This window comes from Ipomoea nil, unplaced genomic scaffold (assembly GCF_001879475.1).
Source record: "Ipomoea nil cultivar Tokyo-kokei standard unplaced genomic scaffold, Asagao_1.1 scaffold2868, whole genome shotgun sequence".
Taxonomy (NCBI): Eukaryota; Viridiplantae; Streptophyta; class Magnoliopsida; order Solanales; family Convolvulaceae; genus Ipomoea; species Ipomoea nil.
In genome coordinates, this window is record NW_017619296.1 from 145,074 (window position 1) to 289,252 (window position 144,179).

The 144,179-nt window shown below is 37.9% G+C and overlaps 8 protein-coding genes across 8 annotated transcripts; 6 read left to right on the forward strand and 2 right to left on the reverse strand.

The window, feature by feature from the left end:
• The first annotated feature begins 10,163 nt into the window (after nucleotides 1-10,163).
• LOC109160632 (putative late blight resistance protein homolog R1A-10) lies at nucleotides 10,164-19,619 on the forward strand. Its single transcript, XM_019308915.1, has 4 exons — nucleotides 10,164-10,239; nucleotides 16,484-19,160; nucleotides 19,432-19,491; nucleotides 19,523-19,619. Exons 2-3 carry the CDS (start codon nucleotides 16,494-16,496, stop codon nucleotides 19,456-19,458), a joined length of 2,694 nt encoding a protein of 897 aa, XP_019164460.1. The 5' UTR covers nucleotides 10,164-10,239; nucleotides 16,484-16,493; the 3' UTR covers nucleotides 19,459-19,491; nucleotides 19,523-19,619.
• On the forward strand, nucleotides 10,173-110,582 carry LOC109160638 (putative disease resistance RPP13-like protein 3). Its single transcript, XM_019308920.1, has 5 exons — nucleotides 10,173-10,233; nucleotides 16,453-16,475; nucleotides 33,181-33,184; nucleotides 106,471-108,159; nucleotides 109,970-110,582. The coding sequence occupies exons 4-5, from the start codon at nucleotides 106,477-106,479 to the stop codon at nucleotides 110,513-110,515; spliced, it is 2,229 nt and encodes a 742-aa protein (XP_019164465.1). The 5' UTR covers nucleotides 10,173-10,233; nucleotides 16,453-16,475; nucleotides 33,181-33,184; nucleotides 106,471-106,476; the 3' UTR covers nucleotides 110,516-110,582.
• Nucleotides 41,477-54,217, forward strand: LOC109160633 (protein FAR1-RELATED SEQUENCE 5-like). The gene is made up of 7 exons (XM_019308916.1): nucleotides 41,477-41,486; nucleotides 43,138-43,741; nucleotides 50,963-51,033; nucleotides 51,613-52,474; nucleotides 52,789-52,798; nucleotides 52,916-53,780; nucleotides 53,874-54,217. The coding sequence occupies exons 1-7, from the start codon at nucleotides 41,477-41,479 to the stop codon at nucleotides 54,215-54,217; spliced, it is 2,766 nt and encodes a 921-aa protein (XP_019164461.1).
• LOC109160634 lies at nucleotides 84,183-84,686 on the reverse strand. The gene has a single exon (XM_019308917.1). It carries the CDS (start codon nucleotides 84,684-84,686, stop codon nucleotides 84,183-84,185), a length of 504 nt encoding a protein of 167 aa, XP_019164462.1.
• LOC109160635 lies at nucleotides 92,928-94,482 on the forward strand. The gene is made up of 2 exons (XM_019308918.1): nucleotides 92,928-93,322; nucleotides 93,474-94,482. Exons 1-2 carry the CDS (start codon nucleotides 92,928-92,930, stop codon nucleotides 94,480-94,482), a joined length of 1,404 nt encoding a protein of 467 aa, XP_019164463.1.
• Nucleotides 104,501-105,397, reverse strand: LOC109160636. Its single transcript, XM_019308919.1, has one exon. The coding sequence runs from the start codon at nucleotides 105,395-105,397 to the stop codon at nucleotides 104,501-104,503; it is 897 nt and encodes a 298-aa protein (XP_019164464.1).
• A 22,628-nt stretch (nucleotides 110,583-133,210) lies between the features above and the next one.
• On the forward strand, nucleotides 133,211-134,236 carry LOC109160639. The gene has a single exon (XM_019308921.1). The coding sequence runs from the start codon at nucleotides 133,211-133,213 to the stop codon at nucleotides 134,234-134,236; it is 1,026 nt and encodes a 341-aa protein (XP_019164466.1).
• Nucleotides 134,237-140,316: 6,080 nt separating this feature from the next.
• Nucleotides 140,317-143,508, forward strand: LOC109160640. The gene is made up of 2 exons (XM_019308922.1): nucleotides 140,317-140,616; nucleotides 142,920-143,508. The coding sequence occupies exons 1-2, from the start codon at nucleotides 140,387-140,389 to the stop codon at nucleotides 143,506-143,508; spliced, it is 819 nt and encodes a 272-aa protein (XP_019164467.1). The 5' UTR covers nucleotides 140,317-140,386.
• Nucleotides 143,509-144,179: the final 671 nt, after the last annotated feature.

Below are 144,179 nucleotides of genomic sequence, written 5' to 3' on the forward strand. Positions count from 1 at the left end.
TTGAAACACCCAAATATTAGCTATTTAGTTCGCCCAAATACTCCTTGTCAACATTCCTAATATTTTCAAACATCGATCTTAGGGCTCAAATGATAAAGCGAACTCAAAAAGAGTGAAATATGAAGGTCAAACTTACCTAGAATACTCCAATAACTTGAGACCTAAGCTTGAAGAAGAGGGAGATCAAAGCTTCAAGGTTTTTTTTCCCCTATCTCTCTAGCCAGTGTTGTCTTTTTCTTCTTCCAAGTGATATGTTCCTCCAAGATAAAAGGGATTCCTTAAGCTTTAAGGATAAAGAGGGGCAATTTGGTAAAATTATCCAATATCAATTTTGATAAGCTTTGACTTGTTGACCCAATTTAATAAACATAAATATATCTTTATTTTTAAGGTAGTGGGTGTTATAGTAATATTGAATATTTTTAATATTTTGAATATCTGATATTCTACTTGTTATTAAGTCTTTTAATTTTTGATTCATAGGAAAATCCAAAACAAACAAGAATGATGAATTTTGAAAGTGTTGATCAATCTGCTGTAGAATTACGACCACTTCTTGTTGATGATGATACACTGCAACAATTGGATCAATGCAAAAAATTGGTCAGACATCTTAGAAACTTGCCATCCGATTTAGATTACATTGACGTGGACCTATAGGAGGCAATCTTCCATCATTTAGATGTGAATTTCATTCACGTCTTGTTTGAAGATGTTAAAGAAATGTTGACGATGAAATGGCTTGATGTGACCATATTACAAATATTTATAATGTAAGTATTTTTTATAATGTTTTTATATTTAAAAACTTTTCTTTAGTCTTTCATTTTTATTAATTATCTACATATGTTGTAGATGTCTTCATCGGATGTGGGACAAAATTGGAGTTACTACAATTGGATTTCTCTGTCCAAGGACTTTCTAGGGACCGTGTAATTGAGGATACTAATAAGGTCACAAGATATTTTGTTCGTGCCCAGGGTCAACAGAGTGATCAAAACTTCATCTTAACTCCATACCATTAAGAGTAAGAAAACTAAATTTATATTTTTAATTATTTATATAACTTAATTGAATTATTTGTGAATAACGTTTAACATATTTATTTAAATGCCGTAGAAATCATTGGATGCTTCTAGTTATTTGTGTTCAATCAAGAAAAGTCTATGTATTAGACTCCCGGGCATGTAAGCGCGAGTTGGAGATTAAGGCCACATTGAATGTGTAAGTATATATATGTATATTGAGAATTATTAACCATTATTGTTTATAAATTATTAATGAGTGTATATTATAGGGCATTTCGATTAATTGCAACTTTAGGAGGGAGAAAACCTAAAAACAACGTTGATTGGGATACAATTGAGGTATATATCAAAATTAGAGTATTAATATTTTTTACAATTTTATTAGTAATGTTTTTATTGTTTAACTTAATAATATATATACATAAAAAATCATATTTTGTAGTGTCCTCAACAACCGGGTAGTGTGGAGTGCGGGTATTATTTGATGAGATACATGTATGAAATATGCACTCTATATTCTGATTTTGAACATTTAGACACGGTATGTAAAATTTATTAAAAATAAATAGTTTTAAATTACACTTTATTAATGTTAAAATTAATTATTTGAATATTTTAGATTTTTGTAGGCATTTGATGGAAAGCCTTACTCACAAGAGCAAATTGATGAGATTCGTGAGGTTTGGTCTAAATATTTTATTGAAGAATGTATATAAAGTTTTGAACTCTTATTTAGTTAATTTTAATGATGTATTATTGGTACTTAGCTAGCTTATTACATGTATGTGTTGCAAACTTTAATTTGAAGTGTTGAGAACTTTGAAGTGCAGGTTGATATTGTTGTGAATGTATGGATTAAAGTGCTAAAGTGTTGAAGTTTAGTACACATGTGTTGAAAACTTTGAAGTGTTGATGTATGTTGTGAATTGAGTGTATTGAAGTATAATTTAGTGCTAAAGTGTTGGTAATGATGTATTGATGTATGTATTGAAGTTTAGTTGAAAGCTTTGAAGTGGTAGTGGCTGTGACTGCATGTACAGGATGTGAATAATATTTTTTGTACAGGAAAAAAACTGGAATTTTTATCAAATTAAATAAATATAAAAAAAATTAATTCGCGTCCAAAGTTGAAGAACTTTGGACGCGAATTATCATTTTTCGCATCCAAAGTTCTTCAACTTTGAACGCGAATTATCATTTTTTGCGTCCAAAGTTAGATTGGACGCTGATTGTATATACAATCAGCATCTCCTACATACGCGTCCAAGCAACTGTGGACGCGTATTAGCCTTAACTTTGGACACGAATGACTTTTTTGTACTAGTGCAATGCTCTTAGCACCCTCGGAAGTTAGCGGATCGATTTTAAGGAAAGTGTGTGTTTCAAACGACTTTGATCTTTCTTTGTTTTTGTTGGGTTATAACCTTAGGTTAGAAACCATTTCTTAGTATTTATTTATTTAATCTTTATCTTCTTTATATATAATAAAGCAGAATCTGGCCACAAAATTTTTCCTCCAAAGTGTGAATGCATTTTGATAGAAACAAGATTAGCAAGTATGAATGCATTAATTGTGTGGTAGATGTATTTATACATATATTTTTTAAGTTATTATGTGTATTTATATTTTATAAATTATATTTTATTATTCTAGCTCTCTCTCTCTCTCTCTCTCTCTCTCTCTCTCTCTATATATATATATATATATATATATATATATATATATATATATATATATATATATATATATATATATATATATATATATATATATATATTAAAGCATAATGAAGTATGAAAAAAAGTTTATTGTGTTCAAATTTATTGATAAAGTTTTATATTTAATATAATTTGCGTATATTCATTTAAACCTCAATTATAATTAATTTGACTCCACACATATAAAGAGGAGAAATTAGATATAAAATAAATATAGTTCTTACATAAATAATTTTTTCCAAATGAATAAATTTTTTGTGGATATTTTCGACAAATATCGCATGTTATTTTATTTAAATACGTTAGTTATATTTTTTTTTGAATGCTACTAGCTCTATTACAATGTAGTATCTGTTCATATACTTTCTCAACCTACTGAAACACAAAGAGCCAATAACGCCTCCACTGAGGCTCGAAATCACAATCTTCCAAATGGAAGTCCAACCCGGATACCATTAGACCACATAGTCCTGGTAAATACGTTAGTTATATAATTAAAGTAGTTATTTCAAATTCAAATAATAATACAAGTAACAATAAATTTAAAATCAACATAATAATAGCATAATTAAACTTTCAAAAATTTTAAATATTACATTGTAAAGTTATACTTACATTTTTAATCAAACTAATTCTGAGTTCAAGAGCTCAAGTACGTTTTTCTGTTTCCACAACCATTACTTTCTTTGCTAATTCAGAGGATGCCAACAATTTAATTGGTAAATTTGTTAAATTAATAATAGTTCGTGCATCGCACGGGACAATTACTAGTATAAATAAATTTCTTGGTTATGTTTCATACCAAGTTTGGTGGGATTCAAATTAAATTCCTTATTATTTTGGTTTCGTACCAAAACTGTGGTTGAAATTAATTTTATAAATTAAATTCTATTTTGTGTATCGACTTATTCACCATCACCAATGTGGTAATAAAGTTGTTCTAATCAAAGCACACCACTACAAATTGTAGCTTCTTCTGGACTGGTTGATACTTGTAATATTTTGAGTGAGTTATTTTTTTATTTTTTATTTCACTCTCTGGATGCTTGTATGTGATCTGTTGGGAAAACTAATAGACAGGATGTAGTTAGATTTTGCCATTATTTGTATTCTTCTCTTGTTTTAGTTTAACTGAAAAGTAAACTCAACCTTGCATGTGGCTAGAAAAAAACACTTGGCTTGGTTTTATATATTGGCAGATAATTAAGAAACTAAGAAGGTAAGACACAATCGCATAGCACTGTGCACTCCGCGCCTCCCAAAACGACGTCGTTTTGTTAAGTTAAAAAAAATCCTCTGTTTCGAATGCACATAAATTCATAACAGAATACACATAATCTACATAATACATAATACACATAAACTTTTAACTGAATACACATAATGGGGTTTGGTTAACGTAATACATATAAACTCTTACTGAATACACATAAACTCATTACACAATACACATAACATTTTGACTGAATACACATAATGGGGTTTGGTTAACATAATACATATAAACTCTTAACTGAATACACATAAATTCATAACACAATACACATAAACTTTTAACTGAATACAGATAATGGAGTTTGGTCTATTCGGATGGATGGGGTGACGTCAGTATGACATCAGCATGAAACGCACGCATTTTGTGCCTGGGCGCACATTGCTATGTGCGTCGTGGTGCACGATATAAATTGCCATGTCATCTCTTCAAAAAAAAAAAAAGATGGTAAGACATAGATTTGAGCTGTAAGATTCCCACTTAACATTAAATAATTTCGTCTCATGTGTAAAATAGAGATTTGACAACTTTGTTGCCTAATATTTTCCTTTTCAATTGTGTCACATTGTCCCTATTTCTCTACGCGATCCTGTTAAAATCAAATTTTTTAACAGGTAACTCATGTCTTACAAAACTTATTTCCCTTGTTATTGTTTATTGATTAGCTCCGTTGAACGATTGAATGCGTGATTTTGTATTTGTGCCTTGTTAGAGCTTGTCTTTAGGATTTGTAATACGGATTCTTGTATTCTTGATGGCCCTGTGTGGTTATTGGCATGTTCTTGTATTTAATTGTGTTTAGAGCCTGTCTCTAGGATTTGTACGAAAAATCTTGTAATTATTATTGTTCTTGGTGTTCTTGTGTAAGTTTATGCATGATCGGGTGTTATTCTAGGTTCAGGGTTTGTTATTGAAGCTTGGTATGATCGAGTTTTTGATGATCTTGAATTATTGTGCTTTATTCTTGACTCTTGGCATGATTAGTGCTTGTATTTGGAATTTAACTGTGTTGGTTTCTTGGCTTAATTCTTGTGGTTCAAGTCCATATTGTTGTTGTTGGGTATTGGGTTGTATTTGGACTTGGTTTTGGGTTCAACGGATGAATTCACGAAATGGGAAAAGACCGGATTACCATCGTACCAGCGGGGGGTCGGTGGGGGGACGAACCCCCACCTGACCACCCGCCGGTACAGACTCGCCGTACCCGCGGGCGGCCGACCGCCTACCGTGTACCCGCTGGTACACAGCCTCCCACCGGCGGGTCGTGCTACCGCTGGAACAGGGCGGCGTGTCGTGACGTTTTACCTCGTTTGTGGTTTCCCCGTGTCTGGTTGTGCCCCGTTTGATGTTTATGAGTCTCGTTTGATATTTTGGGTACCGTTTTAGGGGTTACGAGTCGTGATTATTGCATGTGGGTTAAGTTAGTATCCTGTTGACCTAGGATGAGATTTGTATGATCCCGTGGGTGCCTTGTGGTTGTCTTGTTATCTTGGGAAGTAGAGTTTAGGCTGTATCTTGTGGACTGCGTGTTTATGTTGATGTCACTTGTTGATGTGATTGTTGTGCCTTCCCTTTGACTCTCCATTACTATGTGTTGATGTGTATTGATTGTTGTTGATATTGAGCGGTGGCCACTGTGTTGTTGTGCGTGTTGACTAATTGATTGTACTTGACGAGAAAGGGATGAGATTGGTGGAAAAGAATTGTTGGAGTTTGGCACAACGAGTGCCCGGTTATTGTGCTAAAGACATAGACCATTCGATTATCGTGCTGAAGGCACAGACCACCTTGACTTGCTTGCTAAAGGCATGGGTCAAGTTATAAGTGCTGCGGTGCCATGTCATAGCTATATACGCTAACCCTTGGTAGTGGTGCTAGAGGCACGGATCATGTGAATGGCACTGCGGTGCTATCAGATCGGTGGCATGTTGGAGATATGTTGGATGGGAGCCATGAAGTGCTCCAGAGGGATAGGGGGGGGGGGGGTTGCGTTATAAAGGTGGCCTAGAGGTACAAGTTGGAACTAATATAAGGATGGAGAGGAGTAAAGGTTGAAACTTGGTATAAGGTTGGATTGTGTTACTATTGTTTGTTGTTGCCTTTGCTTGTCATTGTGCCTTATTGTTGTTATTGTTTGCTATTGCTGAGCTTTGTGGTTATCTTATCTTGCGATTTAGAACGCATGTTAGTACCTTTATGATGAGTCTTGATGCTGAACCTGTTGTTATGCCTTGAGTGTTGATCTTGGTTTTCAAGCTAGTGTTTGTTTAGGATTATATACGTATTCCAGTTTCAAAATGGTTTCTTATATCTACCTATATTGTACTTAACGTGTGGGAATGGATTACCAGCATTATTCGCTGACGGTTGTTACACCGTATGTTTTTCAGGTGCAGATCAATAGCTCCAGAGTGTGCTAGATGGATACGAGAACCTAGCTTAGATAGTTTAGTATTAGTTAGATGGTCTATGAGCCTTGGTTTGTATTATGAATACTAATTACAGTTTATGCTTGTTCAGTTAGTTTAACCTGTGCGTCTAGGTTCTCAAACCTAGACATGGCATAGCACCCCGATACTCATGTTGGTAGTTCCGCTTTGTTTGGATGGATAATGATAGATTTGCTTTTATTTTATAGGATTTAAATGTTTTTAAAATTAGGGGTGTTACAAGCTCACCCAACAATCAGCAAAGCAGCTACAAGTTGTATCAATTGTAGGCATGGGTGGAATAGGCAAGACCACATTAGTTCGCAAAGTTTATAAAGATCCATCAATTTCTTCTCACTTTTATATGCGAGCATGGGTTACAGTATCTCAAGAACATAAACTGTGACAAATGCTCCAATGCCTTCTTGGTTGTGTTAGTGCATCAAGTGATGAACAAAGCAATGATGAAGGCCAATTAGCAGACCACCTTCATAAACACTACTGTTTGGGATAGTGTGCAAAGATGCTTTCCAAATGATAATAATGGAAGTCGTATACTATTGACTTCTCGGCTCAGGGAGGTGGCTGAATATGCAGGTAACTCTACCATTAACATGCCTTTCTTAGATGCTAGTGAAAGTTGGAATCTCTACTGCAATGTGTTTGGGCAAACGAAATTTCCTTTTAGGGTACGTTTGGAAACCAGGAAAATGACTTCTGGAAAATGTTTTCAGGAAAATGAGTCATTTTCCAGAAAACATTTTCCTTTCCAGTGTTTGGTTGCATTTTGGAAAACTTGGTGTGTTTAGTTTATTTTCTGGAAAAATTAGTAGAACTGTATGCTTAAACATTTTGGCGAAAAATGACTTCCCCAAATTTTGGCGGAAGTCATTTTCCGCCAAAATGGATTCATTTTCCCCAGTCCAACGGAAAATGTTTTCCGTTGACTGGATTTTCCTATTGCATCCAAACACTGAAAACTCAAAAAACACTTTCTAGAAGTCATTTTCCGGGTTTCCAAACGGACTCTTAGTGTTTGAGCAAATTGGTAGGGACATAGTGAAGAAATGTAATGGATTACCTCAAGCTATTATTGTAGTAGCTAGTCTTCTCTCCAAGACAGAGGCGGCAGTGGAGAAGTGGGATAATGTTGCAGAAAATGTGAGTAGATATGTAATTGGTGATTCTAATTATGCATGTTCTAGAATACTATATCTGAGTTATAATCAATTACCATACCACTTAAAAGCTTGTTTTCTATATTTTGGAGTTTTTCCGGAAGACTACGAGATCCGTGTGAAGAAGTTGGTTAGGTTGTCGGTAGCAGAGGGATTTTTGAGGGCAGTGGACGAAATATGGAGGAAGTGGCCATGGAATGCTTGCAAGATCTTGGTGATAGAAGTCTTCTTCTAGTTGGTAAACCGGGCTATAATGGCAAAATCAAGACAATTATGATGCACGATCTCTTGCGAGACTTGTGCTTGAGAGAAGCTCGGCGTGAAAATCTCTTGAAATGTCATTGAAAATGATTATGATGGTGTTGTTGAGAGGATATTACAGCACTTGTTTCCAGAAGCTTGTCCTTGGATAAGTAGTAGACCAGGATGTTTCAATATTCAATTCAGATCTATGTGGTATGACAAATTCCATTCCTTACACTCTTTTGATCAATTTATTCGTTTCAACATTAAGGTGCTTTGTCACTTCAAACTGTTAAGAGTAGTAGATATGAAACTTGGATTGCGGCATTTTGGAGATAAGGTACTATATATGGAAAATTTTGTTCATTTGAGATACTTAGCTTTGTTCATATGCACAGAAGTAGGCCCTCTTAAAGTAAAGTTCTTTGAGCATTTGGAATATTCAAAGTTTTATTGTCCATGGATGTTGTGTTATATTATTGGATTCCTTTGAGGCATCTAGAATTTGGAAAATGGCACTGTTAAGGAATTTTTATGTCAAAAAATATCCTTTTACATTAGAGGCTTTGGAGGTTGTTCATAGAAACATAGAGACTCTCTCCACCAAAAAAAAAAAAAAGAAACATAGAGACTCTATTTTGGTTGCGTCCCGATTGTTGTAAAGATGATCTTTTTACAAGGATTCCAAATTTAAAAAAATTGGGGATTTAAGGTGGAATGGATTTTGAAAATGAAAATTCAGATGATATTTATAATTTTGTGCACTTGGGACAGCTTGAGAAACTAAGCATTCAGAGGGTGGCATCTCCAACTTCAGGATAGGCACACTCAATGGGCAACTAGTTTTCTACCAAATCTTAAGAAGCTAAAATTGTTCGAGACTAGATTGCCATGGAGTAATATGAGGCTTATTCGTATGTTGCCAAATCTAGAAGTTCTAAAACTGGAAAATGCTTGCCTACGCAAAAAGTGGAAGCCATCTGAGGGAGGGTTTCGTTAATTAAAAAGGTTGGTAATTGAAAGCACGTATGTCGAATATTGGAATGCTGTGGGTGACCATTTCCCTGTGCTCAAGCATTTAGAGATTAAGTGGTTGCGATTTGTTGCGAAAGATCCCTATTGAGTTTGCTGATATCACCACACTTGCATTGATTCAGTTAAAGAAGTGTCGTTATTCCGTTTTGGTTTCCACATTGTGTATTCAAGATGAGCAGCGAAGATATGGAAATGATGGCCTTTGTGTTCGTTCCAAACATACTCAGGTCTCTCCCATCCCAAACGGCCTGTGACTGTTTCACATCTCTTCACCAAAATGTAGTTAGGTGGTGTACGTGTCCCAAGGGTCTTTTATCACGGCTGTGAGTATACCTTAGATAGGAGTCTACTCTTCCAAAGTGGCCATTAGGGAGGTGCTCAGCTGAGTGGTTCGAGGCCTATCAAATGACAATGACTAGTCCTTATTTTATCTTGTCTTAGCTGACATAAAATCACTGTTAAATTGTTTTCCACACACTTTTGTATCTTTTGTTATGCGATCAGCGAATCGTACTGTCCATGTGTTGGCTCGGAGTCAATTTTTCAGTCTAATCGTAGAGAATGGTTGTCATTCCCTCAGTATATATCGCATAAAACCACTATCGCATAGCATAGCAGGAGGATCTGTTATATATGAATCAGCTGCCAATGGTTTTTGTGCGTGTTGTGGATTTGTTGTTGTAATGAATTTGGCTAAATACGTACGGTGTTGTATCATAAAGTATTATGGTTTGTGCTTCAATTGTGGTATAAAGTTAGTGTTATTTCTTTATCTGAACTGAACTGATTTTGGACGTCCATCTAAAAGCAGAGAGTGCAGGGCGTGGATTAATTAGTAGATAGGAGTTTTGTATGTTGAAGTATAATACTGTCATTTTGCAATTAAAATATAATGCTTCGGTGTTGCGCTGCCTTAATCACATGATGAGCTGAGAGATGGAAATTTAATTGCCAGAAGGAAATTCCCCCAACCAATGTTATTGAATTATGTATTAAGTTAATGAATGTCAACTATGCACATGATGAGCATAATATAATAAATTGCACTGTACTTCTTCCAAATCATACATAGAATATTTGATCCCTACCTCTTCTTATATTATTAAATTGCACCTACCTACCTGAATTCTCAACATACATGGGCATTTAATACCAACTCGATCATATCAAATGAGCTCCATGTTCCAACAGATCATACAAAATCCTTAGCAGCAACAAGCAAGGACGAAGAAGAAGAAGAAGAAGTAGTGCCGCCACCATCATCCTTAGCTATCTGCTTGTGGTGATAGGGTGAAGAGAGACTACTGGGATTTCTTAATGCTGCTTTAATTTAGGTAATCTTCTTCTTCCTCTTCTTATTTATATCAACAGCTACAAACTTCAATTACCAAACAATCATACTTTTATGGCGAATCAATTCTAATTGGAACAATTTATCAAACACATAACCCACAAAGTCGATCTTCTTCCAATCCCCTTTTTTCAAAGCGAGATTGAAATTGTGAGTATGTAGTATGTCTAATTGCGTGTCCTATTCTTATAGCTATACACAATTCCAAAGATTCTCAAGCATAATTGAACCCGATACAAGAGATCAAATTATAGCATGCTCACAACAACCTTAGCTAATTCAATACATACCCTTTTTATGCAGTTGAAATCATAGAAGCATCTATAATAAGATCAAGCTACTTTTAATTCAAGTTATTATATTTATTTTTGTTATAATAAATTATAAGTTAAAATTATTTATTTACATTTTTATTACAATTATTATTAATCTTTATGACTATTATAATGTTTTCTTTATAATTATATTTTAATATAAATAATAATTATTATCATCATTAAAATAATTTATATTTTATAAGAAATAGCTTTGTAATAGAGTTATGCTCATGTTTTTAAAAAATTAATCAAATAGAAACAATATTTATTTTTACTTTTAACTAAAAAAAATTATTTGCCAACTATCATGTAGTGTGATGACATCCTAGTTACCATTCCAAATGGATGGTCATAGGTTCGAAGTACTTCAAACTCTATTACTCTGGTGGTGGAGGCTTAGACTCTTTGGACTAAAAACGTTTGAAAAAGTATAGAACAGATACTACCTTGTAAAACAAATAATAAGTATTTTTAAAAAATGAGTATTTCAGCCAAATACTAACAAATGAAAATATTTTTCAAAGAATTAATTACTTTCTAAAAATTATTTTTCATATTTCCAAGCTCAGCCTAATTCACTTCTATTCATGAACCTGATCTACAATCCCTACTTATTTTTTTTTTAAAGTGAATTTTTGAAACATTAACCTGATTAGATGTTCCTATTTTGGATGAAGCTGGAGTTGGCTTTGATATGTAAATACTAAAGTCAAATGTAGAAATGGGCATAACCTTTTTTCTGATGAGGTTAGGAGCAGGAGCAAATACTTGGTCTAAGAGCAAGGTGCTCATCTCTGAGAAAGAGTAATGCGCTCATCTCTAAGAAAGAGCAAGGTGCTCATTCCTGAGAAAGAGCAAGAGGAATTTGCAGGAGTGAGTTTGCTATAAATAGGCAACTCCTCTTCATCCAATCTCATCCCATTCCATCAGGGATCATCCCATTACCATAGCAAAAATATAGAGAGTAGAATAGAGAGTTATATTTGTAATTCCTATTGTAATATCCTTTTGCCAATACAGAAAATCCTTCTTCAAATTGGCTTTATTTTGTGTATGATTTATTTTAAATCTTACACTAGAAATATTCTCATCATTTCCGGTCCGAATTGCTGTTGTATTTTGGTGTTGTGAACCGTATCGATCCTAACAAGTTGTATCAGAGCCCCAGGAAGGTTCAAAGATATATCTGTACTGTATCGTTTATGTTAGAACTCATTCTGGTAGAGTGATTGTACATGTCTAGGAAAAGCTCTGGTTAAGACTTGGTATTTAAGCAGTCCATTTGTGACTCAACTCTCTTCTCTAGAAATATTTTCCTGGTGTACTGTTCACAGGACCGGTAGTTTTCTATTATACGATACTATTTAGATATATTGTTCAGGATCAAGAACACCATTTACAATGACGACAAAGTACGAGATTGAAAAGTTCAATGGGAACAGTTTCCCGTTGTGGAAAATGAGAATGAAAGCAGTTCTCAAGAAAGATAACTGCGTTGCAGCAATTGAAGAAAGACCAGTCGACTTCACAGACGATGCAAAGTGGACAGAAATGGATAGCAACGCTATTGCCAATCTGCACTTAGCACTTGCTGATGAAGTTCTGTCAAGTGTGCCAGAAAAAGGTACTGCAAAAGAGATATGGGATACTCTCATAAATTTGTATGAGGCCAAATCACTGCACAACAAGATCTTCTTGAAGAGGAAGCTATACACTCTCAGGATGATGGAGACATCCTCAGTAACTGAGCACATCAACACTCTCAACACTCTATTTTCACAACTCTTGGCATTGAGTTATAAAATAGAAGTGAATGAACGTGCTGAAATCTTACTCCAAAGTCTACCGGATTCATATGATCAACTCATTATCAATATAGTCAACAACAAGGAGGTACTTGTCTTCGACGATATTGCAGCTGCGGTTCTTGAAGAAGAAAGTTGGTGCAAAAAACAAAGAAGACAAAGTTGGAATCTCACAATCTCAGGCGTTGACAGTGATAAGAGGAAGATCAACGGAGCCTGGCTCCAGTGGGAGTCAGAACCGAGGTAGATCAAAGTCAAGGGGTAAGAAGAATGTCAAGTGTTTTCACTGTGGCAAAATGGGGCACTTCAAGAGTGAGTGTTGGCAGCTCAAGAAGGATGAGACCAAAGGCAAAAATCCCGAGACATCAAATGCTCAGGGATGTGTTGTGTGTACAACGGATGTAGGCGAAGTTTTAATTGGTGTAGCAGCAACAATTGTTGAAGGCAAGAAAAGTTTAGCTGATGTTTGGCTAATGGACTTAGGAGCAACATGGCATATGAACTCACGGAAAGAATGGTTTCATGAATATGAACCTATCTCTGGAGGATCAGTGTTCATGGGAGAAGACCATGCCTTAGAGATTGCTGGCTTTGGTACTATTAAACTAAAAATGTTTGATGGTACGGTTCACACTATCCAAGAGGTACGACATGTGAAAGGCCTGAAGAAAAATCTATTTTCTTTAGGACAATTAGATAGCCGTGAATGTAAAATTCACATTCAGGATGGGATCATAAAAATAATCAAGGGCACGCTTGTTGTGATGAAAACTGAAAAGATAGCGGCCAATCTATACATGCTTAAAGGAGAAACGCAACTACAAGGAGAAGCAGCTGTTGCATCAGACAATCTTATAGAGGAATCAACGATGATGTGGCATCAAAAAACTTGGCCACATGTCGGAACGAGGTCTAAAGATTCTTGCTGATCAACATCTTCTTCCGGGGTTAAAAAAGGTTTCATTACCTTTTTGTGAGCATTGTGTTACAAGTAAGCAGCATAGATTGATGTTCGAGAGCTCTAAAGCAAGGAGTAAGGCTATCTTGGAGCTAATCCACTCTGATGTTTGGCAAGCACCGGTTATATCCCTGGGAGGTGCAAAGTATTTTGTATCCTTCATAGACGATTACTCGAGGAGATGTTGGGTGTATCCAATCAAGCGGAAGGCGGATGTATTTGAAGTTTTCAAATTCTTCAAAGCGCGTGTGGAACTTGAATTTGAGAAATGGATCAAGTTTTTGAGGTCGGATAATGGAGGAGAATATTTTAGTGATGAGTTTGATAAATTCTGTCTACAAGAAGGTATCAAACGGCAGTTCACGGTGGCGTATACTCCAAAACAAAATGGGGTGGCAGAGCGGATGAACAGAACCTTGTTGGAAAGAACAAGAGCAATGTTGAGGACTGCAAATTTGGCAAATTCATTTTGGGCTGAAGTAGTCAAAACCGCCTGTTATGTAATCAATCGGTCACCATCAACCGCAATTGATCTGAAAACGCCAATGGAAATGTGGACTGGTAAGACATCTAGTTATTCTCACTTACATACATTTGGGAGTCCGACATATGTGATATACAACGCTCAAGAAACATCTAAACTTGATCCAAAATCAAGAAAATGTGTTTTCTTGGGGTATGCTGATGGTGTGAAGGGGTATCGCCTGTGGGATCCCACTGGCCACAAGGTTATCATCAGCATGGATGTTCTATTTGTAGAAGACAAGGTACAAGAAAGGGAAATCACTGGAAAGGAGAAACCAGTGACAATTACAGTACAAGTTGAGGGAAGGAAGGAAGAAGAAATTCTAGTTTACCCTAAGTGTGCTGTGTATGACTTGTATCTTGAGCAGTTGGATGTGAAAACTGCATCTCTACATGGAGAACTTGAAGAAGAGATTTACATGCTCCAAACAGGAGGTTTTGAAGAAAAAGGAAAAGGGAACTTGGTTTGCAGGTTGACCAAATCTCTATACGGTCTCAAACATGCGCCGAGATGTTGGTATAAGAGATTTGATTCATTCATTCTGAGCCTTGGATACAACAGATTTAGTTCAGATCCTTGTGCATATTGCAAGAGATTTGATGATAATCAGTTTATCATCTTGCTGTTGTATGTTGACGACATGTTGGTAGTAGGCCTCAACAATGATCGTATCACAGAGATGAAGGCTCAACTGGCTAGGGAATTTGAAATGAAGGACTTGGGACCAGCAAACAAGATTCTAGGGATGCAAATCCACCGAGATAGAAATAATAGGAAGATTTGGCTCTCTCAGTAGAATTATCTGAAGAAACTCTTGCGCCGCTTCAACATGCAAGATTGTAAGCCAATTTCTACCCCTCTTTCTATTAATTTCAAGTTATCCTCAAGTATGAGTCCTAGCAACGAAGCAGAGAGGATGGAGATGTCTCGAGTAACGTATGCATCAGCAGTGGGCAGTTTAATGTTTGCTATGATCTGCACTAGACCAGACATTGCACAAGCAGTGAGAGCGGTCAGTCGATACATGGCAAATCCTGGTAGAGAGCATTAGAGTGCTGTGAAGAGGGTCCTTAGATATATCAGGGGTACCTAAGATATTGCATTGTGTTATGGAGGATCAGACTTCATCATTAGAGGCTATGTTGGTTCAGATTATGCAGGTAATCTTGATTGTAGCAAATCCACCACGGGTTATGTGTTTACTCTTGCTGGCGGAGCAGTAAGCTAGGTCTCGAAGTTGCAGTCTGTTGTGGCAACGTCGACGACGAAAGCATAATATATAGCTGCTACTCAAGCTAGTAAAGAGGCTATATGGTTGCAAATGATATTGGAGGAGCTCGGGCACAAAGTAGAGAAAATGACTATTTTGTGACAGTCAGAGCGCTTTGTACTTGACAAAGAATCCAGCATTTCATTCCAAGACGAAACACATACGGGTCCAATTTCACTTTGTTCGTGAAAATGTGGAAGAAGGGAGTGTGGATATACAGAAAATCCATACTAAAGATAACCTGGCAGATATGTTAACAAAGCCGATTACCAATGATAAATTCGTATGGTGTAGATCCTCAATTGGCTTAACAAGTATGCAAGCAGCACGGAATTGGCGAAAAGGATGAAGGTCCACAATGTGACTTTAAGTGGGAGATTTGTAAATACTAAAGTCAAATGTGGAAATGGGCAGATCCTTTTTTTCTGATGAGGTTAGGAGCAGGAGCAAATACTTTGGTCTAAGAGCAAGGTGCTCATCTCTGAGAAAGAGCAATGTGCTCATCTCTGAGAAAGAGCAAGGTACTCATTCCTGAGAAAGAGCAAGGTGCTCATCTCTGAGAAAGAGCAAGGTGCTCATCTCTGAGAAAGAGCAATGTACTCATCTCTGAGAAAGAGCAAGGTGCTCATTCCTGAGAAAGAGCAAGGTGCTCATCTCTGAGAAAGAGAAAGGTGCTCATTCCAGAGAAAGGTGCTCATTCCTGAGAAAGAGCAAGAGGAATTTGCAGGAGTGAGTTTGCTATAAATAGGCAACTCCTCTTCATCCAATCTCATCCCATTCCATCAGGGATCATCCCATTACCATAGCAAAAATGTAGAGGGTAGAATAGAGAGTTATATTTGTAATTCCTATTGTAATATCCTTTTGCCAATACATAAAATCCTTCTTCAAATTGCCTTTATTTTGTGTATGATTTATTTTAAATTTTACACTAGAAATATTCTCATTATTTCCGGTCTGTATTGCCATTGTATTTTGGTGTTGTGAACCGCATCGATCCTAACACGTTAGACACAAAACAGACAGATTAAAAAAAGAAGAAGACATATTTGAGTTGTGAGCTAGATTCCACTTAACATTAAACAATTTCTTCTCATGTTATCATTATCTTCCTCTAATATTTTTTTTTGAAAACATCTTCCTCTAATATTTAATTCCATATCACTCGCAATTAGTGTTACAAGTTGCTGAAAGCCACACAAATTTTAATATGAAGTACTAAAAGTCAATATAATGCTGCCATTTTGCAATTAAAAATATAATTTTAAAATCATGGTTGTTAGAATTCCTGTCTAAATTGCATCACAACTTTCATTTCTTCTTTGTTCTGCTCTGATCAGCTAGTACATAGACAGACACAAATGGCTTATGCTGCTGTAACTTCGCTTAAAGGAACACTCCATCTACATTTCTTGCAATCACAACTACGCTTGCCTCTTCAAGACAATCAAGAAATAGTTAATTCTCTCCATGAAAATCTTGGTTTCTTCCAAGAAATTCTTGAGAAATCTGAGACCGCCTATAATAATTTGGCGATGAAAGATTTAGAGGCAGAGATGAGAGATGTAGCTTTCAAAGCTGAAGAAAGAATTGAGATGGAATTGAGTAGCATATATCTTCAATCAAGCAGTATAGATGCTTGCCTCCTCAGGCTTCATGGAATCTTCAAGCAAGCAGTAAAACAGACTGATTACCTGAAGAAGAAGTTGATTAAGATTACAAGTAAACACCAGTTTGCAAAGGGTCCATCAATCACGGGTATTTCACTTTTTGGTCGGATGCGACGACAAAGAGCACTACTCCTTGGTTCAACATCATCCCAGCCTGCTGATCCAGAACGAGAGAATATTACAGTGAGTAAATTTTCCAAAAGCGTTTCAAAGTTTGAGAGTAAAATGGTTGGATGCGACAAGGAATTCAAGATAATATTGGACAAGCTCGCGCAACAAACAGCTGAGCAGCTCCAAGTTGTATCAATCGTTGGCATGGGAGGAATAGGCAAGACCACTTTAGCTGAGAAAGTCTACAAGGATCCATCAATTACTTCTCATTTTTACAAGCAAGCATGGGTTACTATATCCCAAGAGTATACCGTTGGGCAGATGCTCAAATGCCTTATTGGTTGTGTTAGTGCATCAAGTGATGAAGAAAGCAGCAATGACCCAGGCCAATTAGCAGAAATGCTACGTAAACTCTTGAAGGATCAGAGATACTTGATAGTGATAGATGATATATGGAGCAAAAAAGCTTGGGAAAGTGTGCAAAGATGCTTTCCAAATGATAATAATGGAAGCCGTATACTACTGACTTCTCGTCTCAGAGAGGTGGCTGAATATGCTGCTAGTTCAGGTAACTCTATCATTAACATGCCTTTCTTAGATGCCAATGAAAGTTGGAATCTCTACTGCAGTGTGTTCGGTAAAACGGAATTTCTTTTGGTGTTTGAGCAAATTGGTAGAGACATAGTGAAGAAATGTAAAGGATTACCTCTAGCTATTACTTTAGTGGCTAGTCTTCTCTCCAAGACAGAGGAGAAGGTGGAAAAGTGGAAGAATGTTGCAGACAGTGTAATTGGTGATTCTAATGAAGCATGTTCAAGTGTACTATCTTTGAGTTACAACCAATTACCACACCCCTCTAAAGCTTGCTTTCTATATTTTGGAGTTTTTCCAGAAGATTATGAAATCCCGGTAAAGAAGTTAGTTAAGTTGTGGGTAGCCGAGGGATTTTTCGAGGCAGTGAACAATAAGAATCTGGAGGAAGTGGCCATGAAATGCTTGCAAGATCTTGTTGATAGAAGTCTTGTTCTAATTGGTAAATTGAGCTACAATGGCAAATTCAAGACAATTAGGATGCATGATCTCTTGCGAGACCTGTGCTTGAGAGAAGCTCGACGTGAAAACCTCTTGAATGTCATAGGACTCGTAAAACTCCCATTTTTCAAGAGGAAATTACATCACTTGTTTTCAAAAGCTTGTCCTTGGATAAGTATTAGACCAGGATGTTTCAATATTCAAATTAGATCTATGGGCTTTGACAAATTCCATTCCTTACACTCTGTTGATCATGTTGATTTCAGCATTAAGGTGCTTTGTCACTTTAAACTATTAAGAGTAGTAGACATGAAACTTGGATTTTGGAACTTTGAAGATAAGATGCTATATATGGCAAATCTTGTTCACTTGAGATACTTAGCTTTGTCCATAAATGAAAAAGCTGGCCCTCTTAAAGTAAAGCTCTTTGAGCATTTGAATATGCAAAGTTTTATTGTTCGTGGATGTAGTGTTATATTGGATTCCTCCGAGCGAATTTGGAAAATGCCACTGTTAAGGAATTTTTATGCGGACATAATTCCTTTTACATTAGAGGCTTCGGAAGTTGTTCATAGAAACATCGAGACTATATCTTGGTTGCGTCCGAATTGCTGTACAGATGATCTCTTTACAAGGATTCCAAATTTAAAAAAGTTGGGAGTTCAAGGTGAAAGGCGTTTTGACAATGAAACATCAATTGATTTCTATAATTTTGTGCACTTGGGGAAGCTTGAGAAACTAAGCATCAAAGACTGGCATCTCAAACTTCCATATAGGGGCATCCAATGGGCAACTAGTTTTCTACCAAATCTTAAGAAGCTCGAATTCTTCTGGACCTATTTGGCATGGAGTGATATGGAGCTTATTGGTATGTTGTCAAATCTAGAAGTTCTAAAATTGATAGATGCTTGTGAAGGAAAAAAGTGGGAGACATCGGAGGGAGGGTTCCGGCAATTGAAAAGGTTGGTAATTAAAAGCAGGAATTTGGAAGATTGGAATGCTGTGGGTGATCATTTTCCTGTGCTTCAACATTTAGAGTTAAGTTTGTGCAGAATTTTGCAAGAGATCCCTATTGCGTTTGCCGATATTACCACACTTGAATTGATTCAATTAAATGACTGCTTGGATTCCGTTTTGACTTCTGCAAAGCTTCTTCAAGATGAGCAGCGAAGCTATGGAAATGAAGCCCTCCTTGTTCGTTCTAAATATATTCGGGTCTCTTTCTATCCCTGCTTCCATTATATCTCAGACCGCTTCACATTTCATGCTATTTAAATTCTTTGCAATTCCTCTGCAATCAATAATTATGTGCATGCTTTCTCTCATTTTTCTCTTTCTCATATTTCCTTACCAATATAAATGTGTCCACTTACATATTGTTTCCCGTAGGAGTAATGAATGAATAAGGGTATGTAGATACGTACTTAAATAAGTCGATCTGTTTTATTTCGTTTCTCCTTAACATCTAATTATTAAACACATACAGACAACTATAAAGATTGAGAGGCGATGAAAAGTTAAGAGGCACAAAGCTAAGCAGAGATGATGATGATGGATGGATCTTGTTTGTTCTTGGGTGATGATGGATGTTGGCATAGCATAGCATAGCAGGAGCTGTACAATATGAATCTGCCTGCCACTGGTTTTTGTACTGCATATACTGGTTGTAGGTTTGTTGCTTATCAGTACCTGCACATCAGTGAGTAAAATTTAGGGAGTAAGATTTGATAGTCCATGTAGTAAAACTATATATGAATCTGCCTGCCAGGCTGCCAGTGGTTTCTGTACTGTACTTGTTGTGGGTTTATTGTTGTGGTTATTTTGTTGCTTGAAGGAATGTAATGCTGTGATTATTTTTTGGATAAGGTGTTGCACTATATTATGGCTAACCGCCCGTGTATAGATGTAATATACTGATCGAGAGTGCATCAAATATTTTTCCTTGTCGGATTATTCCTGAACTCCTTTATACAATGTCTAGTTTTACACGTGGATTGCGCGAATGTGCTAATAATGTTTATATTTAAATAAGTATTTTAAAGTATATCAATGCAATATTATATAGGAAAAGGTCATACATAGGTAATTGAATGTCAAATTTGTTTATTCAAATAGGTAATTCAAAGCATATGAATGCAAGATAATATGGAAGATTCATTATAATTGTCATTAAAATAAATATTTGCATCTTTGTAAAATCCAGGGGCGGAGTTACCTGGCCTGCATGGTGCAGGGGGCCCTGGCCCCCACCCCCTCTAAATTTTTTTTAATAGTATAATACTTATTTTGGTGTCCTCTCTCCTCAAAATATTTGGTCCCTCCCAATCAATCTTGCAGACTAAATTTACAAAGAATAGTTGCGGAAAGTTGATTTAAAAAAAAAAAAAAAAAAAAAAAAACGCGACCGTTTCCTAGCGTAGAACGGTAGCGTATTACTAACATTCCGCGACTGTTACACAACGGTCGCGTAAAGTCCAAAGCTTTACGCGGCCATGACATGCGCGACTGTTGTACAACAGTTGTGTATCTGCAGTTATGCTGAAATTCAAAAAACACATTGTTATCGGCATTGAAACGATTGACAGATAATAACGGGAGTGAAAGATCAGGGACATGCAAAATATTAGATAAACGAAGAGGTCTAGACTCGGAATACAACGACGCATGACCAATACCAGAAATCCCCAAACACATCGCCTCCAACATAGGACTCAGAGTGTGCCATCATCGTCGGGTCCGGCGTGGCATGAGACGACGCCCCGGTGTCCGGGAACCACGCATCAGCCGTGACCGCTGCCTCTTCGCCGAAAACAGCCGAATGCGCCTGCGGCGGTGGGTGGCCGGAATAGCGAGTACATTGTCGTGTGCCCGTGCGTCCTGCATATATGACCACGAGGACCGCCGACACCACGTCCTCTGCCTTGGCCGCTGCATCCACGACCACCGCCGCGACCTCGACCCTATGGGAAGCCAGACTGCCGATTGCCACCACCGCCCTCATGGCTCTGTCTGTAGCCTCTGCCAGCCACCATCGCCATATGAGCGCCGCCGGAGGGAATGAACTCATCCGCCCATATGAACTCCTGCGATTGAAGGAAGTCGACGAGTTGCGGAATGGACACCGGTGCTCCGGTCGCCGATAGGGAGGACGCCATTGCACGAAATTCCAGGTGAAGGCCGCGGAATATGTACAGGTTTTGCTCGTCCAATGAGACCGGACGGCCGGCTAGCGCCTAGATCTTCTACCAGAAGCTGTGCTCGACCAAGATACTCACCGGCGGTGCTGTCACCTTGCCGGAGGGACTGGAATTGAGCCAGGAGATTCAGACATCGCGCCCTTGTCGACGAGCCCAGAGCCGAGGTGATGGAAGTCCATACGTCACGGGAAGTGCCTCGGCCAACGACAAGGTACATAACCTCGTCGGACAGAGATGAAACGAGCAATGACAGGATCGATTGATCCTGTTGAATCCATTGGGCATGCTCCGGATTAGCCATGGTGGTGGAGGTTGTGCCACTGAAGTTTGCCTCGCTGGTGGCCGGAGCAGGGATGACAGCTGGAGGGAAAGGCGTATCGTCATTTACGAATCCCAACAAACCTTGCCCGCGGAGGAACGGGACTAGCTGTGTGCACCAAAACATGAAATTTTTGGTAGTTAGTTTCATTGAACGAAGTGGTTTGGCGTGGATAGGTTGTTTGGGGTGGCCGGCGGTGGTACAGTGGCGGCGGTGACCGTCCGCTCGCTAGAATTGGTGGACATGGTTGGGGAGAGAGAGAAACCTGGGCTAACTGATACCAGATTAGATAATAGTTTGCGTTGATTACCAAAACTCAGCGATTACACAGAGATACAATAGACTCATATGACTAGCCTAACTATCCCTATACATTAGCTAGTAGTTATTGACTAAATCAAAGTATAACTATACTAATATAATGTTACATTTAAGAGTACAAAATATATCATGTCTAACACTAGTGTAGGCTTTCCACAATATCAATTCTTATATTCTTCAAGAAGTGACTTGGTCATTTTTTCATATATTTTTGAAGCTTTGAATCTTTTGATGAATTACTGATTGTATATTTCCATTTCTCTTCAACCAGCATTCTCTGAATAACTGCATTAATGGTGGCTTTGGTCTTCTAAGTCAAAGAAGATGGTGATTACATAAACAAAGAATTAGATATATAAGATAGATATTAATTTGAAACAAAGAATTAATTAAGATTAGCTAAAGCATAAGGTGATTATGTATATATATCATGAGCAGGCACATTATTAAAAAGAAATTATTAGTCTGCTACTTAGTTTTATTAGATTTGTAATGTAATAATGTATGTTGAAATATATTAAATGAATATTAATATATTTAATTATTCACTCTTAAATTGTAATTGCCCCCCGCATCATGTAATCTTGGCTCCGCCCCTGGTAAAATCGATAGTCTAAAAACGATAGTCTAAATAAATACTACTTTTGGTTTGAATTTCTCAAAGTCTTCTTAATTCTCTTTTGAGTAGCATTGTGTAAGATATATTAAATATAATATATTTAATATAATATATATTAAATATAATATAATATAATATATCTATAATATATTTTAAATATAATATATCTATATATTATATTTATATATATTGAGAAGAGAGAGAGAGAGGAAATGAATTTGATTGATGAATAATGAATGAAGAATACAATCTATTTATACTAAATGATAAAGCTAAATTTTAGGAAATGCATGTAAGCACTAACTGCCATTATGCCATTATCCCATGAAATGTTGCTGCACACTCCATGTACTGCTCCACGTACCAATTATTATAATACTTGGTTTAATTAATATAATAATAATATTATTATAACATTGCCTCCTTTAAACCAAGTTGGATATATTGGTCATCCCAATTTCTTTCTTCAATTTGAGAAATGTCTCCGTCTTCAACGGCTTCGTAAAGATATCTGCAACTTGACATTCACTTGAACAATACTCAATGTTGATTTGTTTTTCAACAACCAACTCTCTGATTTTGTGATACTTGATATCAATGTGTTTGCTGCGACCATGAAAGACTGGATTTTTGGACAACGAAATTGCTGATTTGTTGTCACAAAAAATAGTTGTAGGTGCTTCTTGGTTGTGTTGTAGAAATTCTAAAATTCTCCTCAGCCAAACTGCTTGAGTAGCACAGTTTGTTGCTGCAATATATTCTGCTTCTGCGGTTGAAAGTGCTACAATCTGCTGCTTCTTTGAAGACCAAGAAAATATAGCTGAACCAAGATAGAAGGCATATGCTGATGTGCTTTTTCTGGTCTCAATATCTCCAGCCCAATCACTGTCTGTGTACCCAACAAGTCTCACATCTTCATTAGTGGAGTAAAAGATTCCATCATTACTCGTACCTTTCACATATCTCAGAATTCGCTTTGCTGCAGCCCAATGTGATTCTTTTGGTTCCTCCATGAATCTGCTAAGTATCCCAACTCCAAAAGAAATATCTGGCCTTGTTGCCACCAGATACCTCAAACTCCCAATTAAGCTTTTATAAGATGTAACATTCACGTTCTTACCACACTCATCTTTGGACACCTTTAACTTTTCAGCTAACGGCGTTGAAACTGGTTTGGAGTTTTCCATTTTGAACTTTTTCAAAATATCAGCAGCATACTTCTTTTGTGAAATAAAGATTCCACCATCCATCTGAACAACCTCAAGGCCAAGAAAGTAAGACATAAGGCCCATATCGGTCATTTCAAACCTCTTAATGAGTGCCTCCCTGAATTCTGAGATTAGTTTCAAGTTATTTCCAGTAAAAACCAAATCATCAACATACAGACAGATTAGAACAATATCACCAGAATCTGTGCATTTGACATACAAAGTGTGTTCATGAGGACATCTCATAAAAACACTTTCAACAAAATATGAGTCAATGCAACCATACCACGCCCTAGGCGCTTGCTTTAAGCCATACAAGGCTTTTCTCAACCTGTACACTTTATTTTCCTCCCCTTTCTTCAGAAATCCCGCAGGTTGCTCAACATATATTTCTTCTTCAAGAAAACCATTCAAAAAAGCAGACTTGACATCCATTTGATGCAATTTCCCATCATTTTGAGCAGCAAGAGAAATAACCATTTGAACTGTATCAAGTCTACTTACAGGAGCAAAAACCTCAAAATAATCAATACCTGGTTTTTGCTTGTAACCCTTTGCTACTAACCGTGCCTTAAAACGGTCAATTTCTCCATTTGACTTGTACTTCGTTCTGTAAACCCACTTCACTCCAATTGGCTTCTTTCCAGGAGGTAAATCTGTTAACTCCCAGGTACCATTCTTTTCAATGGCACGGATCTCCTCATCCATCGCCTTAAGCCAATGAGTTTCTGTAGCAGCCTCCTCAAAAGTTAAAGGATCACAATCTGCAAAGAGAGCAAATTGAACAATCTCTTCATCAGACAGGTCATTATCATGACCCAAAACATAATCTTGCAAGCGAGCTGGTAAGTGGCGCTCGCGCTGAGATCGTCGAACTGACGACTCTGGCTGTGAAGGAGACTGGAAATTATCTGGAATTGGTTGCTCATCAACAATATTTTCAACAACAGGAATAACAACTGAACTTTCATCTTTAGCTAACCAATCCCAGGCACCATATTCATCAAAAGTGACATCACGACTTATAACAACCTTCTTAGTTTCAGGATTGTATAGTTTATAAGCCTTTGAAGCGTCACTATAACCAATGAATATGCACTTCTCACCTTTATCATCCAACTTCTTTCTCAATGGATCCGGCACGTGGGCATATGCCAAACATCCAAAAACCTTGAGATATTTGATAGAGGGTTTTCTCCCACTCCAAGCTTCTTCGGGCGTCTTATCACAGACACTCTTAGTTGGACACCTATTCAACACATAGACAGCACAAGCAACAGCTTCTGCCCAAAAAGGTTTAGGCAGATCCTTGGATTTCAACATGCACCTCACCATATCCATGATTGACCTATTCTTCCTCTCAGCCACTCCGTTTTGTTGTGGAGTGTATCTAGCTGTCATTGGTGCTGAATACCCTTTTCTTTCAGAAAATTATCACAAGCAATATATTCTGTACCTCTATCAGTTCTCAAGATTTTAATCTCATAACCACTTTGCTTTTCAACAAAAGTCTTAAATTGTTTGAAAACATCACATGCTTCAGACTTTTGCTTCAGAAAGTAAACCCATGTTTTCCTACTGAAATCATCAATGAAAGTAATAAAGTACTTACAACCTCCATGTGAGGGAACATCCAACGAACATAGGTCTGAGTGAATAATCTCCAACTATTTTGTAGCTCTCCTTGACTTGCCCACGGGAAAGGGATCTCTATGCTTCTTCCCAATCACACAAATCTCACAGATACGACCAGGGACATTCACAACAGGTAAATCAGAAACAAGTTCCTTTCTCGCAAGATAGTTTAATCCAGAGAAATGGAAATGCCCAAATCGCATATGCCATAACCAATTATCATCACAAACTTCAGAATTAAAGCAAGCAAGGAGAGTATGTTTAATTTTCAAAGGAAATAGTCGATTTTGGGACATATTTACCATTGCAATCAAAACTCTTTTAGCATCTTCAATGGTACAACACCCTTGAGCAATATGTATCTTATATCCTTTTTCTGACAACTGACCCAAACTCAACAAATTTTGGTGTAGTTCAGGAACATAGAACACATCAGATATAAAATTGTGAGTACCATCCTTCAACTGAATAGAGATTTTACCTTTTCCCAAAATTGGCACCTTTGACTTATTGCCAAATGTCACTTCAGACCGAACTGATTCATCCAATTCAGAAAACAATTCTTTCTTCCCACACATATGGTTACTACACCCAGTATCCAAGAACCATATGTTCTTATCTGCAGAAAAACTATCGCTGGCTAAAAGTAAAGTTTCAGAACTCTCACCAGACTTTTCAGCAGTATTTTCAGTAATGTTTGCTTGATTTCCACGATTGTTGCCCTCATTATACCAACAATCTGCAATCTTGTGCCCATACTTGCCACAATTGTAGCAATGAAATGAAAATTTACCTTGTTTGGTATTACCTCCACCTCTTCCTTGGTTGGAGTTACCACGACCTCTTCCACTAGAACCTCCTCTTCCTCTTCCACGACCTCTACCAGATCCTCCACCTCTTTGATTAGTGCCAGTCACATTAAGGGTGACTTGACTCTTCAAAGCTTCTTCTGCTAGTGGTTCCGATTTTGACGCAATCCTGCCAATATGACTTTCTACCATACCTTTCAGCTCTGCAATTGATAAGAGCTCAGTTTTGTGTGACTCTGTGATCAAAGCCACCACATGGTCATACTTCATCGGCATAGTTCGAAGAACTTTTTCAACCACTGCACCATCTTCAATCGTATCTCCATATAGCCTCATCTTATTCACCATATCAATAAGACGAGTGAAATACGCATCTACTGTTTCTGTAGAGGTCATCTCACAATTATCGTACAACCTTCTCAACGACTGCAACTTAGACTTCTGTGCCCGATCGACTCCTTTGTGTGACACCTTTAAGATGTCCCAAGCTTGTTTTGCTGTTTGAGCACGAGCTAATTGCCCAAAAATGGAATAATGAACACCTTGGTGAATCTGACCCAAGGCCAATTTATCTCGCCGTATAGCGGCTGCATCAGCTCCTTCAGTTAGACCGGGATCAACAAAGCTCCAAAGATTTTGAGCTTGCAAATGTGTGGACATCATAATTTGCCAATAATTGTAATCGAGTTTTCCGTCCAATTTGGGACCCGTCCATACAATATTGAAATTTGCAGCCATATTTCACTACGGGAAATATCTCGGGGTTGAAAGGTTGACTGGCTCTGATACCAAATGTAAGATATATTAAATATAATATATTTAATATAATATATATTAAATATAATATAATATAATATAATATATCTATAATATATTTTAAATATAATATATCTATATATTATATTTATATATATTGAGAAGAGAGAGAGAGAGGAAATGAATTTGATTGATGAATAATGAATGAAGAATACAATCCATTTATACTAAATGATAAAGCTAAATTTTAGGAAATGCATGTAAGCACTAACTGCCATTATGCCATTATCCCATGAAATGTTGCTGCACACTCCATGTACTGCTCCACGTACTAATTATTATAATACTTGATTTAATTAATATAATAATAATATTATTATAACATTGCCTCCTTTAAACCAAGTTGGATATATTGGTTCATTGTCTTCATCTTCACTATTTGTCTTCTTCTTTGTTGGATTACTCAGGAATTTACGCAGTGTGTCGCAGGATGTACCATTATGGTGAGTTGAAATGGTTTTTGCTTCTCAGAACTGATTTTTTTTTTAACAATAAATCAAATGAAGTTGTATTGTTTGGTCATGAACCATATGATGCACATGCTATATTACAAGGCACATTATGTTGTGCATCCGTATGCACCCTGCATGGTGCATACGGATGCAAAAACGACGTCGTTTTGCACAAAACACGCGTTCTACTTAAAAAAAAAAAAATCAGTTTCGATTCCCAGCAACAAAATTATGTTATTCATTTTTAGTTCATTCATTTTGGATTTTTTAGTTATGAAATTCTGGAAGTGTAGTTATGCAATTCTGGAAGTGTAGTTATGCAATTATGGATGTGTAGTTATGCAATTCTGGAATTATGGTTATGCAATTCTGGAAGTACGTGTAGTTATGCAATTCTGGATGTATAGTTATGAAATTATGGAAGTGTAGTGAAATTATGGATGTGTAGTTATGCAATTCTGTTTTTTTTTTTTTTTTTTTTTTTTTTTTTTTTTTTTTTTTTTTTTTTTAAGTTAGACGTCAAAACGGCATCGTTTTTGCATCCGTATGCACCATGCATGGTGCATACGGATGCACAGCATAAAGCTCCATATTACAACATAGGAATGGCCTAGTTTATCTTTTGTTAAGGCTTTTATTTATTACCAGAAATGAATGAGCTAGCTATTTGAAAATATACATTTATGAAGTAATTAGTTTTCTACTAAATCTTAAGAAGCTCAACTTCATTAAGACCTGTCTCCCATGGTGAACCTAGCTTATTGTTATGTTGCAAGCTTGGCAATATGGCACTTGATGAAAATGTTCAAACTTTGGACTTGCAATGCCCACCATGAACTAACGATTCAAACCCCTTGCAAATATCAAATAACTTACACTAAGAAAAATAATACCACTAATAATTAAACTATTAAAAATATTTTAAAATATTTTGGGATTATAGTAAAGACCATATAATTATCACTCCTTATTAGTTATTTCTTGACTTGTTAATTTTTTATTAGATACCAAGATTCCTTAACTCAAAGTTGGGTAAGTCAATTTACCAGTAATCTATAAAAATAAATAATATTTATTTTTTAATCTAAGGGTGACCAACCAGTCAATTGTTATGCTATGGAACCGTGTTCACCATCCATGGTGAACATGGTCCCAACGGTGTTAGTTCCCCGTTATCTTTTTTTTTTTTTCCTTAATTAATCGTGTGATCGACTTTTCTTCTTCATTTTCACATTTCGCGGTTTCACTTTAATTTGAGGTGAACAATGATTTCTGACATTCATAAATTATGAATCCATGCTTGCACATTCACTTTGGAACCATGCCTACACATTCCCGTCCGAAACCATGGCTACTCCTCTGTAGCGCAAGCTTCTTCAACATTCATAAATTATGAATTTTCTGTTATGAAATTATGAACTTTTTGTTATGAGATTATGAATTTACAGTAAATTCATAATCTCATAATAGAAAATTCGTAATTTAATAAATGTTTTTCTTTTATGCGATTATGAATTTTCTGTTATGAGATTATGAATTTACAGTACATTCATAATCTCATAACAGAAAATTCATAATCTGACCAAATGCGCACCGTTAACACCACATTAGGGATTTTTATTTTTTTATTTACGTAAAAACAGCGTCGTTTGGAGCCATGTTCACCATGAATGGTGAACACGTTTCCAGGGCATAATTTACCCCAACCAGTGAACAAGGAGAGATAATTATATGGACGAGAAGCATATACCAATATTTTTTTAAATAAAAAAGTGCAATTAAAAAAAATGTTCCAAATCAACTATAAAGGTCGTGTGGATCAGCCCAAAAACCATCATAATATGATATCCTCCAATCATTATTGCGTGCACCGTGGTCCACACAGTTATGCGGACTGCAGTCCCAAAACACATAAAATACATTAGGGTGTTATTGAATGAGGAGTGATATCGCTTAGTTTAACAAATTGGTTGTGTTATTGAAACATCAATGATGAACTCCCTAAACAGAGCAATGTACTCCATGAAAAAGAAATGACAACTTAACAGAAAGTCTGTGTAAACACTTGAAGGATCAGAGATATTTGATAGTGATGGATGATATATGGAGCTCTACTGGTTGGGAAAGTGTGCAAAGATGTTTCCCAAATGATAATAATGGAAGTCGTATACTATTGCATATATGGAAAATCTTGTTCACTTGAGATACTTAGCTTTGTCTCTATGTGAAATGGTACGCCCTCTTAAATTAAAGCTCTTTGAGCATTGGAATATGCAAAGTTTTATTGTCCGTGGATTTAGTGTTATATTGGATTCCTCTGAGGTATTTAGAATTTGGAAAATGTCACTGTTAAGGGATTTTTATGCGGGCATAATTCCTTTTACATTAAAGGCTTCGGAGATTGTTCATAGAAATATACAGACTATATCTTGGTTGAATCCGGAGTGTTGTATGGAGGTTCTTTTTACAAGGATTCCAAATTTAAAAAAATTGGGGATTCAAGCTAAAATGAGGTTTGAAAATGAAAATTCAGATTATTTTTGTAATCTTGTGCACTTGGGACAGCTTGAGAAACTAAAGCATCAAATGGTGTACTCTTAAACTTCCATATAGCGGCATTCCATGCACAACTAGTTTTCTACCAAATCTTAAGAAGCTCAAATTCATCTTTACTAAGATTCCATGGTGTGACATGAGGCTTTTTGGTATGTTGTTGAATCTAGAAGTTCTAAAATTGATTGATCCTTGTGAAGGCAAAGAGTGGGAGCCATGTGAGGGAGGGTTCCGTCAATTGAAAAGGTTGGTAATTGGAAGCCGAATTTTGGAAGATTGGAATGCCGTGAATGATCATTTCCTGTGCTTCAAAATTTAGAGTTAACTGGTTGCAGTTTGTTGCGAGAGATCCCTATTGCGTTTGCCGATATTACCACACTTGAATTGATTCAATTAGAATACTGCTTGGATTCCGTTTTGACTTCTGCGAAGCTTATTCAAGATGTGCAGCGAAGCTTTGGAAATGAAGCCCTCCTTGTTCATTCTAGAAATATATTAAGGTCTCTTTCTATCAATTTTCTGCAATCAATAATTATGTGCATGCTTTCTCTCAATTTTCTGTATCTCATATTTCCTTACCTATATAAATGTGTCCACCTGTTTTTTTTTTTAATAACCCTTAATTTGTTGTTTCCTGCGTCCAGAAGGTTAATAGATAACTCCTAATGTAACATCTTAAGGGAAGGATGTGATGATTGGGAAGGTAGAGAGTGAGGAATGAATAAGGCAGTGTAACTCATAGCATAATTCAATCACATAGAAGATAAATCCAATATCTGATCTCTTTCTAAAAATATTCAGGTCTCTTTCTATTACTCCATTATATCTCTGATTGTTTCACATTTCATGCTTTTTAAATTCTTCACCCAGGGGAAGGTAAAGAATGAGTTGTCAGGATCAAGCGCTTACCTATCATCAATTGATGAACTTAATTCTTTATCGGTGTCCGCCCAACATGACCAATGAATAAGGGTAAGTAGTTAAATAAGTCTGTTATATTTGCATAAACCTGTTTATTTTGTTTTGTTTCTTCTCAAAAAATAAAAGTAAAAAAATCACGCTTAGCGATTTCAGGTACAGAATTGCATAACATGAGACACAGAAACGCATAACACAATACACATACACATGCTTTACAGAAAAAAAAATCTTGAAACAGTGAATTGAACAATAAACCGTTACGGTCAAAATTATAATTCAAAACTAAATCATTTAGGACCAGGGTCCACAGTGCACTGCGGACCCTGGTCCACGATATAACGATTGCCCCCCTCCTGCCCACCAACCCCAATTATCTAATTATTATTGAAACTAGTAATTTCGCCCGTGCGGTGCACGGAATGGATTTGTTGTAATATATTAAGAATATTTGGATCGATATATAATTATATAAATTAGAACATTAAATATTATATAGTGCAATTGAAGATGTGATTTGAATCATTTATGAGTTTTGATGTTATCATTATTTGAATTTGAGCAAATAATTGCTCAAATTAATAGCTAATGTGTAGATGTACGCATGCGGTGCTGTAACTTTGGAGATTTTATTTATCATTGTTTAGTATTTTTTTTATAAATTAGGCAAATGGCTCGTTCTCTAGCAACTCAGTTATAAGAATGAATTGCTATATATCTTAATTCATTTGTATATATGGAAGATATTTTTTTTTGTCTATATATATAGCAATTTTTTCATTAAAAAAAACATAATATCAACGATAGTATTTACACATTATTGAAACCTCTTTGTAGACGACATTGGTAGTGCCAACGCAATCTTGTACATCCTCGTCTAGAGCTAACACCTTCAGTCCATCAGGACGGGTTACTCGGGTGAAAATATATAATGGTAGAATATCACTCAATTAGTGATCCTTTTATATTTTCAGTCAATTAATAATATCAGATTCATTTTCAGCCAATTATTCTTTTTTATTTTCAGTCAATTAGAATATCAAATGCAGTGATATTTTTACCTAATTTTCATTCCATTTTTAATTAATGATGTAGATATTATTATTAAAATATTTTCGTTCCATTTTTAATTTACCTTTACTATTGTTTAAAATATGCATTTACTATTGATGATATAGAATATTATTATTGAAATATTTTCATCTAATTTCCTTATATATATATATATATATATATATATATATATATATATATATATATATATATATATATATATATATATATATATATATTTGGAAATCAAGACCATTTTCTTTTATATTTTAAGTCAATTAGTAATATTAGATTCCATTTTAGCCAATTATTCTTTTTTTATTTTCAGTCGATTAGTCATTTAGAATGTATATGCAGTGATATTTTTACCTAATTTTCGTTCTATTTTTATTTATTATGTAGAATATTATTGTTCAAATATTTTCGTTTCATTTTTAATTTTCTTTTCATTTTTAATTTACATTTACTATTTTTTAAAATATGCTTTTACTATTGATGATGTAGAATATTATTATTGAAATATTTCCTTTCCATTTTTAATTTTTCTTTACTTGATAATGTAGAATATTATTTTTGAAATATTTTCGTTCCATTTTTAATTTCCGTTCCATTGTTTGAAATTGTGAAAGATTTATGATATAATTGTGATTTGATTTATTCTATTGTGTAATATTATTGTGAAAAATTAAAATGCAATAATTTGACCATTTCCTTTTCTATTTTAGTCAATTATGGATCATTTTTTATTTTCAGTCAATTATTAATATTCATTTCCTTTTCCAATTAACCAAATTTCCATTTCTTTTTCCATTTTTAATTTTCAGTTAATTATTAATATTAATTTCATTTTCCAATTTACATAATTCTTGTTCCATTTTTAATTGATGATGTAGAATATTATTGTGACATATTTATATTCCTTTTTTTTAGTTTACGTTCCTTTTTTAATTTACTTTTACTATTTACTATTGTTTGGGCATGAAATTAAGTAAATATGATTTTGTTTTTAATTATAGTATAAATATAGATGTAGATTATTTAATTATTACTATTAATTTAATTCCGTTTCCTTTTTCATTTTTCCGGAAGAAGTGTTTGGGCAAGAATGAAGGAATGAATTTGTTTTTTTTTTGAATGCTACTAGCTCTATTACATTGTAGTATCTGTTCATATACTTTCTCAACCTACTGAAACACAAAGAACACAAAGAGCCAATAACGCCTCCACTGAGGCTCGAACTTACAACCTTCCAAATGGAAGTCCAACCCGGGTACCATTAGACCACATAGTCCTGGAATGATTTTTTTTTAATAATAAGTATAAATAGGTTATTAGCTTAGTTATCATAATAATTATTAGTCAATTATACTAAAGGTGCATTTGGAAACCCGATCGAAAAATGATTCCATAAATCATTTTCTGGGTGTTCAGTGTTTGGCTTGAGAGGAGAATTTTACGGAATATGACTGCCCCATTTTTTTTTGGAGGAAGTTATTTTCTGTTTCCACATTGATGGGCAAACAATTATGTTTAGAAGAGGAGTATTGCTCCTCTTATTTTCCGTTTCCAAACATTTCCTATGTGAGATCAAAATGATCCCACATCATTTACAAAGGGGATCCGTGGCTCCCCTTTGTCCTCTTCTTATTATTTTTTTTAATTTTAATTTTATTTTGTATAAAGTTTGGTTTGGATTATTATTATTATTATTATTATTATTATTATTATTATTATTATTATTATTATTATTATTATTACTATTACATTATACATAGGGTTTTTATTATACTTGAACAATAATATTATCAATTATATTATAGAATATAATACCATACATAATATTACCAATTATGCTACTTTAAGAGTCAAACTGCATCATCAACGTTGTTCTCCAACTTGATCTCAATTGGTAGTTTCTTTGAAGAGGTCTTGCTTGAGGAAAACTATCTAACAGACAATGCTTTGACAACTCCCGAGTCTATAGATCCTCAACATCCTCCGCAGTCCCAATTAAGGCCAGGGGACTTTCAGCCTCACCTTCTAAAAGAAACTCCTGAAAAAAGAAAGCTTTATTAATTTTCATATAGGACTAGGACAAAGATTTGAATTGATATAAGGTAAAAAGTATTTCAATTTTACCTCATCTGATTCAAAATAGTCGTTGGACTCTAGCTTAGAAGTTGGATCATTGTCAAAGTTTTCCAGTAATTCAAGACAGTAGGAATCAACCAATGAACGATCGTTAATAATCTTCATAACATCGAAGGCATTATGAAGGTTATCAAACTGTTCTTTTCTCATGGAAATCTTAAAAATCAGTGTCATGGAACACAACGATAAAATCTCATTTGGGAGTAGTTGCTTATCCTATAAGTCAAGAATTAGATATAGTTAATAGTAAGCTTAAGACTTTGAAAGTAAACTCATTTAATAAGTAATTGTGCATTACCTGTGGATATTTTCCTCTCAGTTCTACAGCCGACATGCCTATCAATTCCTTACACTCCTTGTCCCATAAAAGGAATGGTGCATAACCACCCATGTCAACAACTCTCACTTTAATTATGTACCTCAAAATACATTCTCCCCATGTTCTTTTACACTTGTAACAGTCATAGAAGCTCTTAGTATTCAAGGAAAGGTTTCTGTTACATCCCCGTGTCTTGCATGAGTTATAACACCAGTCCAAACCACTTTCTATTCCAACAATCTTCGAGACAACCCAATAATCTCCAAACTGGATATCAAACATTTCAAATACATTAAAAATAAAAAGTTAGGGAAGACTATTGCTTATATTATAATAAGTAATAGACTTTAGAAAACTCAATACCTGTATTTTCTCATACACATCACTTACGGTACTCATAATCATAGACCCACGGTTGAATGTGTCAAAAGTATTGGCAGCAGAAAGACTTGTGTTAGAACAAATACTCCGCATAGGAGTCTTCTCACCACCCATACTAAAATGAACACAACAGAAAGTAAGAATAAAAAAACTCACAAACTGTAAAAATTTGAAGACAAAATGGTAGTATTTACCTTTCCCTAAAATCAATTATTTCAGGAATGTCTTCATTAATTAAAATTTAATGAAACTAAAATTTCATACCTATTAATGGATTTTAATTAATTTTCATTTCACATCACTGCTGGAAATTATGGAATTTCCGACCATCTGAAAGTGATCTTAAATCAATTCGAAAGTAAAAAGTGGTCGGAAATAGCAACAAAGGTTTTTCCGGATACCAAAAATGGCCAGAACAAGACTTTCGACTTGATTTAAGATCACTTTTAGGTGGTCGGAAATTCCATAATTTCCAGCAGTGCATTTACTTACCAAATAAGCTTTACTACAAAAGTTTGGGAGGGAAAATGAAATAGAAGGATTTTGTTTTTGTATAGATATATAGATATAGATATATAGATTTAGCTTTAATTTCATTCATAATTATTGGTCAAGTCTAGTCTAGTTTTATAATCACCAAACAAAGTAAATGCTTTTAATCTTAATCTTTAACCATTCATTTCGTTTCTCCATCATCACTGATATTCATAGTATACCTGCAGGGATGGAAAGAAGATGTGACGAAGATAGAACTTCCTCGGGGACGTCGTTCTCTAAGGATGGCAAGGATGGAGCCAAAGGGGGGCAGGGGGACAACTGCCCCCCTCACCCCATCCCCACGCCATATATAACCTTTGTATGTATATATCCCCAAAGCCTTACAAGAAACGCCATAGGCCCAAAAGTGACCTATGGTTCAAAAGAGGCCTAAAGCCTTTTACACACAAGGACCAAAAGGTCTAACTACCAAAGATCAAAATGGTCTAGCATACACAAGGGCACAAAGGCCTAAACAAGCAACAAAACACACACTCACACACACACATATAACATTCTTTAATATTAATAATGAGATGTGTAATTTATAATGTGTTTTTTATTCAAATTATTTTATCAAATTAATTATGTTTCATTTTTTGTTATGAATATTTTTATAAAGTTTCGATGAGTTTTATTTTTTGCTCATATCCAACAATATTTATACCTATATTTCTTAGATGTTTTTTTTTTCAAATTATCTCTTTTGTTTTAACGTTTCGCCTTCACTGGAAAAAATTTCTAGATCCGTCCCTGCTTCTTCGTCCCCCCTCAACGGAATTCCTGGCTCCGTCCCTGAAGGATGGCGAATGAGAATTGAACAAGCGGCTAAGCACAGGTGTATAAAAGCGATAGAAAGCTAGGTCTCAAGACTTAAACAAAGAGCATTATTAAAGTAATGAGTGAAAATAAAGCAACGCGTAAATGTAAAGAAGCAAGTAAATGAATGGAGGGGACTCAGAATAGGTGTTCCTTGGGGTGATGCAATAGAATGCCCATATGATAGGGAGTAGTACGTATAATGCATTGGTCATGATTCTTGGAAGATGTTTCCATTGTCAAGCCACTCTCGTGGTCTTTTGTCTATCAAGTAGTAAAATCATACACTCTTAGCAACCTTACTACTTGAGACATTTCATCGAACAGTTAGAGTCCACATGACATTTTCTTCCGAGCTCTACTTCCCAGTGTAAGGTGCGAAATGCAAGTGGATTAGGCTATAGTGTAGTCTCAATCTCTTGACAACTACACACCTCCAAGACCTATTGCGTGATGTGGCCATCACCATACAATAGTCTATACAAAGTCCACTTCCAACAAGAATCAAGTCAATACATCAAGTCACTTCGTAATTGTAATCAAAACATTTTAGCATCCTAACAAGTAAACCTAATCCTAATTCCTTACGACTTAGCTAGACATTGTCACAATTTAATAGCTAAGATGAAGAATCAATGGAAGCATTATAAAGGAAAGTAAATTGCAATTGAAATGAACACTTAGCTTCGTTCGATTATGGAAATAGGAAGATCAAATGTGGAATTGAAGATTGAAAAGCAATTATAAGTTGAATTATTCCTTTAGATCTTCAATAATGTCGATGGATTACAATGTAGAAGTGTTTGGGAGAGTTTCTATGGAAGAAGACATATAGAGAGAAATTAAACTAAGGGATCAAAAGATTAGAAAAAATAACTGCTCCAAGCTATTTATACTTGAAAATCCCGCCGAAATAACCGCCTGGGAGTCGCCACTGTTTGCTTGGTAGCGGTGGAATAACATTCGAAGAGAAATTTCTCACACTTAGCTATTAGCAAAGGCGCAAGTTTCAATGGCAGGATGTTGAATCCGACCCTCCAAGATGTCGGCCTCAACTGCCCAACATACTTTCAATCTGTAATATGAACGCTTGACTTGCTCTTATACAAATTGTCAGAATCAAGCATTGACCACTACACCAAAACTTATAACTAGTACATAATTCACAACTTTATTTTTTATACTTGCGTAATTGTATGTGCCACGTTTCAATGGCAAGATGCTACAAGATTCAACACTCTAAAATGCCGCCAAACAAAATCTCTTAGAAAATCACCCAATCTCATGGTGTGCGTTCTATTGTGTTTGTGGTGACTAAGTTAATAGTCACCCTCGTGATCAATTAGTTTTAGTAAAAACTAGTAAATTACCAGTGCGATGCACGGATTAATTTTTTTATTATATATTTAAATAATAAAATTAAAGGTAAATATAGAAATAATTATAATATTTAAAGGGAAAATTGTAAAAAATGTCCCTCTATAATATGCCAATTATCAATGTCACCCCTGAATTATGAGTGGTGTAAATGTTGCCCCTCAATTATCAAAACGGTGCACATATAGCCCCTCCCGTAACGGACCTGTGGTTCCCCACCGCTGTCCATCGCTGGTACTTCGAATCGAGGGAGGGAAAAAACAACTAAATTACATATTTACTCCAACTTAACAGTGTCGTACACTAACGGGGAATCACGTGTCCGTTACGGGAGGGGCTATATGTGCACCGTTTTGATAATTGACGGGCAACATTTACACCACTCATAATTCAGGAGTGACATTGATAATTGGCATATTATAGAGGGGTATTTTTTACCATTTTCCCATATTTAAAAGTGTACATTTATTTAATTATAAGATCAATGTAAAAGTATCAATAATATATGACTCGTTTTATTGCATTTAATTTAGGAAAACGATATGTAATATGATTTATGAAATTATATTATTATTAAAATAAATTTTGGAGGAGGGGAAATAATTTTAAAAAGCATTAATATGATTTTTTTAATTTTTTATTATAAAGATAATTCTTTTCAATTTTTCATTTTTTTACTGCTAACCTTATTATTATTAACAGCACGTTTGGTTCACGGAATGAATTTTGAGGTAATAGGAATGCTATTTCATAAGGAATGTAATAGGTAAGCAATATAATATGAATTGTATTCTATTGTTTGGTTCGTAGAAGGAATAAACTTTAGGAATTATATTACAGTGTTTGGTTGATTTAAGGAATAGAAATGAAATACGTTTTAAAAGACATAAATACCCTTATAAAAATATGTGATGGTGGTGGTGGTGGTGGCAATGGCAGTGGCGTCGGCGGTGGTGGTGGTGGCGGCGGTGATGGTGATGGTTGTAACACCCCCGATTTTTCAACATTTTTAAAGGTAAACATCTAATCATCAAGATAACACAACACCGGAAACTTAATTAAAATCGGAGAGATGTTATGCCACACCCACAAACCATGGGTGCACAGGCTAGTCAACAACAATCCAACATAACAACAACAATTCTAAGGCACACAGGCCAACAAAGGATAAACGTATAGCATGGATCTATACTATCTAAGGTCCACATCTAGCGCACTCGGCATCTACTCAAAACCTGTAAAATCAAGGGATAACACCCGGTCAGCGAATAATGCTGGTAACCCATCAATACGCGTTAAATAGCATAATATAGATAGATATAAACAAAACCACTTGAAATGGAATATAATATATATATCATTTCAAAACCAAGGAAGGAAGTCAACATCAAAGACCATCACACTCTCAATAAAAACGAGGATCATCAACCTCACAACAAAGACGAGACCACAACCAACATAGACATACAACTCGGGATGCATCCTACCATTCCCAGGGTAGAACACATCAAGACATGCTCATAAGCAAGGAAATCACATTCACACAGTGACAACTACATGTCACAAGTTTCATAGTTCCAACCTTATGCCCTGTTCCAACCTTATGGCTACCCCCGGCCTTATCACAGTTCCAACCGTTACCTCTTAGTGCCACCCTGTACCCCGGCCTTATCAGAGATGTAGCGTTCAAAGCTGAAGAAAGGATTGAGATGTAGTTGAGTGTCATATATCTAGCAAAGGGTTGGACGAAGCGCATTCGTATAAAGGCTTCCCTCCTCATGCTTCGTGGAATCTTCAATGAAGCAGTAAAACAGACTGATTACCTCAAGAAGAAGTTGATTAAAATTAGTGAAAAGCAGCTAGCAAATGGTCCATCACAAGGTGAAAGGATCACTGACGTTTCACTCCTTGGTCGGATGCGACAAAGAGGACTACTCCTTGGTTCAACATCATCGCAGCTTGATCCAGAACGCCATAGTATTACTGTGAGTAAATTTTCCAAAAGCGCTTCAAAGTTTGACAACAGAATGGGTGGATGCGATGAGGAGTTCAAGACGATAATGGATCAGCTCACTCGACAATCAGCGAAGCAGCTACAAGTTGTATCAATTGTTGGCATGGGAGGAATAGGCAAGACTACTTTAGCTCAAAAACTTTATGAAGATCCATCAATTATTTCATATTTTGACAAGCGAGCATGGGCTACTGTATCTCAACAATATGACCTGGACCAAATGCTCCAATGCCTTATTGGTTGCATTATTGCGGCATCAAGAGATGAACTCCCTATACAGGGCAATGTACTCCATGAACAAAGAAATGACAACTTAGCAGAAACGCTACGTAAACGCTTGAAGGATCAGAGATACTTGATAGTGATAGATGATATATAGAGAATAAAAGCTTGGGATAGTGTGCAAAGGTGCTTTCCAGATGATAATACTGGAAGCCGTATACTATTGACTTCTCGACTGAGAGAGGTGGCTGAATATGCTAGTAGTTCAGGTAACTCTATCATTAAAATGCCTTTCTTAGATGCCAATGAAAGTTGGAATCTCTACTGCAATGTGTTTGGTAAAACATAATTTGTTTCCGTGTTTGAGCAAATTGGTAAAGACATAGTTAAGAAATGTAAAGGATTACCTCTAGCTATTACTTTAGTAGCTAGTCTTCTCTCCAAGACAGAGGAGAAGGTGGAAAAGTGGAACAATGTTGCAGAAAGTGTAATTAGTGATTCTAATGGAGCGTGTTCAAGTGTACTATCTCTGAGTTAAAACCAATTACCACACCTGTCTAAAGCTTGCTTTTTATATTTTGGAGTTTTTCCAGAAGATTATGAAATCCCTGTAAAGAAGTTAATTAGTTAAGTTGTGGGCAGCAGAGGGATTTTTTCGGGCAGTGAACAATAAGAATCCGGAGGAAGTGGCCACGGAATGCTTGCAAGATCTTGTTGATAGAAGTTTTGTTCTAATTGGTAAACAGAGTTATGATGGCAAAATAAAGACAATTAGGATGCATGATATCTTGTGAGACTTGTGCTTAAGAGAAGCTCGATGTGAAAATCTCTTGTATGTCATTGGAAATGATTATCATGGTGCTGTTGCTGGACCAGTAGAACTTCCATTTAACAAGAGGAAATCACAACACTTGGTTTCAAAAGCATGTCGTTGGATAAGTATTAAACCTAGATGTTACTATATCCAAATTAGATCTATGGGCTTTGACAAATTCCATTCCTTACACTCTGTTGATCATGGAATTGATTTCAGCAGTAAGGTGCTTTGTCACTTCAAACAATTAAGAGTAGTAGACATGAAACTTGGATTCTGGAACTTTGAAGATAAGATGCTATATATGGCAAATCTTGTTCACTTGAGATACTTATCTTTGTCCCCAAGTAAAAAAGTATGTATATTGCATTCCTCTAATGCATTTGTAATTTGGAAAATGCCACTGTTAAGGAATTTTTATGCTGACGGAATTCATTTTACATTAGAGGCTTTGGAGGTTGTCCATAGAAACATAGAGACTATATCTTGGTTGCGTCCGAAGTGTTGTACAGAGGATCATTTTAAGAGGATTCCAAATTTAAAAAATTGGGGATTCAAGGTGAAATGTATTTTGAAAATGAAAATTCAGATGGTTTCTATAATTTTGTGCACTTGGGTATGTTTGAGAAACTAAGTATCAAAAAGTGGCATCTCAAACTTCCGTATAGTGGCATCCCATGGGCAACTATGTAACGTTTATCCGTTACTATTATTATAACATTAGGATAAGTTATGATAATATTCAGTATTTGATATGTGGTGCAACACTAATAACCTAATAGCTAGACTACCATTATGATTAGGAGTCTGGTTAGGGTTTAGGAGACCTAAAGACAATCAACCACAATGATGGCCAGTGGTTATATAAGGTCACTAGTCCTCTCACTGCTCACATGACATACCTCATACACCATCTAGAGAGAGCTGAGTAAAGTGAGAGACAAAATACTCGTTATCTCTGCAGCAGTCCGGATCGCTCAACCGTAACAAGAAGACTATGGCTGGAGGTTAGTCGATCCTGTAATCACATAATTATGATGCATGTGATATTTTAGTCTAACAGTTGGTATCAGTCGCCATATATAATCTCTGTCTGGTTCGTTTCGTTTAATTGCATATATATAATATTTGCATATGTTGTATACGATTTTGTATAATTGAGATACATGTGTAAATATTCTTGAGTCCGCAATTAAATTTTCTGGACTGCTGAAAATAATATTTTCCGCATTAAGAAAAAAAAATTAAAAAAAAATGGATATTTTATTTTGGCTTGGCTGCTGCTTCATCGTTGCTGCTATCCTTGCGTTAATGAAGAAGATGATGAATGATGGGCTCATTAAGAAAAAAAGAAAATTATATATTTTTTTAATCTGGGCCTGTTATGGTTTTGGATCAAACCTGAATTGATATTTGGACTACATCAATTCATTCAGATTAACATCTTCATCATATTTGGACTTCTTCTAATTAAATTATCCAATTGAAATTTTTTTATTAAGTCTATTATTAAATTATTATTCAACTTTGAATAATTATTCAGTTTTAATTTTTCAGTTGAATTTTAATTTAATAATGTTTTCAGTTTAAATTGTATTAAGTGTTACAATTTACTTATGGAGTATTTTGTGAGTAATATTCATAATCTGAGCATGCTATGTATCTCTTTATTGCAATAATTATTTGACTGTTATAATTATATGCCTAGAAAAGCATGCTCATTAAGAAAATTTTAGAGCCTTTTAGGTCTAAATTATATGTTATGCATGATTTAGTGCCTTTTAGGTGAATTAGTGCCTTTCAGGTTAGATTATGCATATTATTACTCAACCTTCAGTTATTACTCCACTCGTGTTTTATAAAGTTCCTAAAGCACATTAAGTACATAAACAATTCGTAGTTTTAACCTATTCAAAGCCTTATCCATAGGTGAAACTACTCTTTAGATCTCTCAAACGATTTTACTTCAAAAATGAGAACACATGAATTAGGGAAGTTTCTTGGGGAGGAATACTAGTTCTATGGCCCTGGCTTAAAAGCCTTGTTGCTACTAGTCCCCTTGCGACGCTACTCTGTCTAAGGAGTTGGTTTTTAACCGAGCTTCGTCTCGACCAACTTTCCTGGGAGTATACCTAAAGATTGTCTATCATATTTTGGTTTAATCTGTTTGTTTATTAGGTTTTCTTGCTAATGTGATTATGTTCTTTGGTTAATTAAAGAGTAGCCACAGCATCTTTAATTTTTCCAAAATTACATATTAAGTTTTACTCACATAAAGTTAATGCAAGAATATTGTAATTCACTCAGCGTGATATGGCAAAATTTAGCCCACAGGCAATTTTGTTATATTTGTAGGGTTAATTAGGATGAAATACCATACTATGATCATAATTTGCCCACAGGGATTATGTATCGGCATATAGTTTTGGTAGTTTTGTCATTAAGGGTGGAAAAATTAAAATTGCACCCATTCCGTTTCCACCATTCAGTTTTGGTAAATTCATTATGCGTAAAAATTTAGCCCACAGGCAATTTTTATGGCATCCGAATTTATCCTTCGCATAATTTTACATTGGTAATATTATGTACTTCAGTATCTCTCTCTAATTTTTTGTGCCTCGAAAATTCTAACCAAGCATTAATTATTATTCTTTACAGCAACTCATCCTGTCACCCAAACACAAATTAATGTTCCAATCCTTAATGAAGATAATCACAAAGAGTGGAAAGACGCTATTCTCAGACAATTAAGATTATTAGAGTTGGATTACGTTGTTCTCAATGAGGAACCCCCTGAGGTTACTGAAGAAAGCACTGGCGAAGCCAAGCAGCTTCGCGCTCGATGGGAGAAATCCAATCGATTATGTGTGGTCTTCATTAAGTCACGAATTTCCACAAAAATTCGTTTTTGCTTTGAGGACATTAAGAAAGCGAAACATTTTCTCAAAGCTATCGATGATAACTTCATTGAATCAAAGAAAGTTTTGGCAATGACTCTAATCATGAAGTTGAGAAATTTGCGTCTTTCCACTGTCAAGGGAACGCGTGAACACATTATGCAACTCAGGGATATTGCGGCTCAATTAAAGGAGTTGGAAATCATTCTACCAGATGATTATTTGGTGCTTTTTGCACTTGATACCCTTCCTCAGGAGTACAATCCTTTTAAGATTTCCTACATCACACATAAAGAGGATTGGTCTATCAATGAGTTGATAACCATGTGTGCAATGGAGGAACAAAGGCTTGTGGCTAAGCTTGGGTATGTTCCATCTTCTTTTGTTTGTTTCAAATCTAATATGTCAAAGTTAATACTAATTCTTGGTGGATTGACTCTGGTTCAACAATCCACATTGCAAACTCTTTGCGGGATTTGACAAAATTGAGACAGCCAACGGGAACTGAGTGTAGCATCTTCTCTGGAAACAAGATTGCGTCACCAGTCGAAGCTGTCGAAGTTTGCAATTTAGTTTTGGACAATGGTTTTGTAATAATATTAGAAAAGACATTTTATGTTTCTAGTTTTTCTATGAACTTAGTTTCAATATCTAGACTTGTACCCTTCGGTTATTCTTTTGAATTTAATACCAATAATATCAAGTTATTTCATTATTCTACTTGTGTTGGTACTGGTACATTGTCTAATGGTCTTTTTCGTCTTAAATTCAAGAATGATTCAGTTTACAATTCTTTACATGTTCAAAACGGCACCAAACGGTGTAGTATTAACGACAATTCCTCAATGTTGTGGCATCGGAGATTAGGTCATATCTCCCTTGAGCGTATTAAAAGGTTGGTAAAGGATGGAGTACTTTATACTCTAGACTATACTGACTTTGAGACTTGCGTTGACTACATTAAGGGTAAGCAGGCAAACAAGTCAAAGAAAGGTGCCAATAGGAGTTCAATGTTGTTGGAAATTATTCATACTGACATATGTTGTCCTGATATGACAATACCTGGTCAGAAATATTTCACCACCTTTATTGATGACTTCTCAAGATTTTCCTATGTGTATTTACTTCATCATAAACATGAAGCATTGGATGCCTTTAAATCATTTAAAGCTGAAGTTGAAAACCAATGTAACAGGAAAATACACATAGTAATTAGGTCTGATAGGGGTGGTGAATACTATGGTAGATACACTGAGAATGGACAAGCACCTGGTCCCTTTGCTAAGTTTCTTCAAGAGCATGGGATTGTTGCCCAATACACCATGCCTGGTTCTCCGGACCAAAATGGTGTAGCTGAAAGAAGAAACCGGACCCTTTTGGATATGGTGCGGAGTATGCTTAGCAACTCTAAGCTTCCTAAGTCGTTGTGAGATGAAGCGCTTAAGACGGCAACGTATATATTAAACCGTGTTCCAACCAAGGTTGTCCCTAAGACACCGTTTGAGTTATTTAAAGGTTGGAAACCAAGTTTGCAACATATGCGTGTTTAGGGATGTCCGTCTGAGGTGAGGATATATAACCCACACGAGAAGAAACTTGACCCAAGGACGATTTGTGTTTTCTTTATTGGATATGCACAATCTTCTAAGGGTTATAGGTTCTATTGTCCATCTCATACTACTAGGATAGTGGAATCAAGGAATGCTGAATTTCTTGAAGGTGACTTGATTAGTGGGAGTGATCGGTTTAAGGACTTAGTTCCTTCTTTCGATCATATTGACTCTCACCCTTCTACGTCATCTGGTGGTACTTATCCGCAGTGCTCCTTTAGTTCTGCCTGCAGATATACCACCTACCGTTCAGATTCCACAAACTGTTGAGGATCAACCTTTGGAAGAACCAGTTCAGGACTTACAGCAACCGCCTGAACTAGATTTCGAACCAATGGTTGAACCAACTCAGGATATACAGCAAGATTCTGAGCCGATGCAGACTGAACCAATTCAAGAACTGCCACCAGTTCCTGAAGAGGTAGTTGATCCGCAGCCTGTGCAAGGCGGTGGGGGTCCAACCTTAAGACGGTCTACTCGGATAAGGCGATCAACAGTTCCTAGGTATTATGTTTCGTATCTACAAGAATCTGACATAGGGGCCGAAAATGATCCTGAAACATTCTCTCGAGCCACAAATTGTACACAGTCTAACTTATGGTTGGAAGCCATGAAAGATGAAATGAATTCCATGAAGGACAATGGAGTTTGGGATCTTGTTGAGTTGCCTAATGGGGCCAAGGCCATTGGTTGTAAATGGGTCTTTAAGGCTAAAAGAAACTCATTAGGCAACATTAAGAGATACAAGGCCCGGCTTGTTGCCAAGGGATTTACTCAAAAAGAAGGAATCGATTACTAGGAGACCTTTTCTCCTGTATCAAAGAAAGATTCACTTCGGGTCATTCTGGCATTAGTTGCACATTTCAATCTTGAGTTGCAACAAATGGATGTGAAAACCGCTTTCCTAAATGGTGATCTAGAAGAGAAGGTTTATATGAAACAACCTGAAGGTTTCTCTTCTAGGGGTGGTGAGCATTTAGTATGTAAGCTTAAGAAATCCATATGCGGTTTAAAACAAGCCTCCCGTCAATGGTACATCAAGTTCGATGGGGTAATTTCTTCATTTGGTTTTGTTGAAAATCCCTCAGATAACTGTATATACCAGAAGGCGAGTGGGAGTAAAATTTGTTTCCTTGTTTTATATGTGGATGACATCTTACTTGCCACCAATGATAAGGGGATGCTTCGTGAAACAATTTCTTTCTAAGAACTTTGATATGAAGGATATGAGTGATGCCTCTTATGTTATTGGCATTAAAATTCAGAGAGATAGGTCCCGGGGTATACTGGGTTTATCTCAAGAAACCTATATAAACAAAGTTTTAGAGAGATTTCATATGCAAAATTGTTCACCAAACGCTGTTCCCATATCTAAGGGGGATAGATTCAGTTTGGACCAATGTCCGAATAATGACTTGGAGAAAGAATCCATGGAGAACATCCCTTGTTGGATGTCTTGGATATATTCAAGTCTGTACAAGGCCGAACATTGCTCTTGCGGTTGGAATGCTTGGGCGTTACCAATACAATCCGGGGTTAGACTATTGGTGAGCTGTAAAGAGGGTTCTAAGGTATCTAAGAGGAACCAAAGGTTACAAGCTTGGGTTTAGGCAGACGGACAATTTAGATCTTGTCGGTTATTCAGACACGGACTTCGCTGGCTGTGTTGATTCTCGAAAATCAACTTCAGGGTGCGTCTTTATTATGGCCAGTGAGGCTATCTCATGGAGAAGTGTTAAACAGTCCTTAATAGCTACTTCTACCATGGAAGCCGAGTTCTTTTCCAGTTTCGAGGCAACTTCATAGGGTGTTTGGCTAAAGAATTTTATCTCTGGGCTTAGAATTATGGATTCCATATCTAAGCCATTGAAAGTTTACTGTGACAACTCAGCTGCAGTCTTCCTAGCTAAGACCACAAAAGTGGGAGTCGAATTAAGTACATCGACATCAAGTTCTTAGCAATTAGGAATCGTGTCAAAAATAAAGTTGTATTCTTTGAACACATTCATACTGAGTTGGTGTCAGCAGATCCCTTGACTAAATGCATGCCTTCAGTTAAATTCAAGGATCTGGTTCAGAAAATGGGACTTTTTCTCACTATGGAATTTGTATATACATTCAGTTTAAAATTCTTTGGCATTCAGACATTTTTCTCAATTAAGTGTGTACACGTTCATTTGCTTCATATTGATGAGAAAATGTACTTCAGGGACTTGGAATAAACATAAGGTTTATTTCGTTGGGTTTTGTTTCCTAATTAAGTGCTCAATGGCAGTTTGCATTTGATCATAATGGATACTACTCGTGCTAATGAGAACATATCATTATGGTTGGTGTATTTCTGTTATTGAGTGGTAGTGCTTGCACCAAGTGGGAGAATGTAACGTTTATCCGTTACTATTATTATAACATTAGGATAAGTTATGATAATATTCAGTATTTGATATGTGGTGCAACACTAATAACCTAATAGCTAGACTACCATTATGATTAGGAGTCTGGTTAGGGTTTAGGAGACCTAAAGACAATCAACCACAATGATGGCCAGTGGTTATATAAGGTCACTAGTCCTCTCACTGCTCACATGACATACCTCATACACCATCTAGAGAGAGCTGAGTAAAGTGAGAGACAAAATACTCGTTATCTCTGCAGCAGTCCGGATCGCTCAACCGTAACAAGAAGACTATGGCTGGAGGTTAGTCGATCCTGTAATCACATAATTATGATGCATGTGATATTTTAGTCTAACAAACTAATTTTCTACCAAATCTTAAGAAGCTCAAATTCTTCGAGACTAAGTTGCAATGGAGTGAAATAAGGCTTATTGGTATGTTGCCGAATCTAAAAGTTCTAAAATTGATACATGCTTGTGAAGGGAAAGAGTGGGAGCCATGTGAGGGAGGGTTCCGTCAATTGAAAACGTTGGTAATTGACAGCTGGACTTGGGAAGATTGGAGTTAAGTTGCAGTTCGTTGCGAGAGATCCCTATTGCGTTTGCCGATATTGCCACACTTGAATTGATTCAATTAAAATACTTCTGGGATTCCGTTTTGACTTCTGCGAAGCTTATTCAAGATGAGCAGCGATGCTATGGAAATGAAGCCCTCCTTGTTCGTTCTAAATATATTCGGGTCTCTTTCTATCTCGGTCTCCATTATATTTCTCACCGTTTCATGTTCCATGTTTCATTCTATTTAAATTTTTTGCGAAGGGTAGCAATTCCTCTGCAATCAATAATTATCTGCTTTCTCTCATTTTTTTGTATCTCATATTTTTTTGTTTCTCCTCAAAGGAAAATCACGCTTAATTGTTTTCATTTTTTGGCTATTTCAGTATTGTTTATTTTCTTTTAATCTTTATCTTTCATCTGGCATTTCGTTTCTCCTTAACATCTAATTCTTAAACACAGACAACTACAGAGATTGGGAAGCAATGAAAAGTTATGGTGAATACGTAGTGTGTTGCATCATAAACTATATATTATGGTTTGTGCTTCAATATAATTGTGGTATAAAGTTGGTGTTATTTCTTTATCTCATCTCAACTGATTTTTCCATCTAAAATCAGAGAGTGCAGGGCGTGGCGTGGATTAATTACAAGATAGGAGTTGAAGTAGGTACTCCACTTGCGCTGAATGCCCTAATCACATGACGAGCTGAGAGATGGATGGAAATTGAATTACATTAATCAGCCACTACACTCTGCTGCCGGAAGGAAATTGCCCCAACCTTAATATATTATAATGTGTTACCATTTCATGCATGCTACTTGAATTGAATTCTTCATGGCCATCATATCTGATCTGATCTGTTTCCTCTCATCACTTCTATCTCATATTTCCTTACCTATAACTGCTGTGTTCACCTTTTTTTTTTTTTTTTTTTTTTTCATATTTACTTAATTTATCAATTGCAGGGAAGAGGAGGAAGAGAGTGATGAATGAATGACTGCATAATGGTTTTTGCATTTGTTTATTGTGGATTAGGCAGGTGGGTATTTGAATTGGCAGAATACTGTGTTGCAAAGCATACTATTCTATGTTTTGGTAAATTGCAATGATTTCTGCTTCTCAGAAGAAGTTGTTGATGAACATCTGTTGTTGTTGTTGTTGTTTTTTTTTTTTTTTTGTTTTTTTTTTTTTTTTTGGTAGTCAAGTGAAGTACAGATTGCATGATATTTTGATTTCCCTCAAAGATTTAACTCATTTTCATCTCAGATTTATTTTTTTTCACTTGATAAATGATGGCAACAGTGATGGTATCAAACCACAAATGATTAGTTGAATTGTGAATATTGAGGTTTTACTAGTTACTAGTATTTTCGTCCGTGCGATGCACGGAATGGATTTTTTTGTAATATACTAAGAATATTTAGATTGATATAAATATTATATAGTGCAATTGAAGATGTAGTTTGGATCATTTATGTGTTTTGATGTTATCATTTGCTTGAATTTGAGCAAATTATTACTCAAATTAATAGCTAATGTGTAGATATCCGCATGTAGTGTTGTAACTTTGGGAATTTTATTTATTATTGTTTAGTATTTTTTTTTTTATAAATTAGGCAAATGTGTTCATTCTTTATAGTATTAGTCAATTAGTAATATCAAATTAATTTTCAGTCAATTATTCTTTTTTTATTTTTAGTCAATTAGAATATCATATGCAATGATATTTTTACTTAATTTTCGTCCCATTTTTATTAATGATATATAATATTATTATGGGAAAATAGCAAATTTTCTCCCTGAGTTATATACTCATAGCACTTATCCTCCCTGAATTATTCAAGTGATTATTTTTCCCCCTGAAATGTTAAATGGACATATTTACCCCAAATTATCACCACGATTTGGTTCAAATCAAATATACACTATAGCAACCAAACTGAAATATTCTAATTACAATTTAGAATCGAAACCTGATATTTACAGTTTATTAAAATCACGAACTAGAACAACCAGTTCATGTTCTGAACTGAAAAAATAAAATAAAATACATTTATTGTTGAATTTAGACTATTTTAAAATAAATTTTTTTTTAAATAAAGACGGTTCAAAATCGTGAACCGGATCCGAAATCGCCGATTCACGGTCCAAGATCTAATTTTTTTGATTCATCCAACTCTATAATAAAGTAAAAACTTCTTGCCAACAAAATTCTCCCGCCCAATTAAAACGAAGTCATTTTGCCCCGCCCATAAGTTGCTGTCTATTTCATTTTACCGCTCACGTAATACGATATCGTTTGCTAAGAAATGTATCCATAATTCGGCTAATTAATGCTGTCTTTATAAATGTACAGATTCCAATATTATTATACTTTACTGTTATTGTGTTGTACAAGGTGAATATACAACTGTTTAGCTTACTAATACAAATAACTTTTGAGAAATTAAATGCTTTTTTACCTTTCAAAGTAGACCACTAAATATATATATATATATATATATATATATATATATATATATATATATATATATTTATTTATTTATTTATTTATATTTGTAGTGGTCTACTTTGAATTGTTTGTGACCTTTCAAAGTAGATCACTACAAATATAAATAAATAAATAAATAAATAAATAAATATATATATATATATATGTACATATATATATATATATATATACATATATATATATATATATATATATATATATATGTATATATAGGGAAGGGCTCGCGTGCATTTAGTCCTTCCTGTGAAAAATGAGGTTGAATCTAAGCCTTACGTAGCTCTTGATCCAACGAATAAGATTAACAACAAAAAATAAACGCGAATTGCTCATTGAGGGCATTTTGGTCCTTTTGATTATATTAAAAAAAAAATCAAAATTTCTGATCTTCTTCTTCTTTGCGCGTTTTCAAAATTCACCATTGATTCCTAATCTTCGATATTTCCTAATCTCAGTCGATTTTGCGATCTCTATGAAATTGGAAATAAAATCTATTGTCTTCATCGTTCAATAGCTTATTCGTCAAAAGAAACCGTAAACCCAGCAACAACGTCAACCGATCAAGAATGGAAGAATTAGATCAAGGTATTACCCAAATTTTATTTATTTTTTGGAATTAATTTTATCTGCACTTGTATTGATGGCCTCCTTCTTGTCTTAATTACACGCATATTAAACACTACATGCATGCAACTTAACAATTGAATTACTGACCTACTTTAATTATTCCGAGCCTAAAGACTTACGCACGTAGATGATTAGGTAGCCGCATGTTAATTTTTACAAATGCGCATATTACAGTTTTCACTGATGCCGGTTAATTACCGGCGTAAAATTTTAAACAACCCTTACGCATGTTATCTGTTAAGCACATGCACGTTCAGTCCTTTCCAGACGCATATTAATGTTAATCGACTCCATGACGCACGTTAAATAAAGACCTAACATTTAAAAAAAACACTTACGCATGTTAAATGTTCAACATACGCACTCTAACTATTACCCTGACGCACGTTAAGTGCTCACCTGACGCACATACTCTTGTATTTTATAAATCTGCCATATTGACAATAATCTGATTAAATTAACGCATATTAAGTATTCACACTACGCACGTAGAGGCTTACGATAACGCAATAATAACTTCATGCTTATACGTTACAGTTCCCAGTGACTTTCAATCTACGAATAACCCCAGTTTGAGTCCCAGCAGCAGCAGCAATGGTTATACATTGACCATATCTCCTAGAATGACACAGTATTGGACTCTGCACTGTGAAGATGAAATCAAACCAGCGGTTGACATGATTTTTAAAACATTGGATGCTGGTATTGAATCCTACAATAATTATGCTGCCAAAGTCGGGTTTGACACGAGGTCTAGTTCCCTTGTTAGAGCACGCGACGGGACGAAAACTCTAAAGCAAATCGTTTGCAATAGAGAGGGATTTAAGAATACGGGTGCTCAACATTGTCACTCAAAATCAACTGCAGATGCGGGGGAAGGTCCTTCGCGTCCAAAGCTGGTTTCAAACAGAACTGGTTGCAGAGCTAGGATTATTTTCAAGTACATTGGAGTAGCTGGGTACCAAGTTACGACATTTATTGAAAAACATAATCATAGCATGTCTTCAGTTCTGGCAAGGCAGTTCCTAAAGGGAAATAGAAACATCTCCAGTGTTCATCAGAAGTTTATACTAGATTGTGCTAAAGCAAATATTAGAGCATCAAAATCACACGGTTTATACAGTCAGATTGTGGGGGATTACTCTGAAGTTGGGGCAACTGTAGTCGACTTTAAAAATGTCAGAAGGGATCTCAGAGCATACATATTGGGTGCTGATGCACAAATACTCGTGCATAATCTTATTAAAAGACAAGAGATGTGCCCTGCATTTGCTTTTGACTACGAAGTTGATGAAGATGAGCAGATGAGTAGACTCTTTTGGGCAGATCCAATGTCAAAAAAGAATTTTGCTGCATTTGGAGATGTTGTCTCTTTTGATGCCACATATTCAACCAACAGGTATTATTCTATTCACATTCTTGCGTACGTTTCATTGATTAATTCACATTAAGCATTGCCTGATATGTTGAGCAATGTTAAGATTTATACATGTTCACTGTTTATTTGAGAAGAATTGTAACATAAATAAGCGCACATTGTCGTTTTATACCACGCATGTTAAGCACTAATGTCGCACATATTAATGCGGAACATCCGGAATTAGACTTCAAGTACATATGTCTGCGATTTTAAGACTTAATGTGCGTTACTCTAATGCTCTAAGTGCGCCAGTTTGGCACCTGTATACTATGATGACGCTTTTTGTCTTGTAGGTACGATATGGTTTTTACACCCTTCACCGGAGTTGATAACCATAAAAAATGTATAACATTTGGCGCTGGACTATTGTTGAAAGAAGACATTGAGTCTTATGTTTGGGTCTTTGAAAAATTTAAAAAGGCAATGGGTATGGAACCAAGAATAATTGTCATTGATCAAGATCCAGCTATGAAAGTTGCGATTCCAAGAGTTTTCAAGCAAGCCAGGCATCGTTATTGCATGTGGCACATTATGTGTAAAGTTGGGGAAAAGGTGGGTCCTACGTTGAACAAGAATGAGGAGTTTAAGAACAAATTGAACTCAATCGTTTGGACGTCATCTTTGGAACCTCCTGATTTTGAGAAACAGTGGAGAGAGCTCATGGAAAAGTACAACTTAGTCGAACACAATTGGTTTATAACTATGTTTGAGGCTAGAAACCATGGGATCCCAGCCTATTTTAGAGATGACTTTATGGGGGATCTACTCAGGACAATGTCTCGTTCCGAAAGTGAGAACTACACGTACAGCCGTTTTACTTGCCCACAGTCTAGCCTAGTTGAATTCATGATGAACTTTGATAGTGCTCTTAAATCACAACGTAACACAAACGCAAAGCTCAATAGTGACAATGAAGGCTACAATCCAGATATGAAGATGCCTCTGGGGATCGAAAAACACGCTTCAATCGTCTACACCATTACTGTTTTCTATCAAGTTCAGGAAGAAATATGTGCCTCCTGTTTCAAATGTATGGTGTTGAGTGTTAGAGAAGACGGTGGAATGTTACACTATGATATTATGGATGGAAAGAACAAAATATTTACTATGGTGCACAATGTAAATGACCATGAGGCCAAATGCAGTTGCAAGATGTTTGAGATGGTTGGACTGTTGTGTAGACACATATTTATGGTCTTTAAAAACCTTGAAAAGATACCTCTGAAGTATGTGGTTAATCGATGGACTAAGGATGCATCTTTAAAGGCTACATCTGAAATAGATGGTGTCATTTATGATTAAAATGGACCAAAGGATGAAAAGAAGATGTTGCTGAACAAACTGTGGTCTGATGTACACTGTTGTATTGATCTAGCAGGTTCAAACATGGAGCAATTGGCTGCATTTTTGCAAGTGATTAATGAACAAAAACAGCTGCTAATGTCAGGAAAGGAAAAGTTATCCCCTCAGCACAGCAGGAAGACTGTTATAGAATCATTTTGTGGATCAACAGAGATTTCAGAGATCAATATACTTCCACCGAAACATGCAAAGAACAAGGGCATCGGCAAACGTATCAAAAGCAGCAAGGAGTTGGCAATGGAAAAAGAAAAGGGCAGGAGGTGCAATTTTTGTGGTGTTAGAGGAGATCAACATGACACCAGGACTTGCCCACTTAACCCCAAAAATAAGGACAAACAAAAGGGTAAGAAAAAGGCATAGCAGTCTATTTTTACAACGCCTTTACAATTGAGAACGAAAATAAATAGCAAATATGAAACACAAATACTTAGTTAACTCATTTTAGAATGCTTTTACAGTTGAGATACTTGAATTTAATGTTCAGCTATTACTAGTTTTTGTTTTTATCACTGATTTGTGTTTAACAATCACTGCTACTAGCTTAAACTGCGTGCAATTAATTCTTAATATGCGTTGATTACACTTTTAAAGTGCGCTACATTAAGGCTTAATATGCGTAATACGGAAACATAATGTGCGTTGGTTTATGTATAAAAACTTTGGTCTGTGGTAAATGCCAAAGTCTTTACATGCGTTGATTAACGTTTAACTTGCGCGACATTAAAGCTTGTTAGGAATAAAATCTAATAGTTTTGATGAGCCAAATTTGTATTTTTAGAACTCCCCTATTTTATTTTGAGTCTAGTTGTCTATTAGTCTAAGTCCCAAGTCAAGCCATAAATTATTATGTGAGAACTCCCCTATTTTATGTTGATGATATCATTTTTGGAAGTACTAATAAATTATTATGTGAGAAATTTTCTAAGCTCATGCAGAACAAGTTTGAAATGAGCATGAGGGGAGAGCTAAACTATTTCCTTGGACTGCAAGTAAAACAACTAAAGGAAGGAATTCTCATAAATCAGGCCAAATACACCAAAGATCTTATTAAGAGATTCGGTCAAGAAGGGAAAAGCTCAGTAAAAATTCCAATGAGCACATCAGTCAAATTAGACAAAGACGATGAAGGCAAAGATGTTGACGAGACGCAATATCGAGGAATGATTGGATCTTTATTATATCTCACTGCGAGTAAACCCGACATATCTTACTCAGTAGGTGTATGTGCAAGATTCCAATCTAAGCCAAAAGAAAGTCATCTACTTGCCATGAAGAAGATTATCCGATATCTTAAAGGAACCATCAATGTAGGATTATGGTATCCTACAGAAGGAAGTTTTGAACTAACCAGTTTTTTAGATGCAGACTTTGCAGGTTGCAAAATTGATAGAAAAAGTACCTCAGGAACGTGCCAGTTCTTAGGGGGAAGGTTAGTTTCATGGTTTAGGAAGAAATAAAACTCCATTGCAACAAGCACAGCCGAAGCCGAATATATCGCTGCAGGGAGTTGTTGCGCACAGATTCTATGGATGAAGCAACAATTAAAAGATTATTGAGTCAATTGCAATGAAGTTAGTATTTTCTGTGATAATACTAGCACCATAGCAATTTCTCAAAACCCAGTACTTCATTCAAGAACAAAGCACATTGATGTCCGACACCATTTCATACGAGATCATGTTGAAAAGAAAGACATCAAAATCGATCACGTACCAACAGAAAATCAACTAGCAGATATTCTGACAAAGCCTTTGTGCGAATCACGATTTATCACTCTAAGGCATGAGTTGGGCATGATCGAAATGAGCTAAGTATCACATTCTCTATCCTTAAGCTCAATTTGATCCAATTAATTTTGGTTACTGTGTTTATTTTGGATGCTTGGATGAGATCTTGGATGCATCCAACACCATCCAGACAGAAGAAGTTGAAGCAGTTCAAGAAGAAGAAGCAGGGGATAACACAGGTGATGACCAGAGAGACAACACAGGGGATGACATTATGTCTGATTTGGATTCTTACCTTGTGGCAGAATTGAACACTAATTTTATGGTGGATGATGAACCAGTTCTACATGCTGATTTAGGGGCTGATCCAGAGGCCAAGGAAGGAGAACAACAAGAAGATGTTGAGTTGGATAACCAAGCAAAGGAAGATGAAGTTCAAAAAGATGATGATGAGCATATTGTTGTTGAGATTTTGGATGAACATTCGAATGAAGATGAGGAAATCAACAAAAGTGACAAAGAAAAAGGTTCTAATGTTGAGGTGATCAAGGCCTTGAAGTAACTAAAGAAGGCCATTGAAGCACACGTTGAAGATTCTAACCCAACAATTGTTGAGTTTTTGAATTCTTTTGTTGACAGGTTAACTATAGCCCTTGAAGATGAAAGAAGTGCTCAAGCCAATCTTGAAAAGTCTCACCATGCTGAGAATATGATGCACAAAATTAGGCATGAGAAACTGCTTTTCAAAGTGTGCATGGAGGTTGAGGATCTCCGAAAAACAATTGAAAAGATTGACACCCATGGAGAAGATATTCGAATGATCAAGAAGGAGTTATCCATAATTAAGGATTTTCTCCAAGGAATGGCTAGCACGACTTTGCGTACCGACTCGGTGGTCAAGGAGATAGTGACTTTATCCAAGAAGGGCACTGATATGGTCAAGATGATTTTTGATGACACCAAAAAGGGGAAAGAGAACAACCCTCTCATTTTGGTGGTGGATTTGGACATGGTGGACAAGGCTGGAGCAGTTCGAGCGGTGCATACCTTCAGGGGGAAGGAAGTTCACCAAATGAAGATGTCATTGCATCCTTTGCAGCTCTAGTACCAGATGTGTCCGAACTAAAGGAAGGAAGGAACATATTCGAATGTGCCAAGTGGTACATTCGAAATGTTTTTCCCACAAGCAAGGGAGATGTACGTGGAGCTTTTTCATGCTATCTCAAAGGGCAAGTGAAGCAGTTATATTATCATGCTAATTGCAAAGGTAATTTCATTAAGCTAAGAGCTAGAGTAAATAGCATGATAGGACCGTGAAGATGTTTAACATTTCAGTACATTTTGCTGAGTTTGTAATATGGCTTGTTGAATTTGATGCAATTAATCTATCTAGTCATATTCTGTTTAGCTTTATACTTTTTAATTTTTAGACACATGTTTAGCTTTGTAAATGCAATTTGAGGGAAGAAAACAAGTTGACAAAAGAAATTAAATTAATCCTAAAAAATTGCAACATTTTTTACGTGTCTAAAAGTAAAAAGTCTTTAGGTCCAAATTTTGTCAAACTCGTCAAATTGGCTAGTCAAAATAAAATAAAAGAAAGAAAAATAAAAGATTATTGTTTTTGACTGGACTAAGCCAAAATGTCCGGGTATAGGTTTTGGCATCATCAAAAAGGGGGAATTAGTTAGGTATAAAACGTAATAGTTTTGATGAGTCAAATTTGTATTTTAATTTTAGAACTCCCCTATTTTATTTTGAGTCTAGTTGTCTATTATTCTAAGTCCCAAGTCAAGCCATAAAGTCTACGAAATTCTTAGCAAAATATACTTATCCAGAATGTTACTATTTGAGAATTATTTACCTTAGAAAACACCAAAAGATCAAGCGGTGAAGTGGATAAGCAACAAGGTTGTTAAAGTCAGAGGTCATTGGTTTGAGACTTGATCTTTACATTTTTGAGTAAGAGATAAAGAAGGGGACGACCAAGAAGCAGACTCGGATTAATTTATGAATTAATCTAGAATGCTACTAAAGCCATTTTGGGAATAAAGATTAAATCCAGAAATATTAATTAATGAGTGAATATGGCGTAGTGGTAAAAGTGTGGGAGACATATGTCATTGGGCTCGTGTTTGAATCTCATTGGATTTTAAAGATGACACTTGTTGTGTGCATGCTGCAATGTGGACACATGTAACGCTAAGTTGACTACAAGTTTGGAAGCTTGTGGACATGATAAGAAAGATGCACCCTTCTACACATCTTCTTTCTCATGAAGATGAAATGGACGAAGATATATTTTTTACTCAAGCAAGAATCAGCAGCAAATCTTTTGGAAGATTTTATCATTTTGAATCCATCAAGATAAGGAAATTATTTTTCGGAGAAGATTCAGCTGATGAGCCGACATATACGACTTTTGAAGATTTTTCAGGTGAGGATTTTCAAACTCACTGTAAGAAGCCCATCTCTTGCATTAATTCACCGTAATGCAAGTTGGCAATAATGTGTAGCTGATCAAGATAAACGATCAAGATCAACTGATGCTACAACGGTAATATAGCTTCTTCAGCTATATATACCAGAAGACTTGAAGACATGAAGCAGGGAGGCAACAATACACAAAGAGCAAAAATTCGAAAATATCTAGTCTGAGCTTACACGAGAGATTCTTCAAGTCCTTAGAAGAGAAATTTGTTTTCTCTAAATCTTACCTCTACTGTGTGTAGAAAGAGGGTTGAGTGTAGCTTTATGCAAGACACTACCCTGTTGAGTGTAGCTTTGTGCGAGACACTCGTGAGTGTAGCTTTGTGCAAGACACTCATGGTTGCTGAGTGTAGCTGTGTGCGAAACGCTCGGTGGTGCTAAGTGTAGCTGTGTGCAAGGCACTTAGTTGGTGTAGGAGTATAGCTTTATGCAAGATACTTGGGACTATAGCTTTGTGCGAGATACTCGGGATTCAGTGTAGCTGTGTGCGAAACACCCGGGAAGTGCCTGTGTGCACTTGATTCACTATTTGTATCTGGGTGAATGAGATAGTGAATTTCCTCCTTGGAGTGAAAGGAGAAGAGTGGACTAGGAGGATTACACCACATCTGAACCACTATAAATTGCCTCTCTCATTTACTTACTGCTTTTATTTATTATTGCATGCATACTAACCCATTTACTATTCGTCATATTTATCTATCTTATTGTTTGGGTTGTGTGACTTTACAAGTGCATGCAGACACTATTCCATTTGGATTCATTCATTGATTCACACGTGATATCACACACATATTGAGTGAACCATCTCTTTAAATATTTTGTTATCTTGCATGTTGAATATTTGACTGACCCATCTTATATTGTGCGAATTTATTCATCTGGGTCTAGTATCTTTCACGTTTGCATGTGGGCATAAATTTGCATACTTATTATTTGAGCCTTTGCAAGCATATCCATCATATTGCATGTGATATATCTCTTTGATTTTACGTAACACTTGGTTGATTAATTATTCCCCTGCGCATCCAAGTTTCATATCTTGTTATTTAGAGTTGAAATTACCAAAGTGTTATTAATTGTAAAAAGTTTAAAAAGTCTATTCACCCCCCCCCCCCCTCTAGACTTTTTACCACCCTATCGGGACCAACAATTGGTATCAAAGCGGTTGTCTATTTGAGTCAATTTTGACTGCTAGACAGATCTCAAAAAATCAAGATGATGAAAAGAGACATGGCTCTTGCCCAAAATTTATTATTTTCTCTAGAAAAATTTGATGATTGGAAAATTCGCATTTAGGTACATTTATCTGCACTACATGATGAAATGTGGGAAGTAATCACTAATGGTCCAATTGAAATCTTGCAAGTGAACACTGCTTCTGTACAAACAAGTGATACTCCACAGTATGTTTCAAAGCCTAAAGTGGAATGGACTCGTGAAGATAGAACACGAAATAACTTGGATAATATTGCCAAGGATATTTTGTTCAAATCTATCGATGATACGATATTTCCAAAGGTTCGAAAATGCCAATCAGCAAAAGAAGTTTGGGAGACACTCATCCAAATTGGTGAAGGAGACGAACATGAAAAAGATAATAAACTCATCATAGCATTAAAGAAATTTGAGGATTTCAAAATGCTAAGTGGCGAGAATATTACCGACATGGAAACAAGATTTGCCAAAATCTTGGGAGAAATTAATGATCTTGGAAAAGACATTAATCAAAAGGAAATCTCACTCAAAATCCTACGTGGTTTACCGTCAAGTTGGGACATGAAAGTCACTACCATGCGTGATCATAGAGATCTAAAGACTCTATCAACTGATAAGCTTTTTAGTGATCTAAAAGCCTATGAGTTTGAAATGAAGTCAAGGACGGAGGAAGAACGCAAAGAAAAGAACAATGCACTAGTTGCCGAACAACCGTCCACATCAAGGTCAGTAGATAATAGTGAATTATTAAATAACGAAAACTTTGCTTTGTTTGTCAGGAAATTCAAGAGGTTCATGAGGAAAAACAATCATAAAAGTTTTCCTAAAGCAAGCACATCACGAAGGCATAAAAAGGAAACCTTGGAGGACAATTCAAATTTATGCTACAACTATAGAAAGCCTAGACAATTTATGGCCGAATGTCCTTATCCCAATCTAACACCATGCAGGACGAAACCAAAGTCAAGGATAGGAGATTCAACAAGAAAGACAAAAGGAAAGCTCTTATTAGTGACCCACTAGAAACAAGTGAGTCTGTGGAATCTTCTAGCAACGAAAGTGACAGTTCTACAGATGATAATGCACTATTTGGAATGAGCATGTCAAGCAATTCAAATAGTCAAGATTTATGTCTTATGGCACACGAAACAGATGATGATGAGGTAACTTCTAAATCCTTTGATTCTATAAGTTCATCTTTCTCTAAAGAGTTTATCTTGCATATGATGAAGGATTGTCAAACCATGATGGACACTTACTCGCAAATCAAAGAGCGCAATAATTTACTAATTCTTGAAAAAGATCAACTAAATGAAAAATTGCAAAATGCTCTATATGAGATACGAGACTTGAAAGCCGAAAATATTCGACTTCAAGAAGAGTGTAAATCAAGGGAAGTGAGAGAACACAACCTAAGGGAAGTTATAGCAACGTTTACTCATTAATCCAAAATAATGGATAAAATGGTAAATATGCAAAAATTCTCAAGAGATAAAACCGGACTTGGTTATGATCCATCGTGTTCTCAAGCCTCTAAAAAATTGACCAATTCTACTACTGCTTTAAATAATAAAGTCCAAGTAGTAAAATTTGTAAAAGGTCAAGATAGCACAATGAGATAAGGAATTGGTTATCAAGCTAATGCCAAAAATGTTACTACAGAGCCGAAGCCTCAGAAAAAATTTAATTCGCCAATGCAGTCAAATAATAGGCAAAATATTGTTCCTAAATGGAAACATACCAATGAGTCAAGTGCACAAAGTCCTCATAGGAGAACGGGAAGAACTCCAAGGATTGGGGCAGGGAGACTTTATCCCTCTGAACAAGATTGGTTTGATGAAATTAAACCATGGACAAAGTCCAAATTTAATGCCTTTCATAGGCTCAAACAAATCTCTTCCCAAGTGCCAAAAGATCGAGTCAATTTTCAAAACCCGGCACCAAAACCTTTTTCGAAAATTAGGTATGCTTATAATGTTTTCAATGGTTACGAATCACCTAATCTTGGATCAATAAGAACTAGGTGGATTTGGGTACCAAAAAGGACTAACACTCAAGGACCCAAATTAAGTTGGGTACCTAAAAATGCGTAAATTGTTTGCAGGAAATTTGGTACTTCGATAATGGATGCTCTCGACACATGACTGGAAATAAATCTAGTCTTGTGAATTTTAAAAATATTGAAGGACCAAATGTAACACCCCCCAAAAACAAGACCTAAAAACAAGTCTTAACACATGCAGATTAACAACAAAACTAGCACAACGGAAGATAAACGGAAACTGGATAAAAGAAATCCAAACAGGGGTGTTATGCCACGTATACCACACTAGGTAACGCTAAGGCGACAATCTGCAAGTGTATCACACTAACCCAAAACATCAATCTAAAAACAATCTAAAACCATTGGCGCACAGGCCACAAAAACACAACGGTGCTAAAGATACAGGTGCTAAGCTACCAGGCTCTAGACATCGCGCTCGACTACTCAACACCTGAAAGAACACAAAGATAAACATCGGGGCGACGCCCGGTCAGCGAATAATGCTGGTAACCCACCAATACCGTTAAGTATCATAAATAGGTAGATATAAGATATAAAAACCATTTTCGAAACGGAATACATATATATAAGTCAAAAGCCAAGATCAAAAGACAACACAAGACTCACCATTCACAAGGATAACACCGGGAACACATCCCAACCACAAAGGTTAACCACACACAAGGATAAAGACTCACCAAACGGCAACACATGCCAAACCACACATGCCTCCGTGACTACACACGTCACGAGAGAAGATCACACAACATCGGCTTTAAAAGCCCTCGCAACATCACCCATCGCGAGTTGGTATGCCTTCCTTATGCCCTGTTCCAACCTTATGGCTACCCCCAACCTTGTACCTTCAAGCCAACCATTACCTCCAGAATCCCCTGTACAGCCAAGTCCAACCTTATTCCTCCGGGACCTTCATCCCCCACCAACAGACCACCAACGAACCACCACCAATCACGAAAACACATGCCCGGATAACACAATGTTATCCCCCAATCACGTGAACCTTTCTCGATGGAACAGAACTCCATAATCACGTCATGGCCACCACGAGGACCGCTGCAATACCTTGGTGACTAGCGTCCCATACCACTAATCGTGCAATCCAGGTAGAGCCACACACGCACCACTACTCACACGAATCAATCAACGGATTGCAAAGAAGGTATGAAACACACTCAATCAAGGAACGGGTCACAACCCAACGACAACAATGATGAATAACGCAAGTTATCATCAACCAAACGGAAGGTACAAACAACACACATGCTAGCATTAAGACAACAAACTAGCATGCTTATCAACGGGGAAACTCAAGGTAGTTCCGAGGAACACACAAGACACCTCTTGGTTCAACGAAACACAATGTTGAACACTTAGCACGATTCAAGACACCAAAGATCTTACATGGATACCTACCATATAGCTCAAGACCTACGAAACATCAAGAAGACACTCAAATAGTTCCACAAAAGAACAACGGGAAGTCAAAAGATCAAACACCACGACAACCAAAACACGGGGAACAAATCCCAAACCAAGCGCCACCGTGTACCCCGCGGGTGGACCCACGGGTAGGCCCCTACCCGTGGTTCTGCCCGCGGGTACACAACCCACATTCCCATGTACCTGCGGGTGGGTGGCGGGTAGGGCTCTCCCCGCCGTTCCGCCCGCGGGTACATGCTCCTGTGTAAAACAATCCCTTCGGGGATTTTCTTCTCCAAATAGAAATTCAAGTCCAAAACATACCAAATCTCACCAAACACAACAAAATGACATGAACCAAGGAACATGCCAAGCAATGGCACAAAGGAACCCTAAACAGAAGCTCTAGATATGCAATATCACAAGATAAATGCATAAACACTCACATTTCATAGCAAAACACAAGTAGAATCCAAGAAATCACATATAGGTAAGCAAAATAGGTTTTGTAGAGCATGGGTTACCTCTTGAAGACCAAAAGACTTCTCTTACACCACAACAAGCTCTCCACTAAGCTTACTAGGCAAACCCACTTCAAGATCAAACCAAAAGATCATAAAGATCCTACCTTTAAGAAAAAGACAACTAAGATGGAACCAAAAAGACTAGACAAGCTTAGATCTTACCCTTCTAGATGCCCAAATAGATGAAAGATTGAATCTTGGAAGCAAAACTTGGAATCTTGACAAAGGTCTCACTTGGCTTGAAGAACAAGCTACTCTTTTTTTCTAGAGAGAAGGTAGAGATATTTTCTAGGAATTGTAAGGGATGAAAGGAAGAAGTCTTCTAGGTTTAGATTACAACACTAGCTCTTGGTGAAAAGACAAGGATACCCTTACTAACTCTTAGAAAGTGTAAGGAACAAGGGAACTCCTCTTAAAGCACAAGGTACAACACAACTTAAAGATTGACTAGTCAAATACAAGTCCTTGAGTATTAAAAATCAGGATTTTAGGAATCAATTCCTCAAGAGAAATAGAATTAATTACTCAATTAATTCAAGGATTGGAGTGTGGATTTTTGGGGTGTCACATCCTCTCCCCCTTCAAAGAAGTTTCGTCCCCGAAACTTGGGTACAACGAGTTAAAACGAAGGTAACAAGGAAACAAAATTGTGACAAGAAATTTCAAGAATATCCCTTTTGGTCAAAACTCCAAAAATTCTCACAAGGGTTCCAAAGCAAAGAAGAAGACATTACGAATTCAAGGATTGGCAAGGGGTCAACAAACGGATAGATTGAGCATCAAGAACTCTAACCTCAACACAACAACAAACTCCTAGCCAACAACCAAGAACTCAACAACTTACTCCAAACACCAACTAGCACTCTAGCTAAACAACAAGGCAACAAGCTAAACAAGCAAGCACACAAAGCACACAACAACCTAGGAAAACGAGGTACCTTCCACAAACAACTCAGGGTACCACTCCCGCATCGATGCCTCTAGCTCCCAAGTAGCTTCTTCAACCCCATGATGAGACCACCAAACCTTTACCATCTTAACAGATTTCCTACGAGTGTCCCGAGTCTTGAAGTCCAAAATTCTGAGCGGCCTTTCTTCATAAGACAAATCTTCATCTAACGGTATCACTTCTGGTGGTAAAACATGAGCCGGATCGTGAACATATCTCTTGAGCTGCGATACGTGAAACACATTATGCACTCTTTCCAACTCCAAAGGCAACGCCAAACGGTAAGCCAAACTCCCAATCCTCTCCAGGATTTCATACGGGCCTATAAATCTAGGGCTCAACTTCCCTTTCTTCCCAAACCGCATTACTCCCCGGGTGGGAGATACCTTCAACCAAACCTTATCCCCAACTGAAAACTCCGCCTGTCTTCTAGCCAAATCAGCATAAGACTTTTGACGATTCTGGGCCGCTTTCATCCTTTCTTGGATCTGTCTAACTTTCTCGGATGTGTCCAACAAGTATTGTGGCCCCAACACTATCAGATTGACAAGATCCTCCCAACAAAGCGGGCTGCAACACTTCTGTCCATAGGGAGCTTCATAAGGTGCCATGCGAATACTCGAATGATAACTGTTGTTGTAAGAAAACTCGATCAAATCCAGATGGTCCTCCCAAGACCCTTGAAAATCTAACATGCAAGCTCTCAACAAATCCTCGATAGTCTGGATAGTCCTTTCTGTTTGTCCATCGGTGGCTGGGTGGAAAGCTGTACTGAGACTTAATTAGTTCCAAGAGCTGCTTGCAAAGATTTCCAAAATTGAGACAAGAACCTTGAATCCCTATCGGAGACAATATCCCTCGGAACTCCATGATACTTTACCACTTGGTTGACATAAGCTTGAGCCAACTGTGTCATTGTCCAGGTCTCCTTCATAGCAATAAGACGGGCAGTCTTAGTCAAACGATCAACTATCACCCAGATTTTGTCCTTACCCGAACGGGTTGTTGGTAGACCTCCCACGAAATCCATAGATATAGAATCCCACTTTCCTTGTGGAATTTCTAATGGTTGTACCAACCCCTTAACCTTACAACGTTCTGCTTTAACCTTTTGGCAATTGAGGCACTTCCCTACAAACTCTGCAACTTCCTTCTTCATATTAGGCCACCAGAAGAAGCCTTTCACATCTTTGTACAACTTGTCTCCCCCGGGGTGAACCGAATAGGGTGTGTTATGACCCTCTTCCATAATCCGTCGCTTCCACTGATCACATGACGCGGGTATGCACACACGGTTTTTGTACCTCAACACCCCATCCGCGGATAACTCAAACGGTCCCCCTTTTCCTTTAGCTAGGTCATCCCTTACCTTGGTCAGAAACACATCCTTTTGCTGCTCATTCTTAATTTCTCCCAGAAATGTAGGTACAATCCTCAAGTTATAGCAACGAACTTCTGCCTCCACATTTCCCTGTTCCACCACTTCTAAGCTCATCCATTAAAGCTCCTTACAAAGCTCATCCGCCACCACCCAAATAGAACTAGCGGTATGCTTCGATTTCCGACTCAAGGCGTCCGCCACCACATTAGCTTTTCCTTCATGATATTGAATATCTAACTCATAGTCCTTGATGAGTTCTAACCACCTTCGTTGTCGCATATTGAGGTCCTTTTGGGTGAAGATATATTTGAGACTCTTGTGATCCGTGAATATCTTGCAACGCACCCCATAGAGATAATGCCTCCAAATTTTCAAAGCAAACACTACGGCGGCCAATTCCAAATCGTGCGTAGGGTAATTCTCTTCGTGAACTTTAAGCTGACGTGAGGCGTAAGCAATCACTCTCCCATTTTGCATCAACACACAACCTAATCCTTTCTTGGACGCATCACTGTATACCTCAAACCCTTCCGTTCGCGATAGCAATATTAAGACTGGTGCTGACGTGAGCCTCTCCTTCAAATCTCGAAATGCTGATTCACAAGCTTGATTCCAAACGAAAGGCACTTCTTTTCTTAACAACTTAGTCAACGGTTGAGCCACCTTGGCGAAATCTAACACAAACCTTCGATAATAGCCTGCTAAACCAAGAAAACTTCTTACTTCCGACACCGATGAAGGTACAGTCCAATCTTTCACTTCCTGTATCTTGTCCGGATCCACAGAGATCCCTCTACTATCAATCACGTGGCCTAGAAACGTCACGCTGTCTTTCCAAAACTCGCACTTAGAGAACTTGGCGTACAACTGCTTTTCCCGCAAGATTTGAAGTACTGTCCAGAGGTGCCCAACATGTTCCTCCTTATCTTTTGAATAAACCAAGATATCGTCGATGAACACGATCACAAAATCGTCGAGGTGGGGTTTGAACACTATGTTCATCAGATCCATAAAAACTGCAGGAGCATTAGTCATCCCAAACGGCATAACTGTAAACTCGTAGTGACCGTACCGAGTCCGAAACGCAGTCTTAGGAATATCCTTGTCTGCTACCCTTATCTGATGGTACCCTGACCTCAAGTCAACTTTGGAGAACACTCCTGCGCCACGAAGTTGATCAAACAAGTCATCTATTCTTGGGAGAGGGTATTTGTTCTTGATGGTAACTTGATTCAGCTCCCGGTAGTCGATACACAACCTCATACTCCCGTCCTTCTTCTTTACAAACAACACCGGAGCTCCCCAAGGCGATGCACTTGGCCGGATATAACCCTTATCAAGGAGTTCTTGCAATTGAGCCTTCAACTCTTGCATTTCAGGCGGAGCCAAACGATACGGGGCTTTAGAGATGGGTGCAGTGCCTGGCATAAGATCCACTGAAAACTCCACTTCCCTTGCGGGCGGCATACCCGGTATTTCTTCGGGAAAAACATCAAGAAACTCACGGACTACGGGAATAGATTGAGCTACCTCTCCTTTTGCCTTCAAGTTCTCGACGGAGCACAAGTAGACATCATTGCCCATGTCCATATACCTCTTCATCTTTACCATAGACACCAGCTTAATTCCGGGTTCTTCCACCTTCCCACAGTATGACACTCTTTTCCCGCTGGGTCCTCGTAGCACCACCTTCTGATCCTTGCACAAGATTTGGGCTCGAAACCTCCCCAACCAGTCCATACCTAGGACCACATCCATCCCGTCCAAGTCATACTGGATTAGATCACTCGGGAACTCTTCTCCTTTGATACAAATCTTGATGTCCTCAAAAAGAAGGTCACACATCCTAACTTCTCTCGATGCTACCTTCACGTTAAACCTCACTCCAGAGCCCCCAGATAAGCCCAACTTCTTCACGAGGCCGGATGATATAAACGAGTTAGACGCCCCTGAATCAAACAAGACTGTTGCTGGCACAGATTGCACAAGGAAGGTTCCCACCACTACGTCACTGTCACTTGTTTGGACTTCATTTAAGGTAAGCACCCTCTCTTGAGATGACCCCATCACCGGATGATGAACTTCTATCCTCCCATACTCTCTTGCATCACGGTGTGCTGGTAAGGCCGCTGCACTAGGACTTACCCTTGTGGACGTACCACTCCGGATCCACCGCTCAATTACCCCAGAAGCATTGCTAGCTTCGGTCAACCGAGATTTCTTAACCACTTCACCCACATCTTCAAACACTAAGGTTCGCTGGTGAGGAGGCATCACAGACTTCTGCTACAACAACAAGGTTACCAAAAGAGCAAGCACGACAGAAAGCAACACACAGCTCACCGCGCAACCTAGAATCCTAAGCCTAACACTTAGCTTCTTAAGGTCGCTTAGAGGTCTCAAAAACACACTTAAACACTTAGAAAGTCTAGACTTAACTCTTCCTAGGCTCTAAACCAAGGCTCTGATACCAACTGTAACACCCCCCAAAAACAAGACCTAAAAACAAGTCTTAACGCATGCAGATTAACAACAAAACTAGCACATCGGAAGATAAACGGAAACTGGATAAAAGAAATCCAAACAGGGGTGTTATGCCACGTATACCACACTAGGTAACGCTAAGGCGACAATCTGCAAGTGTATCACACTAACCCAAAACATCAATCTAAAAACATTCTAAAACCATTGGCGCACAGGCCACAAAAACACAACGGTGCTAAAGATACAGGTGCTAAGCTACCAGGCTCTAGACATCGCGCTCGACTACTCAACACCTGAAAGAACACAAAGATAAACATTGGGGCGACACCCGGTCATTGAATAATGCTGGTAACCCACCAATACCATTAAGTATCATAAATAGGTAGATATAAGATATAAAAACCATTTTCGAAACGGAATACATATATATAAGTCAAAAGCCAAGATCAAAAGACAACACAAGACTCACCATTCACAAGGATAACATAGGGAACACATCCCAACCACAAAGGTTAACCACACACAAGGATAAAGACTCACCCAACTGCAACACATGTCAAACCACACAAGCCTCCGTGACTACACACGTCACGAGAGAAGATCACACAACACCGGCTTTAAAAGCCCTCGCAACATCACCCATCGCGAGTTGGTATACCTTCCTTATGCCCTGTTCCAACCTTATGGCTACCCCCAACCTTGTACCTTCAAGCCAACCATTACCTCCAGAATCCCCTGTACAGCCAAGTCCAACCTTATTCCTCCGGGACCGTCGTCCCCCACCAACAGACCACCAACGAACCACCACCAATCACGGCAACACATGCCCGGATAACACAATGTTATCCCCCAATCACGTGAACCTTTCTCGAAGGAACACAACTCCATAATCACGTCACGGCCACCACGAGGACCGCTGCAATACCTTGGTGACTAGCGTCCCATACCACTAATCGTGCAATCCAGGTAGAGCCACACATGCACCACCACTCACACGAATCAATCAACGGATTGCAAAGAAGGTATGAAACACACTCAATCAAGGAACGGGTTACAACCCAACAACAACAACGATGAATAACGCAAGTTATCATCAACCAAACGGAAGGTACAAACAACATACACGCTAGCTTTAAGACAACAAACTAGCATGCTTATCAACGGGGAAACTCAAGGTAGTTCCAAGGAACACACAAGACACCTCTTGGTTCAACGAAACACAATGTTGAACACTTAGCACAATTCAAGACACCAAAGATCCTACATGGATACCTACCATATAGCTCTAGACCTACGAAACATCACATAATATCATCTCATAAACATCAAGATGATATCATAATCATCATAAAAGCCTTATCAAGACACAAGCATAGAATTGCATATCAAAGGAGCCAAAGAAGAAGATTATAGCAAGGAAAATAGGTTTTGTTGAGACGTGGGTTACCTCTTAGCCTTAATTTAGAATCCTTGGCTACGAAGGTTCTTTCTCTAAGATCTCCTCTTCTTGATTTCTCCTACGTTTGGTGATAGGGGAATTCTTGTGAATTCTTGTGTGGTGGAATCTATTGTGGTGTGAATTCTAGGTGCCTCCTATGTCCTTATATATATATATATATATATATCTAAGAGTCCTAATTAGGGTCTGAATGGTAGGGATTTACTAATTCTATTCCTTATAGGACTAAGGGTTTGGTTTTAGGGATAAGGGTCCATGGTCTATGGTGGACCCTTCCTAATTAATTAAGGGATTTTAATTCTATTTTAAGGGTAAGTAATTAAATAATTAGTTTGGGTTAGAGGTCGTAACACGGGGTGTTACACCCTCCCCCCTTAACGGAAAGCTTCGTCCCGGAAGCTTAGATTTGCTGAGTCGACCACCTCCCTTATCCTACGGTTTCTCCTCGGTTACCTTGTGTGAAAAGTTCGGGGTAGCGTTCCCTCATGGCGTCTTTAGTTCCATGTTGCCTCTTCGGTTCCATGATTGGACCAGAGGACCTTTACCATTTCTATGGTTCGTTGGCGAGTGGCTCTTGTCTTAGTGTCCAGGATCCTTACGGGTTTCTCTTCGTAAGTTAGTGTGTCGTCCAGGCTTACGGCCTCGGGTTGTAACACGTGACTTGCATCGTGCACGTATTTCTTTAGCTATGATATGTGGAACACGTTGTGCACCCGTTCCAGCTTGGCGGGTAGGGCGAGGCGGTAGGCCAGGTTCCCGACTTTTTCTAAGATTTCGTAGGGACCAATGAACCGGGGACTGAGTTTCCCCTTCTTTCCGAACCTCATCACCCCTCGAGTGGGTGAGATCTTTAGCTAGACCTTCTCTCCGGTGGAGAATTTGGCCTGCTTCCTCCTCACGTCGGCGTAGGATTTTTGGCGGTCCTGGGCGGCCTTCATCCTTTCTTGTATGCATTTGACTTTAGTTATGGTGTCATGTAGGTATTGTGGTCCCAGGGTTACTGGGTTGACCATGTCTTCCCAACATATGGGCGTCCTACATTTTTGACCATATAGTGCTTCGTAGGGAGCCATGCGGATGCTTGCGTGATAGCTATTGTTGTAAGAGAATTTGATAAGGTCTAGGTGTTCTTCCTATGTCCCTTGGAAGTCTATCATGCAGGCTCTTAGCATGTCTTCAATAGTTTGAATGGTCCTCTCGGTTTGGCCGTCGGTAGTGGGGTTGAAGGCGGTGCTCAAGCTCAGTCTTGTCCCCATGGCCGTCTGTAGAGATTTCCAGAATTGCGAGAGGAACCTGGGGTCCCTATCAAAAACAATGTCTTGGGGGATTCCGTGGTATTTCACTACCCGGTTTAGGTAGGCCCTGGCTAGTTGTGTCATTGTCCAGGTTTCTTTCATGGCAATGAACCGTGCTGTCTTGGTTAATCGGTCCACTATCACCCAGATTTTATCCTTCCCTGTTGGTGTTGTGGGTAAACCTCCTACAAAGTCCATGGATATGGAGTCCCACTTCCCTTGGGGTATTTCGAGGGGTTGCACGAGTCCCTTGGGCCTGCACCGTTCGGCTTTTACTCTTTGGCAGTTCAGACATTTGCTCACGAAATCTGCGACTTCCTTTTTCATGTTGGGCCACCAAAACAACTTCTTCACGTCTTGATATAGTTTATCTCCTCCGGGTTGTACAGAGTATTGTGAGCTGTGACCTTCCTCTAAGATTTTTTGTTTTAGGTGGGGGTGTGTTGTGGGTATGCACCATCTCCCTTGATAGCGGAGGCTGCCGTCATCAAATAGTTTGAATGGCCCGTCTTTTCCCTGAGCCAGGTCGAGTCGTATTTTATCTAACTCAGGGTCTTGTTGCTGCCCGGCTTTGATTTCTTCGAGTAGCGTGGGTATGATCCTGAGATTGAATGGGTGGACTTCCGAATTTGTTTGTCCATGCTCCACTATTTCCAAATTCAACCTTTGGAAATCCTTGCATAATTCGTCTGACAGGACCCAGGTGGTGTTGAGGGAGTGGTTAGTCTTTCGGCTTAGTGCGTCTGCCACGACATTAGCCTTTCCCTCGTGGTACTGAATATCCAAGTCATAATCTTTTATGAGTTCCAACCATCTTCGCTGCCGCATGTTCAGATCCTTTTGAGTGAAGATGTATTTCAGGCTTCTATGGTCCGTGTAGATCTTGCATTGTACTCCATATAGATAATGCCTCCATATTTTTAGAGCGAATACGATGGCGGCTAGCTCTAGGTCGTGTGTGGGGTAGTTTTCTTCGTGGGTTTTGAGTTGCCTGGATGCGTATGCTATTACCTTTCCCTTTTGCATTAGTACGCACCCTAGTCCCTTTTTGGAGGCGTCACTGAAAACTTCGAATCCTTCCACTCCGGAGGGAAGGGCTGGCACGGGGGCTGTGGTCAGCCTTTCTTTTAGCTCTTGAAAGGCCGAAGTGCAAATGTCGTCCCATCAGAAGGGGGTTTCCTTCTTCATGAGTCTGGTTAGGGGTTGGGCTATCTTGGTAAAATCGGGTACAAATCTCCGATAATAGCCAGCCAGCCCCAGGAAGTTCCTGACCTCCGAAATTGCCTTCGGTGTGGGCCAATCCTTGACTGCGTGGATCTTGGTTGGATCCACCTTGATCCCCTCTTTGGTTATCACGTGTCCCAGGAATGCCACGCATTTGGAGAATTTAGAGTATAGCTGGTTTTCCCTCAGAGTTTGCAAGGTTGTGCGGAGGTGCTTTTCGTGTTCCCCTCTGTCTTGTGAGTAGACCAGGATGTCGTCAATGAACACAATGATGAAGTCATCTAGGTGGGGCCGAAATACTCGGTTCATGAGGTCCATGAATACTGCGGGGGCATTGGTTAGCCCGAAGGGCATCACCGTCAACCCGTAGTGGTCGTAGCGGGTTCGAAAGGCTGTTTTTGGGATATCTGGGTCGGCCACTTATATCTACTAGTATCCGGATCTTAAATCGATTTTTGAGAACACCCCCACTCCCTTAAGTTGGTCGAACAAGCCGTCTATTCGGGGAATGTGATACTTATTCTTTATAGTAACTTAATTTAGTTCATTGTAGTCGATGCATAGGCGCATGCTTCCATCCTTCTTTTATTGACGAACAGTAACGGTGCTCCCTATGGCGAGGTACTGGGGCGTATGTACCCTTTATCTAGTAAAACCTGTAGTTGTGTTTTCAGTTCCTTCATTTTCTTTGGTGCCAACCTATAGGGTGGTTTTGAGATTGGGGCAGCGCCGGGCACCAAGTCTACGGTAAATTCCACTTCCCTGGTTGGAGGTGCCCCGGGGATTTCATCTGGGAAGACATCTGTGAACTCGTTTACCACCGGGATGGTCCGAGGTTCGGCTGCCTCGGTGCTGAGATCCTCGACCGAGCATAGGAAGGCTTCTTGCTCTTTTGTTAAGTACTTCTTCATTTTCAACATGTTTACTAGTTTGACTTCTGGGTTCTCACGTGGTGGTTGGCTACTATTTTGGAGGATAGTGTTGCTTAGTGTTTGAGCAACTTGGGCTAGTCGCTGCAGGTTCTGGGTCAAGGATTCGTGCGCGGAGGGTTCCGGTGTCTTTGACTGTCTCCTCGTTGGTGCCATCCTAACGGTTTACAGGGCCAATATTATTTGTAATGTTAAGTTAGTGGGTTGCATCCTTACCTTGATGCTATAAGTGTAGGGGGAGTTCTTAAATTAAGTGTAGAGTGAGGGGAAGGTTAGGCATGTAATGACAGGTAAACTCACAATCTCACTGCACGTCCTAAGTTTCCTGAATCCTAAGTTCCAAAATACCTAGAGAATGTCCTAAAGTCTTGTCTTAAGAGTCTTTATCCTAGGGTCAAACTTAGGCTCTGATACCAACTATAACACTCCTAAAATTTAAAACTTTGAATACTTATGAAATAAAGGCAATACTATCATTAATCCCGAAACAGGGCATTACTAAACATAAGTGTTTGGGGTGTTATGCGACATCTGAGCTGGAGGACTCAGATGCATAGGCTACACTATCTAAATGTCCTCGAAACAGTGTCATTACATCATCATGGCACGCAGGCCGATAAGGAAACTAACTATCTAAGCCTCGGGTCCTCTAGCGCGCTCCGGAGCTACTCATCTGTGCCTGAAAGCCAAATATATCTGTTTAGCGAATAATGCTGGTAACCCACTCCAACGCGTTAAAATACAATATAGGTATATATAAGATACTATCATACACTAATTTAAAACCGAGAATAGACTCAACAAGTAAGGGTAGGCACATTCATCAGTATAATCACGCATATAAGATACTATCATACACCCTAAGGTCACAAGATTATTCCACATCAAACATATTCGTATTCAATCATTATCTCAACACATAAACACACTTTGGTGGTGCCGCAGGACCAATCGCATGCCCATACATGAGGGTCAGCGCATATAGCGCTAACACGGCCCCGAAGCACCCTGCTTCGTACCGCAGCACGAAGGGGTTGATCGCAACCAACCGATGAACCGCTGCTCATTTATAACGTTTGATCGCAACCAAACGGTGGACTTCAGCTCAAATAGTGTGTATTTCTGATCGCAACCAGATTATGAACTGCAGCTCATTTATAACGTTTGATCGCAACCAAACGGTGGACCGCAACCCTATATATATTTATATACCTGACAGATCGCAACCGGCCTGGTTAACAGCCGATGGTTCTCAACCCATCCAACTGCCCGTATAGCCAATTGATCGCAACCAATTGGGGTATCATGCACACATAACACATAGCAAGCACATGCAACCCACATTAGCACATAGGGAGGGGGAAACATATAAATAAAACTTATGCGTGGCCAACCACATTACTAGGAATATGCCTAAGGGGTTCATACATCTTCCACCTAGGCCAACGGGATACCAATTCAACTAGCATGCAATGCCTAAGACTCTTTTATCCTACGAACGGTACCCGAAACATCAGACTAGACTCAGGCACGACAAACGGGGTCCAATGGGACACCACGGGACATGGGGAAACATCAAACGGGGAAAACCACCAAGTCCACACTGGGAAAACCAGCGGGTGGTCGGCGGCCCTATTTGTGGCAGCGGGTTGGTGGCGGGTTCCCCTGCCCCCACCTACCCCCCACCGACTCTTTCGTAATAATTTGGTCCCGGGATCTATCGTGGAACCCGAAACCATGTCCCCAGAAACATTTAAACACAAACGACAACACCACGTAATCAAGTAATGGGTTAAAACCAAGAATCACGTTAAATACATCCTAACATGACTTCTAAACGTAAACAAGACTCAATACCCGAACATGCAAAATCCCACCCAAATATACTAAGAATATCACAATACGTAATCCACAATTTAACCTAGGGCTCTAATCATATTTAAAGCACAAGATCATAACTTTTTCTTTAAAATCAAGAACATCAAGATTGTCAAGATCAACACACAATTGTCAAGATCCTCTCCTAATCATCAAGATTATCAAGATCAACACATAAGATCATCTCATAAACATCAGGATTATATCATAATCATCATAAAAGCCTTATCAAAACACAAGCATAGAATTGCATATCAAAGGAGCCAAAGACGAAGATTACAGCAAGAAAAATAGGTTTTGTTGAGACATGGGTTACCTCTTAGCCTTAATTTAGAATCCTTGGCTACGAAGGTTCTTTCTCTAAGATCTCCTCTTCTCTAAGTTCTCCTACGTTTGGTGATAGGGGAATTCTTGTGAATTCTTGTGTGGTGGAATCTATTGTGGTGTGAATTCTAGGTGCCTCCTATGTCCTTATATATGTCTAAGAGTCCTAATTAGGGTCTGAATGGTAGAGATTTACTAATTCTATTCGTTATAGGACTAAGGGTTTGGTTTTAGGGATAAGGGTCCATGGTCTATGGTGGACCTTTCCTAATTAATTAAGGGATTTTAATTCTCTTTTAAGGGTAAGTAATTAAATAATTAGTTTGGGTTAGACGCCATAACACGGGGTATTACAATTCGTATCACAACCCCAATGGTGCTCATTTTGTGGTGGGAATCACTTTGTGGAAAATTGTTACATGCTCAACCCCACCAACCATATCCCTCAACAACCTACTCAAGGATTTTGTGCCAACATGAGTCTAGCCACTTATCAAAGATGCACACCACCTACTCCACAACCCTCATGGTGCATGATATGTGGTGGATGTCGTGAGACAGAAAATTGCTTCATTGTAGATCCCAATTACCAGTATCGAGGGCGAGCTCAAGAGTCTCTATACCAAGAGTTTCAACAAGAATGCCAACCACTTGACCAAACAATTGAGATGAAGTCCATAGAGACCAAGTTAATGCAATTGTGTTCGAAATATATGGAGCGACAAGCTCGAATGGATCACATGATAGCTCAACTTGATCACACGCTGGCTCTATGGCAAGATTTGAAAATTCAAGAGCCACTTCAAGATTCATTTAATGGAGAGGTTCTAAAAGAGTTGCTTTTGCCAAATGAAGTTCATGAGTTTGATGGAAATAAAAAGGATGATGAGGACCTTAGAGAGGAAGATGAAGAAATATTTGATGAATGCATTGCGATGGAGACACCAAGTTGGGTGGAAAATGTAGAGTTGCAAGGTAATGGTGGCAAGGAACACATGGAGAGTTTCCCGTTAGGTGAGGAAGTTTTTGATGGAGTACATGATTTGAACGAAGATGTCTCACCAATGGAGAACACTTCCCTTGGAGAGAACTTTAGAGAAGTTTTGAATTTGGGAGGCATTGAAGTTCTTAAGAATGATGGCACACATTTGCCTATTTATATATCCAATGACTCCCAATACTTGCTGGTTCATGTGAACGATCCGAGACTCTCATTACTTGTTGAGCAAGAGAATGTTGAAAAAGAAGGAAAAGAGAATGGATGCATAATTCTTGATTCGGGTGAATGTGGTTCCTTACATGATGACATGAAGGATTTGAGCTTGAAGGAATTTATCAATGGCTATCACTTGGAGAAATATCTTGAATTCAAAGTGGATAGAGAAAGGGGGATTTATCTTCTCCAATCACTTGATGGCTAGAGAGGTAACGTCGAGCTAACGACATTAAACTTAGCGCTTCATGGGAGGCACCCCATGTTATCTTTTATTGCTTTCCCTATTTATTATTTGCTTTCTAGTTTCATTTTATTTAGTTTTATTGCTTTCTAGCTCATGATTATTTTATTGCTTTTTAGTTTTCTCTTTTCTCTTGTTCTCATTTTCTTTTATTTTGCATCAGGGACGATGCACATTTTTAAGTGTGGGGGAGGAGTCAGTAATTGGGGATAATTTTTAAAATTTTTGCTTTTTGCTTGAATGACTCATATGCTATTTTTGGTGAATAAGTTACTTGTCTTAGCATGCAATTGCAATTACTCTCTCTTGTCGGTTATTGGTTTGTTTTAGTGGTGCTTGCTGCATCTCAATTTGTGATTGATGATTTGAGGTGTAACACATAATTGATCTATTCCCTTCCCAATAGCCTTGTTAACCACTTAATAATTGGATTAATTCTTGATCTTGTGTGTTATGCATTGCTAGTGAAGGCTTATGTGAGATTCGGGTCATGGGTGTTTTGCTAGAACTTGCCTCATTACTCCCTAAGTGAAGTCTAAGTTTTGCATGTTTTGAAGTGATTTAGGCCATTTTTGTTTAGCTATAGCCTTTAAACATGTCCCTACATATGTTTTTATCCTTTGTGTCCCCATTGTTCCTTTTGTTTGTTTAAATAAGTGCTAAGCACTTATCCCCTCATTGTGATTGTTTTTCTTTGATTTACCCCCATTTATAACCCTTAGCCCTTGACCAAATATTTTCCCTTCCACCCTTGAGAGAATGGAACTTTTATCTTTATTATTTCTGTAAGAAGAGTTTTATGCAGTTGTGCCAAAAAGCAGCTGATGTTACGAATGTTCCAGTGTGGGGGCCATGAAAGTTTGGATTAAAATTATCTTGCTATATGCAAAAGAAATCCAAAGAAAAGAATCAAAAAAAAAAGTTTGAAAGTTTTTTGAGTTTGGACCCCCACTTTACCAAACAGTTGCTAAGTTCTTAAAAGAAATTTTCTCATTGAAATTATGATTATCTCATCTCTTCCAAATTTTGAAAAGTTTAGATAAATTGTGACATTCTCTCTTTTTGATTAATTTTTCCATACCACTTCTTTGTTAGCCATCACTCGTAGCCTCAATACAAGCTAAATAAAGTCTTATTTGATCTTAGCATGCATTCTTAGATTTGATCTAGGGGAGTAAGAGGGGCAAGCCTACGAGATCTCATTTATGAGTCATGTCCTGCATAATCTCAATTGAGTATTTGCGCACACTTGATCCTCACGCTCTTTAATAATCTTAGTGCTTGGTTATTGGCTTGGAAATGGGTCTCTTATGTGCCAAGCTAATTTGATTCTTGAAGCTTGTTGTTTTGTAGCAAGTTGGTTAATGGTTTGAAAGGTTGTGCAAGAGAGAGTAGAAGTAATTTGTATGTTTTGCAATTGTGATTTTTTTTAAGTTAGACGCCAACCATGCATGGGGCATACGGATGCACAGCATAACGCTCCGCCTTTGACGCTTTCTTAATTCAGCGTCGTTTTGGCGTCTAACTTTAAAAAAAAATCATAATTGCATAACTACACATCCATAATTTCACTACACATCCATAATTTCATAACTATACATCCAGAATTGCATAACTACACTTCCAGAATTGCATAACTACGCACCCAGAATTGCATAACTACACTTCCAGAATTGCATAACTACGCACCCAGAATTGCATAACTACACTTCCAGAATTGCATAACTATAATTCCAGAATTGCATAACTACACATCAATAACTTCATAACTACACTTCCATAATTGTATAACTACACTTCCAGAATTTCATAACTAAAAAATTCAAAATGAATAAACTAAAGATGAATAACATAATGTTGTTGCTGAGAATCAAAATTGATTTTTTTTTTTAAGTAGAACGTACGTTTTATACAAAACGATGTTGTTTTTGCATCCGTATGCACCATGCAGGGTGCATACGGATGCACAACATAATTTGCCGCCAAAGGCGCTGATTTGTTATATTAACAATAAAAGGCGAAATGGCCCAAATTAAAGAAAGGGGGCAATCCCCAAGATGATTAAAAGAGAGGCAGTAACAATAATTTCCAAATGATTGCAATAATTTTCTTAAAACAAAAGCAATATTTTCCTAATAATATGATGGGCCGAAATTGATAATTAAATTGGAAAAATTCCAATTTCGCCCCTGTTTTGTATCAGCTATAAAATCCTCCTTCCTCAACCCCAAGAAGACATTCAGAGATCTTTGGAGACAAAATAGATGTCTTGGGAAGTAAGGAGAAGACTAAGGAGATTCGAGAGAATCGTCTGGTTCATTCTTGTACTCTTTTAATAAATTGTATTTTCTTTATTAATATTTGCTATGTATAATTTAGCCATGCTTGGCTAAATTCTTTAGAGATTTTTGGGTAAAAGTGTCTATGAACCTATGTCCCTGAGCTCTTAGATTCTTTAATATATTATTATTTGGGTTTAATGCTTGTGTTGCAATTGTGATTTTATTGTTTCGTTTGCTTTGTTTGTGTCACAACGAGAGTTGGGCATAACTTTGGCCACACACAATTGCACATAATTGTTGGACCTTGAGAAAGGGTAATTTATTTTGGGAGTTTAATTCTTGATTATTGCGCATCGAGTGATGGTAGTAGTTAGGAATTTATGATTGGGTGTTTAAGCCACGAGAGTGGAAATTCACTAATGTTAGTGACTACGAGAGTAGCTCTATACCACATTGCACCCTCACACTTGTTAAACTCAGATTTTAATATTGTCCTTAAGATTTGACACTAGGTGATTAAATACTTGAATCTCAGGAATCTCATCTTCTCCCTAATTGTTTTCAAAATCCTGAATCTCTGCTTTATTTTATTTATTTTATGCAAATCAATCATCTAAACAATTGTTAGGATTAGCTCTAATGAATAAATTAGTAACTAGTGCTTGATACAATCACTTCTTTGTGGATCGATAACTCGTACTCTGAGTATTATTTGTTTGCAAATATTACGCATCATAAGGAACGAAATGCCCTATTCCTGCGATTGAAGAGGATGCGTTGTCCTGGTTCTCAAAATGGCTTTCTCATGCAACTATGGACAACAAGCTCAAATATATTGCTTTATGTTATTGCATTTGGAGGTGTCGTAATGAGGTAGTGTGGAATTCGAAACCTTGGCAACTTTCTGGTGTTAAAATTGAGGCTGCTGATGAGTTGTGCAGAAAACACACTAAAGTAAACATTGAAAAGATGAATGAAAGATCTGGTAATTCAATGTAACAGTGTTCATGCTTACAATGTTGAGAAAGGAAAAAGAAGTTCAGAAGAAGAAGAAAATCAGTCAACACTGCCTTTTAGTACAAGTGTAACTAACTAAGGATTAGAAAAAGACAAGTATGCCCCTGTTTATTTCATCACCCCCCCCCCCCCCCCTCCCTGGTAAACTGGAGCATGAATGTCATGAAGGCCAAGCTTATCATGGAAAATGTCAAACAATGGCTTAGGCAAGGCCTTAGTGAAACCATCTGCCACTTGCTGATTTGAAGGAATATTCATGAACTTAATCACCCCATCATTAACCTTTTGCCTTACCACATGACAATCGATTTCGATGTGTTTCGTACACTCATGAAACACATGGTTCTCCCCTATAGCAATAGCAAAACGATTGTCACAAAAAACAGTAACAGGACTGGTTGAAGTTGCTCTCAAATCTGCTAGTAAATAGATAAGCCACTGAATTTCACACACTGTGGAGGCAAGGGCCCTATATTCAACTTCGGATGAGGATCTTGATATAGTGGCTTGTTTCTTGGTTTTCCAGGAAATGAGGGAATTCCCAAGGTAAATGCAGTACCCTGTGACAGACTTCCTAGTCTCAGCACATGTTACCCAGTCTGAATCAGAAAAACCTTGGAGCTTGATTTGAGACTTGGAAGCGTAGAACAAACCTTTGCCTGGTGATCCCTTGATGTATCTCAATACCCTGTGAGCTGCAACCAAATGAACATCTCTTGGTGTATCTACAAACTGGCTCAACTATTAGACAGCAAAGGTGATATCAGATCTTGTATTGGTCAAATACAAGAGCTTTCCAACCAACTTCCTGTAAATTTCAGGATTGTCAAGCAGCTTTCTTTCAAGATTTGTAAGTTTTTGTCCTATGATGCATGGTGTCTTAGTAGGTTTGGCATCCAGAAAACCACTTTCTTCAAGAATCTCTAAGGCATATTTTCTTTGGCACAGACTGAGGCCACCTGGAGTCCTCAAGGCTTCAATCCCCAGGAAATAATTCAGCTTTCCCAGATCCTTTATTTTAAAGGATGTGTCTAACAATTGCTTCAACTCTTGGATCTGGACAGAGTTTGTACCTGCCACAAGGATATCATCTATATATACAAGCAAAGCAAGGTAAGAATCAGTTGTAGACTTGGTAAACAGTGAAGGATCAGCAGTTGACTGTTGGAAACCATAGTTTTGCAATGCCTTTGTGAGTTTGGCATTCCATTGTCTACTTGCCTGTCTTAAACCATATAAAGACCTCAACAATTTGCAGACTTGATTGGGCTTATCACTTTTAAATCCTGGAGGTAGAACCATATAGACTTCCTCATCTAGATCCCCATGTAAAAAAGCATTGTTGATGTCAAGTTGCTGAACATCCCATTCTTTGGCTACTGCTATTGCTAGGAAAGTTTTGATGGTTGCCATCCTAGCTACAGGAGAAAAGGTTTCAAAATAGTCCACTCCCAACTGTTGAGTGTAACCTTGTGCAACTAATCTTGCCTTGTACCTCTCAATAGACCCATCAGCCTTGTGTTTTACTTTATAAACTCATCTACAACCAATTGGTGTTTTGTCTTGAGGTAGATCTACCAGAATCCAGGTGTTGTTTTGAACCAAGGCCTCTATTTCAGAATTCATAGCTTGTCTCCAAGGTCCAAACTGTATAGCTTCATTGTAAGATTGTGGCTCATGTGTTGTGGTAATGGAGGTAATGCATGCTTTATAATTAGGTGGTAATTTGTCATAAGAAATGAACTAGCTTATAGGATGGGGAGAAGTCCTCATACCTGAGCTGTTTCCCACCATGCTGTGACAGTAGTAATCCAACAACTTAGTGGAAGCTTGTCTTTGTCTGGTAGATCTTCTGAGATGTATTTGGTTTTCTGAGTTCTGTGGAGAATGATGGTCAACAATCAACTCATTTTGCCCTGCATTACTCAATTCAACAGGTTCAACAACTGGAACTGCAGCTGGTTCATCAACTGACTCAGTGGGATGCATATCCTGTCTGTCAACAACCTGATCAACACCAGACTCTGGATTTCTGTTCTATACTGCTAAAGTTCTCATTGTGTTCCAAAATGGTTTCTGAACCTGTGGAGGTGGGGATTAAGGGTAATGAAGGATTAAGAACATGACTATCAACACTTTCAAAGTCAGTTCCTAAAGCCTGTTTTCTGAAGGGATAGGTTTTCTCAAAAAAATTCACATCCCATGATATGAAAACATCTTTATCAATAATATCATATAAGATATAGCCCTTCACATTAGCTGGATAGCCCAAAAATATGCATTTTCTTGCCCTAGTCTGCATCTTATTTCTTTCTTGTGAAATGGTTGCCCCAAAACATAGGCAACCAAAGGATCTCATCTGCCCATAATCTACACATTTCCCAGTTAACATCTCAAAAGGAGTCCTTCCACCAATAACTTCAGAAGACAATCTATTAATGAGAAAAGAGGCATGCAACACACAATGCCCCCAGAATTCAATAGGCAACCCTGCATGAAAACTCAAGGTTCTAGCTATATTTAAGATATGTTGGTGTTTCCTCTCTGCTACTCCATTCTGTTGTGGAGTATAAGAACATGATTTCTGATGAATAACTCCTTTCTCATCTAGAAAGGCTCCCATAAAAAATTCACTTCCATTGTGTGTTCTCACCATCTTAATTTTGGTTGCAAATTGAGTAGACACATAGTTATAGAATCTCTGGAATTTGGCTTTGACTTCTGACTTACTTTTCAACAAGTGCAGCAAGGTGAACCTACTAAAATCATCAACTATGGTTAGAAAATAATGTTCTCCTCTCAAAGATGCTATATTAAAAGGTCCCCACACATCCATATGCAACAAATCAAATCTTTTCTCAGCTCTAGAAATACTAACTGGGAAATTAGACCTCTTATGTTTACCAAAATGACAGGCACCACAAACAAAATCAACATTTTTATTGACAAAAACAGACTTTATTCCATTCAAAAAGGGTATTCTGTTGACAGGATAATGACCTAGTCTACTATGCCAGACCTCAACTGTCACACTACTGCAGTGAATATCAGCATTTCTGTTCACAATCTCACTCTTCCTTTTTATGGGAGGGTCTTCAAGCAGATACAGACCATCCTTTTGCTTAGCAAAACCATCCATTACTCCATGAGTTCCCTGAATGGCACATGAATCAGCACCCATAACAAGCTTACAGTTGGACTCTTTAGTCAATTTACTAGCAAAAACAATGTTGAAAACAAAGGTTAGAATGAATAACACATTTTGAAGCATTATGTTTTCATCAAGCCTGATCTGCCCTATATGAGTAACCTTCACTGTCCACCATTTGGGAGTTTGACAGACAATCCATGGATTTTATGGTATTTTTCAAGGTAGTTTAGGGAGCATGTAATGTGATCAGTGGCACCTGAATCTAATATCCAAATGGTATGGGAATTCAAAACAGCACTAACAGAAGGATTATAAGTAAAGCTACCTTCTCCATGTATTCCCTCAGACCCTCTAAAGTCTAATCTGATCCCAGGGCTAGTCACTGTTACAGCAGCACTGCTTGAGGATTGATTTTCCTTGTTTTGATTCTGCAAAAGAAACAGTAATTTTTGAAACTGATCAGCAGATATACCTGTTTCCCAACTTGATTCACTGATGCATTTGAAGACTACTGTGTGCCTTGGTACTGCTTATTCTTAGTTTTATAGCCTGTTATCCATCTGGGAGGGTACCCATGCTTCTTGTAGCATTTCTCAACCGTGTGACCATTCATACCACAGAAGGTACACTTAGGTACACCTTTCCCTCCATTAGCATTGAATTTCTTCTTATTGTTAAGATTTGCAGATGCTACAAGAGACTGTTCTTCCTCTGTATGATTCTGAACAGCATTAGATTGGGCAAGTTCACTGCCTCTTTGGTTGAGAGTTCCTCTAATTTTCCTCTCCACTTTGAGAGCCATATTGAGAACCTTCTCTATGTCCGGAATGGGATCCATCACTAGAACTCCAGACTTAATAGTCTCATATTTTTCGTTCAGACTTTCCAGGAATCTGATTATTTGATCTTCCCTCTCTTTACTTCTGCATTCGACTAACAAGAGTGCACGAGCATCTTGGTACACACTCACACAACAACAGAGGCCTCAGAGAGTTCATTTGCTGCCATAGAGCATTGCTCATTGTGAAGTATTCGTTCACCGTCATGCATCCTTAAACAACCTTGAATACCTCATTCTGGATTTCAGCAATTTTATGAGGATCCGACTGGGAGTACCTCTTCTCAAGTGCTTTCCAAATATCAGATGCTTTATCAAAATACATAACACTGTCTGCAATTCCAGGGCTAATCGATCGAAGGATCCACGAGGAAACAATACAATTGCATCTCCTCCATGATGCTATCCTAGGATCGGCTTCATCTGGAATCGGAATCGCATCAGTTGCGAATCCAAATTTATTCTTCACTTCCAAAGCGATCCTCATCGATCTGCCCCAGGAAGCGTAATTAAGCTCGGTTAATGGCGGAGAGACCAAACTCAAGTTCAGATTCTCCGTCATGTGGAGATACAAAGGATCATCAAACTCTTCCACCCCCTGATTAGGGTTCGTTGCCATCTGATTTGAAGATCCTGCCGCATTCTCCATCGGATTATTGTTTCCAGCTTCTTCCATCATGACGGCGGCAGCGTAGGTGCGATTCCGCTCTGATGCCATGATGAGTTGTGCAAAAAACACACTAAAGTAAACATTGAAAAGATGAATGAAAGATCTGGTAATTCAATGTGATAGTATTCATGCTTACAATGCTGAGAAAGGAAAAAGAAGTTAAGAAGAAGAAGAAAAGCAGTCAACACTGATTTTTATTTCAAGTGTAACTAACTAAGGATTAGAAAAAGACAAGTATGCCCCTATTTATTTCATCAACTGCTAATATGTGGTGATTGGTAGGGTTTGTTGACGCAAGAGGATGGAACACGTACGCATGGGGCCGTTCAAACTGCTTTGCCAGTGGTCTCAGTTGGTATGCTACATGTGTATGTTGATGCAGCAGTTTTCAATGAAGTGGATAATGCTTATTATGGTATTTTTATGCAGAATGAGAATGGTGATTATGTTGCTATGAAAAAATGGGCATCTACAATGTTTAAATGACCCTCACCTACCCGAAGCCCTGACTGTAAAGGAAGCTCTATTTTGGGTTAAAGATCGGGGATTCACTAAGGTGGCTATTTTTTCAGATTGCCAAATAGTTTGTCGGCTCTTAAATGGTAACTCTCAAGACCTCTCGTATGCAGGATGTGTGATTCAGGAGTACCGGGTTTATCAAAGACTCTTTGAAGCAGTGTCCTTTCAGTTTCTGTCAAGATCAATGAATAAGTTTGCTCATGCATTAGCCCGAGCGACTCCTTCTCAAACTGGTTCTCTTACTTGGTTGCTTTTAGTTCCTTATTGTATTCAACATTTGTTTTAATGAAGCTTTTATTCCTTTAAAAAAAAAAAAGAGTTATATGTATCCCTACTTGTAAAATCAACAAGTGGTGATCCACCCGATTGTGTTTGTAGAAACCTTATACCATCTGCCACAAAAACACTACTCTTCTTCAAATCCTTTAGATAAGAAAGATGATTCGTAGACATTGTTCTATGTGACCGTAGAAGATAACTCTTGCTCGGGGGAACCAAATCATGATTATGTAACTTCTCATGCTTTGAAATAGTCCACATCTCATTTCCATCTAAATCAAATTGAACAAATGCGCAGCAACCTGTTCGAACATCAACTTTTGAATAACAACCCTTCTCTAAATTCCTTTTAAATCCAACCTTCGAACAATAAAACTTCTTCATCTTCAATGTTTTTGTAGCAGCACTATATCTTTGCTTACCCCTCCTCACACTAAAACCTAATCTAAAAGCATAGTCATTGTAAATCTCATATGCTTCGTCAATAGAACTCTCTGACAACCCAAACAAATCCTGATCATCTGTAAATCACAAAGTTTAAGTACCCCTCAGATAAATGTACAGAATCCGTGGCCAGAATACACATAAAGTCAAAACACAAAGCACATAAACACATCACAACATACACAGAACTCATCTTAGTGTTTAGACTACTCTAATGGTTAACATACAGAATCCATTACCATAATACACATAAATCATAACCATAATGTACAGAAAATAATAACACTAGATACATAAACTCATCACAACATACACACAACTCATCTTACACTACTCAAGTGATTATCATACAGAATTAATCACTATAATATACATAATTCATGACCATGATGTACAGAAACTGAAAACACCATATACAAAAACTCATCAGAAAATACGCACCTTCCATACAAACACAATCAAACTAAATTTTCAACAGCAATCCTAGAAAAATTCTAAGATAATTCAATCAACGAATATCACATACGAATTCAATTATTTTGCATCAACAACGAAAAATAAAAAAACAAGCGAAAATCAATATAGAAAAACCTGGAGTAGCATCCGCTATAACTGCCAATCCCACCGGAGCATTGCCGTCGTCTGTCACTGCCAACTCCTGTTGTGCAATCACCTCATCCATGTCGCAGTGTTCTGAAAATCCACTAGATACGGAAGAGAGAGCAAATCGCGAAGATCAGATCGAGAGAGAAAACCGTCAATTTGAACAATGCGAAGGAAATACGAACCAAGTAATTTTAATTTTTTTTTTTAAATTAACGGCAGAAACTGGAAACGAGATTTAAAAAAAAAAAAAACAAAAACCGTTAATTAAAAGGTACAAAACGACGTCGTTTTGGGCCAGGGAGCACAATGCATTGTGCACCCTGGTCCATGATATAATTTGCTTCGAACCACAGGGTATTTGGCATGCTGGTTAATGATTAGTTGAATTGTGAATATTGAGGTTTTTCTAATTAGATGGATTGTATTGGTCTTAGGCTCAGTTTAATGACTTCTATTGTAACTGCTTATTCTGTTTTTATTACTTCATGAGAAAACTACACTTTTTACCCATAAGTTATATGATAATTGTATAATTCGTCTCTATTTATTGATCGTGATCACTTTTCATCCTTAAGCTATAATTGATATTGCAAATTTTGTCATTTAATAATTCGTCTCACTTTTCGTCTCTAAGTTATACAACGTTGCAAATTTCGTCTATAATGTTTTGTTAGTAAAGAGATGAAATTTGCAACGTCAATTATAGTTTAGGGACGAAAAGTGAGTACGATCAATAATTAAGGACAAAATTTGCAATTACCCTATAACTTAAGGATGAAAAGTGAATTTTTTTTTTTACTGTGTTTGTTAGGTTTGCAGAAAGAGCTTACAATTTTCTGAAAGCTGTTTGGTGTTGCCATTTTAAGGGGTATATCCAAATATTTTGAGATTAGACTTTTGAAAGCGGATAAAATGCTGCAACTTCCAATAAGAAAAAGTTACTTTAAGTTGTTTAATTAAAGTATCCAAATTTCTTAATATATATATATATATATATATATATATATATATATATATATATATTCTTCCAGAAGGTTGAAGCCCAACCCTAAATATATATAGAGCGTTGGTAGTTTTGAAGTTATAAAGACAATTGTTGACTCTAAAATGAATTGTCAAACCATTAGTGGCAAAAACCATGTCCCAATCATAGAAGATATCATAATCCAAATGTGATTAGGATTAATAACCTATTCATACTCAAACTAAGGTTATATTGATCCTATAAAAGAAGCCACTCTCAATCACAAGACTTCAAGCTTTCATCACCTAACTGTGAGCACGAGAGTCATTGAGAAGAGATACCCAAACCCCCTTGAAAAGTAGTACAAGTGTTTAGGTCACAATAGTTGGATAGGATATCATATTGTGTAATTTCCGTTCCCTAAACCAAGTGTACTTAAATATCAAGCTTTTAGTGGATTTAGGCAAATTCTCAACTTGAGAAGTGCCTCGCAGTTTAGGGTTGTTTGCCCAAACTGTGTTATAAATTAATTGTGTCACAACGCCAGTTTCAACACTACCGAATCCATCGTCTATATTAATTCCAATTGGTATCAGAGCGGGTCTGCTCAAGTTACTAGCAGGATCCAAATGGAATTCCCAAGAGAAGGTCTTTCAAACAATATACCACCGGCTCTACTTGGCACAAACTTCTCCTACTGGAAAGCTCGAATGCAGATATACATTTTAGCACAAGGAGAAGGCGTCTGGAATGCAATAGAAAACGAATGGAAAACTCCAATCGATGACAAAGGGAATGCAAAACCTAGAATTGAATGGAGGGAAGAAGAGAGAACTGAATATGACTTCAACTCAAAGGTTATGAATGCAATATATGGAGCAGTGAGCGAAGACACATTTAAACTAATTGCATCAACTCGCATAGCCAAAACTGCGTGGAGTATATTGTGCGATCATCATGAGGGAAACTCAACTGTAAGACAATCTAAGCTACAAATGATACAAACAGAATTTGAAAATCTGAAAATGGAAGAAGAAGAAAGCATTACTCAATTCAGTGCCAGAGTTTTAAGTATAACTGGAGATGCATTCAATCTAGGCGAACCTATACCCGAACATAGGATCGTCAAAAAGGTACTGCGCTCGCTACCTGGAAGATTCCTAATGAAAGTCACCGCTATTCAAGAAAATAAAGATCTGAATACATACAGACTTAGTGATCTAATGGGAAATCTTCAAACCTATGAACTTGAGATGCTACAAAATCAGAAAAACGATGGCAAAGGAATAGCATTACAATCAAGACAAGAAGAGAACTCAGAAACAGACTCAGAAACCATGGAACAATCAATTGCACTATTGACAAAGAATTTTAATAGAGTTCTCAAAAGGTTTAACAAGTCCAGAAATAAAAATTCCTCAAACAACCAAGGAAATTCTATAGTCAATCAAAAACAGTCCAATCCAAAACGAAGAGATAATACAATTACCGAAGGGATACAATGCTATGAATGCAAAGGCTTTGGACACATTCAATCAGAATGTGCCACATACTTGAAAAGGAAAAATAAAACATATATAACAACTCTGAGCGATGACTCAGATAGTGAAGAAGATGACAGCAACACAAACTTCGTAGCCTTCACTGCTAGTCATGAAGACAACAATAGTGATGACATGCAAGAGTTACTAGAGGCATACACCCAACTAAATGCCAAGTGGGAGCAGATCATCAAGAAAAATTTAGAACTCATGGAAGACAATCATTATTTAAAAAATGAAAAAGAATGGGTAGAAAAACAATACAAAGAAGCTCAAAATGAACTAATAGACTTCAAAAACAAAGAAGCTAAACTACTACAAGAAATCAAGGAGCTTACCGAAAGACCCAGGACTCCAAGCACAGACATTAGTGAGAATCATCAAACCGAGACACAAGAAGTGTCACAACAGCACTTCCGACACCGAAGAAGAATAAGGTGCTACTATTGCCACAAACTAGGACACATCAAAGCACACTGCTACAAAAGACAAAATGACTCTTACTACAGGAAAAACAACAGATCATGGTCATCACATAACAGAAATAATAGCAAGAAAATCTGGGTAAGAAAAGATCAAAATGTTGCGTATACCTCCAAAACAAACAAAGAGCAAGACATATGGTATTTTGACAGCGGATGCTCCAGGCATATGACTGGAAATCCAGAAAATTTAGAGAATCTACAATATAAAAATGAAGGATATGTAACCTTTGGAGATGGAGGAAAAGGGAAAATCATCGCAAATGGAACCCTGAACGTACATGGGCTGCCAAAACTGTCAAAAGTCTTCTTAGTACAAGGATTAAAAGCAAACCTGATTAGTATAAGCCAACTATGTGAAGATGAACTTAAAGTGGAATTCTCAAAAGATAGTTGCAATGTTCTCAATCAAAATCATGAATGTGTTATGATCGGAAGAAAATCCACAAATAAATGCTACACATGGGACAATGATCTAACTTGCCTACAGACAACCGTCAATCAAACACAATTATGGCACCAACGGATGGGTCACATAAATTTTCATGACATGAAAAAAGGTTTAAAGAAAGGAGTCTATCGAGGAGTTCCAATACTCGACATAGACGAAAACAAAAAATGTGATGCATGTCTTGAAAACAAAATAACACGAACAGCCCACAAAAGAAGCTCAGGAATACACACTTCTAGAATCCTAGAACTACTCCACATGAACCTATTTGGGCCAACCCAAACAGAAAGCATAGGAGGGAAGAGATATGTCTATGTAACAGTCGATGACTTTTCACGATTCACATGGGTGAATTTTCTTAGAGAAAAATCTGAAGCATTCACAATATTCAAAACTCTCATTATCAAAATTTAGAATGAAAAAGACGGAAGAATAGGAAAAATCATTCGTCTAAGAAGTGATCATGGAAGGGAGTTCGAGAACTCAAAATTCAAGGAATACTGCGCAGAAAATGGGATTCATCATGAGTTCTCCGCACCAAAAACACCCCAACAAAATGGAGTAGTCGAACGGAAAAATCGAACTATCCAAGAAATGGCAAGGGTTCTCCTAAATCACAAAAGACTTCCATCAAAATTCTGGGCAGAAGCAGTTAATACAGCATGCTACTTGATAAATCGAGTATTCATACGAAAAGAAACCAACATGACACCATATCAAATCTGGAAAGGAAAATCACCAAATCTAAAACACACACATGTGTTTGGAAGTAAATGCTATATTCTAAAAGATAGAGAACCATTGGGAAAATTTGACATCAAAGGGGATGAAGGGATTTTTCTAGGATACTCCTCAAACAGCAGGGCATATCGAGTATTTAACCTTAGGACAGACACAGTAATGGAATCTATCAATGTTGTGGTCAATGACACAACAACAGAAGATCCCTCCACCAATGATGAAGAGGTAACTGTTGTTGAAACAACAGTTCCAACATCGCAAAATCAGAAATCTAAAACAGACTCAACAGAGAAAGAAGAAGTTGATAACCCTGAAGAAAAAGAAGAAATCCTCACCACTGATGAGACCAGGGTACAGAAAAATCATCCAATAGAAAACATTATAGGAGGACTAAATGAAGGAATCAGAACAAGAGGAAAGAAATGAGACTATCAAAAAATGGAAGAAGGAGACTATGACTACTGCTACACCTCAAAAATTGAACCCAAAAACATCACGGAAGCCTTAAAAGATGAATTTTGGGTGGGAGCCATGCATGAGGAGTTACAACAATTTGAAAGAAACAACGTCTGGCAGTTAGTCACCAAACCAGAGAATGCCAATATCATAGGGACAAAATGGATCTACAAAAATAAAACAGACGAACAAGGGAACATTATACGAAACAAAGCCCGACTAGTAGCACAAGGATACACCCAAGTTGAAGGAACATATTTTGAGGAAACATTTGCCCCAGTAGTCAGAATAGAATCAATCAGGCTTCTCATAGCAGTAGCCTGCATACTCAAGATAAAACTCTACCAAATGGACGTAAAAACGGCATTCTTAAATGGATATCTAAAAGAAGAAGTCTATGTTGCTCAACCAAAAGGGTTTGAAGACCCCCATTTTCCACAAAGTGTTTTTAAACTCAACAAAGCACTATATGGACTAAAACAAGCACCACGGGCTTGGTACGAACGTCTCACTGAATTCCTAGTCAAAAAGGGCTACAAAAGAGGTAGCGTGGACAAAACTCCATTCGTCAAGCACTATGGTCAAGACATAGTTATTGCCCAAATCTATGTTGATGACATAGTATTTGGCTCAACACTTGAGGACCACAAAAACCAATTCATCACTAACATGGAAGGAGAATTTGAGATGAGCATGGTTGGAGAACTAACCTACTTTCTAGGTCTACAAATCAAACAACAAGACAGTGGGATCTTTATATCACAAAGCATATATGCAAAAAATCTAGTTAAGAGATTCGGACTAGAAGAAAGCAAAGTTGTCAGAACACCAGTTCCAACAACAGAAAAAATCTCAAAAGATATAGAAGGAAAACAAGTTGAGCAAACCTTATATCGAAGTATGATAGGAGGACTACTATATCTAACTGCTAGTAGACCAGATTTAAGCTTTGGAGTAGGAATATGCGCAAGATATCAAGCAAATCCTACTGAACAACATTTAAAAGCAGTAAAAAGAGTCATTAAATACGTTAAAGGAACCACCGAATTAGGCTTATGGTATTCCTTCGACACCAATCATCACTTATCAGCCTATTGTTATGCCGATTGGGCAGGAAATGTAAATGACAGAAAAAGCACCTCAGGAGGTTGTTTCTTTCTAGGAACAAATCTCGTATCTTGGATAAGCAAAAAACAAAGCTCTATATCATTATCAACAGCAGAGGCAGAATACATTGCAGCCGGAAGCTGTTGCACACAACTACTTTGGATGAAACAGATGCTAGAAGATTATGGAATACATCAGACAACTATGACCATACACTGTGATAACAAAAATGCAATAGACATCTCCAAAAACCCAGTACAACACTCAAGAACAAAACACATCGACATCAGACATCATTTTATACGAGAGTTAGTTGAAAACGAAATTATCAATCTCACACATATCAACACAGAAAATCAACTTGCAGATATACTAACAAAGGCACTTGATAGATCTAGATATGCAAAACTAAGAGCCGAATTGGGACTTTGTATTTTATGAACAAGTACATGGGTCATTTTATTTATTTTTTTTTAGAAAAACACTATATTGTTTAAGCATGATCCATACCATCATCCTTAAGGAGATCGCATGGATCCCCCTTCAAAAGGCCCATACCCGGTCCACCTCTGAAAAGCCCAGAACCTGGTCCACTTCTAGAAAACCCCAAATCTAATAACATATCAGGCACACCCGATTGCAATCTCTCACCCACAATCACTTTTACGATCATCCTCTACACCCAACGACAGAGCAACAATGGTGAGAACGAGAAATCAAAGGCAAGGAAAATTACCTCGGAGAGGAACCAACTCACAGCACGCCGGCACCGGAGTTCCATCAAACCCGGTATGCATCGAAGAAGAGGACACAACCACCATCATCATGGACCCGGTTCCCATCTCGCAAGTTCCATTCGAAGAAATTCAAGAATGTCAAAACCCTAATCCAGGTAATTTTACAGTTGATTTACATGGAGATCTTACGATTTCTCCATCCATTGAGGATGAATTGAGGGAAAATGCAAATTCTACCCAAGAAGAAGGCGAACAACACGCTGTAGACCCCTCACCTCCACCTACTCTATCCGACAGAGAACAGAGAAAACTGAAGAGGGCTGAACCCTACGAAGGGGCAGACCCCAGAGCAAAACGGCCCAATGACTTTCCAATTTCTACTAGACCTCCCCCAAGAACTCCCAACATACCCCCCCCCCCCCCCCCCCCCCCCAAGACAGAGTAATTCAAAGAAGCAAAAAGAAAAAATTATAGAAAAAGAACAAGATTGGACTCCTGATGATTTAAGAGAGGAAACAGAATGTAGGGAAGAAGTCTCAGAAAAGAAGAAAACGAAATTGACTGCAAAGGAAAAGGGAAAACAGAAAGTCCTTAGAGATACTGAGAAAAAGAAATTACCTACTAGGGATAAAGGGAAACAAAAGGTAGTTAGTGATGCTGACCTGTCAAAACTACCAAAGCCTTATAGTCCAAAATTCTTGACAAACGAAAATGCCAAAGAATGGAACAAAATCATGGATAAAAAGGTCATAAGTCAAAAGCTTTTAATACTAGACAGGCTAGAAAATTGTGAACAAATCACTGAGGTGTTAACAAAAACAAACCTCTTAGGATCAGTCATCAATATTGACCCTTATGAGGAACAGGTTGTGAAAGAATTCTACTGCAATCTCACCAAAGGCACATCATCTCCCAACAACCCTAGGTATGAAAAGGCATATCTAAGGGGGAAATTCTATGATTTCACTCAGGAAATCATCAATGCTCAACTAGGAACACCCAGTGAAGAACAGAATATTCAACTAGAGAATGAACAGGTCATCCAAGAACTTACAGCTGGGAACGTGAATTTTGATAAAAACAAAATCAAAGCTCCCTCGCTAACACGCAAATATGCGATACTACAGAAAATTGCTCTTGTGAATTGGATGCCCTCTCTACACGAAACAACAGTCAAAAGGAGTTTGGCAGAGCTACTGTACAAAATAGGAAAGGGAATCCAGGTCAACATTGGAAATATTGTGTATTCACAGATCTCAAAGTTGGCAGAAAGTAGTGAGTCAAAGGCTTCGCTCATTTTTCCAAATCTGATCCACGCTATCCTATACAAGCAAGGGCTGAAGACACGTGGACCAAAAACACAAGTCAAGACCATAAACACAACCAAAAAACTGAAGAAGGGGAGTCATCAAAATGATCTCAAAGCCTCTTTTCCAACTGATAATCCAACTGACCAACAAACCTTGATCAAGTACTTTGAGAAAAAGTCAAAAGAATTGGATGATGCAGAAAAATAATTGTTACGAAAACACATGGAAATCAAAGAAGAAAAAGCTGAAGTTCTACAATGGTTGAAAGCTCTAAAAACTGAAAGAAATGAAGAAAACAGTGATGATGATGAAGAAGAAAAGACTGAAAATGAAGAAGAAAATCAGGAAAATGATGAAGAAGAGAATGAAGAAGAAGATGATGAAGAAGAAGATGGTCAGGCAGAACATGGTGAAACATCTACCTAGCATTCACAAACTTTAGCAAAAAAGGGGGAGAGTAGTGATGATATCTATCTGGACTTGAGTTTGTTCACTGGAATTTTGGATGATCTATCTAGACTGAAGTTTTTGTTCAGTTCCTTTTTTATAACTGTTGTGATTCACTGGATATCTGGACTGGAGTTTGCTCACTGGAATCATCAATCTGGACTGAAGCTTGTTCACTGGAATTTTGAATGATCTATCTAGACTGAAGTTTTGTTCAGTTCCTTTTTTGATAACTGTTGGTTAGTGATGACAATGATAATCTATCTGGACTGGAGTTTGTTTTTTTTTTGGATAGCTGATTTGTGGATAATTGGTTGTGACAGTCCTTGTGACTATTTTTAAAGATCAAAAACAGTGGAGCTGAGCTAATCTATTCTTGGCAACTATTGGACAGTAATCTATCTAGGTTGAATAGTCTTTGCAACTGTTCTCTTTTTGCTGATCAAAAAGATTAGAGATAAACAACTAACAGAAAGTTCTTGACTGTCCTTGTTGAGACTGGTTTGTTTTTTTCCCACTGGTTTTTGATTAAAACTGACCACACTGTGTTGTAATAGTCCCAACAAAAAATTAAAACAAGAAGAAGACACATCAAGACTGAGATGAAACTAAGGGGGAGACATGACAAGAAACAAGCTTCTCTAAGGATCAAAATTTTTGCAAAAGTTTGACAAAGGGGGAGAGTGTTGACTCTAAAATGAATTGTCAAACCATTAGTGGCAAAAACCATGTCCCAATCATAGAAGATATCATAATCCAAATGTGATTAGGATTAATAACCTATTCATACTCAAACTAAGGTTATATTGATCCTATAAAAGAAGCCACTCTCAATCACAAGACTTCAAGCTTTCATCACCTAACTGTGAGCACGAGAGTCATTGAGAAGAGATACCCAAACCCCCTTGAAAAGTAGTACAAGTGTTTAGGTCACAATAGTTGGATAGGATATCATATTGTGTAATTTCCGTTCCCTAAACCAAGTGTACTTTAAATATCAAACTTTTAGTGGATTTAGACAAATTCTCAACTTGAGAAGTGCCTCGCAGTTTAGGGTTGTTTGCCCAAACTGCGTTATAAATTAATTGTGTCACAACGCCAGTTTCAACACTACCGAATCCATCGTCTATATTAATTCCAACAATATATATTATATTAGTAATTTTGAGCAATTAACTTCTTTTAATAATTGAATTTATTGTCACTGACAATTCATTGTAATCTATAAATTTGAATGAGCGATGCTCTGTTTGGTTGCAGCAGATAGCAGTTTGGGGTGTTTCTGTATAAATCCTGATGGGATTAATGATATGCAGTGATAGTGATACATTCCATCCCTGTCACTGATAATTCTTTATTAATTTTTGTTTTGTTGGTTGCAGCAGTTCCGTGTAACTGAGTGGGTGAAGAGAGAGCAAATGGAGCAAGCTAAGTGTTACCATCAACTCATCAATAATACTCAAGTTTCTTTTTCCCCTTGGATAGGAGTCTACTCTTCCAAAGTGGCCAATGGTTTTTGTAGTTCGTTGTTGTGGGTTTGTTGGTGTAATGAATTTGGGTGAATACGTATAGTAGTGTGTTGCATCATAAAGTATATATTATGGTTTGTGCATGGTTGAATATAATTGTGGTATAAAATTGGCGTTATTTTTTCGTCTCATCTCAACTCATCTTTCCAACTAAACGCAGAGAGTGCACTTGCGCTGCCTTAATCACGAGACAAGAGATGGAAATTGAATTATGAGAAAATTGTAATTTATGGCCTCACAAATAAGTCAATTATTAATGACATTTCTGAATTATTAGTGGTGTAAATGTTGCCCCTCAATTTTCAAAACGTAATATATACGGTCCATCTTCTGAATTATTAATGGTCTAAATGTGGTTACTCGTCGTTTTTCTTTTTCGAAGACCATGCTTTTTTTGTCCATTTTTCTTTCTTCGTTTGTTTTCCTTTCGCCCACAGTAATATTTCTCATTCTTCCTATTAGGAGAGGGTAATATATGTCATGTTTTGAAAATTGAGAAGCAACATTTTACACCATTATAATTCAGGGATGACATTTATATTTGAGATATTTGTGAGGGGCATATATTACAATTTTCCCTTGAATTATATTAATTAGCCACTACGCTCTGCTGCTGGCAGGAAATTGCCCCAACCATGTGCTCTTTTTTTTTTTCTTTTTTTTTTTTTTTTGGTAATGAAACAAAATTATGTATTAAGTTAATGAATGTCAACTATGCACATGATGGGCATAATATAATAATGAGGTATTTTAGCCTCACTTGTTTCTTCCAAATCATACATAGAAAATTTGATCCCTCTTCTTATTAAATGAGCGCCAATGTTCCAACAGATCTGTTTGGCGTCCAACAACAAAATCCACAGCCATACAATACAAAAATCCTTAGCAGCAACAAGCAAGGAGGAAGAAGATGAAGTAGTGCCGCCACCATCTGTTTTCTTCAAGGACTCAATTACCGCCATGTGGAGATAAGCTTAGCTATCTGGTTGTGGTGATAAGCTGAAGAGAGACTAGTGGGATTTCTTAATGCTGCTTTAATTTAGGTATTCTTCTTCTTCTTCTTCTTCTTCTTCTTCCTCCTCTTATTTACATAAAGAGCTACAAACTTCAATTAGCAAAGAATCATACTCTTACGGCAATTCAATTCTAATTGTAACAATTTATCGAACACATAACTTACAAAGTCGATCTTCTTCCAGTGTTTTGCAAAGCGAGATTGAAATTGTGAGTATGTAGTATGTCTAATTGCATGTCCTATTCTTATAGCTACACACAATTCCAAAGATTCTCAAGCATAATTCAACCCTAAATGATACAAGAGATCAAATTATAGCTTACTCACAACAACAACCATAGCTAATTCAATACATACTCTTTTTATGCAATTGAAATCATAGAAACATCTATAATAAGAGCAAACGTAATTCAAATCTTAGGCTTCGTTTGGAAATCAGGAAAATGACTTCTGAAAAATGACTTATTTTTAATTATTATTATTATTATTTTAATTAATTTATAATAAATAATATTTTTAATAAAAAAAATAAAATAAACACACGTGTCAACACCGTATGCATTTAACCTGATAAACAAGTCAACTTGGACTTAATTGAACAATTTTACAGGTTTAGGAGACCTGAATGAAACTTTTTTTCACTTACCCAATTGCACTATCCACTCGACTTAGGGGGGCAATTTGACACTTTTTTCTATTATTTATAAAAGCCCGCGGGCTGGGCTGGGCCCGCCAACCCACATGGGGCGGGCTATGATTGCATGGACCCTAGTTTGTGGGCTTGGTGGGCCGGATTGCAAAAGCCCGCTAGAAATTAAGCCCAACAAATTTTGCATGTGCATCTCTTGGAAAATGACTTCCCCAAAAGAAAGGGGAAGTTATTTTCCCCCATATCATACTTATTTTCCTTTGACTAATGCATCATTTCCACCCTCTTGCCAAACTCTGGATATCCGAAAAACATTTTTCAGAAATCATTTTATGAGTTTCCAAACGCACCCTTAGAGAAAATCTATCTATTAATGATTAGATTTGTAAAGTAAAGGCACAATGGAATTGCATGTATTGAAAACACAAGTAAAATTGAAGGAATTGAAATGTAAGTAATGAAAACTTAACTATGATCTAATGCAAATTCAAGATACAAGCTTGAATTTAAATTGGAATAAATCGAATTGCAATATTGACGAACTCTAGTGTAACATAATACAACTTTATTCTAAGTGGAGAGAAGTTAGAGAATGAAAAGTCCATAAAAATAACTACCAATTTCCTTTTTATAATTGATGGAATCACCCCTACTTATAAAATATTGGCCTGATCCACACTCAAAGTCACATCATGACGTTGGTTGTGATTTCCATACTTTGTGCAAAAATTATGATCTCTAAACTAATTTTCACCTTATAGAAGTTTGAATTAGATTTTGCAATCTTCACAAAAGTTTTAATAACTCTTTGAATTAGCTTTCGAATGCCATTAAAATCGCATGATTTGGATATTCCTATACTAAAATATTATCAAAATATCGAAACGTTAGGATGATCTTTACGGGCATGATTGTCAGCCTTACCCTTGTTGCTCACTCTACCATTCTTTTTTCTTAATTTCCTTTGACTTTTTGAGTCCCCGGGTCATGTCGCAGTACTTCTAACTCGACCTTTTTTACTTTTATTTTAAACCTCTCACGATTCTCGAAACGTGTTTATGTGCCAATATAGTTTACTTGAGATCTAAGACTTACAACGTTATGATTACGGGATGTTGCCTTAATGGCTTAGTGCTCACTTGTCCATGTCTAATGTCTTGGCCACACGTTTAGTATTCTATCACCTCTATCTTTTTATAATAGCATACTAAGCGATATAATAACAAAAGGTTTTAAATAACCTCCTCAATTTTAGGGACTATTTCTCATTTTGTGTATATTTTGAAGGGTCTACCGTTCTACACTAATTTGTGCATCTATTTAATCCTAGATATGTTATTGCTCATGTTTTTCAAAAATCAATCAAACATAAAAAATACAATATTTTCTTTTAACGGAATAAATAATGTCTAATTTCTAACATTAAATCAAATTAAACACTAAAAAATGTATATTTTTTTTTAAAAAGTAATTATTTTTTAAAAATTATTTTTCCTCCTATTTCCAAGCTCACCCTTATTCATATGTATTCATGAACCTGATCTACAATCTCCACTTAATTTTTGTTAAAGTGTATTTTTGAAACATTAACCTAATTAGTTGTTCCTATTTTGGATCCAGTTGGAGTTGCCCTTGATAAACACAAAACACACAGAGAAAGAGAGAGAGAGAGAGAGGACAGATTTGAGCTGTAAGATTCCCACTTAACATTAAACATGCAATTTCGTCTCATATTGCCATTATCTTCCTTTAATATTTAATTCCATATTACTCGCAATTAGTATTACAAGTTACAGAAAGTCACATAAATTTTAATATAAAGTACTAAAAGCCAATATAATGCTGCCATTTTGCAATTAAAAATATAATGCTTCGGTATTGCAATTATTTCACTTAGAGTCATTACGCAATTGCTAGTTAAAAGTCTTTTTGGACTGGTGCTTTGAAGTATAACATTATTTTAATTTCAATTTCTATTTATTACCAAACACATAGAATCCTACTTAAACACATTACCATTACTAAATATTTTTTTGAATACTATTAACTCTATTACAATGCAGTTTTTGTTCATAACTACTTTTTCAACCGTTACTAAATATTTGATTCCTACTAACATTCCGATTCTAATGTTTGAACCAAATCCAAATGCACTCTCAATGTAGTGTGCTTAACATTGTTAGAAGCTTCATTCTATGAGGGACTAAAAACATCAGTTTTGTCAAAATTTAGAGGTCAAAGAATCTATACTTAGAGTATAACTCCGATCTACAACCAAAAATGTAATTATATTTCTCCTATGTATAATTATATTTAAATATTACATATAACCACAAAATTAACTAATATATAAATAAATCAAAAGAGTTTTTTTGTTTTTTTTTTGAAAAATGGCGTAACCAATATATTAAATAAAAAACTGAACGATAGAGCCAGGAGGGATTAAATCCCAATATAGAGTGATCCTGATCATAGGCTAATCTAGCGAGAGCATGCGCATGTAAATTTAAGGTTCTAGTAATAAAACTGAGCGAACAGTAATTGAAACTATTGATAGCTATCCTACATTGATCTACCACAATTCCAACATAAGATAGATTCGGCGTAGCTATTGAGCGAACAGCATTCTTCAATACGAGGCAATCCGTAAGAATATCCACCTCGACCTCATTTCGGTCCTTAAGCCAGGACAAGACTTCCTTGCATGCTAGTGCTTCCGCCATAAGAGGGGAAAAACACCCCGGTAGTTTTCCATTGGTCGCAGCTCTGAACATACCATCGTGATTGAGCAAGACTGCCCCGTAAGTGGCCTGACTGGTTGCCAGATTGTAACCAGCATCGAAGTGGCACTTCATCCGCAAGCTCGCCGCCACCAACGCATCGTCGGAGGGCGCTTGTACCGTGGGAGCATTCACCGCCGTGTAGCTTGCCTCCCCCGCGGCTGCACGGCGCCAGATAGTGTCTGGCCTCCTCATCGCGTGATCCCATACAGCCTCGTTTCTGGCCATCCATAAATAATAGAGGACCCCACAAGACGCCTGACTTGTTCGCCTGTGAGCATATCCATAGCAATCATAAGCCAGTTCGAAAAAGAAGAAGAAATAATATTCATAATGGGCAGCCCCGAAATATTCCATACGGCTCTAGAATAATCACATAAAACTAGTGAATGCATAACATTTTCATGGGTGAGTCCACACAACATGCATGTTGGGTCCACATCAACTCTCTTTATAATTAAATTTGTTGTGGTTGGGAGAATATCACAAACCGCTCTCCACAAAAAAGTTTTCCACTTGGGTGGGACTCTAATCTTCCACAATGTTACCCATTTATCAAAATCCCTCGTAGTATGATTAAACTCCCCCATTAGGCGCCTATAAGCATTTTTAACAGTGTATCGGCCGTTTGGGTCATTATGCCAATACCATGTATCCTCATAATCAGGACTGACAGGTATTTTAATAATACGGTTCACATCTTCTCGTTCAAAAAGATCAGACAAAATATGAGGATCCCACTTTTTTGTCTGCGGATCTATTAAGCCTGCGACTACTGCATTCCGTAACGGCTTAGGCATTACTATTTGAACAAGCGGACTAGGATTATCCTGCAACCACGTGTGTCCCCAGATAAGTGTTTTCTCGCCATTTCCAATTCTTCTTCGGACACCAGCACAAACAAGATTACGAGCAGCCATAATACTCCGCCAACAAAAACTGGGATTATTTCCCACTGTTGCATCAACAAAAGAGGTTTTAGGATAATACCGTGCTTTATACACTCTTGCTGCCAGGGATCCCGGATCAGTAAGAAATCGCCATGCCTGTTTTCCCAACATCGCAATGTTGAATGCCCTCAGATCCTTAAAACCCAACCCACCAAACTTCATGGGGACACACAACTTATCCCATGCCTTCCAATGAATTCCTCTGTCTGGGCCCTTCCCCCACCAGTACCTGTTCATGGTCCTCTGAATGGACTCACAGACTGAATCAGGGAGCAAAAAAACACTCATTGAAAATGTTGGCATAGATTGGGCCACACTTTTCAAGAGCACCTCTTTGCCAGCCTGTGATAGCAATTTTTTATTCCATGAAAAAATTCTCTGCCTGATTTTGTCTTCCACATATGAGAAAACAGCTCTTTTATTCCTTCCTACAAAAGAAGGTAGTCCCAGATATTTCCTAAAATTCCGTGCCTGTTCCACACCCAAACACGCAGCAACCTCCTCTCTCATTCCCTCCCCAGTATTCTTACAATAGCAGATGTTGGATTTATGATAGTTTACCAACTGACCAGATAATTCCCCATATCTCTCCAGACACTGTTTAACCACTGTAGCCTCTTGAATATTTGCTCTAAAGAACAACAAACTATCATCAACAAAGAAAAGATGCGATATAGGAGGGGCCCCCCGAGCCACCCTACATCCATGAATAGATCCTATTGTCTGCGCCTTCTGCAAAAGCATGGATAATCCCTCAGCACAAATAATAAACAAGAAAGGAGAAAGTGGATTTCCCTGTCTGAGGCCCCTTGTTGGTTGCACTCGGCCACCACTCACACCATTCACCATAACATCATACGATACTGGGGTAACACATGTCATTATTAGCTTAATCCATCGCTCATCAAAACCCATAACCTCCATAATCCTTTTCTGGAGTGGCCATTCCATTCTATCATAAGCTTTTTCCATGTCCAGCTTAAGTGCTCCCCACCCTGTTTACGGTTCAGGAAGTGGCCCACCTCAGCCACCACTAATATATTATCCGTTATAAGGCAGCCCGAGATGAACGCACTTTGGGATTCTGAGATCAAATCCTCCATTAGCGGCTTCAATCTGTTAGTAATCATTTTCGCCATAACCCTATACAAAACATTGCCCAGGGCAATAGGCCTCAAATCCGCCACAGTCTGAGGGTCATTTTTCTTTGGGATCAAAATAATATTGGTGGCATTTAAACCAGGGGGAAATCACCTGTATTCAAACAGTTAACAACAAAAGCAGACACATCTTCTCCCACTACATTCCAAAACTGCTGATAAAAGCCCGGATTCATTCCATCCAGGCCCGGTGCCTTGTCAGGGAACATGGCAAACAAAGCAGTTTTAACCTCAGCCATATCATAGGGACACAGCAGTGCATCATTCTGGTCAGTCGTCACTCGGGGCACAAACTCATCAAAAAGTGGATCCTCACACACAGAATTACTAGTGGCAAAGATCATATTGAAATAATTTATAACAACATTGTTCATATCTTGCCCCTCCACCCATACCACATCATCATTCATCAGTTTAGTAATAAAGTTCTTTTTCTTTCTAGCAGAGGCATACCTGTGGTAGAACTTCGTGTTTGCATCAGCCCCACGCAGCCAATGCTGCTTCGCTCTCTGCCTCCAAAATACATCTTCCTGGGCTTCCAACTGAGAGATTTGATTGTTTAAGAGCTGGAATTCAGCCAAAGCAGCCGGATCCCTCCTACCACGGATCCGCCCCTGATCCTTTCGCAGCTGCCGGATTTGTTCCCCAAACTTATGGAAATGGTCCCCTCCCCAACGCATCAGTCTAACCCCACACCGTTGCTGACAATTCAGCAACCCCTCTGCCCTGCCATCATTCCAGGCAGTCTCCACCACCTCCCTACACCCCTCATCTAGCAGCCATGCCATCTCAAACCTGAAGCCCCTTGGGACCCTATTCATTCCCCTGTTGTGTGCATTAATATCAAGAAACAGAGCTGAATGGTCTGAATTACGAGTAAGAATATTCTCAACACTAGCCCTTCCATTCACATCACACCAATCCATTGTCGCCAACACCTTGTCAAGTCTCTCCTCTAGCTAGCGATCCGTACCACTGGCTTTTTCCCATGTATACTGGTACCCTCTCATAGGCAGCTGTCGTAATCCACACTCATCCACAACTTCGCTAAAACCCCGGAGAAAGCTCTCCGGATGTGGGTTGTTCCCTCTTTTCTCGTGTTGGAATAGGAGATCATTGAAATCCCCTATTACAACCCCCATGGAAGCGGATACCTCCCATCCAGTGACTTAAGTAACTCCCACGAGTCCCGCCTTTGATTACGCTTTGGGAAACCATAGAAACATGTCATACGCCACACCTCCCCTGATGGCATTCGTACCTCAATATCCACGTGGTTCTTAGAATAGCTCAGGAGTGTAGCCGTATTATTCTTCCTCCAAAGCAAAGCCAGACCCCCACCATTCCTCACATTATCCACACAAAAAAACCCTTCGTACCCTAACCTCACACGGAGCTTCTCCGCATGCTCCTGCTCCACCATTGTCTCCATTAAAAATACAAAATCTGGCTTCTTACCGGACACAAGGCCCACAATCTCTCGAACTGTTCGTGGATTGCCCAAGCCACGACAGTTCTAACTTATCGTACTCATAATGACGGGCGGGACTGGGCTCCAGTTCCCGCCGCTCGCAAGTTTTTTGACACATCGGTCATAGCCACATCTTCTGAACCCTGCCCTCCACTCCACACGTTGCCCCCGGCGGCGTTTTGAATTTGCCACCACTCCCTCCTCCCCCGTCTCAACCCCATCCGCTAAACTGCCCCTCCCGCTTCTCCCTCTTCCCGCCCCCATGCACCACCACCCGCCTCATCACCCCTCACCTCCCTCACCAACGGCTTCGGCCTTCCCCCAACCGGCACTAGCCAGTTCTCCCCCACCGCCCTTGGCGCACCCCGATTACCCCCAGCCCGCAACCCCGCAAAGGGATGCATCTCGATTGGTGTCGGTCTCTCCCGTGCCTTCAGACAAAACATATGGACGTGACCCATCATGCCACAAAACGAACAGTGTTTGTGTAAACGTTCATACCGAAAGGTTATCCTGCACACCGTCTTATCCCATTTTACTAACTTCATGCCACGCCTTAACGGTTTGCCAACCGCAATAGACACTCGGACCCGATAAAACGTTAGCCATGGGGCTCCCGTAAACCTCTCATCATGCTTCACAAACGTGCCTATGAAATTTCCAGTGTGTTCAAGCACCGTGTCCGACGTATACCCCATAGGCAAACCATGTAATTGAACCCACATATCAACCGACCTCAATTCCACCTCCCCAGGCACGGCTCCCGCCACCACCTCCCGGCAGACCAAGGTATTATTCTCGAAACCCCATGGTCCCCCATCCAATACATAATCAATGTCTGTCCTATGATAAAAGACAAACAAAAACAACCCCGGTTGGATCTCTGTTACCTGTACACCTCTCACCGGTTGCCATACGGACGCCATGACCTGCTTCATGAACTCCAACTTGACCAACTTAGTCGTTAGAAAACGGCCGACGACCGCCCACGTCTCCTCGTCGTTGTCATGCAGCTCGCCAACACTCTCCCCCTCCAGCACAAACTCGTCGTGCTCGTCCTCCAACCCCAGATCGCCCCATCTCTCCGTCAAACGCTCAACCTCGCTGCCTGCCTCCGCCATAACCTTACACCCACACTGCCTCGTCGCTGCCGCGTCTCACTCGAACAGACGACGTGGAAACGTCGTAGAAAACCACCGGAAAAGCGTAAAAAAATCCTAGGGTTGCCCTAGAGAGAAAGCCGAAACCCTAGTCTTTGCTAGAGAGAGAGTGCCTAGCTTCTCCAATCTATCCCTTCGTTTCCTCGTATAAATCAAAAGAGTTTAATTATTTGTAATCTTAATTAAAATAATTGGACATAATTGTGATAAATTGTTATACCATGAACCAAGTTTAAATTGCATTGTGAATCCTAATACAAAAATTTTGTACCTTTAGTTAACATATTATGTACCTACAGTTAACACTTTCTGTACATGTAAATAAATAACTTTGATAATTGCTGACACATAATATGATAGCTACAGGTACAGAAACTATTAATTACAGGTATAGAATGTGTGAAATATAGATACAAAATCTGACTTGATAATTGTTGACACATAATATGATAGAGCAAATTATTGTGTGGACCATGGTCCACACAGTGTTATATAGACCATAACAAAAAGTACATTTTTAATATACTAAATGTACATTATTTTTGTATTGAATGTACATTATACAATATAATGTACACTCAGTATAAAAATAATCTACATCCTAATGTACATTTTTTTTGTGTTGAATGTACATTATTTTTGTACTGAATATACATTATTTTATAGTATACAAAATATGGCCCGCACAACATGTATGAACCATGGTTCACACAATAATGATTGAATATGATAGCTACATGTATAGACACTATCAATTGTAGGTACAAAATGTGTCAATAGATACAAAACCTGAAGGTTATTTTTGGATCAGGGTCTACAATGCAAGATAAACCCTAGTCCATGATATAATTTGCCAATTGTGATAGGGTAGAAATATTTGATATTAAATTATCTGAGAAAAAAGAAAAACAAACTGCAAACCCACTACCGCTAATATAATTTTAGAATCATAGGGTTGTTTAAACTGTAATGCATCTTTCATTTCTTCTTAGTTAGTTCTGCTCTCATCATCGATCAGCATACCGCATACACAGACGCAAATGGCTTATGCTGCTGTAACTTCGCTTAAAGGAACACTCCATCTACACTTCTTGCAACCACAACCACGCTTGCCTCTTCAACACAACCAAGAGATACTTAATTCTCTCCATGAAAATCTTGGTTTCTTCCAAGAAGTTCTTGAGAAATCTGAGATTGCCTATAATAATTCGGCGATGAAAGATTTAGAGGCAGAGATGAGAGATGTAACGTTCAAAGCTGAAGAAAGGATTGAGATGGAGTTGACTACCATTTATCTAGCAAAGGGTTTGACGAAGAGTATTCGTATAAAGGCTTCCCTCCAAAGGCTTCGTGGAATCTTCATTGAAGCAGAAAAACAGACTGATTACCTCAAGAAGGAGTTTATTAAAATTAGTGAAAAGCAGCTAGTAAATGGTCCATCACAAGATGAAATGATGCGACGAAGAGGACTACTCCTTGGTTCTACATCATCACAGCCTGATCCAGAACGCGAGAATAATATTACTTTGAGTAAATTTTCCAAAAACGCTTCAATAAAGTTTGATAGTAGAATGGTTGGATGCGACAAGGAATTCAAGACGATATTGGATAAGCTCAAGCAACAATCAGCTGAGCAGCTCCAAGTTGTATCCATTGTTGGCATGGGAGGAATAGGCAAGACCACTTTAGCTGGAAAAGTCTACAAGGATCCATCAATTACCTCTTACTTTTACAAGCAAGAATGGGTTACTGTATCCCAAGAGTATACCGTGGTGCAAATGCTCAGATGCCTTATTGGTTGTGTTAGTGCATCAAGTGATGATGAACAAAGCAACAATGATCTAGGCCAATTAGCAGACAGTCTGCAGAAAAGCTTGAAGGGTCAGAGATATTTGATACTGATAGATGATATATGGAGCAAAGAAGCTTGGGATAGTCTGCGAAGGTGCTTTCCAGATAATAATAATAACAATGGAAGCCGTATACTACTGACTTCTCGGCTCAGAGAGGTGGCTGAATATGCTGCTAGTTCAGGTAACTCTATCATTAACATGCCCTTCTTAGATGTCAATGAAAGTTGGAATCTCTATTGCTGTGTGTTTGGTAAAACAGAAAAAAATTCGGTGTTTGACCAAATTGGTAGAGACATAGTGAAGAAATGTAAAGGATTACCTCTAGCTATTACTTTAGTGGCTAGTCTTCTCTCCAAGACAAAGAAGAAGGTGGAAAAGTGGAAGAATGTTGCAGAACGTGTAATTGGTGATTCTAATGAAGCATGTTCAAGTGTGCTATCTTTGAGTTACAACCAATTACCACACCCCTCTAAAGCTTGCTTTCTATATTTTGGAGTTTTTCCAGAAGATTATGAAATCCCTGTAAAGAAGTTAGTTAAGTTGTGGGCAGCAGAGGGATTTTTGGGGGCAGTGAACAATGAGAATCTGGAGGAAGTGGCCACGGAATGCTTGCAAGATCTTGTTGATAGAAGTCTTGTTCTAGTTGGTAAACAGAGTTATGATGGCAAAATCAAGACAATTAGGATGCATGATCTCTTGCGAGACTTGTGCATAAGAGAAGCTCGATGTGAAAATCTCTTGTATGTTATTGGAAATGATTATCATGGTGCTGTTGCTAGGGATGTCAATTTAGCCCTGAACCAATGGGCTGGCCCATTAAGCCCTAAAAATTGCAGGGCTAAAATCCAAAAAGATCAATCCAATAAGAAAGTAAGCTCATTGGGTTGGCCCTATTGGGTTATTGGATTGAGTTGGGCCAACTCATGGATTGTTGAGCTGGCCCGTATAATATTCAATGATTATTGGATGGACCATAGTCTATACAACTTGTGTGGACCATGAATATAAGGTACATTTTTAATATATTAATTGTACATTATTTGTATATTGAAGGTACATTATTTGATAGTATATATGAAATAATGTACTTTTATACATTACACACATTATATGTACACTACACACAGACTGTACACACACACACACACTATATATATATATATATATATATATATATATATATATATATATATATATATACTGTACACACACACTGTACACTGTACTCTATACACACAATAAATATACTACACACACACTATATATATATACACACTGTACACACACACTGTACACACAATATATATACCACACACACACTATATATACACACACACACTGTACACACAATATATATACTACACACACACTATATATATATACACACTGTACACTGTACACTGTACTCTATACACACAATAAATATACTACACACACACTATATATATATACACACTGTACACACACACACACTATATATATATATATATATATATATATATATGTATGTATATGTATATATATACACACACACACTACACACGCACTATATATATATATACACACACACTGTACACACACACACACTCTATATATATATATATATATATATATATATATATATATATATGTATATGTATATATATATATATGTATATGTATATATATACACACACACACTACACACGCACTATATATATATACACACACACTGTACACACACACACACACTCTATATATATATATATACTACACACACAGTACACACACACTGCGTGTGTAGTATATATAAACACACTATATATATATATATATATATATATAGTGCGTGTAGTGTGTGTATATATATATATATATATATATATATATAGTTATGAACCTACTTTATTTGTAATAAAAAAATTGTTTAGTGATTTAGCCCGTTGGATTAACCAACAACCCGTTGTTTAGGGTTAGGGCCAACCCAACTCAAAAATAAAAAATAAAAAACCATTTTAGCCCAAGCCAACAAGTCCACCAACCCTGTAGGGCTAGTCCAAAACTCAACGGGTTGGCCCATTTGACATCCCTAGCTGTTGCTGGATCAGAACACTTGTTTTCAGAAGCTTGTCATTGGATAAGTATTAAACCTGGATGTTACAATATTCCAATTAGATCTAAGTGCTTTGACAAATTACATTCCTTACACTGTGTTAATCATGTTGATTTCAGCAATATGCTGCTTTGTCACTTTAAACTATTAAGAGTAGTAGACATGGAACTTACAGGCAGGTGCAGTGATAATAATATGATATGTATGGCAAATCTTGTTCACTTGAGATACTTTGCTTTATCCCTAAGTTTTAGGATACTCCCTATTAAACTAGAGCTCTTTGAGAATTGGAATATGCAAAGTTTTATTGTCCGTGGACGTAGTGTTACATTTGTTCCCTTTGAGGCATCTGGAATTTGGAAAATGCCACTTTTAAGGGATTTTTATGCGGGCCTAATTGCTTTTACATTAGAGGCTCCGGAGGTTGTTCATAGAAATATAGAGACTATATTTTGGTTGCATTCGGAGTGTTGTACAGAGGATTTTTTTACAAAGACTCCAAATTTAAAAAAATTGGGGATTCAAGGTGAAATGAATTCTCAAAATCATAATTCAGATGGTTTCTATAATTTTGTGCACTTGGGTCAGCTTGAGAAACTAAGCATCAATCGGTGGTATCTCAAACTTCAGGATAGCGGCATCCCATGGGCAACTAGCTTTCTACCAAATCTTAAGAAGCTCAAATTAATCAATACTAGATTGCCATGGAGTGATATGAGGCTTATTGGTATGTTGCCGAATTTAAAAGTTCTAAAATTGATAGATGCTTGTGTAGGCAATGAGTGGGAGACATCTGAGGGAGGATTCCGTGAGTTAAAAAAGTTGGTAATTGAAGGCAGGAGTTTGAAAGATTGGAATGCTGTGGGTGACGATTTCCCTATGCTTGAACATTTAGAGTTAACTAGTTGCCTTAAGTTGCGAGAGATCCCTATTGAATTTGCTGATATCTCCACACTTGCATTGATTCAATTAAATAGATGTTCGCATTCTGTCCTGTCTTCCGCAAATTGTATTCAAGATGAGCAGCGAAGCTATGGAAATGAAGCCCTCCTTGTTCGTTCCAAAAATATTCGGGTCTCTTTCTATCCCTGTCTCCATTATATCTCTGACAGTTTCACATTTCATGCTATTTAAATTCTTTGCAATTCCTCTGCAATCAATAATAGTTATGTGCATGCTTTCTCTCATTTTTCTCTTTCTCATATTTCCTTACCAATATAAATGTGTCCACTTGCTTTTTTATTTTTTTAATAACCCTTAATTTATTGTTTCCAGCGTCCATATGAGTTGTCTCAAGGGAATTAAGGATGTGATGAAGGGGAAGGTAGAGATTGACGAATGAATAAGGGTAGGGTACGTACTTAAATAAGTCGATCTGTTCGGCCTGTTTATTTTGTTTTGTTTCTACTCTACTCTACTCTAGTTTTATATATAATAATGACCAAACAAACTAAATGCATGCTTTTAATCTTAATCTTAACATCTAATTCTTAAACACATACAGACAACTACAAAGATTGGGAGGCGATAAAAAGTTAAGAGCCACAAAGCTAAGCAGAGATGATGTTGTGTCGTGTTCTTGAGTGATGATGTTGGGGTAGCATAGCAGGAGCCACTGCTTTTTGTACTTTACTGTACTTGTTGTGGGTTTATTCTGTGGTTATTTTGTTGGATTACTCACTGTGTTGCAGCATGTACCATTATGGTGAGCTGAAATGGTTTTTGCTTCTCAGAACTGATTTTTTTTTTTTTTAAACTATAAATCAAATGAAGTTGTATTGTTTGACCCACATACTATATTACAACATAGGAATTTTCCTAGTTTATCTTTTGTGTGACCATTTAACATTATATGCACTTACTTCAATTGCATGCTACTTGAATTCTTCATGCCCATCATATATGATCGGTTTCCTCTCAGCTCACTTCTATCTCATATTTCCTTACCCATTTAACTGCTGCGTGTTCACCTTTTTTCATTTTTACTTAATTTATCAATTGCAGACAAAACAAAACGTGTAAACAACAAAGAGGAAGAATTGGATGTGGTGGAAGAGAGTATTATGTACATTCTGTTATACAATTATGTACATTTTTGAAACATGAAATTTTTTTGGTAAGAAGTTAACAGTCGACATGAAAATCAATTTTTTTTTTTATTTAAAAAAAGGTAAAAAACAACGTCAGTTTGCACCAAGGCGGACAATGCAATGTGCGCCCTGATGCACGATATAAATTCCAGGCTTGTGCTTGAGAGAAGCTCAAAGTGAATAATTATTGAAAATGATGCTGTTCTTGGACTTTAAAAAATCTTGTCGTTGGATTTGTATTAGACCAAGATGTTTGTATTAACAAATTACATTCCTTACACTCTACCGTCTTTACCTTCCTTAATCTGTAGATGTGACATCGATTTCACGCTTCAAACTACTAAGAGTACTAGACATGAAATATCTAATAGGGAGGGCAAATTATATCGTGCACCCTAAGAATTTATGTGTATTACATTAAGAGTCATGTGTATTACGTTAAGAATTCATGTGTATTATATATGTTAAGAGTTTATGTATTATGTATTATGTTAAAAGATTATGTGTATTATATTAGAAGTTTATGTCTATTCTATTATACAATTATGTAAATATGAAATAGATGATTTTTAGAGCGCACAATGCATTGTGCGTCCTGGTGCACGATATAACAATTGAATAGCGAGTAACAATTGAGAAAAACGTTGAAAAAAATACTATAAGAAATTTGGTCCTACTTGTATATATTGTTAAAGCGGTCCAACTAGATGAGCGTAAAACATACTACTTTGAAAAATTAGGCGAGATGAGGAAATATTTTTATTTATTAATAGGCAGCAAACGCAATGTTAAAATTTTAGAATTTTCTATATTAATGATATTTTTTGGCTATAAAACTTTTTTTTTTTTGTCACTTTAGGTGCATGACCTTATTTTTGTCTCTTTTTTTTTTTTTTTCTTTTTTAATCTTCTTGACACTATTCCGTTAAAAAATATGTCAAAATTTATCAAAACAATAGCATTTTGTTCGTTACTTTTGTTACAGAGTTTTTGTTGGGAGAAAATGTATTTTTTTGAACAATGCGCAGGAGAAATGGAAAACAAAGATAGTATTTTTACGTTTTTTATTAATAATAAATTTTTTATAAATTAAAAAAAAATGCCCTCAATTATATTTTAAAATAAACTTTAATTAGATTAGTTGTACGTCGACAGTAACTAAAAAAAATAAAACTTGTTATAAATATTTTATTAGTGGCCATTAATCTTGAGACTCTCCATTTTCCTTCTACTTAATATATTGTTTATGTTAAGCATATAAAGGGTTGTATGGATTAATTAGTATAAATACATGTGAAGGCTTAACGAAATAATGTGCTCATGTTTGTGTTCTACATCTTGTGTCATTCTTCTCTTCTTACATCTCTACACTTTATAATCTTATATATAATCTCCGGGTAATTACCGTGTAATCATCACGCGAGAACTAACAAGTTGATAGGCCAAATTACAACACGTTATCAGCACGAATCGCCAACATATTCCTCGTTGAATGGTATGCTCGGACATGTTATAATACATGTTTTTATACTAGGCAAGCATGTTCATAGGTTTCATATAATACATGTTTTTATATGGCACATGTTGATTCTACACCTCTTGATATGATTATGAAATGCATGATTGATATGATACATATTGATTCTACAATTTGAAATATGAATTGCACATACTAGTTCGTATATATATGATTGTGTAAATTCCTGAATATATATTTCCAATTTTATTTTTGATTCTTCAAATTGAAAGAAAAGCATGTGATATATATGTTTGTGTAAATAGAAGTGACTTTTCGTATGAAGATGCAATATATGTATACATATTATTTTCATTTCGCATACTTTGCATGTTATATACCATATGCTGTAGTGCATTATTATATTTTTATGATATGTCGTTTGCATGTGATTAGCAATTCGTTTTTATGCCTGATTAGGCAATGAATGAATGGTTTTTAATTAAGATTGTTAAAGTTTATTTTGTGGAAGCTTAAGAGTGAGTAAGACTTTAAAGCTTAATTGATGACTTGGGAGCATCAATTAGGTGTATTGGAGAGTGAAGCACCGTACCACTCGTTGCCTGTAGCACGAGTTGATGCTATAAACACGAGTTGATGCTTGCTGCATCAATTTGGTGTTTGCCGCAACAATTCGTGTCTTGTTGCTTGTAGCACGAGTTGACGCTATAAACACGAGTCAATGCTTGCTGCATCAATTTGGTGTTTGTCTCACCGATTCGTGTTGCACCATTTTTGTTTTTGTGTATATGTGGCTATGAGTTTGGTTTGGAACCTTCAATTATTGTTTCTATGAAATGGGTGATAATTCTTCATGTTTGTTAACAACTTTTGAGTGATGAACCCCTCATCAAGACATGGTTAAGAATTTGGGTAAATACATATTATCTTTATTTATTCTCTCAATTCATGTATATGAGATAGGCTCTATATGAACCATGATGCTTAGAAATGGTAAATACATTTTGGTTATATGCCAAATTGTATGTATATGTATCCATGTATGTTCTATGATTATGGAGATCGAATGCATAATCGGTCCTTATTATGTTTGCATTGGATTGTTGTGTTTGTATTAGAATGCTAAGAAACGGATATGGATATTTATGTAAAAGGTGTTTCTTCATCCATTGCTTGAACATGTATTCAAAATAGTGATTTTTTTCACAAGTTGTCACATTGCTTCCTAAAGTTGCATCAAATGATGATCTTGTAGATTATGTCTTTCATTGGAAATGTGAATTTATTGAGCTCGCTCATGTCGATAGCAATTATTTCACTTAGGCTTTGGATATTGGAATATATTTGACATCTAAGAAATTGAGCCAAACTTTTGTTGCTAAGTCACAGAGAACCGATGCCCAGAAAGCACAAGCTCTCATTTTCATACGTCACTACTTGAACCACGATATTAAAAATGGGTATTTGATTGAAAAAGTCCCTATTGCATTACGTAAGTCCCTGAAGGACCATTTTGACTAGTAGTCATCTATTGTCGTTCCTCAGACACAATTTGATTAGATTAATCTTAAGTTTAAAGATTATAAGTCAGTAACTGACTATAATTCAGCTCTGCACAAAATAGTCTCAGAAGTGAAACTCTAAACAAGAAGTTTTAGATAAATATTTAATTGAAAAGACATTGCCAACTTTTCGTGTGAGTAATTTGTACTCCAGCAGTAGTACAAGACAACAAATTATGAGAAGCATCCTAAGCTGATTTTAACACTTCTTGTGGCTAAGAAACATAACTAGTTGTTGATGAAGAATCAAAATGCATGTCTGGTTGATTTTGCACAGGTGCCTGAAGCACATAATGTACCTAGTTGAGTAACTTTATAAGGGGTTGCGGTCGAGATTATAACCGGTGTGGTATGAGTTTCGAGATTAGAATAAGAAACAAAGTGATCAAGATATTCAAGGACGACCAAAACTCATCGAGGCAAAATTCTAGCCAGAAGCAGGTTTGATATCAATGTGGGTGTGGAGGGCATTGATCCCTACGTGCCGGGCACCAAAGCATTTGGTCATTGGAGAATGAACCTCATCTTGATGATTCTAGCTAATTTGCCTGAAGCAAATATTGCGATAAATGCTGATAATGAAATGACGAGGTATTGATGAAGAAATGATTGGTGTCATGATAATGTTTTGAACAATGCATGAAAATATATTCAGGGCCAAAAAAAAAAAAAGAGTTAGTTCATGCCTGAAGCATGAAGTATCCGAGTAGTTAGCTCATGCTTCAAGCATCCGAGAAGTTAGCTTATGCTTAAAGCATCCGAGAAGTTAGTTTATGCCTGAAGCATCCGAAAAGTTAATTCATGACTGCAATATTCGAAAAGTTAAGTTATTTTTGGACGCAAATTATTATGAATGCAAAGTGATTTTACTTTGCTGTTTTTCACTTTTTCCCTGCTAATTTTACTACTCGAAGTGACTATTCGGAAAGTTTACTTCTATAAGCTTAACTTTCTAATCTTACTTCTTGAATTTTACTTTTCGAATGTTTTTTACTTTCTGGAACTTTATTTTCCGGAGGAAGTTTACTTCTCGGAGTTACTTCTCTTAGTTTGCGTGCTTACTCATGAAAATTTTTTCTCATTCATGCAACATGATTCTCTTATGAAATTGACTGGTTGCTAATTCAAAATTGAATTATTATCAATCCCAGAAGGATTGCTATTGTCAATAAATTATGATAATAATCTTTTGACTAAATTTAAGATGTCAAAATGTCGAATCCCTCTCCGAGTATAGCTTAGTGCAGTTCTGTGTTATTTAAGGGGTAGTATACTATACCCCTTTATAAGAATGATCTTTGACTTATGCCTTACATGATATGATTGATTTATATGTTATTAATTTGAAAGATATGAGAAAATGATATCATATCAGTTTGCCCGAAGCAAACGAAGGAATAAATCATTTCATATTAGTTTGCCCGAAGCAAATGAGGGAATGAATTATATCATGTGAATTTGCACGAAGCAATTCCCAAACCAGTGAGTGAACTAATGTAAAGTTGAGAATAAGGATTTTTTGGGAGATCTTGAAGATCTATTTTATTTGACAAGCTTCACAGCTTCCTTATGATTGTTGTGTACCCTTATAATATCATTTGATATGTATGCTTTCATATCTGATTATATATGTTTCTCTTAGATGATTGCATATATGTTTTGGGTACTTCATATATTGCGATGCACTTTTAAAAGGTTTATAGACCCACATGATTTTATAGTATAGCATGAGTTAGTGCATCGCCTTGGGCAATTATATATTTTCTTATTGGGGACATCAGTTTTATATGTTATTATTGTTATCACAATCTGGCCTGCTACATATCATAAGTATTCCCCCTAACACCTAGTACGTGGTATAAAATCAAACATTTCCCATCTGCGTTTTATTCACAATGTGCAGTCTTTTTCCTATATCACCATCATAGCGTACATTGTGGGCATGTATATGTTGATTATAAACCTCCGTCTGTTATTTAAATCTTTAGAGCCCTGAGCCCATGATAAGGGATCAATATATAATTATGTACGCTGACTGCACACTTTATGAAGATCATTTCACGGCATTAGGGGGAGATAAGAGCTCAAATTTTATAGAATGCCGAGAAATTCTATGAATGATTGATCTTCAATACTTTGAATCCACGTACTAGGTAGACTGAACTAGAAGTTCATAAGAAGTAAACTGAACTGGAAGTTCAGAAGATAATTAATCTGCCAATATATATACTGATAAAAAGAGTGACTAGGTCTCATGTATCTTCCCGAACTTGGACCGTATGTATTTACCAATGCTCCTTGATGCCAGAAGCGTGGAGATATGTTGGTATAAAAGACAAGAATCCGCGGAAAACTAAAGCTAGTAGAAAATTTCGTCACTCTTGAAATCGCTTAAAGAAGTATGTCCTGCAGATATTCGTCCAGAAGACATTCGTCCGGAAGGCGAAAAACCCCAGTAAAATTATAGGTGCACCCAAAATCATAATACTGGGATGCGGAACGACCAGATAAAAATATCTTTGGGAAATGGCTAGAGTCTGGTTGAATTAGAAATTGTCATTATTTTATATATATGGGAGAGATTTATGAAAAATGTTATAGTTGTCGACAACAGAATTGCCTTTACAAATTGTTCTCGTTATATGATAATATGGATCTAGAGCTAGGCACCAGCTGTGCCTTGGTATTTTTTATGTATAACGGAGCAATTAAGGCATGTACAGCTCAGCTCGCTAAAACTGTATTCTCTTTATACCACGTACACCATTTAATGTTAACCCTGTAGGTTACAAATGAGTGTTTGTACAAAAGAGAAATACAAACAATATGGTGGTATAATATAAAGCGAGACTGGTAGCTTAAGGGTTTACGTAGAGACCCTGAATTAATTTTGATCAAATATTCTCTCCCACAACATATGGCATTACGTTCCGCAAATTAACATTATTGGCAGTGAATTATAAATTTAGATATGCAGTTGATGAATGCCATGACCAACAAACTTATTGGTCATTAGATGCTAATATTTATTTGTAAATCTCTGATGGATTGAACACTTTTGAAATAAGGAAAGTGAAAATCGCAACGTGTAGCATTAAATTGCCAAATCTTTATATGACTTGAATATTATTGACTGAGTGTTTTCCTCCTGAAGAAGGAATATGCAAATAATATGTACCATTATGTGTTCGTTAACGAATTGCTAATGGAGTTATTTATTTATCTGCTCAGTCGATATTGATGGTTTAAATGTTATTGAAACATAAAGAGAGCTTGGTGATATTAGCTCATGCCAAAAGACAAAGTTTTGAAATAAAAGACTTGGGAAACCCAAGTATTGTCTCGACCTGAAGATCGAGCTTCTCCTTGAAGAAGTTTTATACACCAGTTAGCCTACTTGAAAAATATCTTGAAGATGTTTTATATGGATAAGTATTATTTACTTATCACACCAATGGTTGTCCAATAATCTCTTAAAGTAGATAAAAGACCATTTAGACTGGAAGATGATAATGAGGATATTTTAGGACTAGAAGTCTATTACTTCATTCCTATTGGAGCACTATTATTGAACTAGAAGTTCCATAATCGCATCAGGCCTGATATTGAATTTGCGATGAAATTGCTAGCAACATTTAGTGTTTCCCCCTACAATGAAAGTTTGAATGGTATTTAACATATCCTCCAGCACCTTCGAGGTACAAATATTTTGAAGTTTATGTAAGAAACCAATATGTGGTTTTGATGGGTTATTTGGGCACTGGCTCTTTTATTTGATCCCTATGATGCTAAGTCCAAAACTGGTTATGTTATATTTTTACCCCCAATGTCCCATATGCGGACAAATAAGATTGTGTTGCACAAGCAAGTAATAGTTTTGTTAAGGGGAACCTTACAAAACATGTTGCACCTAAGTCCTTCTACACACATGAACTCCAGAAGAGTTGTAAAATTCTTGTTGAGAATGTTTGCCCCACTGAACAATCTTGTATATATGTTCACTAAGTCTTTGCCTACATCCACTTTTGAATAATATGTTTATAAAATTGGGATGCATAGGCTTAGAAGATTGTTATCTTCACGGGGAGCGACAACCCCTAGCTGTGCTAGAATGGACAATCTAGAGGACTTTTGATATCCTAAAGATTATGCTACGAAAGCATATGGTTGTACTCTTTTTCCCTTAGCTAAGTTTTTCCCACAGGGTTTTCTTAAGCTAAGGTTTTTAATGAGGCAACCAATGTTGGTGCACTTGAGTGGATAGTCCTGAAGACCCTTGAAATCTTGAAGACTATACCCAGAAGGCTTATGGTTGTACTCTTTTCCTTGGCTAAGTTTTTTCCCACTGGGTTTTCTTAGGCTAAGGTTTTTAATGAGGCAACCGGTGTAACACATGGATCAACATACTTCGTGTACTCTTTTCCTCGTCTAGGTTTTTCCCACTGGGTTTTTCTAGCGAGGTTTTTAACGAGGCATGAGTATAGTTATTTAATGGCCAAGGGGGAGTGTTATAAATATTTTATTAGTGGCCATTAATCTTGAGACTCTCCATTTTCCTTCTACTTAATATATTGTTTATGTTAAGCATATGAAGGGTTGTATGGATTAGTATAAATACATGTGAAGGCTTAATGAAATAATGTGCTCATGTTTGTGTTCTACATCTTGTGTCATTCTTCTCTTCTTACATCTCTACACTTTATAATCTTATATATAATCTCCGGGCAATTACCGTGTAATCATCACGCGAGAACTAACAAGTTGATAGGCCAAATTACAACAAAACAATAATAAACAGGGCTAGTATGAGTTTCATTAGTGCTCAAAGTGTGAATGGTCTAATATTCTTTAGACCAAAAGTTCTCCACTAGTGCACCTTTACGAATACATGTTTGTGTTATTTTCCTAATATCTTTTGATCAGAATTTGTTCCATCTCCACTAACGCACCTTTACTAAAACACTGTTTCTGATATAAATTCTTTATTGATGGCCATTAAACTTGTGACTCTTCATTTTCCTTCTACTTATTATATTGTTTGTGCTAAGGATATGAAAGGTTGTATGGATTAATATAAATTGATAGTGAAGGCTTAATGAAATAGATCTTGAAGATCTTATGTTATTGTGCTCTACATCTTGTGTCCTTATTCTTCTCTTACTTCTTTACTCTTCCATTCCATATTGCAATATTTTTCATACAATCGACAAGTTGTTCTATAACTACCACGCGAAAACTGAGCTAATTAGAAGGCCAAATAGCAACACGTTATCAGCACGAGTCTCTATCGTAATCTCCGGTGAACGGTACTATTGGTTCATTTTTCCTATGCATTTTTGTTTTTGAATCATATGCCATTGTTTATATAAATATTATGTGTGAATATGGCTATGAGTTTGGTTTGGAACCTTCAATTATTGTTTCTATGAAATGAGTGATAATTCTTCATGTTTGTTAACAACTTTTGACTGATGAACTCATCATCAAGACATGATTAAGAATTTGGATAAATACTTGAATTTGTAAATACATATTATTTTTATTTATTCTCTCAATTCATGTATATGAGTTAAATTCTACATATGCTATGATGCTTTGAAATGGTAAATACATGTGGTTATATGTAAAATTGTATGTATATACATGCAAATGTAAATGTGTTCATCTATATATATATATATATATATATGGGTTAAATATACACGTGTTTGATATTTACCAGTGAAACAATGATTCTTGCACTATTTCCCATCATTGGTATTTACTATATTCACTTAAAATGACTTCATGCCTTATGAAAAGATAATATTTACTATATTGATCATGTAGATTGATTATGTACTATTCCCCCGTTTTGGCATTTATGCTTCTTTTGAAAAATACATATAAATTGACTACATGGAGAAGTATGAATCTATATGAGAACATGTGAAATATTCCCTTTTCACATTCTATTTGAAATCTGCTTACAAGACATGTTTTTCACATGAATATCTGTTAGTGTTTTTAAATGTTCAAAAACCCCATATTATAATTGGCAATATTATTATGCCATACTAAGATAGGTTTAGAGTTTGCCCGTCCAGCTCTACAGACGACTGATCAATCAGAAGCAACAACAGAAGGACTGACACTGAAGATCTGATTTAGGAAGCTGATTTCTAAAAGACTTACGCGGTATTATCAGACAAGTTTTGAAAGAAGATCAGCGTATATTTTCAAGAAAGGTATGGACCTAATCTTCTGAGATTACATTCCTCTTTTATAGTCCTACCTTCTACAATCAAAGTCATTTATGGAGAGAGTTTATTGAAGAATCTATAAGTACCCTTACTCGAAGAAAATTAGGGTTACGTCGAAAAGTATGAAGAAACACTCCCCATCTGCTATATGAGATTAGATCTTTGATTGTCATGCATATTCTCAATACAATATGTTCTTGGTGATTAAGATGATGAACTTGAGAAGAATCACTGCTGCTTAAACGAAAGGACACTGTGATCACACTGTTGTGGGAACAACCTTAAAGAGCGTCATTGAAGTGGACTGCATCAGAGTGGGCTCTCCAAGTGAAGGGATTTCATTCGAATTTTGTATGCATGGCTCTCCATCTTCAACAATCCACTAAACCTGTGTAGACTGGGTTTGTACCTTGTGTGGGGCACTTGGGTAAGATTATTGTATATCTACCTTTGTACATTGGATTATGATTTAGTGGATTGGACGCCTATGTGATCATCCCCAGACGTAGATACACACTGTATCGAACTGGGTAAATATTCTGTGTCGTTGAGTTTGTGCTGTTATCTTTCTCTTACATCCTCTACAAGATTTATTATTACTGACTATCTTCGTAACTGAATCAATCAGTAATCTCAGACAGTTGACTAATCCTGTTAATTTATCAAAAAAGAGAAAATGCAAAATTACATGTGGTATCAGAGCTTTTAAGTCTACATAGTGACTTGATCCGACGGGCTGTTTTTAGTTTTGCATTCTCTTTGTCTTTCGCAAGTTTTTCTGTGTGTTCGTTGGCTAGTTGTTTGTATTCAGGATGGATGCAAGTATGAAACCACCAGAATTAGATAGTCATAACTACTCTTTCTGGAAGACTCGCATGGAGATATATTTTCAAGCACAAGGTACCAGGGTTTATCGTACTGTCCTAACTGGGTGGAGTCGTCCCACTACTCAGAATGCACAAGGAGTCACTGAAGATAAGCCCATGGAGACTTGGACAGACGATGAAATGAATGCCTCAGATCTAAACAACAGGGCATTAAATTCAATTGTAGGATCTCTGCATGAATCTGTTTTTACTCTTGTCACAGGAGTAAAAGAGGCTAAACGGGTATGGGAAATTCTTGAAACCAGATTTGAAGGAACTAGTGATGTCAAACAGTCAAAGCTACAAATGGTTCTGTCAGAATTCGAAGCACTCAGAATGACTGAAGAAGAAACCATTTCAACCTTCCTCAGTAGGGTTCAGAATCTTATGAACCGAGCCTCAATTCTTGGAGAGCCATTCACTGATGAGAGAGTGGTCAAAAAGATCCTTCGATCTTTACCTAAATGCTTTCGAATGAAAGTAACTGCTATTCAGGAACACACAGGTTGGGAAAAGAAGACTGTCGGAGAACTTATGGGAAGCTTACACACATATGAACTGGAAGTTCTTGCTGATGATGATCTTGGAAGCAACAGAAAAGGAAAGTCAGTGGCCTTTGTGGCTGAGGCTGATCGAGAATCTGACACAGACGACATAGATGATGAAACCTTGGCACTTCTAACCAAGAATTTCAACAAAATATTAAAAGGTTTCAACAGAAAGGGTCAAGGTCAGCCTACCAGGACTCAATACAAAGGCAACAACTCCTCATATCAAAAGGTTGAAACAACACCTTTCTCACAGAACAATCAATCTCAGACTGGTCGATCAAGACAAAACAGAACCAGTTTCACAGACACAGGTAAATCACTCAACCGGTCAGTGCAGTGTAGGGAATGTGAAGGATATGGACACATACAGGCTGAATGCGCAACGTATCTCAATAGGAAAAAGGCTATGTCTGTAGCTACTTTAAGTGACGATGAGGAGGAAACTTCAAATGATCAGTCAGATGATAACGTGGGAAACTTTGTAGCCTTCTTTACTGCGACAGACCTTCAGCCAGACGGAGACCAATCAGATGAAGAATCGTACATATCAACTGATGATTTTGAAGAGAGGCATACTCAACTTGAAACAGAATTTGCAAAGCTTGTTGCTAGCTGGGAACAACTTGTGAAAGTGAATAAGAATCTGAATGACGAGCTGAAGCAAAGAGATGATCTTATAAAGAAACTGAATACAGATCTAGTCATAAAAGAAGATCTCATCACTCAGATAAGGTCCAGAGAAGGAAAACTGATCAAGGAACTGGAGAGTATGAAGAAAAATATCCAGATGATGGACACCACATCTACTCTAGATAAGATTCTAGACTCTGGCAGAAATCCTAATGATAAAAAGGGTCTGGGATTTGAACGAGGTGAATCTTCTAATAACGCACCTAAGTTCATCAAAGATGGTATGTCTAAGACCTCAGCTGATCACAACTATGAACAAGGACAGTCATCTCAGTCAGTGCAGAACAAGGGAAGGAGGTACGACCAGACTGCTGATACTGGCCTGGCCAGATTAACTCATCAATCTCATTATTCAAGGTTAAAAAATAAGATTGTCAAAGTTAAATATTACACCCCTATTTGTCACTACTGTCAAACAAAAGGTCATACTCGGCCTGAGTGTTATTTTTTCTACAGAGATCAAAGGAAGGAAAAATATCAGAATAAGACCATTACACCATTCACTAGACAGGTTTGGGTCAGGAAGTCAGAAGTTATCTGGTACCCCATCATTGTTCTGACTGCATCTACAACTGACGCTAGATGGTATTTTGACAGTGGGTGCTCCAGACATATGACAGGAAATGTTAAGTGTCTAATGGCTGTTCAACCCAGCAGTGGAGCTGTAACATATGGAGATGGACAAAAAGGGAGAATAGTTGGGAAAGGTATCCTAAATGTACCAGGTTTACCTCAATTAGAAGAAGTCCTGCTAGTCTGTGGGTTGAAAGCGAATCTAATTAGCATCAGTCAGTTGTGTGATCAAAATTGGAATGTGTACTTCGATCGTAACTGCTGCAGAGTTAGTGGCAAAGAAAATCAACTAGTCATGGAAGGAACTCGGTCCTCAGACAATTGTTATGTTTTGGCAAATGGAACTACTTGTCACCTATCCAAATTTGATGAATCAAAACTCTAGCATAGACGACTGGGTCACGTAAACTTCAGAGATATGGATAAGTTGATAAAACTGGAAGCAGTGAAAGGTGTACCCAAGATCAGAATAGATCCGAAAAAAATCTGTGGTGCATGTGCTATTGGGAAACAAATCAGAACTCCACACAAAGCAGTAAGAGGCATCACCACTGAGAAGTGCCTAGATCTTGTCCACATAGACCTCATGGGGCCAACACAGACTGAAAGCATTCGGGGAAAGAAGTACATATTTGTGTGTGTAGATGATTTCTCTCGATACAGCTTGGTATACTTTCTGAGAGAAAAGACAGAAGCTTTCAAGGCCTTTAAAACTCTGTGTATAAGAGTTCAGAAGGAAAAGAATGAGTCTATAATAAAAGTTCAGAGATTGAGGAGTGATCATGGAAAGGAATTTGAGAATTCACTATATTCAGATTTTTGCTCCGAGCATGGTATATCACATGAGTTCTCAGCTCCTAGAACTGCTCAACAGAATGGAGTAGTGGAAAGAAAGAATCGAACTTTACAAGAAATGGCTAGAGTTATGCTACATGCCTCGCATCTGCCGCAGCGCTTCTGGGCTGAAGCAGTTCACACAGCCTGTCATACTATAAATAGGGTCTATCTTAGACCAGGAACAACTAAAACTCCATATGAGCTCTGGAAGTGAAAGAAGCCAAATCTGAAGTATTTTCATGTATTTGGGACAAAGTGCTATGTGCTGGCTGATAGAGAACAAAGAGGGAAGTTCGAACCGAAGAGTGATGAGAGCATATTCCTTGGATACTCTCCAAACAGTCGTGCCTACAGAGTCTACAACAAGAGGACTCAATCTGTGATGGAGTCAGTAAATGTGGTTATCGATGACAGTCCAGAAGAATCAATTGACTCAATAGTGACAGATTCAGTGACAGAACTTCCTCTTAGTGATACAACTGCCACTAATAGCAACAGTCAGCCCAAACCACAAGAATCGTCAGATGAAGATCAAGAAAGTTCAGATCAAGAGACAAACCTCATAAATGATACAGGTAAAGACAAACCCACCAGAACTCAGAAAAAACATCCATCAGATAACATTATTGGAGATCCATCAGATGGGATGAAGACCAGGAGCAGAATAAGAAATAATCTGACAGAAGTATCTGGTTCTGCTTGTTATACCTCAAAGATAGAACCCAAAAATGTTAAAGAAGCCTTACAGGATGATCTGTGGATCAAGGCAATGCAAGAGGAGCTACTTCAGTTTGAGAGGAATCATGTCTGGGATCTAGTTTCAAGACCTGATGGTGTTAACGTAATTGGAACGAAGTGGATCTTTAAAAATAAAACTGATGAAGCAGGGAATATAGCAAGGAACAAAGCTCGGTTAGTGGCTCAAGGGTATACTCAGATTGAAGGAATTGACTATGATGAGACTTTTGCTCCTGTAGCTAGACTCGAGTCAATCGGGATTTTGTTAGCTGTCGCATGCATTTTGGGATTCACATTGTTTCAGATGGATGTCAAAACAGCATTCCTGAATGGCTATCTCCACAAAGATATCTATGTGGCTCAACCTAATGGTTTCGAAGATCCAGATCATCCTTCATATGTCTATAAGCTTCGAAAAGCTCTCTATGGTCTCAAACAAGCCCCACGGGCATGGTATGAACGACTGACACAGTATCTGCTCCAGCATGGGTATAAACGGGGAAGTGTTGACAAAACCCTGTTTGTAAAAACTACTGGAAGTCATGTAACCATAGCCCAAATCTATGTTGATGACATTGTGTTTGGATCAACCTTACAGAAATACACTGACGAGTTAGTAAAAGTGATGAAGGAAGAGTTTGAAATGTCCATGGTTGGTCAACTGACATACTTCCTAGGTCTACAGGTCAAGCAAAGTCTTGAAGGATACTTTATTTCACAAGAGAAGTATGCTAAGAATCTAGTTAAAAAGTTGATCTGGAATCATGTAAATCATCCAGGACACCAATCTCCACCTCCACAAAAGTATTGAAAGATGAAACTGGTGTATCAGTGGATAACACAGTCTATCGCAGCTTGATAGGCAGTCTGTTGTATCTAACAGCCAGTCGACCACACATAATGTTCAGTGTTCGAATCTGTGCAAGGTCTCAATCTGACCCAAAGGAATCACACCTGATAGCTGCAAAACGCATTCTGAAATATGTTAAAGGAACGATGCAGTATGGTCTCTGGTACTCCAAGGACAGTGAACTGAGTCTGGTTGCATACTGTGATGCTGATTGGGCAGGAAATATTGATGATCGAAAGAGTATTTCTGGGGGATGTTTCTTTGTTGGTAAGAACTTAGTATCATGGCTAAGCAAGAAACAGAATTCAATTTCACTAAGCACCGCAGAGGCAGAATACATAGCTGCAGGTAGATGCTGTACTCAGTTGGTATGGATGAAACAGATGTTTCTGGATTATGGTCTTTCTCAAGGGATAATGACACTCTATTTTGACAATGTCAGTGCGATTAATATCTCCAAGAATCCAGTTCAACATTCCAGAACGAAGCTGATGTTATCACATCTGTGCTTGTTTTTATGGTTATTTTGAATCATCCAGTAACTAAGTTCTTTAATTTTGCTTATTTAGTACATGTTTTCCTTGCTATTATCATTTAATTATGGTTCGCACTTGTTTTGAATATTTTACGGGGTTTGTTAGTGTTTTTGAACCATTTTAGGTCAAAGATATGACCAAGGGGAGTTCAAGGATGAGTTTGGAGCAATTTTGGATGAGTTCGGGGCCCAGTGGATTCGACGCGTCGAGCCAAGGGCTCGACACGTCGAAATTTTCCAGTAGCTAATCAATTCGCGCACAGGAAGTCTCGACGCGTCGAATATGCGTCTGTTTCTGGGATAAAAACAGACGCCTAAAGTGGCGCGGATAAAAAAAACAGACGCCTAAAGTGGTGCGGATAAAAAAACAGACGCCTAAAGTGGCGCGGATAAAAAAAACAGACGCTTAAAGTGGCGCAGCTGGGCAAAATTCAATACAAGCGCGAGATCTCTTTTCCTAATATCAATTGTGCGGATTTCAAGGCTCATATCTCCATATTAAAAGTTAGCAATTCAAAGAATCTTCCAAATTCTAAATATCATTAAAGACGACAAGGCCGCCTCACCCCGCCTAGTCACAACGCCAACTGCTCAAGGAAGAATCCTCACTCTAAGCAAAGCCAAAATTGGGGATAGCAACATAGTCTCCGGAACCTTCCTAGTACACGCCACCCCCGTCACGGTGTTATTTGACTCAAGGGCTACCAACTCATTTATAGCAACCGAGTTTGCCACTCGGCTCGGCCTCAACACCAGCACCAAGGTCCGATTCCAGGTCAAAGTGGCCTCCGGCGAAATCCTAGAATGCGACCGCATGTACAAGGATATAATGATCACCATACAAGGGGTGGAATTTCCCAGCAACTTAATCCGATTCAAACTGGATGGGGTACAAGTGATTTTGGGCATGGATTAGCTAGGGAAATACCAAGCACAAATCCTATGCGGAGAACAAAAAGTGGTCCTACGAGGACGAAACGGTAAGAGGGTATCTTACCATGGAACCCACCAGGAAGCCGGGATCAAAGTGGTGAACATGATGAAAATGAAGAAATAGCTAAACAAGGGAAGCGAGGGCTTCCTATGTTCGGTCGAGGACCTCAGCACCAAAACCCCCGAACCACAAACCATCCCAGTGGTAAACGAATTCACCGACGTCTTCCCGGACGAAATCCCCGGGGCACCCCCAGTCAGAGAAGTCGAGTTCACCATAGATCTCGTACCGGGCGCTGTCCCAATTTCTAAACCTCCCTACCGATTAGCACCAAAAGAAATGAAGGAACTAAAGACGCAACTGCAAGAATTGCTAGACAAGGACTACATCCGTCCTAGCACCTCCCCATGGGGTGCGCCAGTGTTGTTTGTTAAAAATAAGGATGGGATCATGCGCCTATGCATCGACTACAGGGAACTTAACCAAGTCACGATAAAGAATAAGTACCCCCTTCCCCGAATCGACGACTTGTTCGACCAACTTAAAGGGGCAGGGGTATTCTCAAAGATTGATCTAAGATCCGGGTATCACCAAATACAGGTGGCCAAACCGGACATTCAGAAAACAGCCTTCCGGACACGTTACGGTCACTATGAATTCACCGTAATGCCCTTCGGACTCACCAATGCGCCTGCCATATTCATGGACCTCATGAACCGAGTGTTCCGACCCCACCTGGATGACTTCGTCATTGTATTCATTGATGACATCCTAGTCTACTCCCGAAACAAGGAAGAACATGAAAGACACCTCCGCATAACCCTGCAAACTCTAAGGGAGCATCAACTATACGCCAAGTTCTCTAAATGCGAATTTTAGAAAGACAGCGTGGCCTTCCTGGGTCACGTGATAACCAAGGAGGGGATTAAGGTGGACCCCGCCAAGATCCGTGTCGTTGAAGAATGGACCACACCAAGCTCACTCACCGAAGTCCGAAGCTTCCTAGGCTTGGCGGGCTACTACAGGAGATTTGTACCCGACTTCACCAGGATAGCCCAACCCCTCAACAAACTCATGAAAAAGGAAACCCCCTTCCAATGGGACAACGACTGCGTCTCGGCCTTTCAGGAATTGAAGGATAAGTTAACCACGGCACCCGTACTCGCCATCCCCTCCGGGGAGGAAGGATTCGAGGTCTTCAGTGACGCGTCCAAGAAGGGGCTGGGGTGCGTGCTAATGCAAAATGGCCGAGTAATAGCCTACGCATCCAGGCAGCTCAAGACCCATGAGGAAAACTACCCCACCCACGACCTCGAGCTAGCCGCCATCGTGTTCGCACTAAAAATTTGGAAGCATTACTTGTACGGGGTGCAATGCAAGATTTACACGGACCATAAGAGCCTAAAGTACATCTTCACCCAAAAAGACCTAAACATGAGACAACGGAGGTGGTTAGAACTCATAAAGGATTACGACCTGGACATCCAATACCATGAGGGAAAAGCTAACGTGGTGGCGGATGCACTAAGCAGGAAGACTAACCACTCCCTCAACACCACTTGGATCCTACCGGACCAACTGTACAGGGACTTCCAAAGACTGAATTTGGAAATAATAAAACAAGGTCAAAACCACCCCGACATCCACTTATTCAACACGCAAGTCATGCCCACGCTCTTCGAAGAAATCAAAATAGGGCAACAGTGGGATCCGGAACTAGATAAAATCCGCCTCGACCTAACCCAGGGGAAGGAAGGACCCTTCAAGATACACGAAGATGGCAGTCTCCGTTACCAAGGAAGGTGGTGCGTGCCCTCAACGCACCCCCACTTGAAGCAACAAATCTTGGAGGAAGGACACAACTCCCCATACTCGGTTCACCCAGGGGGTGACAAACTATACCAAGATATAAAAAGGTCATTTTGGTGGCCCAACATGAAAAAGGAAATCGCGGATTTCGTGGCCCGGTGTCTGAATTGCCAAAGGGTGAAGGCCGAACGATGCAAGCCTAAGGGACTCGTGCAACCCCTTGAGATACCACAAGGAAAGTGGGATTCCATATCCATGGATTTCGTCGGAGGACTACCCCCAACAAAGACCGGCAAGGATAAGATTTGGGTCATAGTGGACCGACTAACCAAAACAGCACGATTCATCGCCATGAAGGAAACATGGACAATGACACAACTGGCCCAAGCCTACTTAAGCCGAGTAGTGAAGTATCACGGAATCCCCCGAAACATCGTATCCAATAGGGACTCCAGGTTCCTCTCACAATTCTGGTAATCACTGCAAATAGCCTTGGGGACACAACTAAAACTAAGCACTGCTTTCCACCCCACCACGGACGGCCAAACCGAGAGGACCATTCAGACTCTCGAAGACATGCTAAGAGCCTGCGTGTTGGACTTTCAAGGGACATGGGAGGAACACCTAGACCTCATTGAATTCTCGTACAACAACAGCTACCACGCGAGCATTCGCATGGCACCCTACGAAGCTCTATACGGACAAAAGTGCAGAACCCCCCTATGTTGGGAAGACATGGTCGACCCAGTAACACTAGGGCCCCAACACCTACAGGACACAATCACCAAGGTCAAACACATCCGGGAAAGGATGAAAGCTGCCTAGGACCGCCAAAAGTCCTATGCCGACCTAAAGAGGAAACAAGCCGAGTTCAACACCGGGGACAAGGTCTGGTTAAGAATCTCACCCACACGAGGGGTAATGAGATTCGGAAGGAAAGGAAAGCTCGGCCCTCGATTTATCGGCCCCTATGAAATCATAAAAAATGTTGGGAACCTAGCCTATCGCCTCACCCTACCTGTCGAACTAGAACGAGTACACAACGTATTCCACATATCTCAGCTAAAGAAATACGTACACGACCCGAGCCACGTGCTTCAACCCGAGGTCGTGAACCTCGATGAGTCACTAGTATACGAAGAAAGACTCGTGAGGATCCTGGACACCAAGACAAGAAACACTCGTCGCCGAGCCATAGAAATGGTGAAAGTCCTTTGGACCAACCATGGGACCGAGGAAGCAACGTGGGAGCTCAAAGACACAATGAGGGAACGCTACCCCGAACTTTTCACACCAGGTAACTAAGGAAAAGTCACTCGGCAAGGACCAAGCTTCGGGGACGAAGCTTCCCGATAAGGGGGGGGGGGGGGGGAGAGTGTAACACCCCGTGTTACGACCCCTAAGATCAATTAAATCATTTAATTAATTACCCAAAAGAAAGAATTAAATCACAATAATTAATTAGGAAGGCCCACCATAGTCCACGGGCCCTTATCCCTAAACCCAATCCTTAGTCCCAAAAGAAATAGAACTAGAAAGCCCATAATATTAGTTCCTAACTAGGACACCTAAATATATAAATAGGGGACTTAAGAGGCACCTAGAAACCCCCACGAGAATAACGCCCCACCTCCCCAAAGAGCTCCAAGAATCCTCCTAGAAGAAATCAAGAAAGCAAGAAAGCTTAAAGAAAGATCCTTCATAGCCAAGGAATTAATTAAGGCTAAGAGGTAACCCATGTCTCAACAAAACCTATTTTCAAAGTTATGATTCCCCCTTAGGGTTTCCCCATATTATTGTGTATTAATGACTTGTGATGATTATTATTGATGATTGATGTGATGATCCCATGGGGGATCTTGATAATCTTGATATTGGGAGTCTTGATAATTATGATGTTCTTGATGATATATGGAGTTCTTGATGATTATGTGTTGTTCTTGATAATTGTGTGATGCCCTTGATGCTTATGTGTTATTCTTACCGAATCCTGCAATTATAAGGTGAATCGTATTCTTGTTCATATAAAAGTGATTAGAACCCTAGGTTGTATCGTATGACATTATTCTTGGACTATCGGGTGGGGAAATCGCATGTTTGGGTGTTGATTATGTTTAGAAAAGCATGATAGGTTATGTGCCGTTCGTTTCTCGTATTTGATCCGTTAATTGTCTACGTGTTGTCGCTGATTGCGTTGTAAAGTGTCTAAACATGGTTTCGGGTTCCACAATGGTTCCCGGGGCGAAATTGTGTGATAAGAGTCAGTGGGGGGTAGGGGACCCGCCACCTACCCACGGCCGGAATGGTGATCCCGGCAGCGGGCAGCTGCCCGCCGGCGACCCGCTGCCCGGAACGGTGTTTACCGGCGGGCAGCCGGCGGGTGGCACCCCACCTACCGGCTACCCGCTGGAAATTCCCACACTTGGGACCCCGACTTCCCCGTTTGATGTTTCCCCGACCCCCGTGGTGTCCCAACGGACTCCGTCTATCGTGCCTATGTCTAGTTTGATGTTTCGGGTACCGTTCGTAGGTTGTATGAGTCTTATATATTGCATGCTAGTTGAATTGGTATCCCACTGACCTAGGTGAAAGGAGTATGAACCCCTTAGGACTATTCTTAGTATGTGAAGGATCACGCATATGTTTTGTTATACGGTTTCCCCCCTTCCCAATGTGTTAATGTGGGTTGCATGTACTTGCTATGTGTTATGTGTGCATGTTACCCCGATTTGGTTGAGATCAATCGGGCTATACGGGCAGTCGGGTGGGCTGAGAACCATACCGGCTGTTAACCAGGCTGGTAGAGACCGGTCAGGTATATAAATATTATATAGTACTAAGTTCCACTATACGGGCAGTCGGATGGGCTGAGAACCATACCGGCTGTTAACCAGGCTGGTAAAGACCGGTCAGGTATATAAATATTATATAGGACAAAGGTCCACTATACGGGCAGTTGAATGGGCTGAGAACCATCCCAACTGTTAACCAGGCCGGTAAAGACCGGTCAGGTATATAAATATTATGTAGGACAAAGGTCCATCAGTCGGTTGCGATCGGCTCCTCCGTAATGTGAGACGGGGCAGGGTGCTGCGGGGCCGTGTCAGAGCTATATGCGCTGACCCTCATGTATGGGCATGCGATTGGTCCTGTGGCGCCATCAAAGTGTGCTATGTGATGAGATATGGATGAGTTGTGTTTATGAGTATATTGGGGGATGTGACTATGGGATTTATGCTGGGGATTGTCTATGTTGGGTTATGATTATTAATTGTGCTCAGCTTTATCTGTCTTGCCTGTTATGGATTGTATACGCTTGTTATAATTGTTGCTTGTGTCTAGCCTTATCTGTCGAGTCATTCCCGGTTTAACAGCTAGAGTCTCGTAGGATATATCTTCATGCTCAAAATGGTTTTCGTATATCTATATATATCTCAATATGTATTGTATTTTAACGCGTTGGAGTGGGTTACCAGCATCTCTCGCTGAACAGATATATTTGGCTTTCAGGCACAGAAGAATAAGTCACTGGAGCGCGCTAGAACTTGGAGCGTAGGAGTAGATGGTTTCCCCGTTCGGCCTGCGTGCCATGTTTATGCATTTACATTACTAAGGATATTAGATAGTTAGCCTGTGCACCTGAGTTCTCTAGCTCAGGTGTGGCATAGCACCCCGCACTCCTGTATTATGTTTTGGGATTTAATGAGATTTCACCTTTATTTTATAAGTTTTAAATATCTTGAAAATCTGGGGTGTTACAGTTGTTGTTGAGACTGGTGATGACAGTGCTGATGTGGATCAGCGTGAGAAGAAAAGGAAGTCGAGTGAGGCTGTTAAGCCTGAAGGAAATCCGCCTATTCAACAAGTGTTCAAGACTCTGCGATCGTCTGTTAAGCAAAAGGGGCCTGCTGTTCAAGCTACTTCTGTACCTGCACCATCTGTCAGAAAAGGGAAGCCATCCACATGATCAAGAGGTCGAAGCATTACTCCTGAGGTTCAACCTGTTGAAGAAACTGACCCATCTGTTTACAGGCCTCAGTTTGTTTCTCCTACTGCTCAGACCAAATGGTCTACCATGGTTAGAAGGGACCTTATTGTTCAACGATCTGTGGATGAGAACCAGCTGAACTCTGTCTGTGACATTTTACCTCTGCTGAATGAAGTCGGATTGTTGAAGACTGTCACGAACATCTGCCCATACTCTAAGCTTCTCACGTATGAATTATATTGCAATCTCAATGACGAGATTGACATCCTAACTGGGCCACGACCGATGCAGATTTTCATCAGAGGAAGGTGGTACGTTTTTGGGCCGGACATGATCAATGAATACTATGGTTTGACTGCTGTGCAAGAAGACCCTATCACTGACTGGAACTTGGTGGCCAGAACTCTTACTGGTGGACAGACAGAATCTTGGCCTACAGGAGATAAGGACTATCTGCAGAGCTCGCATCTCACATCCAGATATGTGATTTTACATCGCTTGGCCCTTCACAACTGGCTCCCATCAGCTCATTTCCACACGGTTGGCAAGCTACTGGTAGGCTTCTTATTTCGAATTGGAACAAAGATGCCAATTGATCTGGGAAAATGGATTTACTATCACATCCTTACCTTGATTCATCCACGGGAACAGAAGGTAAGACTACCCTTCCCAAATCTGATTTTTGGCATTCTTACCACTCAGGGTCTTGAGCCTATGCCCAGTGAAGTGATCAGTCCAACGCTGCTCTATACTGTTGATAAACGACTGCTGACTGGAGATCACTTTCGGGATGTTGTTCCTGTGACTGCCCCATCCAATTCTGAACCTGATGCTGTGTCTGATGACTCTCCTCATGCTAAGGATGTTCAGCTTTCCATACAGTTGAAGGCAAGGGTCGCTGATCTTGAGACAGTACATAGCATTATTGCAAAGCAACTGACAGGGGCCCGTACTGAGCTGGCAACCGTTCTTCTTCGTTTAAGCCTATCTGAATCTGCTACTGCTGCTGATCCTGCGAAGTCTGACAGTGACACTCCTCCAATGCTTGACCTTTGGCTATCATTGGCAAAAAGGGGGAGTAGTATGAACTCAGGGGGAGTTTTTTGTGTTTGAGTACCTTCTGACCCTGGCTGGGCGTTGTTATTGATGGCACCACTTTTGGTTTTTGATCATAAACTATTTTGGATCTTATGTTTTTGTTTCTATTCCTTGTAATCAGATCAGACTTATTGGGTTGCTTCTTTATATTATCCTATCTTAGTTCTTTATGTTGTGTCTATCTATATAGTCGAGTTGTTTTGCCAAATAATAGCCAAAGGGGAGTTTGTTAGTATTTTTAAATGTTCAAAAACCCCATATTATAATTGGCAATATTATTATGGCATACTAAGATAGGTTTAGAGTTTGTCCGTCCAGCTCTACAGACGACTGATCAATCAGAAGCAACAACAGAAGGACTGACACTGAAGATCGGATTTAGGAAGCTGATTTCTAAAAGACTTACGCGGTATTATCAGACAAGTTTGGAAAGAAGATCAACGTATATTTTCAAGGAAGGTATGGACCTAATCTTCTGAGATTACATTCCTCTTTTATAGTCCTACCTTCTACAATCAAAGTCATTTATGGAGAGAGTTTATTGAAGAATCTATAAGTACCCTTACTCGAAGAAAATTAGGGTTACGTCGAAAAGTATGAAGAAACACTCCCCATCTGCTATATGAGATTAGATCTTTGATTGGCATGCATCTTCTCAATACAATATGTTCTTGGTGATTAAGATGATGAACTTGAGAAGAATCACTGCTGCTTAAACGAAATGACACTGTGATCGCACTGTTGTGGGAACAACCTTAAAGAGCGTCATTGAAGTGGACTGCATCAGAGTGGGCTCTCCAAGTGAAGGGATTTCATTGGACTTCTGTATGCATGGCTCTCCATCTTCAACAATCCACTAAACCTGTGTAGACTGGGTTTGTACCTTGTGTGGGGCACTTGGGCAAGATTATTGTATATCTACCTTTGTACATTGGATTATGATTTAGTGGATTGGACGCCTATGTGATCGTCCCCCAGACGTAGATACACACTGTATCGAACTGGGTAAATATTCTGTGTCGTTGAGTTTGTGCTGTTATCTTTCTCTTACATCCTCTACATGATTTATTATTACTGACTATCTTTGTAACTGAATCAATCAGTAATCTCGGACAGTTGACTAATCCTGTTAATTTATCAAAAAAGAGAAAATGCAAAATTACAATATCAACTACTGTTTTTGTAAGTATAAGTTGCATCAAATGATGATCTTGTAAATCATGCCTTTCATTAAAAATGTGAATTTATTGAGCTCACTTATGAATGAAGCAATTATTTAGCTTGGGCTTTGATATTGAAATATATTTGGCATCTAAAGAATTGAGCTAAGTTTTTTGTTGCTAAGTCACAGAGCAGCGATGCCTAGAAGGCACAAGCTCTCATTTTCATACGTCACCACTTGAACCACGACCATAAAAAATGAGTATCTAATTGAAAACAACCCCTTGAATTAATGGAAGTCCCTGAAGGACTATTCCGACCAGAAGTCATCATATGTTCTTCCTCAGACACATTTTGACTAGTTTAATCTCATGTTTAATTTTGAGATTATAATGTAAGTCAGTGATAAACTATAATTCAACTATGCACAAAATAGTCTCGCAAGTGAAACTCTAAACAAGAAGTTTCAGGAAATATTTAATTGGAAAGACTTTGCCAGCAGTAGTACAAGATAACAAATTATGAGACGCATCCTAAGCTAATTTTAGCACTCCTTGTGCTAAGAAACATAACTATTTGTTGATGAAGAATCAAAATGCATGTATGGTCGATTTTTGCACAGGTGCCTGAAGCACATAATGTTACCCAGTTGAACAACTTTATAAGGGTTACGATCAAAATTATAACCGGTGTGGTATGAGTTTCGAGCTCAGAATAAGAAACAAAGTGATCAAGATATTCAAGGACGACCAAACTCATCGAGGCAAAATCCTAGCCAGAAGCAGGTTTGATAACAATGTGGGTTTGAAGGGCATTGATCCCTACGTGCCACACAGCAAAGCATTTGGTCGTCGAAGAATGCGCATCATCTTGATGATTTTAGGTAATTTGCCTGAAGCAATACTGTGATAAATGATGATAATGAAATGATGAGGTATTGATGAATAAATGATTGGTGTCATGATAATATTTTAGTAATTCATGAAATATATTCATGGATAAAAAGGTTAGCTCGTGCCTGAAGCATGAAGCATCCGAGAAGTTAACTCATTTTTTAAGCATCCGAGAAGTTTGTTTTTGCCTGAAGCACCTGAAAAGTTAATTCATGGCCGCAATAACTTATTGCGTAACCGAGTAGTATATACACTCCAAATGTGTTTTTGAGTGCAAAGTTATTTTTGGTGGCAAATTATTATGAATGCAAAGTGACTTTACTTTGTTGTTTTTCTTGCTATTTTACTACTCGAATTGACTATTCAAAAAATTTACCTCTCTAAGCTGACCTCTGTAATCTTACTTCTCGATTTACTTCTTGAAATTTTACTTTTTGGAACTTTATTTTCCAGAGGAAGTTTACTTCTCAGAGTTAATTCTCTTAGTTTGCATGCTTATTTATATATGGAAATTTTTCTCATCCATGCAACATGACTCTCGTATGCAATTGACTGGTTGCTAATTCAAAATTGAATTATATCATATCAGTTTGCCCGAAGCAAACGAAAGAATGAATTATATCATATCAATTTTCCCTAAGCAAACAAAGGAATAAATTATTTCATATCAGTTTGCCCAAAGCAAATGAGGGAGTGAATTATATCATATTAGTTTGCATGAAGCAAATGAGGGAGTAAATTATATCATGTCAATTTGCACGAAGCTAGTGATGTTACTCTTTGGAAATTAAGTTGAGGATAAGGATTTTTGGGAGATCTTGAAGATCTATTTTATTTGACAAGCTTCACGGCTTCTCTATGATTGTTGTGTACCCTTATAATATTATTTGATATGTGTGCTTTCATATCTGATTATATATTTTCTTGTTGGGTACACCAGTTTTATATGCTATTATGGTTATCGCAATCTGAACTACTGCATATCATAATTATTCCCCCTAGAACCTAGTATGTGGTATAAAACCAAGCATTTCCCATCTGCGTTTTATTCACAGTGTGCAGTCTTTTTCCTATATCACCACCATAGCGTATCATTGTGGGCATGCATATGTTGATTATAAACTTCCACCTGTTATTTAAATTCTTAGAGCCCATGATAAGGGATCAATATATAATTAGGTACGCTGACTGCACACTTTATGAAGATCATTTCATGGCATTAGGGGGAGATAAGAGCTCAAATTTAATAGAATGCCGAGAAATTCTATGGATGATTGATGAAAAAGATCTTCAATATTTAAATCCACGTACTAGGTAGGCTGAACTAGAAGTTCAGAAGAAGTAAACTGAACTAGAAGTTCAGAAGATAATTAATCTGCCAATATATATATTGATCATAAAAAGAGTGACTAGGTCTTATATATCTTCCCCAACTTGGACCATATATATCTACCAATGCTCCTTGACGCCAGAAGCGTGGAGACATGTTGGTATAGTCCGTGGAAAGCTAAATCTAGTAGAAAATGGTGTCACTCTTGAAATTGATTAAAGAAGTATGTCCTGAAAGCATTTGTCCAGAAGTTGAAAATCCCTAGTAAATTTATATGTGCACCCAAAATCATAATACTGGGGATGCGGAACGACCAGATAAAAATATCTTTGGGAAATGTGTACAGTCTGGTTGAATTAGAAATTGCCATTATTTGATGTATATGGGAGAAATTTATGAAAAATGTTATAGTTGTTGACAACAGAATTGCCTTTACAAATTGCTCTCGTTATATGAGAATCTGGATCCAGAGCTAGGCACCAATTGTGCCTTGGTATTTTTTTTTTATGTATAAAGGAGCAATTAAGGCATATACAGTTCAACTTACTAAAACTGTATTCTCTTCATAACATGTACACCATTTAATGTTAACCCTAAATGTTACAAATGTGTGTTTGTACAAAAAGAGAAATACAAATAATCTGGTGGTTTGATATAAAGCGAGACTGGTAGCTTAAGGGTTTACGCAGAGACCCTAAATTGATTTTGATCAAATTTTCTCTTTCATAATAGATAGCATTATGTTCCGCTAATTAACATCATTGGCAGTGAATTATAAATTTAGATATGCAGTTGATGAGTGTCATGACCGCAAACTTACCGGTCATTAGACGCTAATATTTATTTGTAAATCCGTGATGGATTCAACACTTTTGAAATAAGGAAAGTGAAAAATGGCAACATGTATCATTAAACTACTAAGCTCTTTGTATGACTTGAATATTATTGACTGAGTGTTTTCATCCCGAAGAAGGAATGTACAAATAATATGTACCATTATGTGTTCGTTAAAGAATTGCTAATGGAGTTATTTATTTATCATCTCAGTCGATATTGATGGTTTAAATATCATTGAAACACATAGAGAGCTTGGTGATATCAGCTCATGCCGAAAGACGGAGTTTTGAAATAAAAGACTTGGAAATCCAAGTATTGTCTCGACCTGAAGATCGAGCCTCTCCATGAAGAAGTTTTATACACCAGTTAGCCTACTTGAAAAATGTCATGAAGATGTTTTATATGGATAAGTATTATTTACTTATCACACAAACGGTTGTCCAATAATCTCTTGAAGTAGATAAATGACCATTTAGACTCGAAGATTATAATGAGGATATTTAGGGACTGAAAGTCCATTACTTCATTCCTATTGGAGCACTATTATTGAACTAGAAGTCCCACAATCGCATCAGGCCTGATATTGAATTTGCGATGAAATTGCTAACAACATTTAGTGCTTCCCCCTACAATGAAAATTGGAATGGTATTTAACATATCCTCCAACGCCTTCAAGGTACAAAGATTTTGACGTTTATGTGAGAAACTCATATGTGGTTTTGATGGGTTACTTGGGCACTAGCTCTTTTATTTGATCCCTATGATGCCAAATCCAAAACTGGTTATGTTATATGTTTAACCCCAATGTCCCATATGAGGACAAATAAGATTGTGTTGCACAAGCAAGTAATAGGTTTGTTAAGGGGAACCTTACAAAACATGTTGCACCTAAGTCCTTCTACACACATGAACTCTAGAAGAGTTGTAAAATTCTTGTTGAGAAAGTTTGCCCCACTGAACAATCTTGCAAATATGTTCACTAAGTCTCTGCCTACATCCACTTTTGAGTAATATGTTTATAAAATTGCGATGCGTAGGCTTAGAAGATTGTTACCTTCAAGGGGAGCGATAACCCCTAGTTGTGCTAGAATGGACAATCTAGAGGACTTTTTGAAATCCTGAAGATTATGCTATGAAAGCATATGGTTGTACTCTTTTTCCCTTAGCTAAGGTTTTTCCCCACAAGGTTTTCTTAGGCTATGGTTTTTAATGAGGCAACCGATGTTGGTGCACTTGAGTAGATAGTCCTGAAGGCCTTTAAATCTGGAAGATTATGCTTGGAAGGCTTATGATTGTACTCTTTTCCTTGGCTAAGTTTTTTTTCCCACTGGGTTTTCTGAGGCTAAGGTTTTTAATGAGGCAACCGGTGCAACACATGGTTTGACATACTTCATGTACTCTTTTCCTCGTCTAGGTTTTTTCCCATTGGGTTTTTCTAGCGAGGTTTTTAACGAGGCATGAGTATAGTTATTTAATGGCCATGGGTGGATGTTATAAATTCTTTATTGATGGCCATTAAACTTGTGACTCTTCATTTGCCTTCTACTTATTATATTGTTTGTGTTAAGGATATGAAAGGTTGTGTGGATTAGTATAAATTGATAGTGAAAGCTTAATGAAATTGATCTTGAAGATCTTATGTTATTGTGCTCTACATTTTGTGTCCTTCTTCTCCTCTTACTTCTCTACTCTTCCATTCCATATTGCAATCTTGTTCATACATACAATCGACACGTTGTTGTATAACTACCATGCTGAAACTGAGCTAATTAGAAGGCCAAATTACAACAGTTTCCTATTTTCTTTTAACAACAATTATCAATTATATTATCTCTCTCTCTCTCTCTCTCTCTCTCTCTCTCTCTCTCTCTCTCTCTCTCTTCTAATCATTCATTTCATCCTAAATTCTTCATCTCATCAACTTACCATTGAACAGAGACGCAAATGGCGTACGTTGCTGTAACTTCACTTATGGAAACTCTACATCTACATTTCTTGCAATCACAACCATGCTTCCCTCTTCAACACAAACAACAAATACTTTCTCTCCATGAAAATCTTGGTTTCCTCCAACAAATTCTTGCGAAATCTGAGATCGCCTATGGCTATGATAATTCGGCGATGAAACGTTTAGAGGCAGAGATGAGAGATGTAGCGTTCAAAGCCAAAGAAAGGTGTGACACCCCAAAAATCCACACTCCAATCCATGAATTAATTGAGTAATTAATTCTAATTCTCTTGAGGAATTGATTCCTAAAATCCTGATTTTTAATACTCAAGGACTAAAATTTGACTAGTCAACCTTTAAGTTCTGTTGTACCTTGTGCTTTGAGGGGAGTTCCCTTGTTCCTTACACTTTCTAAGGGTTAGTAAGGGTAGCCTTGTCTTTTCACCAAGAGTTAGTATTGTATCCTAACCTAGAAGACTTCTTCATTTCATTCCTTACAATTCCTAGAAAAATATCTCTACCTTCTCTCTAGAAAAGAAGTGTAGCTTACTCTCCAAGCCAAGTTGAGACCCTTGTCAAGATTCCAAGTTTTGCTTCCAAGATTCAACCATTCACCTATTTGGGCATCTAGGAGGGTAAGATCTAAGCTTGTTTAGTCTTTTTGGTTCCATCTTAGTTGTCTCTTTCTTAAAGGTAGGATCTTTATGATCTTTTGGTTTGATCTTGAAGTGGGTTTGAGAAGTGAGCCTAGTGGAGAGCTTGTTGTGGTGTAAAGTGAAGTCTTTTGGTCTTCAAGAGGTAACCCATGCTCTACAAAACCTATTTTGCTTACCTATATGTGATTTCTTGGATTCTACATGTGTTTTGCTATGAAATGTGAGGGTTTATGCATTTATCTTGTGATATTGCATATCTAGAGCTTGTGTTTAGGGTTCCCTTGTGCCATTGCTTGGCATTTTCCATGGTTCAAGTCATTTTGTTGTGTTTGGTGAGATTTGGTGTGTTTTGGACTTGAATTTGTGTTTGGAGAAGAAAATACCCGAAGGGATTATTTTGCCCAAGAGTATGTACCCGCGGGCAGAACCACGTGTAGGGGCCTACCTATGGGTCCACCCGCGGGGAACACGTGTGGTGTTTGGTTCGGGATTTGTTCCCCGTGATTCGTTGTCTCGGTATTTGATCTTTTGACTTCCCGTTGTTCTTTTGTGGAACTATTTGAGTGTCTTCTTGATCTTTCGTAGGTCTAGAACTCTATGGTAGGTATCCATGTAGGACTTTGGTGTCTTGATTCGTGCTAAGTGTTGAACATTGTGTTTCGTTGAACCAAGAGGTATCTTGTGTGTTCCTCGGAACTATCTTGAGTTTCCCCGTTGTTAAGCATGCTAGTTCGTTGTCTTAATACTAGCGTGTGTTTTGTTTGTACCTTCCGTTTGGTTGATGATAACTTGTGTTATTCATCATTGTTGTTGATTGGGCTGTGACCCGTTCCTTGATTGAGTGTGTTTCATACCTTCGTTGTAATCCGTTGTTTGACTCTCGTGTGAGTGGTGGTGCGTGTATGGCTCTACCTGGATTGCACGGTTTGTGGTATGGGATGCTAGTCACCAAGGTATTGCAGCGGTCGTCGTGGTGGCCGTGGCGTGATTATGGAGTTGTGGCCTGAGTGATGGGTCCACGTGATTGGGGGATAACACGTGTTATCCGGGCATGCGTTGCCGTGATTGGTGGTGGTTCGTTGGTGGTTATAGGTGGGGGACGACGGTCTCGGCGGAATAAGATTGGACTTGGCTGTACAGGGGATCCTGGAGGTAATGGTTGGAAAAGAAGGTACAAGGTTGGGGGTAGCCATGAGGTTAGAACAGGGCATAAGGAAGGCATACCAACTCGTGATGGGTGATGTTGCGAGGGCTTGTAAAGCCGGCATTGTGTGATCTTCTCTCGTGACGTGTGTAGTCACGGAGGCTTGTGTTGTTTTGGCATGTGTTGCCGTTGGGTGAGTCTTTATCCTTGTGTGTGGTTAACCTTTGTGGTTTGGGATGTGTTCCCGTGTGGTCTTGAGAGTGATGAGTCTTGTGTTGACTGGTGATCTTGGCTTTTGACTTATATATATGTATTCCATTTTGAAATCGGTTTTTATATCTTATATCTACCTATTTATGATACTTAACGGTATTGGTGGGTTACCAGCATTATTCGCTGACCGGGCGTCGTCCCAATGTTTATCTTTGTATCTTTCAGGTGATGTTTAGACGAGAGCGATGTCTAGAGCCTGGTAGCTTAGCACCTTTCTGTTTTTGTGGCCTGTGCGCCAATGTATTTAGACTGTTTTAGATTGATGTATTGGGATAGTTTTATACACTTGCAGATTGTTGCCTTAGCGTTACCTAGTGTGGTATACGTGGCATAACACCCCTTTTTTTTGATTTCTTTTATCCAATTTCCGTTTATCTTCCGCTGTGCTAGTTTTGTTGTTAATCTGCTTGTGTTAGGGCTTCAATTGGGCCTTGTTTTTGGGGGGTGTTACAAAAGCATTGAGATGGAGTTGAGTAACATATACATTCAGTCAAGCAGTATAGAGGAGGCTTGCCTCCTCAGGCTTCATGGAATCTTCAAGCAAGCAGTAAAACAGACTGATTACCTGAAGAAGAAATTGATTAAGATTAAAAGTAAGCACCAGTTTGCAAAGAGTTCATCACTCCTTGGTGCTGTAACTTCGCTTAAAGAAACACTCCATCTAAATTTCTTGCAATCACAATCACGCCTGCCTCTTATATATGAATGGAAGGTGATCTCTCTCCATAGAAATCTTTGTTTCCTTCAAGAAAGTCTTAAGAAATCTGAGATCATCACCTATGATGATGCGTGGGTGATGAAAGATCTAGAGGGAGAGATGAGAGATGTAGCGTTCGAAGCTAAAAAAAGGATTCAGATGGAGTTGACTACCATTTATCTGGCAAATGGTTGGACTAAGAATCTTGCTTACCTCCTCAGGCTTCACGAAATCTTCAATGAAGCTATAAAACAGACTGATTACGTCAAGAAGAAGTTGATAGAAATTAAAAGTGAAATGCAGCTTGCAAAGGGTCCATCACAAGGTGAAAGGATCACTGACGTTTAACTTCTTGGTCAGATGCGACAAAGAGGACTATTCTTTGGTTCAACATCATCACAACCTAATCTAGAACGCGAGAATATTACTATGAGTAAATTTTCCATAATCGCTTCAATAAAGTTTGACAGTAGAATGGTCGCATTCAACGAGAAGTTCAAGACAATAATATGGATCAACTCACCCAACAATCAGCAAAGCAGCTACAAGTTGTATCAATTGTAGGCATGGGCGGAATAGGCAAGAAGACTTTAGCTCGCAAAGTCTATGAAGATCCATCAATTACTTCTCATTTTTACATCCAAGCATGGGTTACTGTATCTCAAGAGTATAACGTTAAACAAATGCTCCAATCCCTTATTAGTTGTGTTAATGTAGCGTCCAATGACAACTTAGCAGAAAGTTTGTGTAAACACTTGATGGGTCAGAGATATTTGATAGTGATGGATGATATATGGAGCACTACTGCTTGGGATATTGTGCAAAGATGCTTTCCAGATGATAATAATGGAAGTCGTATACTATTGACTTCTCAACTAAGGGAGGTGGCTGAATATGCAAGTTCAGGTAACTCTACCATTAATATGCCTTTCTTAGATGCCAATGAAAGTTGGAATCTCTTCTGAAATGTGTTTGGTCAAACGAAATTTCTTTCGGTGTTCGAAGAAATTGGTAGAGAC

What these genes read in the sequence shown, in the direction of transcription:
- LOC109160633 (XM_019308916.1), top strand. An exon ending in AGGCTTGTGGCTAAGCTTGG is followed by an intron (nt 43,742 to 50,962) that starts GTATGTTCCATC and finishes ATCGTTCAATAG; the next exon opens with CTTATTCGTCAAAAGAAACC. An exon ending in GGCTACATCTGAAATAGATG is followed by an intron (nt 53,781 to 53,873) that starts GTGTCATTTATG and finishes TTGATCTAGCAG; the next exon opens with GTTCAAACATGGAGCAATTG.
- LOC109160632 (XM_019308915.1), top strand. Translation starts at nt 16,494, where the DNA reads ATGGCTTATGCTGCTGTAACTTCGCTTAAAGGAACACTCCATCTACAT. An exon ending in TTCGTTCTAAATATATTCGG is followed by an intron (nt 19,161 to 19,431) that starts GTCTCTTTCTAT and finishes AAACACATACAG; the next exon opens with ACAACTATAAAGATTGAGAG.
- LOC109160635 (XM_019308918.1), top strand. Translation starts at nt 92,928, where the DNA reads ATGGTGAGAACGAGAAATCAAAGGCAAGGAAAATTACCTCGGAGAGGA. An exon ending in GCAGACCCCAGAGCAAAACG is followed by an intron (nt 93,323 to 93,473) that starts GCCCAATGACTT and finishes TGATGATTTAAG; the next exon opens with AGAGGAAACAGAATGTAGGG.
- LOC109160634 (XM_019308917.1), bottom strand. Translation starts at nt 84,686, where the DNA reads ATGGCATCAGAGCGGAATCGCACCTACGCTGCCGCCGTCATGATGGAA.
- LOC109160636 (XM_019308919.1), bottom strand. Translation starts at nt 105,397, where the DNA reads ATGGCGGAGGCAGGCAGCGAGGTTGAGCGTTTGACGGAGAGATGGGGC.
- LOC109160640 (XM_019308922.1), top strand. Translation starts at nt 140,387, where the DNA reads ATGGCGTACGTTGCTGTAACTTCACTTATGGAAACTCTACATCTACAT. An exon ending in GCGTTCAAAGCCAAAGAAAG is followed by an intron (nt 140,617 to 142,919) that starts GTGTGACACCCC and finishes GTGTTACAAAAG; the next exon opens with CATTGAGATGGAGTTGAGTA.
- LOC109160639 (XM_019308921.1), top strand. Translation starts at nt 133,211, where the DNA reads ATGGTTAGAAGGGACCTTATTGTTCAACGATCTGTGGATGAGAACCAG.
- LOC109160638 (XM_019308920.1), top strand. Translation starts at nt 106,477, where the DNA reads ATGGCTTATGCTGCTGTAACTTCGCTTAAAGGAACACTCCATCTACAC. An exon ending in AAGATCAATCCAATAAGAAA is followed by an intron (nt 108,160 to 109,969) that starts GTAAGCTCATTG and finishes CACTTGGGTCAG; the next exon opens with CTTGAGAAACTAAGCATCAA.